Here is a 144,179-nt window from a genome sequence, read left to right as displayed (position 1 = left end):
TAGTCAAATAAATTTTGTAGAGTCTGGCTGCGGAGTCAGCACTAATTCGGACCCAGAATCAATGAGACAAATGGTAATGATGCACATGAGCGGACTGAGGAGATTTGTCCCTGGCAATCAGTGTGTGGTGGGTTTTTTTTTTCCTGTTCTTCCCTTTTCCCCCAGCCCTGAAGCCTTTTGAGGCCTGCAATGATGGCAGTTTGCCAGCTTTTGTATCAAGACTGCAGATTTCACTTTGGAACCCAGGATTGGCTTTAGCCACTTGTTAATCTTGGGTTAAGCTCTGCAAGTGACAGCTTAATGACACTTTTTGAAAGCTGCATTTACTCTTATATCAGGTCCGTTTTTGTACACCTTTACCTCACTTTGCGGATTGATTTCTGGGTAACAGCCTCCATCATGATGCCAAATGCCTGAAGGGAGCTTTGAGCCAACTAGCCTTTGAAAAATTAATGATGGACTTATTGGAATGCGAGGATGGTTTTATAAGAGCTTTTGAACCTAAATCTGTGAAAAATGAATGTGGGTATGCAGTAGTAAAAGCACCCGAGGTAAGCATTCTTTCTGAAATATGTTCTTGGCTTTTTCTCTGTTGTGTGTCTGTCTCTTATTCTGCTGATGGCAGTTCTGCCGTTGTTCTTTTAAAAACTGAGCTCCAAAGCTATTGCAAGGATCATTTCTTTGTACTTTAACCTTGTCTTAGCAGTCTTAAGAGGCTTTTAAAGAATAAAATGACTTTTTTGAATTACTGAAAATATGGGCAAGTTATAAAATACAGTGTGTTCCAAAAGTCTTATTGCAGTTTCAAGCTTTAACAGCTTAATAGCTTTTAATATATGTATATATATATATATATTTACTACTAATAAATTTAATGTAATATAGTGTTAATTATAAACAATAAGAAATTTAATATAAATGATATTTAATAATAGCTTTTAAAGATTAATAGCTATTAAAGCTTGAAACTGCACACAGACTTTTGGCACACTCTGTATATTAATCTTTTTTTGCGGGGGGGGGAAGATTTAATTTCTCTAATCAACACTGCAGTATGGTTTATAGTACTTCTAAAAGAGATTTTTGTTACGTAGTCTTATGAGGGTTGACTTAAGTGGAGATGCCTTTAATCATTTATTCATTAAAAACTTTAATATATATTTTCTCTAAAAGCAGAATATGGACTTTATTTGGTATATATTTGCAAATGAAGCAACTCAAATGAGTTTAAGAAATACTAATCCTGGAAGTGGAGTAGCTTGGGTTATGGCTACTTGTGACCACAAAATGATTTGACATCTTATAAACAAATGAATGGAAAACATCTAATTTGGGATCTACTTATACCTTTCCTTTTCAAGTTTTCCTACTTTATATAGGCTTGTGAGTAACACTAAAAATCAGTCTCCCAGCTATCTGAATTTCACTTAGTGATACCCCTCCCTTTCTCTTATAGGATATGTAATTTCAATTGGTCCCACTCAAGGCAATTAGGCTTTCAGTGGATTGGCATTAAGTGAGTCATAGATCTTTCATCAAAAGATGTAGCTATAATAGGAGATGATTATGATGAATTCAGCTTTTTTCTTCTTCAAAAAATTTGTCTTTAATATCTACCCAAACAGATGTTTCCCTATATTTGCTTTCTTTTATTTGAAGTCAGTGAGTTGTATGTTTTCTCTTCCGCATCTAACCTTCTTTCTCCTTCAGAAGAAAAATTCCATCTGTCATGTATAATTAAAATTTTCTCCTATACAAGGATCCTTGAGGATAATAAGGGATATATTTTATAATTACTAGAAAAAGTAGTTGAACAAATGTCTTGATTTTTCTAGTCTTTATGAAATTCACTCTTTCCCCTTTTACAAGTAATTCCATCTGAATTGAGTTCAGGATTCACAATGTTTATCTTTTTTAATTGAATGAAATCTTTTTTTTTCTTTGACTGCCAGTATTTCATTACTTTTTATGTTAACCTCAGGAATTAAGCATCTTTATATGTGTGGGCTAATTTTAATTATCTCTTGTTCCACAGCATTTAATTCCTCAGGTACCTCACTCTGCTTATTCTCTTGTGGTTGGAAGCCTCTGGTAAGGGGGTCAGTGTGCTGGAAAAGAATATGTATATTGGGGTGTTAAGCTGTTAACTGGTATGATTTCAGGTTAGAGGATCTGTTTACCAGAGAAAATTCTCTTTCTAGCTTGGCATGGCATCACCTTCTTTAGTGTCTTGAGGTTCTTAAAAGTCACTTCTTTGGGTTAAATTACAAAGGCAGAACATTGTCTCCAGGAGGCCACTATTAGAAAGTATTTGTATTAGCTGGGAAGGAGGACAGGCAGGAAGAGAGAACCTCACAAAATTTTAGAATCTTCGCATAGGAAGGAACCTTAGTCCAACTCTCTAGCAAATGCATAAATCCTTCTATCTATACCTTTCCTGGCAACAGTAAATCAGTTTCTATCCCTGTAAGTCTCTTTCACTATCATATTAACATGGATCTTTTAGTTGATTTCTTGAATTCATAACCATGATGAATAAAATATAGGAGTAATATATTTCAAAGTAAGATATGACTCTGGGTGATGAACAGTCTAGAGGAGACAAGGAGCATAAAAAGAGCCCTAAGTAATATTTGTAATAGCATCAGGAAATGGGAGGGAGGCCAGCCTCGGAGTATTAGGATCAGGTAAGGGAATAGGGAATAGGAAAGGCGAATTAGCCAAGGTCAGAATTCTCTTACTTCAATTCTAGCTGGGCCAAACCTGGAAGCTCCTAACACTACCACCACTCTACTCGGGAATGGAGGGTGGAAATTGCCTGAGAACTAAAATTCAAATTAGGCCACTGGAGAATGCCATATTTTTTTTTTGTGCAGCTAGAAGAGGATTCATTTGCTTTGCCTCTTTGACCCACTGGCTCTTCTATTTATATTGGCCATGGCAATGCTGTGGAAGATTAAAAGCAATTTAAAAGAAAAAAAGGAAAAATGTTCTTTAATTAAAGGCAAAGTAGATTCCTTGTGCTGCTGAATTAGCAGTTCGGTACTCTAGGTGCCTCCTGCTGGTTGGTGATCATAATTCTCTCCTCTTTTATATTACATATAATATATAATCACTATAATTAGCAATTATACCATAACATTTTTACCCATTAGTGACTTTTTGATAAAAAGATAAGAATATTTATTACTTTGACAATTCATTAAAATTACCACCACCCTGTGGCTAAGATACAAATACTTCAACGGTATTTCCATACCTCAAGAGTCTATGATCTCAGGATGGGAGTATTTCCCTCCGTTGGTGCTAATGGCAACCCAACTGTACCCTCTCATCCATGTTCCCTCTGATATCCTCCAGAGGATCCACCTAACATACTAGGTATCTTTCTCTAGGTATCTTCATGTTTCGTGGGTACTAGTGAAGTACTTTGAAGATCCATGTTATTCCATTCTCTTGACATGTAACCAATCCACCTCCTTCTCTAATCTCAAATTTACACAGTGATAGCTCCTGCACATTTTCCTGAGTGAAGGTCATTGTTGGAAAAAATGCTACATAAACTACATTGTTGTAAAAATAAACTTTCTTGAACTTGCTTATTGAGAAATTTTAGAAACCTTGAGAAAAAAATTCCAGTTAGAAAGGACAAAGTATCTTTTTACTGCTGAAATAAGGGCTGAGATTTAGACATCTTGGGTTCTGGTCCTAGCTCTGTGATTAATTTGCTGTATAACCATGAGCAAGTCAATTCACTTCTTTGTGCCTCAGTTGCCTCATATGTAAAATAATAATAATAAAGCTAACATTTCTATAGTACTTCAAAGTTTGCAAAGCACTTTATAAATTATCTCATTTTATCCTCAAAACAACCATGGGAAGGAGGTGCTATTATTATTCTCTATTTACACATGAGGAAACTGAAGCAGATAGACATCAAATGATTTGCCCAGGGTCGAATAGCTAGTAGTTTCCTTAGGCAGGTTTTAACTCAGTTCTTCCTGGCTCTAGGTCCTACAGTCCATCCACTGTGCTATCCATTGATCTATAAAGCCCCTCCCAATTCTGAAGACCTACAGTTCTAAACATTCATAAGGTAATGAGTATTGACATAACCTTTTAAGTTCACTCTTCCCTTTGCCTAGTTAAAAAAAATGGGAAGGGGGAAATGGTTGCTTCTAGATATTTAACAGAAAGGGTGCTAGAGGGGATGCTGTATCAGAAAGCTAGGTGGCACAGTGGATAGAGTGCTAAGCCTGGAGTCAGAAAGACTTGAGTTCAAATTTGGCCTCAGACATTTACTAGTTGTGTGACCCTGGGCAAGTCACTTAACTCTGTTTGCCTCAGTTTCCTCATCTGTAAAATGAGCTGGAGAAGGACATGGCAAATTACTCCAGTATCTTTGCCAAGAAAATCTCATATGAGGTCACAAAGAATCAGATAGGACTGAAACAACTGAACAACAAAAGCTATAGGGAAGACTTAAGTGGTCAGATGTTAAGAGGAAATATTATATGGAAAGGTAGTAAAAGTAACATTTTGGGTAGTTACAAATGATGTTCTGGGTTTCCATTTCATCTCCCCATTTGTCAGGCCACTGGTTCTTCATTGTCAGAAACTGGAAGGTGGCTTCATTACCATGACTCCCCAATAGAGCTGTGACAAGTGACTTCTATTAGACAGACAAATATTGGGGGAGCTATTTGAGTGGCAATCATACAATTGGTAATTGGGTAAGAAATTTTATTCTCTTCACCTTTTAACGATCAGTATATTGAACCAAAGACTATGCTTAACTCAGATCCTTAAATAGTCTGCCAAGCCATTGATAGGTGTACTTCTCCATTGCTGTAACTAAATTTTACTGTCAAATTCCAGTATGTAATCTCCCATCTTTTACCTGAAATCAGTAATATCAAAATGTATGTCAAGGAAAGCTTTAGCTAGGTATGCCATGAATTGCATGGAATGTACACTTGTGACTGCATAGGTGAACATCAATATATTTTTGCTGCTATGCCAGGAACAAAATAAAAAGTTTGAGAACCTCTGTCTTATCTAAAGCTGCCTATTTGGAAAGTATAGCTTTATTACAATTCATTTTTAAGGATCTGCCTTTACAAGTAGAAGTTATGAATCAACTGTATGTGATATCAAATTAATTCTTTGTCTACAAAGTATTAGTCTGTGAAGCTTCAACTATTACCACCCTTCATTTGTCTCTTTGAGAGTAGTGAGTCCTTGAAAATACTGCCTAGGAAAAGATGCACATGAAGATGCCAACTTTTAATTCTCCTGATTTTTGCAGTCAGCTGTAGGCATTCTGTTCGGGCATATTATGTCATTTTTCATCTACAAATGATATGCACTCATTCCAGCCAGATGCCTTGCAAATGTGTGCTCACAATGAGAACCATACATGACTGTGTTACAACTGCCAGAAAAGCAATTTCTAATGCACAGATACAGCTTTACCCTCATATAAAAAGATGGCATTACTATTACTTTAATTCTATTAATGGAAGACCTACACTCCATTAAAGGGTTGTCACCAGTGCCTCTGAGCCCTTGCTATTATTCCAGTAGAGCAATGGACCTGTGGTCCCATTGAGGTAAGTATTCCTCTTCAGCAAAGCACATCATGATTATCCCATAAATCCAGCACAGCTTTTGTCCATATCCTTTCATAATTTCTTCATGGAAGTTCACCTAACATGCTAGGGACCTTCCTTGCCTCCTCTTCATCACAGAGATACCAATGGTGAACACAATCTGTAGCTATGTGATAACTTTACCATTGGTATGTGACTAGATTGTCATCTCTTTTAATGATACATTTCTCTGATGACCTCTTTTACTCTTCTTTTTCATTCTTTGTAACATGTGGTAGCCTGCCCACTGCACAGTGAACCTCTTCTTTGCCTTTGAAGGATCCTCGAGTTTTCACCACCTTCCCAAATGCCCACGTAGGCATTTTAAAGTCACCAAGATTTGGTGCGTTCATTCAACTTGGAGAGTTCTTGAAAATTCATCATAGAATTTCTCTACCCTTTCATCCCCTGCAACAGATGTGGACATAGAAGCTTCATTTCTTTTGTGATCCTCTTGTTGTAGATACTTATTGTAGCCATTAGACTATATGCTTCCCCATTAGACTTATTAAGCTTATTAAGAGCTGGAACTCTTTTTTTCTCTTTCTTTGTATTCCTAGCACTTAATAGTGCCAGGCACATAGTAGATGCTTACTAAAGCTAGTTGACTGAACATTGCAAAATTACATGAACACATGTGCTACAAAAAGATGTTTCTTGCTGGTTTTGGATGTATTATAAAAACCAGCTTCACAAATTCCTTCATTTGCTTCCCCCAAAAGAATATGAAATTGGGGCAGCTAGGTGGCTCAGTGAGTAGAGCACCAACCCTGGAGTCAGAAGGACCTGAGTTCAAATCCGGCCTCAGATACTTGACACACTTACTAGTGACCTTGGGCAAGTCACTTGACCCCAATTGCCCTGCCTTCCCCCCTCCAAAAAAAAAAGAATCTGAAATCTACCCTCACATTTGGCTGTAACCTCCTTTTGTTTTCTGATTTCATTGATCATAAAACTACCACAAATTATTTCACTGGGTTCCTCCGGTAGTACGTCTATTCACTGGACAAGGAGTTAGGTATTGATAATGCATAAAACTAAGCAGTATTTTTTAAACTATCTAAAACTGTATAATTCTTAGGACCCTTGGCCTCCTTTTTCCCCCTTTCTGCTCAACCTTCCCTCACTCAAATCAAAGTCAACTGCAAGTCGTGTCATCATCTCCTTGATGTCATGGTCCTCTTCGAAAACGAAGGACAAACACAACAACAACACTTTTCTGCCACTGTTACTACAGAAGCAGAAGGATAGTAACCAGGGCCATGTTGTGGTTTTCTGTGTTTTACAGCCTGCTGTGCCCAAAAATTCTATAGATATAAAAAATGAGGTTCATAGAGATTATCCAGCGCCTGAGGTTGCCCTGTTACTGTGGGACTCTTAGGTCTTCTGACTTTTGAGAACAGAGTTCTTTCAACTCCACCATGTGTTTTCTTATATACCACAGTGTTCCTCTGGAAAGGACCTTAGAGATCATCCAATCTAACCCCTTTGCCTCATGGTGAGGAAACTGAAGCCTAGAAAGATTGTTTTCGCCAAAGTCTCACAGGTTGTAAGTAGGATTTCAATCCAGATAGTCTGACTCCTAATCCATTATTCTTTCCACTATAGTCTACCTTCCTGCAAATGTAATCAGTCATTATCCCCAGTCTTTGTGTACCAGGTACCATATATGTGTATGATTTAAGGACAGTATGGAAAGAAGGTGGATACAAAAGAAAGGGAGGAGCTATGAAATTGGATTAAGTCAAGCATCACTTTAGGATTATAGCATCAAAGATCTAGAGCTCAAAAAGCTTCCAGAAGTCATGTAGTCCAAGCCTTTATTTTACAGATAATGAAACTGAGAGCAGGGAGATTAAATAAAGACGAGGAAAGTATAAGAAGACAGGGAAGGTGGGAAAGAGCCCAGGTTGGGAAGAGCTTTAAATGACAAACAGAGGAATTTACATTTGATCTTGGAGGTAATAGGGAAACCACTGCAACTCCAAGAGAAGTATGCTAGTCTAGTAGACACAAGCCTTTCCATTCTTAGTTTGGTTAGATCTGCACTTAAGAAAAATCACCTTGGTAGCCGAGTGGAGGCCTGATTGGCGTGGGGGAGACTTGAGATAGGAAGACCGGTTAAAAGAGTATTGTAAAGAATGGCTGAACAATCATGGTATATGAATATCAGAATACTATTTTGCTCTAAGAAATAAAGGGATAGTTTCAAAGAAACCTGGGAAGATTTATATGAACTAATATAGAAAGAAGTTAGCAGAACCAATATCATTCTGGAACACTTAAGAACTCTAATCAGTATAATGATCAACCATGATTCCAAACACCAATGATGCTCACCTCATGACAGACAGCATCTGGAACTGGATGTCCTGCAGACATCTCAAATTCATCATGTCTGAAAAAGAATTTATTATCTTTTCCCAAAACTTTCCCCTTTTCTCAACTTTGCTAGGCTTTGCAAGGGTTTCCTATGTCCCTCTCATCCATGTTAACAATCTTAGTGTCATCTAATTGGTCTTCCTGCTTCCCCTCCCTAATCCAATACCTCAGCTCGATCGAATCCTTCAACCAGCTGCCAAAGTGATTTTGCTAAAGTTCAGATCTGACCATGTCACCCCCCTTCTCAATAAACTCTAGTGGCTCTCTTATTGTCTCCAGGATCAAATATAAAATCCTCTGGCTTTTAAAGCCCTTCATAATGGTTTCATTTTTGTTTTCCAGTCTTTTTACACTTTGTTCCCCATTATGGACTCTATAATCCAGAAACAGGACACTCCATCTCTCTTTTCACTGGCTGTCTCTCGTGCGTGGAATACTCTCCTTCTTTATCTTTGCCTTCTGATCTCCCTGGAGCCCTTCAAAGTCTCATTGTCAAGGTTTCCCACTGCATCTGGGGCCATCTCCAGTCGTCCTGATAAATATCTGGCCACTGGACCCAGATGGCACCAGCGGAGAAAGTGAGGCTGGTGACTTTGCACATCCCTCCCTCACTTAAATACAATTCATTTGCATGCCATGGTATCACCTCCCTGATGTCACAGTCCTCTGCAAGAATGAAGGACAAAACAACAACAAATCTTCATTGAAAGATAACCTGTAGGAAGTCTTTCCTGGTCCCCATTACTGATTAGTGCCTTCAGTATCTTTCACTTAAATAGTATACGTGTTGTATATCCAGCATTTTGTATGTTGTATCACTAATTATAAAGTAAGCATGGACCACAGTTTGGCGTGTGTGTATGTGTGTGTGTGTGTGTGTGTGTGTGTGTGTGTGTGTGTGTGTGTGTGTACCCAGGCTTAGCACATTATAAGTGCCTGGCACATAGTAAGCAATTAATAAATTATTTTTGACTGCTGTATATTGAACAGTAATAAATGTTAGTATTTTCATGGGTACTGCTTAAGTGCCTAAAGGAAGTTTATTCTGTTAAGTACTTAAATATTGCTGGAGAGTCTATCTAGTTTATATGGCTGTTTATCAAACATTATCTTTTACACAAGTAAACTTCAGACAAGAGAATGAATTAATTAATTTTTCTATATCCTTCATTTCCTTTTAAAACATCTCATCATTATACACCCCCACTTTCCTATTAAAACCTCTACCCTAGACTCCCATTTCCCTGGGCTCTATTCTTTACAAGTTAAAATGTTAATAGATGGTATTGGTTTAATGTGTTATTCCCTCTTACATAATATTTGCATTTTAACAGGGTCCTTTAATGTCTTAATTCAAGAAGAGTCAGTAATGGAAGTAATTTCCTGGACCATAAAAGGTCCCTGGGTATTTGATTATGGTACTTTTTAATCCTACTTATTCCACATATGCAGCTACATCAGCTACCAAAGCATAAAACTGTCCCTTTGCCTTTATTCAAATTATGTCTAATTTTAATTAATTTTATTTATTCAACTTCTATTTGTTAATGGTGTATAATCAAGCACACTCTCTTGGATAAAAATAATAATAATAATTTTGGCTTGAAATATAAACAGAAGGATAATACATGAATTTAATGGTCATTCTTATTGACTATGGATTTTGGTTACTAGATAGCTTTCCCCCTTTAACCATGACATTACCATGTTTTAACTATGTATTTACTGAGAAGGTGAATTACTGATAAATATATCATAATTACGTCATTCTTTTCACTTGGTAGGAAATGCGAACATATTTTCTCTAATTGATTCTATATTAGAAGCATAGGAGAGCCCAAGGAAATAGCAGCAGTGAGGTATATTTTATGACATTATATGTAAGATTTGCCTTATAATTACTCAGCTGAATGAGGCAGAGGAATAGAGGAGTTGAGGTTTTCAAATCTTTAAGCTGGGTGACACAGTGGATACAGTGTTATACCTAGAGTCAGGAAGATCTGAGTTCAAACCTAGCCTCAGACACTTACAGTATTTACTAGTAAGCCTTAGCAAATCACTTAACCCCTATTTGCCTCAGTTTCTTTATCTGTAAAATTATTATAATGATAATAGCCACAACATCTCAGAGTTGTGAGGCTAAAATTAGATTATTTGTGAAGTGCTTTGAAAATCTTAAAGTACTGTGCAAATGCTTTTATAATTATCATTGATTATTAATGTATTATTAATAACAATAAATTGTTTATACTAGTGGTTTACAAAGTGTTTGAGGGGTACTCCCTTCTCCACAGCCGCTTGCCAGTATTATATCACTATCTGTTGATTAAGAAAATATACTATGACAAAATGCTATTACTTTGAATTCATAAATGCTTTTACATAAATATATATTTTAATAATCACAGAAACATCTACATGCATTTGAAAAATTGTAATACATATTTGTATAGTAGAAAATTTTTATTTCCTTTGCATCAAATGTCACCGATATTTGTCTGATATTTGATATATATAGACAAATAAAGAAATATATAAGATCGAGAATCATTCTCCAGTGGAGCAGCAAACAATTCCCAAATTAAATATTATAAACTTTTAATAGTAAGAAAAATAAAAGTAAAAACATCTCTGAGGTTCACCTCACCCCCAACAAGTTGACGAAGGTAGCAATCTGCATTGAAGAGTTTATGGAAAGACAATCATATTATTGGTGGAAGAATGAATTAGACCAACCATTATGTAAAGCAATTTGAAATTATGGTAAGAAAATGACTAAACTTTCAACCAAAGTTTCCCTTATTGAGAGCATATCCCAAGGAGGTCAGTCGGAAAGTAGTTCCCATATATACACCAAGGTATTTATAACAGTAGTATTATAGTAGCAGAGAACTGGAAACAAAGTAGATTACCATTAACTAGAGAGTAGCTAAATAAATTATTGTGCATGAATTTAATGGACTATCACTATGATTAAAAAAGACTATAAAGAATACAGGGAAACATAAGAGTACTTATATAAATTCCTGCAAAGTGAAATAAAAGCCAGGAAAAACTAAATGCACAATAACAACAACAGTGTAAATGGAAGAAAGAAAATAAAAACTGAAAATGAATGCTGTTATTATAATGGCCCAATTTGTCCCCAAAGAAGAGGTATGGAAATGGACCTCCCTCCTTTCCTTGCAGAGGTGGAGGACTATGGCTAGGAAACATCACATTGCTTTGAGACTCAGTGGATGTGTTGGTCAATTTTTCTGGGCTGTTTTTTTTCCTTTTTCCCTTTTCCCTCTTATTCATTGGCATAAGAGATAGTCCACTGGGTAAGGAAGAGAAGTAGACCGTGTGTAGTTAGATACATGTAGTAATATAAACAAAGGAAAGTTAACAACAAAACATGTCAACGAAAACTGTTAAAGAAAATTTAGATTTGGATTAGAAGGCAGGGCAGCATTCGTGGAATAAGTACTGGAATGGAGCCATAGGCTTAAGTTCTAGACCCAGCTCTTTAACTAACCAGCTAAATGATCCTGGATAAGTCATTTTAATATTCTGACCTTTAATACACTTATTTGTAAAATAAAGAGTTTTGACTAGGAAGTCTTCAAGGTCCCTTTCTGCAGTAAAATTCCATGATTCCATGATCTGAATTTGTAAATATCTCATTTCTTTATCTAGATAATCAACTCTTTAAGTGTAGGGACACAAGTTTTAGACAGCTTTGTCTCCTACAGGGCACTTTGCATAGAGTAAGAACTCAATAAATATTTGTTGAATGAATAATCAAGTAATGTTGAAGAATTCTGTCCCAGCAGCTCACTATTTTTGTTGGCAATAATGAGAAGGTTAATTTTGCAAGGGAAAATCAAGAATTATTTTCATCAGGCATTCCTGAGAATTAGAAAGTAAAATGTAGCGATATGATGTAAACCATTGCTTTGCACAGACAGAGAAAATGGTACAAAATGAGCAAAGATCAACATTTCCCAAATTACTTTGGCAACTTTAAGACTTGGGATATATTCTCAAAGCCCATAAATGAAGGTCCATGGAACAATTCCAAGATAAAGAGGGGTAAGCAAGGAAAATCTTCTGCAAAATGGAAAAAAAATTATTTTCCTGCCCCCCAAATTGCCACATTCAATAAATATTGTTATGTATAGGCCATATTTTCATCAAGCCCCAGAACAATATAAGCCATCTTCAGGGAAATCTCTAGTGGCCTAAAAGAAATTTACGAAACCAGCCACACCGGAAACACAAAATATATGAAAAATTGTCCAGGCTGACATGTAGCTATGTGAGTAAGTCAAGTCAAGAAGCATATATAAAGACCTACTTCATGACAGGAATTGTTCTAAACACTGGTATAAGCAAATAGAATTACATCATCAGTATGTATGATTTGGATTGGTGCTTCAGATTGGCAATACCTAGAATACCAGAACTGAATAGAAGGGTAAGATCAGGCTGGATCACACTCAGGCAATTGAGTCGTTTGTCAGTGATGCCAAATTGCTCACTGCCACAAAAGTCCATCTCGTTAGCTTTAACATTTTCCCAGTAACATTATAATGGCTTCAAATCATAGAAGTCTACAATCTCTGAAGAATTAAAGTTCAGATAAGACAAAGGATTGTAGAGCAATGTGTTGTCAAAAGTAGGCCAAAGCATGTTACCAAAAAAAAGTTGCATAGAAGGGGATATAGATATGTGTGTGTGTGTGTGTGTGTGTGTACACACATATAAACTTTCACAGGAGAAGGGATATACATATACATGTATGTATTATGTATCTATCTATAGATATAGAGAAGCCTGACACACTCTTGTGTGTGTGTGTGTGTGTGTGTGTGTGTCTGTCTCTCTCTCAACCTGAAGGTTGTAAGGGAAGAAAAAGAAGGTTTCATGGAGAAGGTCCCAATGGAGCTGAATATTAAAGGAAGAAAAAAAAGTAGAGATGAGGACAAAATGTTCATGGCAGCAAGAGACATGTCTTGGTTCAGAAATAGCTTGTAGTCTGGTTTCAATGGAGTATAGGATGTGTAAAGAGTAAGATGAAATAAGGCTAGAGAGGTTAATTGAAAATGAAAGAATTTGTATTTCATCTTACAGGCAATAGGGAGCCATGGAAGGTTTGTTGAACAGGGGATTGACATGATTAGACTTGAACATTAGGAAGATTATTTTGGCAACTGGATGAATGATAGGTAGCTTGGAGAAGGCAGGGACTAGAGGCAGAGGTAACAGAAGGTTATTCTGATAGAGTGCAAGTGAGCAAGATGATGAGAAAGATGATCACTAGTATGGTCACAGTGCAAGAGGACAAAAGGGGACTTAAGAGACTTTGTAAAAATAGAATCAAAACAACTTGGTAACTGATTGGATATAAAAGATGAGGGATGGAGAAAAGAGCCACAGGGGACTCAAGTTTTGGCAGTGTCAGAGTAGAGACCAGATTACAAGGGGTATGAGGGAGTTTCTCAACAAAGAGGAGAAGACAGAATGGTAGACTGAGATGGCATGGTCAGAAGAAAGTTTTTTTTTTTCATTTTCTTTATTTTCATTTTTATTTTAAAGCTAATTGAGACAGAAAGGCAGAGTATAGTGGGAAAGAACTGATTGGAGCTAGGGGCCTGGGTTCAAATTCCTCTGTTGGCTTTGTTACCTAAGTCATGACTTAACCTCTCTCCCTGGGCCTCAGTTTCCTCATCTGTAATATGAAAGAGTTGGACTAGATGGCTTCTGGGGTCCCTTCCAACTCTAAACCCTGTGATCTTATGATCATGAATCTAGGTAGGATGGAAGGAGCCAGCAGAGAAAGAGAAAATGAAGGTGAGAGAAAAGTTGATTGACAGGATTCACCCCTTCCCCAGAAGAGAAGGGATCAAAGGCACAGGGTAAATTACTTACCTTTAAAAAGAATAAGAATGCCCTAATCCTCTGATGCTGGAGCAAAAAGAGAGAAGATGTAGGAAAGTGTAGATAGAGAGAACTGGCATGCATACGCTGTACTTAGATATCTTAATGGAGATGAGGCATTTCACAATAGATGGCTTAAGTCTAGGAAAAGTTAGGTGAGGGTCATGTGGTTATAGACCTGAGCAAAAAAAGGAGTCCATTAGAGATGCATAAAAGGACTAAGGGGCAGCTAGGTGGTGCAGTAGATAGAGTGCCGAGCCTGGAGTCAGGAAAACTCATCTTCCTGAGTTCAAATGTGACCTCAGACACTTACTAGCTGTGTGACTCTGAGCAAGTCACTTAACCCTATTTGCCTTAGTTTCCTCATCTGTAAAATGAACTGCCGAAGGATGTGGCAAACCACTCCAGTATCCTTGCCAAGAAAACCCCAAATGGGGTCACCAAGAGTAAGATACAACTGAAACAAATGAACAACAAAAGGACTAAACAATGAGATCCCAGATGTTTTAGATAAAATAATTCTTACTGGGGCTAGTCAGTGATTCATGATTTCTTCAAGTAGTATTCAACGTCCCCAGAGTAGGAAGAGAGACAACAGATGGTGAGAAGATGGTAGTTATCATGGACTTCAAAAATTGATCTCATCTCACACCTTTCAAATTGGCAAAAGTGATAAATGATGGAAATATCCAATAGTGGAGGGGCTGAGGAGACACACACTAATGCCCTAATTTTTTTTTTCATTCTAAAAAGCATCTTGTAGTTATAGGAGAAAGACTATCCATAACTTATGCTGGTAGATTGACCAGGAGAGTAATAATAGGGACATTTATATAACACTTTAAGTTGGAAAAGTACTTTACATACATTACCTTGTTTGAGCTTCACAGCAATCCTGTAAAGTCGACACTATAATTATCCCCATTGTACAGATGAGGACCCTGAAGCTGAGAGATGGTAAGGGACTCGCCCACTGTTAAATCGCTGGTAAGTTGGAGGCAGGATTTGAAGTCAAGTTTTGCTGACTTTGAGTCTGGTACTCTTATCTGTTTCACCACCTAGCTGCCCGAGAAGAGTTAGGAATTAAAAAATGAGTTCAGGAGGAGTGAGTCAATGGGAGAAGTGGAAGATTAGTAGGCTGTAATCCGAGAGAGAAATTTCAGATATCAAGATTTGAGAGGTGGAAGGTTTCAGGTGATTGTGAGTAGTAAGATGTAACCACCCCTGGGAGTGGCTCGGGTAAAGTAGAGATAAATTCCTGGGAGCTAAGGAAGTTAATGATCGGAAAGGCATGTTTTGCAGGACTCATCAACATGAATATTTTTAAATCACTAAAGAGAAAAGTAGAAGACAGGTTAGAGACAAAGACTTAGTGCCAGGCCCTGAAGTCAGTGAGGAAGGAAGGAGAGAGCACCATGAAGATCGAGAGATGACAAGAAGGGTCACACAAGGTCTCCAGTAGATGGGAAAAGTATGAAAAGGAATTGATGGGGATCAAAGGAGAATTTTTTAAGGATGATGGGAAGCAGTAGGGTCTGAAGGATATGGTAGCAGAAGAAATTGGAAGTTTGAACGGGACACCTCTCTTTAAAGGATTGGAGTTTCACTACTTAAACATCTCAATGATAATTTTAAAAGTTAAGACGAATCTTAGGCAAATAGGGAAAAATTGACTTGGAAGTTATAATGAACTCATTTAAATATTTTGTTGTCATAGACAGAATTTCTCCTCTTTGGCAGTGGTTTTCCAGTGTTTTGCTGCATAAAGCTCTTCCTCAAGGCAAAGGGCCTTGTAAACTATTTAATGCTCTCTTGTGCCATCACAAATAAAATCATGGAGATGGGTGTTGTTGTTTAGCAAATTTTCATTCCTACTATTTGAACTGTGTTATTTCAGACTGCAAAATAAGAGGTAAGGAACTGGGTTGGGACCATAACCAAGGGTTTTTGACATGAGTGGTGAATAATTAAGGAGGAATAATATAATCCTTGAAATAAAGAAAAGATAATCTTTCATCCCCTACCATGAGCATTCTCTCTTTTCTCAATCAAGGGTTGGGGCAGAGGAGGGTGAAGGGTAGAATCTCCTCTATTAGTCCATGAAGGACTCACTTTGAATATGATTGGTTTGTCTTATTATCTTTTAGATATAAGCTCTATTAAGGTCCAGTGCCTACAGAGACAGCTAGGTGGCATAGTGGAGAGAGTGCTGGTCCTAAAGTCAGGAAGACCTGAGTTCAAATTTTACTCAGACACTGACTGACTATGTGACCTTGGGCAAGTCACTTAACCTCTGTTTTCCTCAGTTTTCTAACATGTACAATTGAGATAATAATAGCACCTACCTCACAAAATTGTTGTGATGATCAAATAAGATAATACCTGTAGAAGCCTTAGCACTGTGCCTAAAATGCAGTAGGCACTTAATCAGTGCCTATTTCCTTCTTTTCTTCCTTCCTAATTTCCTCCCTTACTTTCTTTTTTTTTCAGCAGCTCTCTAATGCCTGCAGGATTCAATACAAACGTATCTTTTTGCCATTTGAAGCCCTTTACAACCTGACTCCAGCTTACCATTCTAAGCTTATTATGTGCCATTCCCCTTCGCTCACTTTAAAGTCCAGCCGAATTGATCTTCTCTCTGCTCTTCACTCTGTATAGGCTGTCCCTCATTCCTGGGAAGGACTTCTTCTTCACATGTTAGATTCCCTAGCTTCCCTCAAAATCCAGATCTAGGGCCACCTCTTATCAGAGACCTGTCTTAATCTCTTCAAATGCTAATGCTTTTCTCTCCCCCATTGTCTTATATATAATACTTTGTAAATATTTTGTGTATAGAAACATAATTATACATATATATGGATATATGGCTATGCACATACATACACACACAGGTGTGTTTAAGTGTGAATGTGTGGGTGTGTGTATGCACCCACACACACATACATACATATATATACATACATACCTGCTTATCTTGCCTACTGGAATATAAGTTCCTCAAGTTCAGTGGTGGGGGTCTTCCATATTTGCCTTTTTGTCCTCAGTACCTGACAATAGCATATACTCTTAAATGTTTGTTGTTGTTGTTTTATATATCATCAAAATTGAAGATGGCCGCGTGAAGGCAGCATCTTACCGGAGCTCTCTCACAAGGTCTGTCAGATTCCCGTAAAAAAGTGAATTTGAACAGATTTGAGAGAGTCAGAAACCGCGAGCAGTCTGCGTGGGGCCAATTTCCGAGCCAGGAGAGTCTGAAAGGCCGGAGGAATGAACCTGTAGGCTCGGAGAGTGTTCGGTGCGGAGCTGCTCCAGACCGAGGCGGAAACGGCCGGCAGGGAAATCCACATGGGAGACAGACGGGGAGAAAGCTGGGCGCCCAAAACCGGCGGAGATCCCCAGGACTCCCAACACAGGACGGCAGTCTGTGGGAGCAACGAGAGGCAGTGCAACGCCACCGGCTGTGAAAACACCCACTCCTGACTCTTGCAAAACCCAGGAACTCGGCTTCTTGAACTTCCGGAAGACTCAATGGCCAGGTAAAAGGCTCTAATCCCTCCCCCCCCCCCCCCCCCCCCCCCCCCCCGAGAATTCCTCGGGGGAAAAAAAAAAAGAGAACTGAAACAGAGGAGAAAGTAGTGGTGCCTCACAGGACAAATACTAGAAGCTCATTAGTCCCAGAGGGGCAGAGTCGGCAGGGGTCAACACCGGGAGCCCAGACGTAATCTTGCTCCCCCAGGGGAAGCGCCAGTCATCAGCTCAAACAACAAACAGCTGAGACCATTGCTGAAAAGCAAGTGCTGGAGAGCACCCATAGGGAGTGAGACGCCAGGGAGCCAGACCCCTCCCCCACACCTCAGGAAACTGAAGGTTATAATTCTAGACTCACAAGCCGCAGAATAAGAAAGCTGGGACAGAGAGCCCAAAGCTAGAAATTCGGGGTAAAGCCAGCAAAAGGCAAACCAACATGAAGAAGAACACAAAAAAACCAAGGACAATAGATTCTTTTTATGGAGACAGGCAGGATCAAAATACCAATACAGAAGAGGATGGTAATGACACTATAGACGTGTCTGATACCTCAAAAGGTAATGTGAACTGGTCTGCAGCCCAAAAAGCATTGCTGGAAGAGCTAAAGGAGGATTTTAAAAACCAAATTAGGGAGGTAAAAGAAAACATGGAAAAAATGGAAAAGTCCCTAAAGAATAAGATTGGTGAAATGGCTACGGAGATACAGAATCTAAAGAGAGAAAATGACACCCTGAGAGGTAAAATCAACCAAATGGAAAAGGAGACTCAAAGACAAAATGAAAACACTAACTTGTTAAAAATTAGAGTTGAGCAAGTGGAAGCTAATGAATCTATGAGGCACCAGGAAGTAGTAAAACAAAATGTAAAGAATGAAAAAATAGAAAATAATGTGAAATATCTGATTGGCAAAACAACTCACCTGGAAAACAGATCCAGGAGAGACAATTTAAGAGTTATTGGTCTACCAGAAATCCACGATGAAAAAAGGAGCCTTGACAGTATCTTCGAAGAAATTATCAAAGACAACTGCCCAGAGGTCCTAGAACCAGAGGGCAAAATAGTCATTGAAAGAATTCACCGATCACCCCCTGAAAGAGATCCCAAACTGAAAACACCAAGAAATATTATAGCCAAATTTCAGAGCTATAAACTGAAGGAGAAAATACTGCAAGCAGCCAAAAAGAAGCAATTCAAATATCATGGAACTACAGTCAGGATCACGCAGGATCTCTCAGCTTCCACATTAAAAGACAGGAGAAATTGGAATATGATATTCCGAAGGGCAAAGGAGCTGGGACTACAACCAAGGATCAACTACCCAGCAAAACTAAGCATAATTTTTCAGGCAAGGAGATGGACATTCAATGAAATAAGAGAATTCCAGAGCTTCCTGATGAAAAGGCCAGAACTCAATGGAAAATTTGATCTCCAAATACAAAACTCAAGAGAGACATAAAAAGGTAACCTGGGGGAAAAACCCCACAAACCTTATTAACCAATAAGGCAGGTTGTTTACATCTTTATGTGGGATTCTATCATCTTATGTGTGTGTATATATATATATATATGCGCATGTATGCATGTGTATATATGTATATACATATATAAGTCAGTCTTGAGAATGGTACAGCTATTTTGACAATTGAAAGGGATATACATAGATTGTGAATGCCTGTATAAATTAACTGATGTAAAGATATAAAATATAAGTAAGAGATATAAAGGGAGGGCTATGAGAGGAGCAGTAAGGAGGTAGTAGAAAAGGGTAAATTACACCAAAAGAAGTGGCACAAAAACATATTATAGTAGAGGGAAAGAAGGGAGGGAGAAGAGCAGTATTTGTGTTTTACGGTTATCTGATCTAGTTCAAGAAGGGAATAACATACCCTGATAAGTTTAGAAATCTAACTTGTCCTACGGGAAGTGGGAGGGGAAGGGGGGAAAAAGGGAGGGGGGTGGTCAGAAGGGAGAGGAGAAGTAGCAAGTGGGAAACAGTAAGATAAGGGAGGGGAATAAAGAGGGAGGGTAAACTGAGGAAGGCAGCGGTCAAAGGCAAAACTTTGTTGAGGAGGAGAAGGGGAAAGGGAGAAATAAAAGCATAAACAGGGGGAAATAGGATGGAGAAAAAGACACAGATAGAAATCATAACTCCGAACGTGCAGGGGATGAACATTCTTATATATCATCAAAATTTGAAAGATACTAACATTATTCCATCTCAAAGCATTGTTTTCTGTAGCAACAGCAAGATAAGAAAATTGGTTTTCCTGTTTTAGACTTCTCTTTTCTCCTCATATTGTCTCCTGCCTCTCCCATGATTCAGATACTCACCTCTATGGCGATGATTCCCAAGTCCATATCACAGCACCTGTCCCCCGAAGCTCAACACCCTCATTTCCAGCCTTCTTGCTAAGCATCTCCACCTTTATGTCCCATCCATACTTCACACTCAAAATTGAACCCATTATTTTACCTACCTCTGCACATTCCTTATTTCTGTTGATATTATAGCCACAGTTCCAGGGACTCGGACCCAAAACCTAAGTGTTTCTATTTTCCTTTATCTACCCAGACTAACCAGTCCTCTGGATGCATCTTGTATTCTGAAGTCTTTCTTTCCTCTGTCGGTGAAATTCCTCATAACTCTTACCTAAGCTATTGTGATAGTTTCTAATTTAGGGATTCTTAATTTTTATCTACATATCATAGACCCCTTTAATAGTCTAGTGAAGCCTATAGACCCCTTCTCAGAATAATATTTTTAAATGCATAGAATAAAATACACAGGCTGACAAAGGGATCAATTATGTTGAACTACAGTTAGCAAACTATTTTGTTGAAAACAAGTTCGTGGGCCCCAGATGAAGAATTCTTGCTCTAATTAGTGCCCCTAGGACTAGTTTCTCTTCCCTCTCCGGTCTGTTATTTTCGTTCCTAACCTGAGTCAGTTTCTAAATGCACAGCTAATGTACCTGTCACTCCTTTTATTCCAAAACCATAGATTGTTTCCTTTTTGCCTACTAAAATAAGGTACAGATTTCTTATCCTGGCATTCAAGACACTCCACACTTTGTCTCTATTCTATCTTTCCAAGCATTTTTCTTACTTCTCCTCTTATTATATACTCTGTGTTCAGTCAAGCTGTATCCCTCTCTCTACCCTGCCCACCCTAGACCCATCTTGACCTTTCTTGTGTCCATGACTTTGTTTAGCTCTGGAATGACCTCTTCTTCCTCCCTCTCCATTCCCCCCCCCCAAAAAAAAACCCCATAAAATCTTTGCATTGAAATTCCTCCTTTGCTTCAAAGTCCAATTCAGGTGCCATTTCATCTGAAAGTCTTTTCTGCTAAGGGAGGTGGTAAGTTCCCTTTATTGTAGGTAACTTTAAGTAGGGGCTATGAGAAAATTTGTTGAGAATATTGGAGAAAGGATTCTTTGCGGGGTGTGGGTTGGTTTAGATCAAGAATCCTTAACTCAGGATCTGCAAATTTGTTTTTAAAAATACCTTAACTTTATTTCATTATAATTGGTTTCCTTTGTAACCCCGTGTACTTAAAGTTTTATTCTGAGAAGGAATCCGTAGATTTCACCAGATCACCAAAGGTTGTCCATGACACAAAAAGTAAAGAACCTCTAGACTAGCTGGCTGCCAAGGCTGCTTCCACTTCTGAAATTCTATGATTTTGAGAAGAAAAAGGAAAGTCCATGTTGTTCTGAAAACTCATATAAAGCTAGAAGGGAGACAACTCTGGGCTCTTTTACCTCTGAATCTTTCTGTGCATGCTCAATTAATTGAATCACATTATGATTTGACATTCTGGTTTTTAAAAAGACTTAGAGTGTTTCATAGTGTTTATGTTGTGTTTCAGTCTACTGGGCTATAACTGGTATCTTCAACTTTTCTTGTGCCCTGACAAGGACAATTTAAATAGGTTCCATTTTTTTTCAGGTTTGGATAATTTGTATGCATTTCATTTGTAAAGGCTGTGCAGCCATTTGCAGGGTAAATTACAAAAAAAAAAAAATACAGACACTGTAAAGTAGTAATCATGCCCCGTGATAGAATAGCTTGGTGGAAGTCATTAAATGTAGATATGTATGGCATCCCCAAACTTGAGTGCTCATTTGTGTATTTTAATCTTTGGGCCATGCTTTGTTTAAACCACAGTTACCTATAAATGAGACAAAACGCCCATGTTCCAGTTGTGTTTAAAAACTGCTTAAAAGACAAAGGAGTTCATGTGAGGAATTACTGTATTTGACTTAGTGGAATTCATTATGAAGAACGTTTCTGAAGGAAACTTGCATAAAGGGGTTTTGGCTGTGTTGAAGAGAAAAATGGAGACAAGAGAACCATCAACTTCTTTCCAACATAAGGATCGTGGTAATGAGCCTGATTCTCATCAGGGTTTCCAGAGAGATTGGGATTTGAAAAGTGAGTATTCCAGCTAAAAGCTGAAGTTAAACAGGCTCTGTACTCAGTTAGGTAGAATACTAATTTAGAGGCTTCTCAGAGACTCCCTATGCTCTGAAGCTCATACTGAGTGTGTGAGGTTGTCAACAGTGAGAAGACCAAGAGATCTATTTCTGTTTGGAGTTGAATACTACACATGAAAATTTTGCATCATCCTTTATACAGTTCAGATTTGAGAAAAGCCAGCTGGGTGGAGGGCTTATTCTATTGTTCTGGCCCTATAACCTAAAATAAATTGGGTTTGTTTTCCCTAGCTCATAGTTAGCCCTAAAGGAAGCTTTTCACTCTCTGTTTTACCTACTAGATTAGGCCAGGTAGATTATAATGGATAGAGTGCTAGGCCTGAAGTCAGGAAGACCTCAGTTCATATCCAGTCTTGGACACTTACTACGTGTGTAACCTTCAGCAAATCACTTAACTGCTGTCTGCCTCAGTTTCCTCAACCTGTAAAATAAGAGCAAAAATATCACCTACCTCCTCGGGTTTTTGTGAAGATCACATTAGATATTTGTAAAGCACTTAACATGGTGCTTGGCACATGGTTGGGCTAAATAAGTCGCAGACTTTATTTTTCTATCTTCCTCACCTACTCCCACCTTATTCTCCTCAGGGGAAAGAGATCAAATATCAGAGAAGTTTCCTCTTCAGAGAAGAAATGGATAAGCCTGCAAATCCCAGGAAGCTTCTGTTGTAATAAGGCTCCTACCTCCCAGGATTTAGAAAGAAACATTTGTTTATTGGGTGAATTTGGGTTTTTCCCCCTTCCTTTCTAGGACAAAAAGCTGATGGTTAACAACCTCAAACAATCAGTGCAATTAGATGCTATTTGAAATTAGGAGACAATAATTTTACCACTCACTTCTCAAAACTTTACTCACACCATTGTAATCCTTCAGCTTCTGTTTGTTTCTTTATGGATCTTTTTTTTTAATTTAAGGGACCTAAGTTTTGTTATTTTAAATAAAAAGCAATCAGTGTATACAGAGGTACAATTTTGAGATTTGGCACTTGAAACCAGAAGTTGATCTATGTTTTCAAAATAGAGCCTAGGAAATTAACTCTCGCTCTGTTACCTTCACGATAGAATTTAAATGAAATTATCCCTAAGTTTTCTTAGCACTATGAATGTTTAGTTCCTCAATTTTTAAATGCCTTGCTTCAATTTTGTCTTACCACAAAAACTGCCAACTTTGCTGCTAAATAAATAGATAGATAAATAAATAGGCATGATTATTCAGGGTACAAATGGACTTGAATAATAATCACCATTATTTATACTTATACCAAAGACCAGGAGTATTTATGCAATTTATTAAAAGCCATGTTAATAGGTTGATAAACTATGATCAACAGAGCAGATGGGAGAAAATGAAAATGAGACTATGAAAGGTGTTTAAATTGTAAAATACAAAATTACTATTTTCTTTCTCCCCTCCCCCCAGCACTCCAGTGTATGTGTTACTTTGTTGTCTTCCCAGATTAGAATGTAAACTCCTTGTGGGCAGGAACTATCTTGCTTGCTCTCCTAATTGTAGCCACAGTTCCTGGCACATAGTAAGCATTTAATAAATACTTTTTCATTTATATAAATAATGGTACAATATAAATTGTAATAGATACAAAGCACTTTATGAGGCTCAAAAAATAAAAGATCTGTTCAGCAGATCAAGGAAAGCTTCATGGAGGAGGTGGTATTTGAACTGGCTGTTGAAGGATAGATAGGATTTTAACAGGGAGAGAACCAGCTGGGAGAAGGCATTTTGTATAATGTAAAAAATAACATGAATGAAGACAAGGAAGCAAGAGGGCTTGGTGTAACAGAATGAGTTCTGGATTCTGAGTTAGGACAGACATGGGTCTTATTCTCTTCTCAGATATTAAATTGCCCATGCTTGACTACAGGCAAGGCACTTCATTTCAGTGAGCCTCAGTTTACTCGTCTGTAAAATGAGGACAATGCTATTGAATGTTCATTCTGCAAATTTAGATTGTAGAGGGCAACATTTACCAGATTTTCCATCTGTAAATATAAAAAAAATCCAATTATTCTATAATTAAACATGAAATCCATAGGCACTAGATCCCCACCACTACTTTTTTTAGGGAGATGGGGGGATTTTTGTTTGTTTTTGAGCCTGAGTCTCTCCATCTCACCCAGGCTAGGAAGTTTAGCCATCACTCACTGACCAGATCCCACTATGGATCTGTGGTGGAGCTTTCACTTCTTCTGCTTCAGTTCTGGGCTGTTTGCCCCTCCTTGGGCAGCCTTGTGATCTCTGCTCCCAGGGCCTCACCTTAGCAGGGCCAGATTTGGTACAGACACCCACAATCTGCTTAACCTTCTGCAGCTCAGAACCCCCAAACTCAAGAGATCTCCCCACCTCAGACTCTCCAGTAGCAGGAATTCCATTCCTGGCTTAGACTTTTGATTTCATTGACACAGGAAAGTAGCAGATAAAGAAAATCTCTCCCAAAGCAGGCCTACACCTACTCTGTAATTAATAGCCTTAGAGAGTCACCCAGAACATTGAGAGATTAACTGATGCCAATGCCATGATGCCAATATGAATCAGAAGCAGGATTTGAATCCAGGTCTTCTTGGCTTTCAAGGCTGTCTTTCTATCCACTAAAACACACTGCCGCTCATCCTTTACCAAAAATTATTTTTATTTCCTAGTTTCTCACAGCAGAGTTTTTGTTATGCTGACTTTTTGACCTAATTATATGGTTGGTTCAAAGGAAAGCTGGGGGGTTTTTTCTTTGTTCTTTTCCATGTAAACATGGCTTTCCATTGCAACTCTCTGGGTGCTGGGAAGCAAGCAAGTGTTTAGAGCCAGAAAATCTTTCAACAGATTCTACTTCCAGCTTAAGGAACAATTAGTTAAATTGGAGAAGCAGGAGGCATCCAGCTGAGCTTACTCTCCACAGTTTTTCTCTGTGGCCACAAGTGGAATATCACTAGAAAAAAAAATTTAATTTAGTTTTTGAGAGGCAACATTTATGTGTTAAAGAATGGCATTGATAATTTCCACTAGGTTTTGATAGAAATTTAATTCACACAGGAAGAGGTGATCTCAATTCAGACCAGTATGTTATTTCCCTCTCAAAATAATTTTCTACTCATCTAATTATAAAATTTTGAAAATGAGAAACATAGAACTATGTGATCAATATTATAAATATGCATCTTCTAAATTGTGGTCATTGAACGTAGAGCAAAATGACGTACTGAATAGCTTCCATAGTTCTTCAGTATTTACAGATGACTTTCCTCACAACCGCATGAGGTTACTGTCACTGGCTAGCTGCATGATCTTAGGCAAGTTAACTCTCTGGGACTCAGTTTTCTCATCTGTAATATGGAAGAGAAAGGACTTAGAGGGCTTCTCAGGTCCCTTTTAGCTCTCAATCTATGACCCTGTGATGGTTGTGCGTAGATAATCTTAAGGGAAAGGGAATGGAGAGAGAGAGAAAAGCCAGAAGTGAAATCAGATTTATTTATTAGTAAAAATATTTTAAATAATTCCCCAAACCTTTAGGAAACTGGGGGGATGGTAAATATTGTTGAGACTGGTAATGAAAAATGCTTTAATTCCTACCTCAAGTTTGGAAGCAAATTTGCATTACGGGGTGTTCCTGTGATCCTTCTGTTTCCTCATTTCCAACAGCAACAAAAAAAGCAAACTTCCTGTTCTCAATGTACAAAGGAAAAAGGTCTAGCTTCATGGGGTGATGCATTTTTATCATCTCAGATGAAGTCATGATCGACAAGCTCTAAGAAAGACAGGGAAAATACTATGGGAGAAGTTAGGATCCTTGCTTATGTACCTACATAGTTTTCTTTCTTTGATATTGTTGCTGTAGTCCCTAACACCCACTACATTTATGTATTACTGTTCCACATCCACAACTATTAAACTTTCATCAGAGATGACTGGGGAGAAGTATGGGGATCATAAGAACCATTGCAAAAAGGAACTGGTGTTGGCCCCTCCCTTTCTTGCATCCTCGTTGGATTAAAGTGGTAAATAGTGGCAGATATGGCTTATAGAAATGTCTTGTTCCTGCTCCAGACTTCCAAAATGCATAGAAGACCCAAAGGTCATGAGCCTTGCCAACCAATGCTCAGAAATAGTATATTCAATTTAAATGATGATTTTTTTTTTAAATCCCTACTTTAGGCTTACATGATAAATACATTTTTAGATTCTTTTAAAACAATAATATTATGATGAGTGTTTTAGTCGTGAATTAATAGGATGTATGTACTAGAATCAGTCAGAAAAAAAGTATTTTTAGAAACAGTCAGCACTCTTATGAAGATAATTAACTTATTGTACTTTGTATTGGCGCACTGACCTCAGTGTCTTTAAAGACGGTACTGATACAAGTTATTGAAAGCACGAAAGACTATTTATAACCTATCGTGGGCACAGCTTCTGAAATGGTCTGCTTCAGAAATAACTAAGGCTTGATTTCACCATCTCATGAAATAAAGACCAAAGTATTCCTATAAAAAGGACAAACAGAAAAATAGAGCTAATGATTGTCAGTGGGACAGAGGAAAGATCCCTTGGAGGGATTCCAGTGACATAATCCCATGGTAGAATCTGAGAGTATTTCAACTTCAATGCCATTATAATTGGTTCTAGCAGCATTAGATTTCACTGCCAAACAAAAAATATCATGCACGATGAAGGTGAGTCTTCAGTTAGGCATAAAGAGGTAGGGAAAACAGAACAGGTGTACCTCAACCCTAGTGCAGTAAAGTTGCATGGAACGTATTTTAATATTTTGACAGGACTTTACTCAATGAGGGGTGAGCCATAAATGAAAGATCATTACTGTCCTTTCAGGTGGTCAGCTTCTTCAATATTGGTCAAGTATTTAGTATATAAGTGCTAGTATTAATAAATAGCTGATATGGCACTTAGGGCTTAAGCTCCCCTCACCACTCCTCTAAGAATAGTGTTTCTTTGAAAATTAATTTCTATTGGCTATGAATGTGATTTATTCTCTTCTTGACTATAAGTAGAATCATAGAATTTTTAAGCAAGAGGGCACCTTGGAGATTATTTGGCTCATCTCTTTGATTTTACAGATGAGGAAACTGATTCCCAGAAAAGTGAAATAACTCTCAAGGTCACACAGTGGTTATTACACAACGGAGCCAGGGTCTTCTGGTTTCCAAACCAGTGTTCTTCCTTTCCATCGTTCCATCCAATGCCTTTATTTCATGCTTACAAAATTTAAACCATCCCAGAAAATACATTTCACTGCTAACAATAATAATAATAACCTTCAGAAAAGATAAAAGGATTCACATTTTTTTCACACACATACCTGATGATTTGTCGTTGGCTTAGAATACCCACAATTCTGTGTATAGATTAAAAAATAAATAAAGTCCTGCAATGCAGAGAGTTATTAATAGCTTATAGAGCACTTTCAGTAGAAATGCCAGTATATCCTTCAGATGGCCTTGAACATGAATGTATTTTTCTTCTGCATGTCATTGGCTTTAAGAGCAAATTAATTTCTTTGTCAGATCTTAGAATTCATGATACTTTGATGTTATCTTATTTTCTTAAATTTTTTTAAATTAAAATTTTTTAATTAAATTAAAACTCATCCTAGGAAAATTTAAGCTTTATCCTTAAATAAAATATTTAAGTGATACTTGGCCCATAACCACTATTTTACAAGAAAATTGCTTTCCATCCTAAATTCTGAAAAAGTGTCATAATCCTAAAGAATTGGGAAGGTGAAGATTTTTAGGTGCTTATTATATTGTGAAATAGAAATAAAAAAGATAAATAATCATTTAGTATATTAAATGCTAAATGAAGCTTTTGAGTCTGAAAATCGAAGGAGCTTTTCTCAACATTTGCTATCCATTAATGTGGGGGGAACCCCTTGTGTCTGGTGTATGGGAGGACTTGGACAAAGCTTATATGGGATGGGCAGGCATGGATGGGTTGGGATCTGCGTTGCCAGAGGAAATACCCACATCAATGAGACCACAGATCTAGTTAAGAATCTTGATTATTTTGAAGTCAGAAATGATGCTCTAAGTTCAAAATAGGACACAAACAGGGAGATGTTGGTACTGTTTTGTTTAATTTTATGGATACTTAAAAGTTATACATAATAGGGATTCATGGTTTCGTGCATAATTCTTTTTCCCATTCTCTGTATGTTGAAATGTTTATATTTATTAAAGTTTAAGTTCATAATGAAAAGAAGGAAAAAATTAAAATATTTGTAAAAATGATGCTTTAACCCATTACATAGGATCATAGACAAAACAGGGCCTCAGTTTCCTCATTTGTAAAATGAATAACGTAAAGCATCTCTAAGCTCCTTGGTACCTACTCTTATACTTCTCCTTGCCAAGCTGGAGAAGAAACCAAACCTCTTTCCCTAACTAAACTATAGAGAGAAGAAAAAAAGAAGGAATTTAGGGAGTCTAGAGGAAAAGGGGAAGAAGATTAAATCAATACCAGTAGATGGGTGGTAGGTGGCAACATGGTACCTGCAATAGACCTGCCTGAAGCTGAACTGAGTTCTAGTCCTGCCTTAGATACTAACTGTGATGCTGAGTGAGTCATTTAATATCTTTGAACTTCAATTTTCTCATCTATAAAACAGGAACAACAATGCTCCTTTGATCCCCAGGAGTCCTATGCCACCACTGGCCTGGACCCCTATTCCTTAACGTCTGTCCTTCATCCACTCCCTACACGCAGTGGCAGAACCTACTATGTGCCACTGTGGTAGTCTTTCTTCTGTCAGGCCTAGGGGCAGGGCAGTCTTGAGGTCATTTTCTCATTCTATAGTTCTGCATTGCTTCTTAGAGTATCTGGGGGATGTTTGCCACTAACCCTATAGAAACTTCTCTTGCTCTCCAACTGCTGCTTTCCTTCTTGGGAGGTTGTATGAATTCATCCTGACCTCTGCTAAATTCTATTTAGATTAATAATATCAGAATTAACAACAGGACTCACCTGTGAATCCCAGAATAATTACTAAGGAACTCAAAAAGGAATATCTATAGATAGGTACAGCCACAGGTGTAATTATAGTTAGTACTCACTTGTTTTTGGAAATCTACCAAAATGAGGATGGGTTTATGTAAAATAAGAATGTTGCCCACTTGGAAAGGATACTGCTGATATCATGTTGTGAGATGGGTGCTCTTATGTCCAAGGAGAGAATCTCTTGCCTCTGACACATACTGGCTGGATGACCCTGGCCAACTTAACCTTCTAGTGCCTTGGGTAACTCTCAGGTTCTTAAACTAAGGTCCATGAACTTAAAAAAAAATTTAAATAACTGTTTCACTGTAATTTGTTTCTTTTGTAATATATGACTTTACATTATATATTATAATTTATAATAAAATTTTATTTTATGTATTAAAAAAAGATTATTCTGGGGCAGCTAGGTGGCGCAGTGAGTAGAGCACCAGCCATGGAGTTGGGAGGACCTAAGTTCAAATCCAGCCTCAGACACTTGACACATTTACTAGCTGTGTGACCTTGGGCAAGTCACTTAACCCCAATTGCCCTGCCATCCCCCCTGCAAAACATTTAAAAAAATTTTAAAAGATTATTCTAACACGGGGTCTGTGGGTTTCATCAGATTGCCAGAGGGATCCATGGCACAATAAAAGTTAACCCCTGCTTTAAGACTAAGTTGCAGAGAAGACGCCAACCTGCATGGGTGAGGGATTTTCCTCACCTGGGGGTTAATGAAGCCATGGGTCCAGTCCCTATCCCTAAAGTAGTCTGACTGATATACAGATACAACTAGATTATAAAATACATAAGAGCAAGGACTTCTTTATCTAAATGTTCTTTCTCCTCTAGCTAATACCGTGGTACTTTGTACCAACTATTGTTTTTCAGCCGTTTCAGTTGTGTCCAACTCTGTGCCCCATTTGGGCTTTTCTTGGCAAAGACACTGGTGTGTTTTGCCATTTCCTTTTCCAGCTCATTTTACAGGTGAGGAAACTGAGGCAATCAGGATTAGGTGACTTGCCCAGGGTCACATACCTAGTAATTGTCTCAGGCCAGATTTGAGCTTCCTGACTGTCTATTCACTGTGCCACCTAGCTTCCCATCTTTGTACTAATAGATGTTAATAAATGTCGAATTGAATTAAGTTGCTGTTGTTTAGAATTCCCACCCAGCGATTCCAGACTTGGGTTTGCCTGTACAATCAGTTTCAAATCAGCAAGCTCTCCCAATGTAAGTGCCTCACAGGGCTGCTAAGTCCCCTTTGGGCTATGTGAGTGTCCCAAGTCTGGTAGTATCAGAATGCATGGGACAAGCGCAGAGTACATCACCAAACCTCTTTGTTGAGCTCAGAATGCTTCATCATCCTGCTGCTCTCTTTCTTTGATTTCCATTCACTTTCAGAGTTTTCCTTAGATTGCTAAAGAAAATGGGTAGTAGGAGGATTAGGCCAGGGCAGCATAGACAGACCTCCCAACTCCTTCTCCTTTTGGCTACTTGGCTTCATCGTGGGAACAGGAGCTCTGGAAGCTAGTCTTAGGGGATCCAAATCAGTTTCATAGTTCTCATATTCTGGTGAGTCCATGACAGTATGCCCTCAAGCTCTAGAGAAACACATGGCTAAGACATCATCTAGAATTGTTAGAGAAGCCTTTGTAAGACTATGCTACAAAGCCAACATTTTGCGTCTAGTCTGTGCCAAGCATTGTGCTAGACAGTGTGGTCTCTGCCGTCAAAGAGTCTACAATAAAAATAATGATAATAATAATATTTATATCATGCTTTAAATGAACATTTATGTAGTGCTTTAAATTATAAATTTAATTATAAATTAACATTATGTAGTGCTTTGAAGGTTTACACTGTGCTTTCCTAGCAACAATGCGGTAAGGTAGTTGGTATAACTATTATAAATCCATTTTTTGATGAGAAAACTCTGAGGTTCCTAGAAGTTAAATGTCTGGCCAATGGTCATATTTAGAGATTGGAATTTCAACCCAGGTCTCCCAGCCTGAAGTCCAAAGTGTTCTTTCTGCCCTCCCCAAAGGTTTCTGGAGTTTGGGAAAGAAAGTGTATCCATGTGAAGCAATTAGAGAGTAATTACACGTTAAACTATGTGGCATAGACTATAAATATAATTAGGAGTTCAGAGACGGGAGGGAACAGTGTAGGTTGGAGTAGTTGGAGAAAGTTTCATGAGAGGACGTAGGACTTTTAAGTAGGATTTCAACAAGAGAGGGAGAGGAGAAAATTGGATAGGGTTCTTGTCAGACTAGTCTGAGCAAAGTCAGGGAGGGTCATGAGATAACAAGGGCAATCAAAGAAGTGTAAGACCTAAGCCTTTCGGTTCCACTGGCCTCTTCAGTTCAAGCAAGCATTATCTTCTTTATTATAGGGCCATATGAATCTGGACTTGGAGTCAGCAAAAAGTGGGTTTGCGTCCCACCTCAGACACAGTGATGCTGAGCAAATTACTGAAACTCATTGAGCCACAGTTTCCTCATCTGTAAAATAGGGATAATAATAGGTTCTACCTCTCAGGATTGTTCTGAAAGTTAAATGAGATAATGTAGGGAAGGTGCTTTGCAAACCTTAAATCCTATGTAAATGATATCTGCTATTATGTCACTCACATAAAGACAGTCTTTGTTGCTGTTTAGTCATTTTTCAGATGTGTACGATTCTTCATGACCATTGAGGCTTTTCTTGGCAAAGATACTGGAATGATTTGCCATTTCCTTCTCTACATCTTCATCTACAGATGAGGAAACTGAGGCAAACAGGGTTAAGTGACTTGGCCAGGCTCACACAGCTAGTGTCTGAGGCTAGAGTTGAACTCATTTCCTCCTAATTCCAGGGTTGGCACTCTAACCACTTCCCCAAAGACAGTCTACATGATGCCAATATGATTAGTGATTTCACTCTAGCTGTTACAGTCAGAGAAGGGTAAGCCAGAAATAATTCATACTTCGTGTTTGCCTTAATTGTCAGGTCAATTTTCATCAAAACTGCCTATCTGATAACGTAGAAATACATAACATTCATTATTTGTCGGTTGATACATGCAGTAGTTTGTTGAATTGTATTGCTAGCTTATAAACATTTTAATCATTGTACTTTAATAAACATGGTTTACTTAATTACCTACTATGACATATTTACTTATTGTTTCAGGAGAAGCATTTAAGTATTCATTTTAAAGAGATTTTCAGTCTTAGATGTTTATATATAATATGTACCAGCTATTTTTCACATTGATTTCTGTGGGATAGTGGCATCAAAATAATACACTTTTGGACTTCTGAAACCCATTTAATTTAAATAGCTCAGAATAAAGTGTGTGTGTGTGGAGTCAGCTATAAATATAGATATGGCTGCTAAAGAGAAGTAGTCACATTAGTTGTGGAAGTAGGAAATCAGAGACAGAAAATAACCCATCCAGTAAGTCATCAAAGACACTGGACAAACATTTGGCCACTACCACTACACAGTCATCAGAAGTGAATATATGCTGGTCTTGCTGCAGGGTATCTTGGAAATACTGATTATTTTTTTCTTTGTAAATGACTGCAAATGTAAGGATTCATTGAAATCCCTTGTAGACAAGAGGTGAAAATATTTTCCTGAGAATTCAACTAGTTTAACTTTACACCTTGAAAAAAAACCCAAAAGAAATGTCTTACTGATAGAAATTGATGAATATATAATATATATTCTGCATGGAATATAAATGCATATATGTGTAGAAATCTCCAGAGACCCTTTTAAACAGAAACATGTAGTTTAAATAAATTAGCTGTAGAGCTCAAGAAGATTCTTCTACTGCGTAAAAAAAATTTCGGAACTCCGCATGAATTTTGTTTTATTTGCTCAGTGCTTTAATGAGAATTGTGTTTTTGAGCCAGGAAGGTGAAGCATTAAGAATGCTAGGCAAGTGTGGGTTGTATTTGATGTTCTTACTGCACAAAAGAATAGAATTTGCAGGGTGTTGTTCAGTGAAGCATTTTCAAGTTACCCACAGTGGTGTCTATTGTCCTGTTTCTGAATTGAATGATGTCATGTTTCATTTAAGGCTCTTAGTGATGCTGGAGGCTGTGGTCTGCACACTAGGGGTGGAGGGGGTGCTGGGGCGGGGAGTGGGGGGGAAGGCAGCGAGAAAGTTGCAAATCAGGTTTCTGCGAAGCCTTTGTGTTTTAGGTTTTGATAGATAAAAGCTGACTCATGCAATATTTCCAGTGAAGGAGCTGCACGGACTAGTAAAGGCTTCTCATTTTACCTGAGCTGAGCGAGCCCTCAGTGAGGTAATCTGTATCAGCTGAAGGCAAGGGATGTGTTTGGCTTCAATGGGATACAGGTAAGTGGGGAATTGGTGCAGAGCACACTGGAGATATTGAAAGGGACCGGTGCTTTCCCTCGGCACGGAACGAGCTGGGACTGGGAGACATTCCACAGTGGTGAGAGACTGTCGCGGAGCGGGTTTCTTCTTCTGCATATTGCAGGGGGTGGGTGGGGGCAGAATGGGGTGGGATATAGATGAATGTCCTCCCTCCCCCCTAGGGAGCAGAGAAAGATTCTGCTTTAAACGCTGGCATTGTAGAAAGAGCTATTCAACGAATGAAATTAGTCTCTAGGAGGTAGATTCTCTTTGCTTCTGGGCTGAAGTCTCTGGTTTGACTTTGTTACCCAGAGTTCAACCGAAGTATCTAGACTTAGCTGTGGTTGCTTCAGGGGTGAATCAGCGCTGTTAAGGAAGTCTTATTAAACTAAGGCTAAATGTCTCCTTTGGCTTTCTTTGTGAACTGCTTGCTGGACGGCAGTTTCTTAAATGGGGTTTGGGATTTTAGCCTCGGTTGGGGATTAGCAGCAAGGTTCGGGCTAGAGATTCAGCCTTTGCCAAATGCGTCCGCTGTGAGACTTTACTTTAAAATCAGGTGGACCTTCTAATAGGCAATGCGCAAAAGAGAACTTTAGCTGATTAGGGACACTTGTTAGGATGCGCTCAGGTGGGAAATAGGAGGCAGGCTTGTCTGGTAAGACTACAGTTAGGACTTGGTCCGCAGGTTTGATTTAGTATCATTTACTTCATTAGTTGTGTTCTTACGGTCTGAATATCACTAAATTCAAATATTCAGATTTTTTATGCCCAAATATTTTTAAAATACGTTCCGATATTTTCAAAAAGAAATTATTTAAACGCAGGTTGCTTTTTAAAAATATTTTCAGAAAAATAAAGGTGTGGTTTTAACTTTGTTGTTTTGGAAATTGCTTGGCAACTTGGTTAGTTCAGATGAAGTTCTACCCAGTTTATATCACTATTGTGTAGATTTCAGCCTACAGATCAATTTGATTTTTCTCATCCTTAGGAAGGTACTGTGCTGATTGCTCAGAGTCAAACTATAGATAGAGGAGAGAAATTACAGAGCTAGATAGATAGATAGAATAGGACAGTATCTATTAAGCACTTACTATGTGCCAGGCACTGAGCCAAGTGCTTGGATACATTTTGATTTCTTATTATTCAGTCCGAATTTATAATTCATCTTTATGTCTTTGGCAAAGATGATGGCATTTTTTATCTTCAAGACCAAGAATTTGCAAGAATTGAAAGTTAATTCAATTCAGGAATCATTTATAAAGCGCTCACTATATACAGTGCACTCTGTTAGGAGTTGAGAGTGCAAAGACCAAATGAAAAACATCCGGTGTCTTCTGGGAGCTTATATTACATTGGTTATGGAGGGAGATGCAAAATATGGGCATTAAAAGTAAACACCATGCAAGTAGACATTGTTTCATTCCTTTTATTTGTATCCTCTGAGCCTGACATAAGTGCCTGGAACATAATAGGCACTTAATAAATGCTTGTTGTTGATTGATAAATAAATTCAATATAATAAGACATAACTAGTGTTTTTATTTTATTTTAATTTTACCTAGGGCAAGTAGGACAGAGCGTACCTTGAAATAATCTTTTGAAAGTAATTGGGGGAAGAAGTGTAGACAGAAACTCCCTGAAGGCTGCAACAAGGGGAGGAGTGCTAGGTTGCAGGGAGTAAGGGAGAGCACCAGCTATCAGTTTCCCATTGTACTCACTTTTTCTTACAAACTCCATTGTTTATTCGCTGGTAAAGAAATGCAGTGATTTTCACCTCCCTCTAAATTGCATTCTTCTCACTTTGGCACTTTTCTCCCTACCCTAGTTAAAACTCTGGAAGGTGGGGAGTATTAACAAGTTGGCAGACCAGGAAAGCTTTCCCATAGGATGCAGCCTCATAGATGAGACTTAGAGATGGAGGGGGAGGTGATGATAGAGGACGTTCCAAGCATAAATAATGTAGTTGCTGTTTATGCAGTAACTCCGGACATTGGTGGTAAATACAGATGTGCAATTAAGCATTTTCCTGTTTGTTGCTAAATTATTCACACAAAGAAGTTAAAAATTGGAGGAGATGGTTGTCTCGTGCAACCCCCTCATTGTGTAGGTGACCCAGTTGAGTTCCAGATAATTTTATCTTCCATAAAATGAGAGTTTAGACTAGCTGACCTCTGACATCCCTTCAAGCTCTAGATCTATGATCCAGTGAATGAAATTATGACCAGTTCTTAATGAACTCTAAGTGCTTTTGGCTTCCCTTCTCATGGCATAGGTATGTTTTATAAAGCTTTCACCTAACCAATGTGACTTAATCAGTCTACTATCTATCCACAGATACAGTTTTTGGTTCCTCTTTTGACATAATTCCCTTTGGAGTGGAATAGTCAGCACTTCTGACCACTTTGTTAGGAAAAGGGATATATTCTTTGTTAGAATTCCTTTTAAATGTCTCTTGCCCTCCTTATATCTATTACTATCCACTACTTTCCATTTATCTATGGAAGTAGCTTAACTGAAGTCACTAGGGAAGCAAGAGTTCTGACTGCTGGACTCTAATAGCAGAGAGTGAAAAGCCAGAAGGGAATGATACTATGAAGTAATAATAATACTTCACATTTGTACGGTGCTTTCTAATCTTCACATCACTCACACATATAGTATCTAACTTGATCTTCAGAACAACCTTGTGAGGGAAGCAGGGATTATTACTACCATTTTACAAATGAGAAAATCAAGGCTTAGATAAGTTGTAACTTGCCCAAGAACTCTTAGTAAGAGTTCTTACTTACTTTGAACCTTCTTCCACTATATAAGGATGACTTGTAGAATAAACTCTTGCAAGTTGGAATAGTAGGAGCTTAGAAATATATGGAATTATTGGCCCAGCCCTCTCATAAGTATAGTAATTCTGTTATTATTTCAGTGAACCAAGGCCTGAAGTTTGTATTCTTTTGTGGCTTTCATTTAGTGTGGACTTACTATCCCAGATAGTATTTTTTCTTTAGTCTGTTTTGTCTAGGGTTGGAAGGTACCCTCAGAGTAGCAGCAGCATCTCTATACTATGCAAATGATTGGTGCATTCAGCACCTCACAGAAATCCTTTGTATATAGTAGGTGCTTAATGGTTGCTCCTTGAATGAATTCGTGACTGCATGAATCATTTTCATGGTTTTTAACATCTTTATGTGATTTGTCACTTTTCTGCACTTGTTTTAATATCAGATCTTTTCTAGGTCTTACAAGAAATTCTTATTTGCACTTCGTACTTTTTTCCCTTCTCTTTTCCTGGGATATATAAGTGTCATGAGCCATGTAGTGCTCAATTGTCAATGAATGAGCATTTTTTAAAATACCTACTCATGTGCTAGGCATTGTGTAATGTTCTAAGGATACAAAGAAAAATGAAGCAGCCCCTCTCTGCAAGGATCTTAAATTCTAGCAACACATATGCATAGGAACATCTACATGATACAGGCAAAGAGCGGCAGTAATGGAATGGAAGCCAAGAAGATGTGTACTCACATCTTACCTCTCTCACTTACTGGCTGTGTGACCTTAGGCAGGTTAATTAATATCTCAGTGCCCAAGCAACTCTCCAGGATTAGGCTTCAGAGAAGGCCATCACCTACAGTGATAGAGGGCGTTTCCCATACCTTGGAAATCACAGGTCCAATTACTATCTCATCCCAATACAAAGAAAACACAAAATAATTCTCAGGGTGGGCACTAGCATCAGGGGTGGGAATTAGGGGGGAATCAGGAGAGGCCTCCTGGAAGAGGTGGCATTTTAGCTGATCCTTGAACAAAACTAGAGTTTCTTAGGGGGAGAGGTGAGTAGAGAGTGAATGGGAGACAGCCTGTCAAAAGGCACAGAGGTGAAATTGGAGTGATGTGTGTGACAAACAGTAAGATGGGGCTCATTCCATTCTCTTTCTTTGTTGGTTCCTATTTCTGTGCTACCAAGAGCTACCACAGATGTCTTACAATGAGAACAATGAAAAGGGCTCAAAAAAGAATCCCCCTATCAGAGCAGGACCTTCAGGGAAGGTGGGCTCATCCCTTTGTACAGAGAAGAGTCAGTCTTGTGAAAGGAAATACAAAGAAACTGCAGTTTTAGGGATAAAAGAACTTTTAGAGATGATGTCTTAAAATACATGTAAGAATAAGCGCAACTTCATGGAGACAAAGATTTTTTTATTCCTACAAAAGATAGCACAGAAGACATTCATCTCATTAGAATAGCATTTTAACTTAAAATTCGGTCAAAGAAATATTCTAGGTATTCTTGCCTTTTCCGGTTTCTGTGGCAGTGTTCTCTCCTCATTCTCCTCTGTTCTTTCCTTGTTCTCTTCCTTGTTCTCCTCTGTTCTCTTCCTCATTCTCCTCTTTTCTCTCTTTCCTCTCTTCTGTTCTCTCCTCCTTCTCCTCTGTTCTCTCCTCGTTCTTCTCTGTTCTCCTCCATTCTCTCCTTGTTCTTCTCTGTTCTCTCCTCATTTTCCTCTGTTCTCTCCTTATTCTTCCCTGTTCTTTCTTCATTCTTCTCTCTTCTCTCCTTGTTCTTCTCTGTTCTCTCCTCATTCTCCTCTATTCTTCTCCTTGTTCTTCTCCATTCTCTCCTTGTTCTTCGCTGTTCTCTCCTCGTTCTTCTCTGCTCTTTCCTCATTCTCCTCATTCTCCTCTTTTTTCTCCTTCTCCTCTGTTCTCTCCTTGTTCTCTGTTCTCCACTCCTTCTCCTCTGTTCTCTCCTTGTTCTCCTCTGTTCTCTCCTCATTCTTCTCTGACTTCTGCAGTTTCTTTGGCTACTCCCCCTTGTGCCTCCTGCCCTCTAAATTGGGCATCTCCCAAGTTTCTAGTCCTCTTCCTCTTCCCTTGTCCTACTTTTGACACTCCCTTAGTGACCTCATCCCCTCTCATGGCTTCAGATAGCACTTCTGTGTGAATGGCTACCACATCTCTATCTCTGGTTCTTATCTTTCCCCAGATCTCCAATATATTATTTTAAATAGCAAGCAAGGAAAACATCAGAACTTGGATGGCCTGCTAAGCTTTAATGCATCTGAAACCAAACTCGTTGTCTTCACCCCCAAACCTTTTCCCCATCCCCTGCCTTCTCTATTTCAATTACCCAAATTCAAAACCTTAGATGCATCTTTTTTTTCCTTTCCCTCACCATCTGTATACATCCAGTGGCCACATTCTATCAAGTCAGGCTCTACTATCATAGCCCTTACACTTGTTCTCTCCTCCTTTCTTCTTTTCATTTTTTTAATCCCCAGTACCTAACATAGTGTTTAATTCATGTCTGTTGAATCGAGTTGAATCATGAGAAAGAGCTTAAAAAAATTATAAAATTTTAGAGCTAGACTTGACCCTAATTAGATCTCTAGCTCAGTTTTTTCACTTTTAGGGCCTTAATTACTTTAAATTTAAAGCAACTTGCCCAGACTCATATATCTAATTTGTACTAGCTCTAGGGGAGAATTGATCCCACGTTTTCCAATTCCTAGTCCAATGTGTTTTAAGTAAAATTTTATTATAATAATAAATTATTACTTTACATCACCTAAATTTCCACCATATACATCCCTTCATAGATAATGATCCCTTTTAACAAAGAATTTTTTATAGAAAAAGAGGAAAAAATCAATAAAACTGGTAAATTCACACCCAAAAAAATCTGCGTGTGCAATGTTCCATACTTGTGGATCTCCCACCTTTACAAAGGGGTGAGGTTGGGGGTGGGCAGGGGAGGATCTTCTCATACTCTTTGGGATCAAGTTTTTTTTTTTTTTAATTTTACACCATTCATTGAACATCTCATGGTGGTCATTCTTTCCACTTACGTTGTTGTTGTTACTGAATACTGTGTGCTTTCAGTTACACCTCCCTGGCTTCCTTTTTATCATGAGTCAACAAGAAGACACATAACCAATGGTCAATTTTGATGGACTTAGCTCTTCTTAGTAATAGAATCATAGACAATTCCAAAAGACTCATGATGGAAATGCCATCCACACCCAGAGAAAGAGCTACGGAGTCTGAATGTAGATTGAACCAGACTACTTTCTTTTTTTTTTTTTTTTTGGTTTTTTATTGTTTTTTTTCTCATGGTTTTTACCTTTTGTTCTTATTCTTCTTTCACAACATATCTAATGTGGAGATATGCTTAATATGATTGTTGCATGTGTAACCTATGTCAGATTGCTTACTGTCTTGTGGATGGAGGAGGGAGGGAGAAAAAAATTGGAACTCAAAATCTTATAAAAGTGAATGTTGAAAACTATCTTTATATATAATTGGAAAAATAAAATACCATTAAGTGGGGAGGGGGATTTTTTTAGAAGACACATAGTCCTCTCTATATTCTTTTCCTTTCCACAAATACAGCATCAGACCTAGGGGTCCCTTGTGAAGTTGTCCCAGTTTGTTTTGTGATGTTCCCAAAGGAAGTTTCCAAAGTATAGTGGGTGTGATAGGTTGTAGAAGAAATCTAGAAGCCACCTGTGCTCTAGCCTTATTGTTGGGGTAGAGTGAATCACCCATAGGATAATGCAGCCATCTACTTTCCCTCAAAACAAACTCCTTTTACCCAAGGCAGAGGAGAATTTTTCGTCCACTGTAATTATCTGTCTGAGAATATGACTTAAGAATAGCTGTGGAAAATCAGTGGTGCAGATAACCAGCTCCTAATAGCACAAACATACATCTATGCAAGTTCATCACGATATATAATAAACTAAATGGAAAAACAACTTTGAGATGCACCAGGCCCTCAGATCACTGCTGGTATTTGAGCTGAGCAAAGCATTTAGGCAACTTCTACCCTTGTTAATATACTCATTTTATAATGTAGCAGAAGGTACTTAGGTGAGAATTTTAGTAGGTAGTAAAAAACTTTAGATAAGATGGTGAAAATCTTAACTAGATTTGAGAAAGGTGAGAATGAGATTTAGACATTTTTCATTGAAGTATATTTCCTTATGTGTGAAAACATGTAATTATCATCTTTCATGTGTTGAACTAACATTAAAAAAAATACTGTCCTTCATTAGCATTTATGGGTCTAATTTTCTGCCTGTTCTTACCATTTTTAGGGCCAGATTTAAGCAATTTCCCTTAGGACAAAGTAACTTGGCTCAGCAGTATTTAGCTTGGTTCATAATACTTTGAAAAGTCATAAGGATCTTAAGTATCCCAGGTATCCAGAAGAATTCAGTTTTAGAATGTGACCTCATAGCTAAGATGAAATGATGCCGTAGTTTCAGTGGCCCTGATATATTGGGACTTGGGGAAGTATCTTCAAAAGAACCCACTTGATTATTTTTCAGTTGATGCTAAGATTCAGTGTTTCATTGTCCTAGATTTTTTTATCTCAATTTTTTCTATCCTTAAAAATACTGATTCTTAGAAAGGCATTGTTACTAGAGGTGGCTAGTTGGTACAGTGGATAGAGCATTGAACCTGGAGTCAGGAAGACCTAAGTTCAAATGTGACCTCTGTTCTGTAGTAGATATGTTACTTACCTTTGGCAAGTCGGGGAACCATCTCCAATCATCCTGATCTACATCTTGCCGCTGGACCCAGATGGCTCTGGAGGAGAAAGTGAGCCTGGTGACCTTTTACAGTCCTCCCTCACTTAAATCCAATCCACTTGAAAGCCATGACATCATCTTCCTGATGTCATGGTCCTCTTCCAGAATGCAAGACAGACAACAAACAACCGTTGTCAAGTCACTGAACCTCTTTTCGCCTTAGTTTCTTCGACTGTGATATGGGGATCATAGCAGCACTTACCTCCCAGGGTTATTGTGAGGATCAAATAAGATAATTTGTAAAGGACTTAGCACGGTGCCTGACACATAGTAGGTGCTTAATAAATGCTTGTTGCTTTCCCTTACTAGTTCTAATTATCTCCTCCTATTTTTCCCCTCCTCTTTCCCTCCACCTAGCCCTTACTAGCTATCTAGTTAGTAGTGTTGGAGAGCAAGTAAGATAAAAAATTTGGGGTCAAATTTCTTTATCTGCTATGTTTGTTGCTTTCTACTGGACTCGTGACAAATAATTGAGGCTAATTGAATTCCATGTACCATTTTTCATTCTAAAGGAGCTGATTATTTCATATTATTATCACCCTCTCTTTTTAAAGATGAGGAAAACATAGGCCCAGCGGGATTAAATGAGCTGCACAAGATTTCATTTTCATTCTTGACCTTTGAGGAATCCTTCAGTGTTAAATTGATGATAACCTGGTTTAGATGGATCTGTAGCAGTCCTTTTAGCCTGTATTAAGTTTATCCATCACTATCTTCTACAGACCTAGCTAGATGAAATCATAAATCCTAGCCTGCTCCAAAGTATACCTCAAACCAATCTTTAGTTCCATCTTACTGGAATCTGTCCTAGTAAGAGGACCTAGCTGCAGTCCAAGCTCCCTGAAGCCACTTTGAGCCTCGCTTTCCTTTCCTATGGTAGAACCTAATTCCCAGAGTAGGGTCACTCAGTAGGGTTAGCCAGTAGTAATGAAGAAGGCAGATGGTATGACAATCTTACTTGATTTTTTTCTCCATTTTGGACTACCCATGACTCCCATAAAAAAAATAGCCTGATGTGTTTCCCTACAAGTGCCTTCAAATGCACTGCTGTATTTTTGGATTTATGCCATAATCATGCCATAGCAGGCTTTTAAGGGCAAGTGCATTTAACTATGATAACTAATCCATGTTTTATAGACCATAAAATTGTTATAAAGCAAGCAGAAAGAAGATTGCAAAAGCTTAAAAAAGTGTTGCAGACATGCCATATGGCTGTAGTTATTCGTAAAATACTGTATCATCTTCCAACTATTTCTTTATTGTTCCTTCCTCTGGAATCAAATATCACTTGTTTTCTTCATTTTATGTTGATAAATTCAACAGTGCTTATGGTGTGAACATTACTGGCCATTACTGTTTTCACAACAAGAGATGTGACATTATGCTGGTCAAAAAAAAAAAATTCAGGCTATACAGGGACTTAATAAAGTCACAGTTGTTTGAGCTCTAAGTATGTAAGCACCACCTAAAAAGGAGTTCTTTGTGATATAGTTGAAGTCATCTTTCCATTGTTAAGTTAGTAGAAATATGTCCTTGTTTTAAGTTGAGTACCTTTCAGTTGCCTAAACTTTGAACTACTAACCAAACCCTTGAGTTTTAACGAGGATGTAAACAATTTTCTTGCCTCACCAAAACCATGGATGTAAACTGGAGTAAGAAATATACTACAACACATTTTTAAGTAAATTGTTATTTTTATTACAAGATTTTTCATCTTCTCTAAACTGTAATGTCTTTATTAAGACCTGTTAAATAGGAAAAAAACACAAGATACTAAAGACAATGTTTTGTGTGTGATGAGAAAGGAGTGATATTTTACCATAACAATCTTTGGTGGATAGCTTAAACTCCAGGGGATTATTAGACCTGGAAAAGACCATGGAAATAAAGGAGAGAGAGAGAGAGAGAGAGAGAGAGAGAGAGAGAGAGAGAACAAACTCAATTTGTTAATTTGTTAAATGACCATTTTGGCTCATATTGACATTTCTTTAGAAGAGTATCTAAATGTTGTCTTCTAAATATTATTAGTCTTTTTGCTTTAAAAAAGTTTTTTAATTATTCCAACTTCAGTTATAAATTCCAAACCAATTATTCATTTCAACTATTCACATTAACCATGTGAATTTAGTAATTAAGTCTTTTAACAACCATAAGTAGGGACTAGAGTGTTTTGGTCAAATATTCTAGTTACCCAATAAAGAACATATTTATCATACAAAGATTATTTATTTTCTAAGAATTTAGAATACAACAAAAAAAAATACAAGAAAAATTTTGTTCAGTGCCATTTTCTTCTTTGACAAGTGGTTACTTCAAAATATTGTAGGTTAATGACTATAAATATCACTTCACACATTCCTTCAAAAACAGTGCCTACTCTATGTAGCAGGTTATTTTAGGGGAAATATAAGATTTAGATGTCATAGTCCCTGTCCACATAAAGTTTACAGTTTAGTAAGAGAATAAGATACAAACAGTTAAGTGTAAGGTACATTATATGATAATTGCATTAGAAAGTTGCCAAAATAAATGTCTGGTGAAGTCTGAAAAAAAAAGGTTGTTGAATGGAAGGAATTGGAGAAAGTTTCATGAAAGTGGAGTGCAGAGACTTTGTCATATCTTTGTAACCCTTTTTTAGCATAATGCCCATTATATGATAGACACTACTTTGGTGTTGCATAAGTAAAAGAATGAATGAATCACTGTACTTTTGATAAATTGAGTGTTTGATTTAACTCCGAAAAGTACAGAACAGTTTAGAACTTTTAGAGATAGAAAGGGACCCAGTCTTTAAGAAAAAAAGAATAAAAAAAATCAGAGATTTCTTTCACTATTTACCTATAACTGAACCTAAGCATGGTTGGAAAGCCCTAGGTAGATTTCATGAGATTACAGAGATAGTGATATTATGATTTCCCTTGCCCAATAAAAGCAAGATAGTTGCCTACATAACTCTTAAGCATGCATCTCACCAACCACTTTTAAAGTACCTACTATGTGCTAGGTATGAGAGGTAAAATAATTATAAATCTAATATTGCCTGCCCTCAAGGAACTTGCATTAAATAGGAAGGTTGGGGAGGGTCATGGTACACAAATAAATAAATATAAAATATGTGCAGAGTAATCTCAGACAGGAAAGGCACTAATAATTGGGGTTATCAGGAAAAGCCCTGTGTAGGAGATGGGGGTTCCAAGAGGTCAGGAGAGAGAGCATTCCAAGGATGGGGATGTACAAGAAGACAGTACCAGCAGATGGAATACCATGTACCGGGAATGTCAAATCTAAATCCTAGATTATTAACAAGAAGCCAAAGTGGGTGCTGGGTCCAAGATTGGGAAGCTGGGTCCAAGATTGGGAAGCCATTTACAGTAGAAGCCTTAAGCCTTCCAGCTCAGATAAAATGTGCACTTCCTTCTGTTAATACAGTTTGCAGTTGTCTTCTCCTCCTGACGCAAGGAATTTGAGTATAATTAGTTTTCAGAGTCATCTCCTAAGTCCCTGGTTAGCACAAACTTTATTCTTAACAGTTTTATTATTTGTTTTTTGTTTGTTTACATTTAGATGAGTACCAGTTGCCTCTTCAGGCTTCTCCAGCTGTGAGAGAAGTTGCTGTTTCCAAGGCAGATTTTCACCAAGAAAAAAGGCATATCTCCTTCTGTGGACCAAAGACCATGGAACTGTCAGACAGTGACCGGCCTGTGAGTTTTAGCTCCACATCCTCCTCTGCCTCTTCCAGGGACAGTCACTGTTCCTTTGGCAGCAGGTTGACCTTAGCTTCCAATGGCCATTTGAGCTTGTGTAATAACCAGGACAAGGAAGCAGGAGCCATAAAGCTCGAGCTGATGCCAACGAGGAGATTCTCCAGCAGTGAAGTCCAGAGGAATCCCCCAGAGGAGAAACAGAACATGGAAGAAAACAGTGAAAAGTGGCAGGGAGTGCTGAGGACAACCGAAGCAAAAGGGGCAAGCAAAAATGGCACCCTCTCCCTGGTTGCAGAATCTACTACAAGTCCTAAACTTCTCTATGTGGATAGAGTAGTCCAAGAAATTCTGGAGACAGAGAGGACCTACGTACAAGATTTAAAAAGCATTGTGAAGGTAAGGGAATTTTTTTAAAGATGAAAAAATGTAAACAAAAACCAAGGCTAATCATATCCTAGAGAATGACTTGAACTGCTTCCCTCCTAAAAAGGTAAGAGTCCCTGTTGTCAACTCATTTGGTTTGTTGTAATCTTCGTATTAGCCCTGTCTTACTTACAAGGCATTCAAGGACCACACCAAAGTTATGTTTAGTATAACCCTAATATTGTTACCTTTTGATTACCTGTTATAATCATAGACAGTGACAGTAATGCTTCTAAATAACACAAGCCTGTGCTTAAAAAATATTTTGCATTCATAAAATTTTTCATCATAGGATCTCAACATGCCAAACAGCACAAGGAGACAAAAAGGTCAAGGTTGTACTTTTTCAACATTCAGAAAAGTAGACCTGAAGTCTCCTGACTGCTGGATTGTTATAATCTCTACTGCTTGGGTCATGCCCTCTTTAGTTCTTTGTTGACGCAGAAGTCACTGAGAGCAAGGAGAAACAGCTTGGTCCACTTCTTGGGTATGCTCTTGCTGTCCACTTTTTAGGCTAAAGGAGTAGATTTGTGTGAATAATTGAACAGTAGATAAACTAGGCAAGATTATGTACTTGCTAAATCCCTAATCCAGAAAATTCATCCCTTTTTGAGTTTGACAACAAATTAAATTTTTTAAAATTTGGTTTAGTATTTTATTTTTTCACAAGTACATGTAAAAACAATTTTTACCATTCATTTTTGTAGTTCTTTTTTATTTTATTTTTAATTTATGGTATAAAGCAAACATTTCTATAACATTACAATAAAAAAGATGATTGTAAATGAAACTGCTGTTCTATTATGCACAACTTGCTATTCCTTTCAAATATACAACAAAATTATCATGTGAATTTCATTTTTTTTTCTTCCCTCCTTTCCCACCCTAGAGATAGCTACCATTAGACACAAATGCAGGTGTATGTATGTATGCGTGTGTGTATATATATGTACATAGACTATATATGCAAAATTATTCTATATATATTTCTATTTATTAGTTCTTTCTCTGGTTGCAGATAGAGTCTTTCTTCATATGTCCTTTAAAATTAATTTGGGTAACAGATTGAATTTTAACTAACAATGACAGGCTGGTGCTGAGGCTGGGCTAATTGATCATCCAACCGCTGACTTCTTGGTTTCCTTTAAGTCCCAACTAAAATCCCACCTTCTACAGGAGGCCTTCCCCCACGCCTCTTAATTCCAGCATTTCCCTCTGTTAATTTTCTTCTACTTATCCTGTATATAGCTTGCTTTATATTTTTTTTTGCATGTTGTCTTTCCCCACTAGATTGGAAGCTCCTTGAGGACAAGGACCATCTTTTTCCTCTTTTTGTATCCCCAGAGCTTAGTACAATGCCTGGCACATAATAGATGCTTAATAAATGTTTATAGATTGATTGATATGAGAAACACATGACTAAGAAGTTTTAGTCTTAGCTTTCATCCTGTACAACCACATTACCTTTGCTGGCAGATAACATTTGCCTAAGTTCTATTGTGTTTTAGACTCTTAGTCAAGTATAATTCAGAATGGATTAACTACTTGCTAATGAGCACTCCATCTACTAGAAAATTGTATGCACTTAGTTTTAGACAAATTCTAAAGGGTGATTGTCTGCTAGTTGAATTCCAAAAGTGATAGAACCAGACTTTGCATGCTAAAAATAGTTATGACATAAATCTTCCAATAGAAATAGAAAAGTCAATTGATGCTCAACAGAAACAATATGTTGTACCAAAAGTAGAGTAAATGAGGCAAATCTTCTTGAAATTTCAGCGATGATGTCATTTGTGTTTGAAGAAAAATACCTGTGGAACTGCCAACAATTTTACAAGCTCTTATATAAAAAAAACAACTTATAGTTCTCAAGGCATTCTTTACTTCTAAGTGGTTTAAAAAAAACCACCAAAAAAAACACTTAGTAAAGTTCTTCATACTGGGAGACAAAATGTGTTAACTGGAAAATTATTATGTGTTATACTGGTTTTGTTAAAATAAGTTGATAAACTTTGGGTGGAAAGGAGCAGTTAATGAATTTGTGACCAATTTTACTAAAGGAGTTTCATCTCAAGTGGTTCCAGAGCCATTACTAGGGCAGAGCGACTGGAGCTTACTCCAAGGATGACAAATGTAGAGGACAGTAATAGCCCTTGCAATTTTTTGGCAGCATAGAAACAACAATACTTAGCACCTAGTAATCAAGGATAATGATGGTCTGGGGGCTGGAGGTGCCTGTTACAGGGGCACTTCTCCCCAGTGACTACCTTGTTCTGATGCCCCAGATTTTACTACTTTATTCATCTTTTGTCTATACTTGCCCAATTGCAGATCCCTGTTTATGACTCTGAGTGGTGCTAAACAGTCCAGATAGTCTTGTTTCTTGATGCAGAAGCTCATTACCATCTTCCACCCAGATGTGCTAGCTAGTAGTGTTTTCAGTTTAACAATAATCATAATTTGTTTTATCTGAATAGCTGCCAGGACACATATTCAACAGATCATTCTCTCTACTACAAATAAATTTGAGTTAGAAAAAACACTCAGAACTCATTCAAACTCTGTTCTGGCCAGAGAATAATGTGTTGCCTGACCCACTTTAAAACAGTTGGAGTATTTTTTTCCTTTTAAACATTCACTTCGATGAGGGAATGTAATATGGCAGTAGAGCAGGTTTATAAGAATGACACGAGGGGAAAGAGTTAAAAAGAGAAATGCAAAGGCAGAGCATTTGTGATGCATTGGTAACTAGAAGAGTACTAGCTTTTGCTTCATCTGTCTTCATCTTTACAAATGTCCTTTATCCCCTCTGAACTCCTCTAATCATTTCCCAGGGAAAAACATTGGGATCCACAGGAATCAAGAATTACCCTCAGAACTGTTTGCCTAAAAGGAAAGTAGCATTCTAGCTTGGGCACATTGGGACTCCTGGGATAGGAGATTTAGACCTGGAAGGTACCTTAGTGGCCATCTATTCCAACCCTCTTGTTTTGAAGATGAGGGAACTCAACCACAGAGATGTTAATCTATGAGCGGAGTCACATAGTTAGTGAATGAGGTGGCCGTTCTTCCTGATTCTAGATGCAACATTCCCTGATGATCAAGCTTCTTTCTGTGTAATGGTGGAGATGAGATGGATGGAAATGGAGATGGATTGAGACCCCTTTTCATTTTCTCCCCCTTAACATAAAGAGCAGCCTTTTTTCTATTTTCCTACTCTCTCCCCTTACATAGATGTGTGTGTGCATATATATATATATATATAGACACATATATATATGTATATATATGCATATACATACACATATATAAGATAGATAGATGTAGATATATCTATCTCTTTCTGTCTTTATCTATACACATAGTGTGAGTTCTTTCTTTTTAAGATCAATACTATTATAAATACCCAAATTAACTACAAAGGACATATTAAAGAAGACAGTATCTGCATCCAGAGAAAGAACTGATAAATAGAAGATGTGTATTTAATGATTACACACACACATACATACATACATACATACATACATACATACATACATTTATATCTAATAGTAACCATGGGGGGTGGGGGTAAGAAGGGAGTGAAAAAAGGGGAAAAAGGATTTTACATGATAACTTTATTATATATTTAAAAGGAATAGCAAGTTGTAAATAATAGATTTGCAGTTCTCATGCACAGTCATCTTTTTTATTATGCTATGTTATGAAAATGCTTATTTCATAAATTAAAAATGAAATTAAAAAATAATGCAAGTTAAACTTTTTTAAAAAAAAATATCAATACCTAGCTCCTTTTAAAATCTGCCCTAATTGATTTCATTTTCTAGCCCATTTTGTGCTGCTTATGTCCTCAAGGTCTCCTCTAATACTTCTGTTTTGCCAGCTACATCTCTGAGGGCAAACCTCAAGGTCAAGAAGATCTGAGTTCAAGTCTCACCTCTGACACTGGCTCTGGGACCCTGGGCAATTTCCTTTACCTTTCACTGTCCTGGTCAGTTTTGTAAGATTGGTAAATTACAGAACACTTGACCATCTTCACTGGTAAAAGGGGGTTTCCTCATTGGAAGGAATGATGAAATCAGAAGTCCAGATGCCAAATGCAATTTTTTAAAAGTCATATCCCAAGCTGGAAAAATTATTGATCTTATAGCTTCTACTGAGTCTACCTACCCTCTCTTCACCAGTGGGATGATCTTGTATGTTGTATTCAAAAGATAGACTTTTTTTTTACTGTTTTACATAGTAATGGTTCCTCAAAGAACCTTGTTTAATCTTCATAAGTCTTTTTTTTCCTTTTCTTGGTTTGCCCATCATTCCTCTTTACTGAACTCTACCCAGGCAATTGAAATGGCAAGCCAAACTCATTTAAATCAGCTTGGTTTTCATCCCTAATGAAAAATGCCTCCTTGTTTCCTATCATCATTTGCACACCTCATCCATTGTAGGCTTTGGTTTTTGAGAAAGTATTATACATTTTAAAGCAGCGACTTATTTTTATCCTCTACACCAGTTTTACAAGTACATCAGAAGACTGAATGATCATTTGGCATGGTGGACAAGTTCTGCTCTGCCCAACTTCTGCCTGAGAATGACTCTAGATGATGTTATCTCACTGAAGGCAGCCAGGCCTTGCAATTCATTCTTTGCTGTCTCTTGGATGGAGAGCCTTTCACATGTATGCCCACTTTATGCAGGGGTGGAGAAAATTCATTAAAATATTCCCAAGTAAAACCTTTCACTACATGTCAAATGACAAGCTTTCCTTTAATTATGTCTCCTTTACAGAATCCCAAGTCATAGGATCATAGGAATAAAAACATAGAGCTGGGGAATCCCCAGTCCAACCCCCTCATTGTAATCCTGAGGACTAGGGAGGTAAGGTGCCTTGCCTGAAGTTACACAGATAATAAGCATCAGACATGGCATTTGATTCCAGGTCTTTTGACCCCAGAGCCAGGGTTCTTTTCCCTGTTCCATCCTAGAAATTCACCTTTAATGCCCTTTTTTTTTTCTTTGAGACTGGGTCTCACCATCGGACTCAGCCCGAAAGTGTTGTGGGTCCTCACCAGCTGACCCACCTCCTGATCCTCAGGGAAGCTCTTACCTGATCTGTTTTCAGACCTGAGCTTGTTCTCCCCTCCTTCAGCAGTCTGGTGGCCCTCTGCTCCCAGGGCTCATCACAGTGATGTTAGATTGATGGAGTGGACATCCCATTGGCTTTAGCCTTTCTACAGCTCTAAACCCCTCAGCACCCCCAGGAGCAAGGACTACAAGAGCACACTACCATGCTTGGCCCTTTAATGACTTCTGAGAAAGAATGATCAAGGGTTTTCTCCCTTTTCACTCCTTCCTTGCACTTCTGCAGAAAGGGGTGGGGGGAAAGCATTTATTAAAGAAGTTACTGTGTGCCAAGTACTGTGCTAAGTGCTTTATAAAATATTACCTCATTTCAGTCAATCAATACATATTTATTAAGGGCCTACTAGGTGCCAGACACTGTACTGAATGATTTATAAAATATTATCTCATTTCGATCAATCAATAAACATTTAAATGTCTACTATGTGCCAGACCCCGTACTGAGTGCTTTACAAAACGTTATCTCATTTGCTCCTCACAATAACCCAGGAAGGTAGGTGGTATTATTATCCACATAGTAGTTGAAGAAACGGAGGAACCCAGGCTGTGCTAAGTGCTGGGGGTACAGTTGAGGTAAAGGAAGAGAGTCCCTGCTGTCAAGGAGCTTACAGTCTAATGTGAGGAGAAACACACAAATTGAAATGGGAAAGTGGCGCAGGGCAGGGCACAGAGCACCGAGGGGTAGCCCGGGCAGGGCATCTTGTTCAGTGAAGTTGAACCCAGGCAGGGGAATAGAGGCAAGTTGAATGGAATGAACTGAGAGTCTAGTTTCTGTCCTCTTTTATAGAAGGCTTTGGGAGGAGTTTGGTATTCTACTCTCCAGTGCTCCAGTCAGAGGGGAATGGAGGCTGAGGGAGGTGGTGTCAATCACGGCTCCAATTATCAGTGTGGTGATGACATTAGAAGTGACAGAGCTTATCCTGAGAGGGGCATCTTGTTCCCAGGAGATTAAGTGACTTGGGCAGGAGCACATAACTACTAAGTGTCCACGGCCAGATTTGAACTTGGGTCTTCCTGCACGCACACACACACACACACACACACACACACACACACACACACGTGTCTCTCTGTGTGTGTACTACTCCAGATTTTAAGTATTTTATTGATCAAAATCCTCTCCAAACCATAGTTCACCCTCCATTGACAGAATCTTCTCCCCATTTCCCACCAGCTACACTGCTTTTGGACTTTTCTGGACTTCTACATCATACCCCAGTACCAAGTGTCTTCCCTATTCTTTTCCTTTTTTTGTTGTTGTCTTTCCCCATTAGATTATAAGCTCCTTGAGGGCAGGGATTGCCTTTTTTTTTTTATTTATATCTGCAGCACTTAGTACAAAGCCTGGCATGTGTAGTACATGCTTAAGTAATATTTATGGACTATTGGCCATAAATAGTCTTAGTTTGTTGACTATTGGCCAACAATCTTCTCAGAATAAAGTTTTTAAATAAATAAAATTTATAATATTTAAAAGGAAACTAATAATGTTGAAATACAGTTATAAAAAAATTTTTTTAAGCTCATAAACCCCAGATGCAGAACTTTGGATTTTAGAAGAAGGCTCTCAGAATGCTGGATAGAATTCCAGCAGAGAAAATTAGGGAAAACATGAATAAGAATTGCATAGAGTAAGAAAGGGTGGATGGTTGTTTGTGATCTGCACTGTAGGAGGGAAAACCCACATCAGTGACATTCACAGGGCTGTCAAAACATCAGAAGGTTTCAGTCCTACATAGCACTAATCTCTCCAAATTGCCTATCATACTCACCAAAGTCATTCTCTCAGTAAAAAGTCTTTCAGCAGCTATTATTTGCGGAACCTGGTATTAAGTAGTAGGGGAAATACACCATTTAGTTATACACACACACACACATACACAACACATACACACATGCTCCTTGCCCTCATGGAATCTATTAGGAGAGATCTGACATACAAAATAGTCTGACTAGGTATATAAAAGGTGTGAACATGGGCTATGTGAGACTGATGGAGGTTAGTAAGCAGATCAGGAAGCACGTGGCCAATAAAGGAATGGCACAAGATGAGACTGCCCCCTTGGTTGAACAATAATATTGCCCCTACGCACACATTGGTTAACTCAACATTCCTAAAAAGTGAATATTAATGTAATTAAGATAGAACTGGTTCCTAGTTCCGTTGGTGACCAGTCTTTAAGCTTACATGACTATTTGTAAATTGGAAAATAAGCTAACCTTTATTAAAAAAAGTATCTCATTTTTCAGGGTCTTTCCTTCCTTTTCCTCTTGGCCTTTGGTCATTTTCAGTCCTGTCCATCTCTTCATGACCCCATTTGAGGTTTTCATGGTGAAAATACTGAAGTGCTTTGCCATTTCCTTCTCCAGCACATTTTACAAATGAGGAAACTGAGGCAAACAGGGTTAAGTGATTTGCTCAGGGTCACACAGCTAGTAAGTATCTGAGGCTAGATTTGAACTCAGTTAGATGATTCTGTTTGACTCCAAGCCCAGCACTTTATCCACTATGCCACCTAGCTGCCCTCTCCTGGCCTACCCTCCCTTGTCTCTAATTTGGGGCCTCATTGGACAGTATTTACAGTTAAACATTCTCTATTTTGACCAATCCTTTAATGTCAGAATGCCCTGTGCTAAGTTGCTTTATAGCCAAAGGTAGTTCTTGATATCTTGTGCTAAATCAACAATGGGATTGTACTGAATGAAAAACAAGTAGGAATGGATAGCCACAGCTCCCTACTGCGTTTTGTAACCTCCAAATCAGAATTATATTAATGACATAGTAAAATATATGAATGAATGAATAAATAGATAAATCTGACATGCTACAAGGGGTGGCTTTCTGGGGGGTCGAGGAAAGATGACTGTATTTGGAAGTTAGGGTAAAGTAAAAATAAAAGACATCAATAAATGTTAAAAATCGGACAGACAACCTGTTGAGAAATGTTTTTGACGGGTCAGAGTCACCTACCGTGATTCAAGTTAGATGTTATACTAAATGCAAGTGTGTCCTTTTCACCCTTGTAATTTTCAGTATCTGAGGGAACTGGGGGAAGAATGCCCCAACAATTTCCCATTTATTGCACGGATCAAATAGAAAGTTGATAGGGTGGGTGTGATGAGGGCACAGTCTCTAGGAACCCCTTGAACCCTTGAACTCTCCTTGAATCTTCCCACTCGACCTGGCCTTGGCCTGAGGCTACAACCATTAAGCCCAAATGCCTACCTTGCCCAGTCCTCTATTGTCCAGCTGTTTCCCACCCTTAATCCTGTTTCCCATCCTTAATCCTGATCAAAATATCTATACCCTAGCTCTGCTACCCCAGCCCTTGATGGGTTGTCATTTCCATATAGCCTTCAGCTATTTCCCCCACCCTGGAGTCTGACCTGGTCCTTAAGTCCCTCCCTAGACCCCTCTTCTGGTCACCCCAGACCACCCCTCAATCCCTCCCACAACCTTTGTGTATATAATCTCCATCTTGCCTCCATGAGGTTGGTCAGAACCAATCTAGCTCAGATGGGTCTGGCCCTTTTTCCTTACAGGCGTCGCAAGGGGTGGGATCTCTCCGGGCAGGCTTATTTGGCTAACTCTTAATAAACTTTATCCCTTCCCTTGGCTGAGAAGGCTTGAGTCGAATTCTTTCGGCAGGACCCGGCGTGTCGGTACTTTGGGGTGTCGAGCACCTCTCACCCCAAACCCTCATCAGGTGGAGAAGGAGAAAAGGGCTTTTCATAAACTCAGTCACTTGAATCACAATTGAAAGCCATTATGTCATTGTCTTAGCTTTGAAAAGCAGGTGGTCTTAACACTGGAGATATCAAATTAGATGCAAAGAAAATCTTAGTTGTGAGAGGCAGGTCTTCTCCTAAATTTGTAGGGAGTGTAACTTGAGTGGAGAGAAGTGAAAAGAATAACAGAATTTCATGAGTTTATCCAGTAATTGTACAGTGTATCTTTGCTTACTTAGTTCCAAAAGTTGGGTTTTTAAAAAAATTTTAAGTAAGATATCTAGAATCTTAGCAGCTTTGTAAGGTGGTCATTTGTGACTTAGACTTACAAATGGAGCTGCAATCTTTTCAGACCTTCTGGGTCTCCTCAGTGCAGTGCCATGAAAGTTGGGGTTTTGCTCTGAGGAAATGGGACTTCCCATTCCCTTTTGAGATCAGAACAGAAAGCATTAAGAGATGAGTTTTCTCATGAAGGGAAGACACTTTTTCTCAGTGTGTTTAGCTACTTTAAAAAATGAACTTTTTTTTGAGGAATGAAGTTTAGGGAAGGATAATTCTCAGAAGTAACGTACAAAGATACTACAAACAAAAACCTCTCCAACTTTTGATGATGTCTTCAGCCTTACATTATGTGAAAAGGACATTTTTTTAAAAAACAATTAATTTCCAATAATGAAAGAGGAACTTAACCGTCTAAAAGAAGTACAACTTTTATGACAAGTGATCGTGATTTCCCTTACTTAGCATGACACTTTGGAGTGGACAAAGAACCTAGCCTCAAGTTCATAGGACTGTAGATTTGGACCTGGAAGGTCCTATAGAGGTTATTGAGTACAGCCATCTCATTTTACAGATGAGAAAACTTCTCTGAATCTGATCTTTGTGGAAGACTCTACCATAGATTCCCAAAGTGAGTGATACTAGCCCCTGGGGGGATGGGTGTGAGAACAAATGCCCCCCCCACACACACACACACTCAATGAATAAAAATAAAGGAGTGGTGGAAGCATAAGGAAAGAAGAGAAGAAAATTTTGAAAAACTGTTGATATATGTTTCATCTGTTGTGTAACAGAGTTAAAGTCGTAGTGATTACATTATTTTCCAAATAAACATACAAAATGCAAGTTATAATTCATCACTGGTTGTCTGCCCACAGGTCTTAACAAGAAAGGGTTGGTAGGTGAGTGTGTTGCTCATTGCTGGGAAGTCCAGCATGCATCAGCAGGAATATGTGCACGTAATGACTTGTTTATAATACGATACTATATAGCGTTATCAGTATTTCAATGCTGAAAAAAACCCACAAAGTGACAATAAATTATTAAATTTAAGATGCATAATTTAAAAAAATATTTTATATTTTTTTGAATGTCACAGATTTTTTAAAAAACTGTTAAAGGGTTAAAGAAAGTAGATTTCCAGGAGGGTGCTGAGTAATTTTTTTTAAAGGGGGCAGTAGGCCAAATAAATGTGGGAACCTCTGCCCACATTGACTTATGGTTAGTTTATATGTAGAATGTAAGACCCTTGAGGATAGTGCTTTCTTTTTTCTCTCAGTCAATCACCAAACATTTATTAAACAGCTTCTGTGTGCCAGGTACAGTGCTAGGTGTTAAAGAACATAAATACAATGAATGAATGAAACAATCCTTTCCCTAAAGGGGATTATACACTAAGTACAGTCAGAATAAACATAAAAAGAATAAATACAAATAAATGCAAAGCATTTAAGTATAAGATAATTTGGGGGGAAGGCACTGGTACTTGGAAGATTTATAGGTAAAAGGAGTGCTTGAGCTGCATCTTGAAGAAAAAGAGTGATTTGAGGACACAGAGGTGAGGAAGGAGTGCATTCCAGGCATGGAGGTTGGCCAATAAAAAAAAGTGGAGAGGAGACATAGAGGATCACAGAGAGAAGGCAGCTTTGGCTGGATTTCAGAGTGCGGAAATGGGAGTTCAGTAATACTGGAAAGATAGGATAGGGCCAGTTGTGAAGAGCTTTACGTGTACTAGACCTAATTGAATTGGGTTTATTTTGCTTGTTTCCTGTGTTTTTATTTTCCATCTTTTCCCATTTCATGAGGGTGATGGCGAAAGACAATTCCTAGACCATTATATTTAAGGAAAAGGGTCGTGAGAAACCACAAGCAAATGAGCAAGACTTTGTGTACATGCCTAACGTCAGACATGCTGAGGCACATGTTATAAAAGGTTTTTGACTCAAGGGTGAGAAGTAGTGAAGAGGATAAGGAAATGAATGATTAATTCTATGTTGTTTTCAGGAGTGTTCCCTCCAAACTTCTCTTCCCACTTTGTAAAATTTCTTTATAAGGTTTGCCAGGGAACTTGATGTTTTGAATACCAAGGAGAAGAATGTGGTCCTGATCAATGCTGCAGTATAGGACCTGGCAGGAGACTGTTTTTAATAAGGCTCGTTATGTGGGTCATTCACATAAAGAACTTACATTATCGTACTGGCCATATTTTAATGGACTTTGTCTTCTAAGTGGCATTTGGACCCTTTTCATTGCAGTGTATCATTTTCATTTTTTTCCTCCAAAAGCTTTTTTCATTCAGTCATGTGAATGAGATCTTTATTTTGCTCAATTTAAGCATGTTTGCCATTTAAGAAGCAAACTCCCTAGAATAGGACTGCTAGTAACTAAAAAATTGTTTCTCAAATAGCCAATCTAATCATTTTGAAAATGTTAATTGAGCAAAACAGGCCAACTGTCCCTCAAGTCTCACCTGTTTTCATTACTTGTTTCTCCTAAATTTCCTCTTCTTTTCTTCTTCCCTGTCTACCTATTCCTGAAACCTGACATGGTAACTGGAGGTATTAGCTCTCATGGATAAATATTACAGAGTCCTGCCAAGTTTGAAGGCAGTGGGTGCCCTACCCTTGTTGTTGGTCCACAGGCATTGGAGAAAGCAAGCTTAAGTAGGGGAAAGGGAATGTGCCAAGTCATAGTTTCACAGAATCTCAGAGCTGGTAGAGACTTCCAAGGCCATCTAGTCTAATCTGTTCCTGTACAAAGACCCCCTCAACAGCATTCCCATTCAATAGCTACGTAGCCCTTGCTAGTCTTTTTGTGACAAGTAACCCACTGCACAAATGTAGCTAGTTACTGCTCAAACTGAAGCTCTGAAGCATTATTTTATGTAGGCTATCGCCATATTTGTGGCATTTATATAAATGAAAATAACAAACAACAAACAAATGGCCTTTTTTTTTCTCCTCCCTTTCTTCCCTTCAAAGACCTCTCTTTGGGACCATTTTTAGAGATTCACATGTGAGAATGATCACAATTTAAGGGAAAAGTTGGGGGTTTCCATTAGTTATATCCATTTCTTCCCTCCCCCACTCTATCCTCAGAAGAATTATCATTTTTTTATCATGTTGAAAGATTTTGCATAAAAAAAGTTACAGCCAACATGGTGAGTCTTTTCAGAGGCTAACTTTTGGAAGATGAATATGCCACTGGTAAAATAACAGATTAGGTCGCTAGTGTTACAAGCCTTTACCAAGAGAGAATTGTTTATGTACGCTAAACTTTGTGGCAAAAGGGGATTAACCAAATAACCATCATGAGTGATGAAGCATTCTTCAGGGTCTTCTTGTTGTTGCTGTTTGCCCTTCATTCTCGAAGAAGACCATGATGTCAGGAAGATGATGCCATGACTTGGAAGTGAATTGGATTTAAGTGTCTCCTTATTAAGATTTCTGAGTTATAGGAAGGCGCTATTGTATCCGTGACATTATGACTTACAATCTTTGCCTGTTGAATACATGGAATCACGATGAGTAAGCCAGTGGTGTAAACCACTTAGGATGCGTATGAAGCCACCAGCACAGTAGTAGAGTTTTTAGGGAAATTTTTACTGAGTCTTGAGAATAGAACTATAACAAGGGTGGGACAACTGGGGCTTTGTTTTGGGGTCACTGAAATTTAAAGGAGTATTTATATACTTTCAGCATTGTAGAAACATCTGAGCACAAAGCTGGCAAGAGTAATTGGTTAAAATAGGAAGTATCCAATAATTTCCTACTCCTCTCAGCTGCCCCTCCCAGTTGATCTCTTCCCTACCCCTCATCCTTACCCTACCATAGAAAAGTGGCCTTGCTGTACTCTGGGATTTTTGTATCCAACACCATCCCAACTGAATCTGAGGGCGTTTTGTGTAGCTTGTCCCTAACATATTTTCTGAAGTTTGGTGTCAGTGTGGAAAATGTTCTGTATATCTGTGTTCAAGAGAACATGAGTTGTGAAATATTGCTGAAAGGAATCATCCTTTTTTTTCTTGGTCTTAAAGACCCAACAACCAAGGATGGGAAGATGCACTTGATAGAAGAGAAGAGTGAATATGAACACAGGTGTGTGTATTTTTAGGAGCTTATATAATTTCCTCCAAGTTATATAATTTCCTCCAACATTTTACAAACAGATTTTTCGCCTCTCACTAATATCAAATTGAGAGTCAAACAGTTTGCTTCCTGTAGAGAGATATGATCTTTCCTTCAGAATAAAAGCAGAATAATCGCATTATTAGACATATTCTTATTCTTTAGGCCATTATTTCTTGATTTCTATCTCCTTTTTTAAAAAAACCTCTCTTAATAGAGCCAAATCTTATTTGTCTTTCCCACAGAAAGATTCAGTGTTTGTGCTATCAGTTTAGAATGAACAAATTTAATTACCTATAAATGCAAATTGCTGAAGGCAATTAAGCCCTATTCTTGTGGGGAAAGGATTTGCTAATTAGGGTCAAAACTGCTTTCAAGAGCTACCCTATTTACAATCTGTAAATTTCTTACTACACCAAGAAGACTTAAGAGCTCAATAAATATATAGGGTGTTCCTAAAGTCTGGACACATAGGCAATTGAAGGCAATGTGGAGTTGTTGCATTGAGTTCATGTGAAATCTTGCAAAGCGCATCAACCTTTGCATCACAAATGATGAAAATCATATTGAAGATGTTATTTGTTAATATTCCAGTTAAATAAAATGTTGTTGAAAATTTCATCCATTTCATTTCTTGAAAATATGCACTTTTGCCTATGTGTCCAGACTTTAGGAACACCCTGTAGTATGTTTCTAACGTTTAAAAATTAGAATGAAACTTCTCAGTGCCAAAGCTCTGAGGTGTAGAGATAGATTGGAATTGTATTGAAGAGGGAGGGGATTTATAAAATTACAAGGAAGACAAGAATTTAAATAAGAAATTAAGTAGGAGGCATTTTATCCTTTTGTAGCTGGCTAATGAGGAAGTACTCGTTTTTGAGGGAATATGCCTTCAGATGATTTTAGCCATCAGAAAATCCATTCTCATGCTAGTTGGTATTTTAAAAAAAAAAGTCATTGTGAATTTGTGTGATGATACTTCAAAACTTCAATAGCCTAATTGAAGTGCTGGAGGGTCTCTCATTTCCCACGTTCGCTACAGAACTTAAATGAGGCAGCACTGTTTTGGAGTAGAAAGACCTAAGTTCTGACAGTTACAAACTTATGTATGACTTGTCCAAGGTCACACATTTCACAGCCTCCGTTTTCCCAACTCTAAAAGCAAGGCAACTGTACTTGCAGTGTCAGGATCATGAGATTATTGTAAGAAAAAGTCTTTGTGAAAATGAAAAAGAACTCTATTAATAAAATTGAACTGCTGTTATGATAGGTATATTCTAAGTCTGCCTTTAGGCAAAAGGCTCATTTCAAGTTCCCCAAAATGGGTTTGCTAGAGTGTTTTCTATACTGAATATTTAAGTCTACAGAGTAAATCGCTGTCATTTGTTGTTGAGTTATTTCAGTCGTGTCTGAATCTTCAATTACCCCATTTAGGATTTTCTTGGCAAAAATACTGGAGTGATATATCATTTCTTTCTCCAGCTCATTTTACAGATAAGGAAACTATCCAGAGTCACACAGCTAGTCTGAACCTGGATTTGAACTTAGGCCCTCATGATTCCAAGATTGGCACTCTATCAACTGTGCCAACTAGCTGCCCATGAGTAAATTGCTATGGAACTACTAACTTCAATTGGGGGAATTATCCCTTTCTTACAAAAGTTCCCTATGCTCTATGACAAAATAATCATATTATAAGGGTTTGCCTATGCTTTCTTGTTGTTGAACAGTATCTGATTCTTCATGACTCCATTTGAAGTTTTCTTGGCAAAGGTACTAGAATGGTTTGCCATTTTCCTGGACAAGTCACTGAATAATGACCAAGATTGCCCCTGGGGAAGGAAATATACACTTTCTTCCCTTTGTTGCAGAGATGGTATGTAATATTGCATAGACATAGTCACTGTATTGGTTGGGTTAACTCAACTGTTTTTTATTTCTGTTGGGTTTTTTATTTAATAAAAGGTATGCTTGCTGAATTGGAGGAGTAGAGGAAGAGATATATTCAGAAATTCATGTGATTCTTTAATAGATAAATGGCCAAAGGATATGAACAGGCAGTTTTCAGAGGAAGAAATTGAAGCCATCAACAATCATATGGAAAAATACTCTAAATCACTACTAATTTTAAAAATATAAATTAAACCACTTTGAGGTTCCACCTTACATCAATCAGCCTGGCAGAGATGACAAAAGAGGAAAATTGGTCCATGAATTGGTCTAGCCATTCTGGAAAACAATTTGGAACTCTGCCCAGAAAGCTACTAAACTTTGACCTAGGCGTACTACTACTAGGTCTATCCTCCAAAGATAATTTTTTAAAGAAAGGATTAAAATATATATATACACACACACATACAAAAATATTTCTAGCAGTTCTGTTCATGGTAGCCAAAAATTGGAGACTAAGGGGCTGTTCTATGAGGGGAATGGCTTAACAAATCGAATATACCAATGTATTTGGAATATTTTGTGCCATAAGAAATGATGAAATGGACAATTTAAAGGAAACTTGCAAGACTTCTATGAACTGATGCAGAGCAAAGTAAGTAGAGCTAGGAAAATAATTTATACATTGATAAAATTACAGAGAAAAACAATTTCCAAAGATTTTAGAACTACAAACACTGATGAATGACCAATCTGAAAAAAGAATGATAATGAAACATGCCACTAACCTTCCAACAGAGAGGTGATGACCTTAAAATGAAGAAAGTTACATACATTTTCATATATGGCTAATGTGATCATTGTTTTGCTATACTATGTAGATGTGTATAAAATAATTTGTTTTTCAATGTGTTTTTTTTTAATTGCCCAGTGCTGGGGAGGGAGGGATTTGGAGGGACAGATTAGTTACAAACAAAAAAACTTGTTACTTGAAAAAAATAGAAATGAATGTGATATAAAAACAAAGGGCATTCTCACACCAATTGTGTGGCCCTGGGAAAGTTATTTAGCCTCCCAGTGCCCCAGGCAACTTTATAAGATTTTGAATTGCATAACAGGTGCTGATTTGCATTAATAGAGGGAGCTCCATAAACTGATGAAATAACTTGTCTGATTAAAAAAGTAAAGGGGAAGGGGACAGTAAAAAAATTTTTTAAATGAAGAATTGAGTTAGACATAATTTATGTTCAAGGGTGTGCTGTCTTCCCAACAACCCTATAAAGAATACAGTTCAAGTATTTATCCCCATGATGAAGCTAAATTCAGGTTCAGTGACTTGCCCAGGGTCATACAGCTTGCAAGCATTGGATTTAAGACTTGGAATCCAGCCTTCTGGGTATAGCGCTTTTTGACCAAATGTGATTCGATAAGGTTCAATTGACCAGTACTGAATGGAAATCCCTACTTAGAGAAATGTCTTAGTAATGAACATTTGAAAGGTCTTTATTTCATAGAGGACACTTGATATCTGGTTGAAAACTGAATTTCACAAAGGTTATTAAAGCACCACATGAACAACTTTAATAGCCCTGTTAATTAAGTAATTAAAAGTAATCACCTAAGATAAATCACTTTAATAGAACTAGAAACTTAGTTTTTCAAAAGGGTATCTTTGCCTAGGGTTAGAGAGAGCAATAGAGTGAGTAATGGTATTCTGGAAAGAACTTGCCTGGAAATTAAATTCGGGGTCTAGTCCAAGCTGTCACTAACTTGGTTTGTGACCTTGGTCAAGCAAGTCACTTGATCTCTTTGGACCTCTGTGACCTTATTTGCAAAATGTAGTTTTTCTGTATTTGGGAGGTGGAGGGAGAGACAAAGAGAAACATGATGATCTCTGAAGTCCTTTCCAACCTTTAATCTCTGATCCTATGATGGCTAAGCTAATTTCCACCTAAAATATAATTCAGTGGAATCTGTAGACTTTCTCCCTCTCCTGTGGATGTAATCATAAAGTTTCAATATCTTTAGGAGTCAATGGGTCCTAAAGTTTCAATAGCGTGATTTTGTAACTTTGTAAACATCTATTATCATTCTTTTAGAAAATTATCCTTTGTGCTTTTTGGGTTGAAAAGAAAATCTCTATTTGCAAAGTGAGATTGATAACACCTTGTAACCCAAAAAATTTTAGTTGGATTCATCTCCAATTTAAAACTTGAAATCAATGAAACAATTTTCAGTTTTACAGATGGCTGATTTCTGACCAACTTGCCAGCACAGACATAGGATCATGGGATTTACAACTGTAAGGGATCTTACCGGTCTGATGCTAGTCTAGTCCTCATATTATACAGATGATAAAACTGAGTCCTAGGAAGGTAAAGTAGTTTGCTCTAGGTCAGATGGGTAGGAGAGGTAAGATTCACATCCAAGACCCGTTTCTCCAAATCCCATTGTGTGGGGTGAGACCACCTGCCAGCAATTAATTTAAAAAGTCCGAGGTCTCTCAGATTTAGAAACAGAAAAACTTCTTTATTACGATCTCTCGAGAAAGGGAGATCTCCGAACCCACAGACAATCGTTAGGGAGAGGCGGGGCCCAGAGGGCAGAACTTAGCTTTATACTCTAATGTAAACAACTCGCCACCCCACCCCACCCCCCAGTCCCACCACTGGCCTTTTACTCTCGTTAGTGGAATTCAGGCTTAAAATCTAAACGCAGAAATCTACTACCCCAGGTACAATTTAGCCAATGCCAAACTCTTAAAAACACTTTTTACCTTATTTGGTGTGGACACAGTTCAGGTGATTTTAGTAACTCAAAATTTAGGCCTAGCTGTCAATCAGAAGCCCTGAGCCATGCCGAAAGGTCCCCACCCCCATTCATTCCACTCAACTCACAGAAAGGCCGAGATCCAGATTCTGTGAGAGGGCTTCACCATCCCACTCACCATCCTCTTAGCTATACCATATTGGAAATTTTGTCTAAGTGATGCTGGGTTCAAGGGGCTGGTGCCCTGCATCTGCTCCCTACTTCCATGAGAAGGCTATCTGCTTTGGATCTATGAATATGCCTCAGATTAGATTCAATCTCTGGAGGAACTGGATGCCACCCTGAAAGGAAGAGTCAGGTTCTTTTTCTCTCATTCATTGACTCTATTCCTTAACACAGACAGCTAGGTGAAAAATTAATTAATGGAAAGGTGTTCTACCCAAATGGGGAGTGGAGATACAGGGTAAAGATGTATTCAGTGTATAGGACAACTGGTATAAGACAACTTCTATTTCCTGCACACAGAAGAAATTCTAACCACGGAACATTCACTTGAACCCGTTTGGCAAAAACAAACGTAAGTGTTATAGTACAAACTATTATTGTAGTCTGCTAGCAAATTGATAACTTAATCCAAACACAAAGCAGTTTGCAGAACTGCTGACTGGACATTTTACATTCATTCCAGCTTTGCATTGTCTGTCTCAAAGTCGGTGTCTCCTGGCAAGTCAAGCCAAAGATTGAGGGAGCTCTTTCAGTCAAATATCATATCCTTTATGGTAGAAGAACTTCCCTTGCTGTCAATTACAACGATGAACCTAGGCCCTCCAGATCTCTCGAACTCACAAAGTGATCTTCAAGTCTAGACATATCCACCTTGAAATCAATCTTTAGTCACCTACTCAAGAAGGAAAACACAAAGGGGACAAGGCAGCCAGTGACCCAAGCCCAAACTTGTGTAGCTGAGTGCCTTCCTTTAGCTGTCAAGAGGGAATGGCCGTCGTGTGGATTGGGTAGGGAAAAGCACCACTCATCCTACCAAGAAGTTACAGAGTTGCATGGTGACGCATGGTGAGAGGCAGGTGGGAGTGTCAAAGGAAGACATCAATCTAGAAGCTGTCTGTCCTTGTGTTTCCTGCGTCATACGGAAGTATTAAGTCCTTTCAGTCATGCACGACCAGAAGCAACCATTCCTAAGACACTCAACCCCTTCAGTGTGGCTTCTTGCACGCATGTGGTTGACCAGAAGCACAGCTTCTCAACAGCTTTGAGCATGCCCAGAAGTGGTCTTAGTTATTTTTATAGAAAATATAGTAGGCTCACTCCCCAGATTTCTTTCTCCTCTCCTGATACCTTACTACCCTGGAGAAAATTCCTCCTTGAGGCTCACTCTCTAGCTTCTCTTCACTGGTCACATTGCCCCAGCAAGGGAACTCTTCCCCCTCCTTAAACTCCATCCCCACCTCACCCCCAACTCCTTTAGCTTTTCTATGTGTATTGTTTCCTAATTAGAATGTAAACCCCTGGAGGGTAAAGATTATCTTATTTGCTTGTTTTTGTATCCTCAGGGCTTAGAAAAGTGTGTGTCACCTAGTAAATGCTTAATAAGTACTCTGTCTTTCTGTCAGCCCATCTCCCCATCTATCTGTCTGTCATCTTTCAGCCTATCTCCCCATCTATCTGCCTATCTACCTGTCTTTCTCTCTGTTGGTCTATTTGCCTCTCTGTCTATTGTATAGAGTCATTACCTTCCATATACCTTCCTACCCATGATCAAAAAAAAATTATGAATAGTGGCCAAAATAGATGTCACAGAAGTAATCATAAGTAAAAAGTTTTGAGTTCTTGTCCTAACTCTGCCACAAATGAATTTTGTGACCCCAGTTAAGTCTTTTTCTGTTTCTGGGCCTCAGCTTTCCTCTTTTTTTTAAATAAGAAGATTGTACTAGAAGTTATACTGAGGGTTATCTCTGACCTGTCAGAATTTCTTGAATAAAACTTCCTATGTCCAGAGGCTCTTCATAACTCTCTAGAATAAGTGAGAGTATGATATAGTGCAGAGAGGCAGCTTTGGAAGTAGAAAGACCTCGGTTCAAGGTCTATCTCTGACTCATACCGGATGTGTACACCATGGCCAAGTCACTCCGTCTCTCAGTGCTCTAATTAGCTCTCAGACACTGGACTTTAGTTGTTGTTAATCTGCATTAGTGATTGTTTCCACACAAATTCCCTACACAAATGAAATCACAGGTGTAGACAAAACAACAACATCAAAAAAATTATATGACATACAACCAGGAACTAAGACGCAGTTTACTACCCTCCCTGTGCTACCAAAAAAAAATTCTAAGCAGAAATACTGTACATGTCACAAAGGCTCTACACTAAAGGCTTTATTTCTAGTAGAGTTTTTCAAGCCCTTGCTCAGATCTTGTTTACTCTTAGTTTAGACACAAATTTAGTTTCCTAGTCTGCACTAAATTATTGGGAGGAGGGGAGTCATGGTTGATTTCTGGAAATTGCCATGTTTGCTACAACAAGAAATCAAAATACACCCACTGGCATCGAACCAGGAGCTCTTGAAGACATCAGTGTAGTACAAAACAGTACCACTATTGATCACCATGACAACTATTTCTCAAGAAAAGGTGAAACATATGCAAATATGCTCTGTTTGAGAAACACAAGAAGTATGTAATATAGCTTAAATTTTTTTCACATAAAATGACTAATTTTTATTTTTAAAAAGAATATTTAGTATAGAAAGAAATAAGCATCAGTTATCCAGAAAATTCATTAATGTGGTATGGCTCTTTAACCACAGACTTTTAATAGGGTCTCTGAAGTCTCTTTCCACACATAAATTTTATGACACCAATCTCCTAATGTTTGTGTAATAGGTTATACATGGAGTAAAAGTCAGAAGAGCAGGGTTCTAGTTATAAGCAAATCAGAACTGCTTACCTGTCGAGGCTGTTGTGAAGATGAGATGTGATAATAGTTGTCAAAGCTCTTTGTAAACTCAAAATATTATAGGTATGCTAGTAGTATGTGAGTTTATTCTGCAAAGTAAGTCTCACAGATAATTCCTTCAGTGACCCCAAATGAGGAATGAGGGCCGAGATTTTCAATAGACTTTTTTTCTTATCCTGGATAATAAAGGGGTAATGTGTAAAAACAATTATCTTTCTTAATTATTAAACTGAATTCAGAAACCTTCACAGCTTATCTAGTAGAAATCAAACAATAAAGCTTTTTATTAACTGACTTCCGTGTCCCAGGTTCTGTGCATATTTTTTTGTTTAGTTGTGTCCACCTCTTTGTGACCCTATTTGGGGTTTTCTTGGCAAAGATTCTGGAGTGACTTGCCATTTCCTTTTCCAGCTCATTTTATAGATGAGGAAACTGAAGCAAACGGGGTTAAGTGACTTGCCTACTGTCACATAGCTAGTAAGTATCTGAGTGGAGATTTGAACTCAGGTCTTCCTTGACTCTATGCTCAACACTCTATCCATTGCGCGTACACACACACACACACACACACACACACACACACACACACACACATATATATATATATATATATATATATACACACAAAATAGAGCACAGTTTTGGGAAGCCCACTCATCTTAGACCCATGTACCCTGTTGGAATCCTGACTGACACCAAATAGACTGTGGGCAACTCACTTAAATTCATTGATCTTCAGTGTTCTCATATGTAAAATGAAATAATGCTGGTTCTACTTACAGGATCCTTATGAGAAAGCATTTTGTGAACCTTAAAGCCCTACCTCATTGTGAATCATTATGAAATAAACTGATATAAAAATAATTTACAATTCCCAAACTTGGGATTAAGTTGCCCAGACTATCTGGTAAATGAGACAAACTGGCCACCTAGCTTCATCATTTTGTAAGGCAAAATCCATTGGTGACTTTTCTACAGTTCTGACCAACAAAAATACTCGAAGGGGGACATAAACTGTATGAAACTCGATTTGGAAATATTTTCTTTTTAACATCACAACTTTTGCTCTTTGAGTCAGTGAGAGATGTTACAAATATGTCTAGTAATAATTGAGGCTTAGGTTTATATTGTTAATCTTTGGAAATTTTGAGGTAGAAGGTGGGGGTGGGGCGGCCGGGGAGGCCCTCTGGCTACAGTACACTAGAGCTTCTGAAAAGGGTTGCTTTTGTCTGCTGTTCTTGGTAGCTGTGGGTGAATCACTCAGCCCTGCAGAGTGTTTACAACCCAGCAAATGGGACTCTCAATGCAAATGGTCGAAGATAAAAGGGAGAGAGTTAATCTACTTTTGATCTGAAAAGCTTTTGATTCTTTTCTTTTGAGAAAGGCTTGGGTAAGGTGGGTAGGAGGGTAGTTAAAAGTGAAATGCTTCATTTAGGACCCCTTGTCCTCGGAGAGAGTAGGTTGTGTTTCTGACACTGAAGAGTAATGGGGGAGGGATTTGGAAGGGTTGTCAGATTGGGTTGCCATTGAGTAAAGTGCATTGAAAACCTTTGTTGCTTAAAGGGCTGGAGGATAAGAGCCAGAGAATCCGTTAACCCTTGCCCTCAGCCTCAAATTTATTCCGCTGTTAGCAGATGGACCAGGCTTGCAGGTGTTAACTGTATTTTTATAAGAAAGGGCATATAGTAGTCCTGGGAAAGTCAATTTGCAGTAGGTGAATACTGGATCTTTTCCAGAGAATTGGCATAGACAGCCTACTTGTGATAGGAAGAGTTGGAAAGACTAGAAGATTTAAAGTAGAATCTCTCTTTTGAAGATAACTAAAGTGATTAACATTGTGGCAAGTACCTTATAGGTTTGTTTTTCCAAAAATGACCAGATAAGCATCCCTACTGGAAATCAGTTTGAAATAGAGTATGTAAGTTGCTTCTGGAGGGCAGGTACTGCCCACTTGTAGCCTCAGCACCTAGGTCGACCCTTGGCACATAGAAAGTGCTTCATTGATGCTTGTTGAATTGTAAAGCTGGGCCTGAAAAGAGTAAGAAGGAAGTCCCTGATTTTTGCTACACTGGTCCCAGGCTCTTAACTTTAGCTTTGTGATTCTTCTGCTATTTTGATGAATTAGTATACATACTTGTATACAAGTATAAAAAGTAATTATAAGGTAAGAGAGGCACTAAAAACTGGGCCTGGGCTGGGGAAGTGGCTCAGGTAAAGCCTTATGTGGGAGATGGACACGACCTGAACTATGAAGAAAGCTACGGCTTCCTTCTTTTTAATGCATGTTAGTACCTCTTTTGATTTTTTTTCTTTTTGACTCAGTCAACTTAACTAGAATCTTAAAATTTTTCATTTATTCATCAAGTATTGATTAAGCACTCATGTGCCCGGTACTGTGCTAGACTCTAAGGATACAAAGAGAAGAAAAGAAAATTCCTGCCTACAAGGAGTTCACATTCTGTTGTGAGGAAATGTATACAGAGATAAGTAAATACAAAGAAAAAGGCAGGAGAGGAGGAAGACCTTAAGAACTTGGAAAGATGCTTGGATTTAGCCTTAAAGAAGTTAGGTATTATAAGACAGAGATGGAGTTAGCATTCATTAACGCCCATGGCATGTTAGGCAGTGTGCTAAAATGAAGGATACAAATTGAGGCAAAAAACAGTCTTTGACCTTGACAAGCTCATAATCCAATGGGGGAGACAAGAAGTAGACAATTATGTCCAAGCAAGCTATATACAGGATAAATAGGAAATGATTTACAGATAGAAGACATAGAGTTAAGAAGGTTTGGGAAAGCCTTCCCGTAGAAGGTCAGATTTTAGCTGGGACTTGAAGAAAGGCAGGGAGGCCAAGAGGCAGAGAGGAGGAGGAGGTGAAGGAGCATTCCAGGCATGGAGGACAGCCAATGAAACTGTCCAGAATTGACAAATGGAGTGTCTCATCTGAGGAAAAGAAGGACTGAATAGTACGCTGGGGGATAGGGATGTGTCTAAGGGAGAGGGAATGAAGTATAAGTAAACTGGAAAGGTGTGGAGCTAGGTTATAAATGGCTTTGAATGCCAAACAGAGGATTTTATATTTGGTCCTAGAGGTGATGAGGAGCCACTGGAGTTTATAGAGTAGGGGAGTAATATAGTCAACCTGTGCTTTAGGAAAATCACTTTAGCAGCCAAATGGAGGATGAACTGGAGTGGAGAGAGACTTGTGGGGGGAAGACTAGCCAGCAGACTAATGCAATAGTCCAAGCGTGCAGAGATGATGGTCTTCACCGGAGGTGAAAGTATCAGAGGATAGAAGAGAGAATATTTGAGAGATATTGCAAAGACAAAATTGGCAGTTCTGGGCAATAGATTAGATGTGGGAGTAGGGGCTAGTGAGAGACAGAAGGAAAAGATGACATCTAGGTTACAAGCCTGGAGGATTGGAGGTATAGCAATGCCTTTAACAGCAATACGGAAGTTTGGAAGTGGGGAATGTTTGAGGGAAAAGAAAATGAGTTCAGTGTTAGGTTGAGTTTAAGATAACAAGATTAACAAGACACCCAGTTTGAGATGTCCAGTAGGGAGTTAGAGATGTGAGACTGGAGGTCTGTCTGGAGAGACGTTAGGGCTACTTGATGGGTAGATTTGAGAATCATCAGCATACAGATGATATTTGAAACTATGGAAGCTGATGATATCACCCAATGAAGTAGCCCAGAAGAAGAAGAAAAGAGAACCCATGGTTAGTAGGTATGACCTGGAGGAAGAGCCCGACAAAGGAGACTGGGAAAGAGCAGTCAGATGGGTAGGAGGAGAGCCAGGAGAGAGTATTGTCTTGCAAAGTTAGAGAGAAAAGAATATCATGGAGAAGGGAGTAACTGACAATGTCAAAGGCTTCAGAGAGGCCAAAAAGATTAAGAAAGTGAGGGGAGATGAAGTGGAGGCACCTGTGATAGATGGCCTTTTCAAGGAGTTTAGCCATGAAAGCCAGGAGAAATACAGAAAAGTAGCTGGCAGGGATGGAAGGATCAAGTGAAGGTTCTTGAGGATTGGGGAGACGTGAACATGTTTGTAGGCAGTAGAAAGGCAGCTATCAGATGGGAAGAGATTGAAGATAAGTGAGAGAGTGGGGATAATAGCATGGGAAATCTACTGGAGGAGATGAGAGAGAATGGCATCGCTTATGTAGGTGGAGGGGTTTGCCTCCTTAAGGAGAAGGGTATTTCTTCATATGAAATAGGTAAAGGGGGAGATAGGAGCAGAAGGAACCTAAGTAATATGAGATGAGGAGGGGAAAAGGGGGAGCTCTTAGCAAATAACTTCAGTATTTTCAGGCAACTATGAGGTAAGGTTCTCAGCTGAGAGGGTGGGGAGAGGAAGAGCCATGAAAGGTTTGATAAGAATGGAGATTTGGAAGAACCACTGTAGTGAGTGGTTAATTATTCTGGGTGATTAATTCAGAGAATTATTTAGGATCGCCTAGCAGTAGTGAGGGCCCAATTGAGGTTATGTAACAACTTTGTAGGGGACCCAGTAAAAATGGTTGTGTGGTTTATCTAGACAAAAATAGAAATTGACTATTTTAAAAAGTGTTTCATATTCCTCAACAATTTTAGAAGTTAATTTAATTAAGCTTTTGTATTCTGAAGTTACCAGTTTTTACCGAGAGAAAAATGCATGACTCTAATGGCTACTACTAACTACATGGCTACTACTAATGGAAAATCTGTGATTCATTGTGTGAAGTTCCTCTTTAAAAGATGAGGGTATAAATTCAGAGCTGCCCATTTCAAGCCCTTTTTAAAAGCTGGTCCCTTTCTACCTTTCAAGTCTTCTTACACTGTACTCTTCCTCTATCCCTCTAATGTGATCCAATGACACTAGCCTCCTTATTGTTCCTTGAATAAGGCATTCCATCTCCAGACTCTCTCTCTCTCTCTCTCTCTCTCTCTCTCTCTCTCTCGCTCGTTCTCTTGCCTTCAGGTCCCAGCTAAAATCCCACCTTCTCAAAAAAGTCTTTCCTGATCCCTCTTGGTGCTAGTATCTTTCTTCTATAATTATCTCCAGCTTATCCTGTACAGATCTTGTCTGTATATAGTTGTTTGCATGTTGTCTCCTCCATTAGACTATAAACTCCCTGAAAGTAGGAATTATTTTTTGCCTTTCTTTCTATCCTCAATCCTTAGCACAGTCCCTGGCATCCAGTAGGTGCTTAATAAATGCCTATTGAAAGCACAATAGTCTAGTGTTTGATAAACCCGAAGATTCCAGTTGTTGAGGTAAGAACACATTATTCAACAAAAACCATTTGGAAAACTGGAAATTAGTCTGGCAGAAACTAGGTAAAGATCAACAACTCATACCACATACTAAGATAAATTCCAAATGGGTGCGTGATTTACGTCATGAACAAATCAGAGGAGCATGAAAGAAATTACCTGTCAGATCTATGAATAGGGGAAGAGCTCATAACCAAATAAGAGAGAACAATTCACTAAAAGTAAAATAGACAATTTTGATTACATAAAATTGAAAAGTTTTTCCACAAAAAAACCAATTCAGCTAACATTCAAAAAGAAGTAAATGGTAAAAGTCTTTGCACCAGATTTCTCTGATAATGCGTTCGTATCTAAGATATATTGGGAACTGAGTCAAATTCACAAGAATGAAAACTTTTCCCCATTGATAAATGATCAAAGGATATAAACAGGCAGTTTTCAAGGAAGTCAAGTTATCAGGTGCAGTATGAAAAAAAATGCTGTAAATCACTAATAATTAGAGACATGCGAAATAAAATTCTGAGATACCACTTTATACCCATCACATTGACAAATGTGACAAAAAAAAAGAAAAATGACAAATGCTGGGGGGCTGTGGGAAAACAGGTTGTTTCTTTTGTTAGAACTGTGAATTGGTCTAGTAATTCTGAAAAGCAAATTTAACTGTGCCCCAAAAGGTATTAAACTGTACATACCTTTTGAACTAATGATACCACTACTAGGTCTGTATTCCAAAAAGATCAAAGAAAGAGGAAAAGATCCCGTGTGTACAGAAATATAGCAGCTAATTTTGTGGTGGCAAAAAAAATTGGAAAGTGAGAGGATTCCCATCAACTGGGTAATGGCTGACCAAGTTATGGTATATGTAAGTGATGTTATATTATTATGCTATTAAGGATTAACTAAAGGGATAATTTCAAAGAAATCTGGGAAGACTTTAAGAACTGCTAAAGAGTGAAATGATCAGAACCAGGCAAACAACATATAAGTAATATAATAGTTAAAATGTTGTAAAGACAAACAACTTTGAATTACTTAGGAACTGTGACCAACCACAGTGAGAGAACTCATGATGAAATGTGCTATCCAGCTCCTGAGAGGAAACAGACTCAAAGTATAGATTGAGGCATATTTTTTTTTGGACATGACCAATGTGGGAATTTTTGTTTGACTATGCATGTTTAAAATGAGTTTTGTCGTTCTTGCTTTTAACGGCACGGAATAAAGAGGGAGAATATTGGAGGGAAAGAATATGGATTTGAAAATAAAATACATTTGAATTAAAAAGGAAATGGAAAAAAATGAAAATAAATAATGACAAGAAAAATGCTTGTTGACTTGATTTGACTTAACTTTTAAAATCTGATTGAGTTTAATGTCTGGACAATTACAGTAGCCTGATAGTTGGTCTTGATGCTTCAAATCTCTCTATATTCCAAGCCATCTTCCACTCAGCAGTCAAAATGATCTTCATTAAAACACAGGTCTAACTATTTCATCCCTCTATTTAATAATGCCAATGACTCCTATTACATCTGGGATTAAATATAGAATCCTCTATTTGGCTTTTAAAGTCCTTCATAACATTGCTCCTTTCCTATTCTTCTAGTGTTCTGACCCCTCACTGCCCTCCACATACTCTGCTGTGATCCAGTGACACTGGCTTCATCTCCCACCAGTGCTTTCACTGACTGTGTCCCACTTCCCCCATGCCCTCCTCATCTTTGCCTCCTAGCTTCTCGGGCTTTCTTCAGGTCTCAGCTAAAGTCCCACATCTACAAGAAGCTTTTATTAGTGTCTCAGTGCCTTCCCACTGTGATTATCTCCAATTTATCCTGTCTGTAGCTTTTTTGTACAGAGTTATTTGCATATTGTCTCCCCCATTATGCCATGAGCGCCTTGAGAGCAAGGACTGTTTTTGCCCTTCCTTCCATCCTCAGCTCTTAGCACAGTACCCAACACAGAGTGAGCAATTAATAAATGATAACTGATTGACTATTAATTCCTTAATTTTCAAGGTGTCTTCCTTTATCAAGTTAACTTGGATATTGATACTTAATCATTTTGGATAGGTAAGCTCTTTATAGGAGCTGACATAATGGGAATCATCATTCCCTAATCTGTTTTGTTAATCCATATTTTTGCATGAGGTACATAATTATGCATAATGAGTTACAGTAGTTTAAAGAGTTTATAAAAGTTTGGGGAGCCACATAGTCATAACTAGGAATTTTTAAACCTGGGCAAAATAATTAAGTGAGGGTCAGCATGGGTTGGCATGGGTGCAGTCATATGGGAGAAGAAGCAGTCTGGCCCTCTTCCCTGCCAAGATTGGGAAGGAAGTTGGATTTAGGATAAAGATGTAATAGTGATGGAAAGCAAGAGGTGGGGCTTCAGCCGTGGTTGTGCTACATGTCAGCACTGCAAAATGAGTGGGAAGGAGACTGAAATCAGAACAGTGAGAAACATTCCCCTCTATGTCACCACTCTAAGGCAAAAACCCACTTGCCAGCCCCTAGTTATGGCTCTGAGGTCACACAGTAAATATAATGACCAGGATATTATACTAATGTATGCCAAGATTTTTGAAAGAGAAGATTTCTTTTAGTGGAAAAGAAGGCAAAGAACAAATGCAAACATTTAGAAGAATAAGAAAGCAATCTCTGTGGGGGTAGCAATGAACAGATTTGCTTAGTTGGAAAGAGGACTAAAAGACTAGGTTGTACTTTTTACTGGGTTGTATTTTTTACTGAAAGAGGTCAGGGAGATTGGAGCAATTGATTCTTACATTGGAATGATTAGACAAAAAAAAAAATTCACTACCTTTACTCTGGGGCAGCTAGGTAACATAGTAAGTAGATAGAGTACTGGACCTGAGTCAGGAAGACCTGAATTCAAATCTAGCCACAGACACTAGCTGTGTGACCATGGACAACTCATTTAACCCTACGTGGCTCAGTTTCCTCATCTGTAAAATGAGCTGGAGAAGGAAATGGCAAACCACACTAGTATCTTTGCCAAGAAAAACCCAAATGGGGTCACGAAGAGTCAGACAACTAAAATGACTGAATCACAACAACAAAAATCTTTACTCTTCCACATTTGTTAGTTTTCTAGATCATGCCCAACTGAGCAGGAGTGAACTAGTGTCCTCCAAGAGAGTTATCAGTAAAGTTTCTTATAATTTTTTAAACCTCTCACTGAAGAATAATACCTTGCATAGAGAAAGTGCATCAAATTTAGGAGCATTCAGTGGTACAAACTGTTTTATAGGGCTTCTATTTAAAAAAAAAAGTTTCTTTAATGCATGCCCATCAGAGGTTTTATTTAATTTCTCTTTAATTATCATGTTTCAAGTTATCCTACCAGCCTCATAGTTATAATTGAGATGATTCAGTTCCTGATTTTCAGTTGCTTAGAATTTTGCCAAGACATTACCTTCCTACCTCTGTAAAGAGGCACCTCCCTTCTCCCCTTTGAGGATTATGGGTGTCTGTCAGCTTCTGTGAATTTTGAACTTCACATTAGGTAAGAAAACAGTTCATAAGAGGTTTTAAACAAAACAGAAATTAGAACTGTAGGAGGATGAGGTTACTGTGCTTCCTGACCATTATAGCAATTATTTTTGATTCTTGACCCTAACAGAAAAATGGGTTGTCTGATGGCAAAGGAGTAGAACGTTTATCTATTTTGATTTCCCTGCAAAATTAGAAAACCTCAGCATTCCTCTTTGAATACAGTTTAAAGTTGCTGATTACGAATCAGTAAAGGGAGGGAAGGTTAGGTCACTAAAAGCAACCAACATGCCCAGTAGACAAGACATTGAAACTCACTTTAAGAAAAACATCAAAAGATGGCTAGAGAAAAAGAGACAGACCAGAGCAATTGTTTTCAGAGCAATTAGGGCAATTAGTGAGTGGATGATGTCTGATAAATGATTTTTTTTTCCTTCCTTAGAGCAGTCATGAAATGCCTACTACGCGCCAAACACCGCTATGAAGGATTTTGCTTCATTTTCTTATCACCCATTTTAGTAACAAACTTTTCATAGAATCATAGGAATTCAAAGGAACTTTAACAATGATCTGCTTGAATCCCTCCATTATAGACACGAAGAGACTAATGTTCCTATATGTGATCTGTACCAGATTATAGAGGAAATGTCAAACCCCCAGATTTCGGGCATCTTAGTCTAGTGAAAAGAACCCTGGATTTGGAGTTAGAGGCTTCCAGTCCAGCCAGCTATAAATCAGTAAATCTGTGATTCCAAACCTACTACCATTCCAAATCTGTGCTTCCTTCCAGTTATGTTCAATTGGCACTTAATCTGAGTTTTCCCCAGATATACTGTTGCTTTTATAATACAAGATAAATAAAGCTGAAAGATTAGGATACATTTGTTAAAGCTATTCATCCAAATATCACAGAGTGTTTGTAATCATTTTCGTATCTTTTTAAAAAAAAAAATAAGGCCAATAGTTACAGGGCATAGGTGACTTTCAACACAGAAATGCAAATTTGCTTAAGGTCAGATAGAATGTCAGGAAAGTAGTTGTTCCTGGCCTCTAGCCTGAGACTTTGCTGTTAAAACACACAGACAGGAAGACTTTATCCTGTTTGCTACAGATGGTGTTCTCAATATAATTCCCTGTGAAATTTATATTTTGTGTGTGTATGTGTATATATACAGCAGTTATACTCACATATGCAGATAAAGCAGTGTTTATACATGGAAAACCTTTGTATTCTGGCAGAGAGATCAGGTACCCTGAACTCCAATCTTCTTGATTGTGTGACTTATTCTTTCTCCCATTTACATTGCTGTATGAAGACCAGCGGGGAGAATGCCTGGAGGTTAGATATTTTTCCAAAGACCAGAGAAAGGAAATTCACATATGTGATTTATTAGAGGGGACTAACTAAAAAATATGTTAGCTTTTCTTTCATCCTTTACCTTTCCTATCTCTTTTTTCTCCATGAAACATATTAGTAGGTCTATCTCCAAGGCTACTTTTGACGTTTTTAAGGTAGAAAGAAGTTCCTTAAGCCAATGAGTATTTACTGAGCATGTTCTATGTGTTATCACACAGAATCATGTATAGTCTTTGTTCTTTAAGAGCTCTCAGTAGATTGAGGAGATGAGCTCTTCTTCAACAGCAGCAACAACAGTGGCTGATCTTTATAAAATGCTTTCAGGTTTACAAAATACTTCACAAATATTCTCTTATTTGCTCCTACATGAAACAGTTAGTTGAGCAGTAGATTGGTGCATGCTGAGTGCTTTGGGAACTCAGAACACAAGGTGACAAAATAAGTTTGAACTAAGATTGGGGGAAGATAACAGGATATTAGGACCCCCAAACACACCAGCAAACTTGTAAACGTGCATAAAAAGGCACAATAATAAAACCAAAGGGAATCAGCTATAAATTCTTCCATATTGTCTAGGTATGTATTAAAAAAAAAAGACTATCTGAATCCTGCGGAATCCTAAATTAGAAAAAAGTAGGGTAGGTGGAAGGGGAAACTGAAACAGCTTATTTCTGCTTCAGAAGAAAGGGCTCTGTCCATATTCAGGCAGGAGATAGGACTAGACCAACTGGGCGTTGACAAGTAGGAGGTCCCAGTCCATTCCAGACCAGCACCCACTGTAGGGTGATCCAAGGATCTGGCAGGAAACAGGACTAGACCAGGGCCTCATTCCAGTGCAGGGCTACCAAAGGGTCCCCCATCTGCAGCAGGCGACAAAACCAAAGTAGCATCTAGGCATCCCAGGTCTCCCATCTAGGTAGGAGTCAAGACCATTCTTGAAAAAAGAGCCTGTCTTTTACCACTGAATTCAGGATCAGTCAGGGCCTATGGGCACACCATCCAGGCATATAGGAGTGGAACTTGACATAAGCATGAGCCCCAAATCCAGAAACTGAAGCTAAAGATATGAGTAAACAGAAAGGTAAAAACAAACACTGGACACAATGAAGAAATATCTTGGATGGAGAGAAGTAAATGGAAAAGAAAGTAACTTCACAAGTCTAAGTAGTACCACAGAGAAAACAAATCGTAGCCATAAGGACTACAACAGTACCTGGAAGAAATGAAAAAAGAGATACAAAATAGAATAGTTAGGTAAGAAAAAATGTCAAGGAGAATTAACATTGTAGACGATATGATGGGAAATATTATTAAAGAATTAATTCTCTGAAAATTAGAATAGGCCAAACAGAAAATGTCTCCTTGAGATAACAATAAATGCTAAAACAAAATAAAAAATGTTAAAAACCAAAAAATATGCAAGATACATATTTTCAAAAAACAACTGAACTGGAAAGTAAATTAATAATCTAAGAATCATTAGACAACCTGAAAATTATGACCTACTTCCACAAAAGGAAAAAAATAAAAGCTTGGATGCCATATTTTAAGAAATCATAAATAAAAACTACTCAGATCTCCTAGAACCAGAGGGCAAGTTGAAAAATAGAAAGTCGAAAAACATCACAAGCAGCCAAAAATAAAGTGTTTAAGTACTAAGGAGCTTTACGATCAGGATCACACAAGACTTGACTGCTACATCTTAAAGAAGAGGAAAGTTGGGGATACAGTCTTCCAAAAGGAAAAAGGTAATAACTTAAAACTAAGAATAGTCCACTCAGTAAAAATGAATATAATCCTAGGGGATATATGGATTTTTTAATGAAATGGAGGACTTCCATGCATTTCTGATGAAAAGTCCAGAACTGGATAGATTCTTGGGAAAAGAAACACTGGAAAGAAACATAGAAAGGTTCAATTGAAAGGGACTGTGTGAAAACAAACTCTTTACATGCTAATAGCAGAAGAAGCAAGTGTCCTCTCAGAGCCCTAATATTTTCAAGGGTCCTAAGTTCAATAAGATAGGCAGAGGGCCTGGGAGCGTATTTTTCCCCTCGTTTTTATCATCTTAGGAGAAGGAAATGGGAAGAAAAGGGAAGGAAAACAGGAGAAAGGGAAGGGAACTTAAAATCTCGTACAATAGTGGTGTATAAGATGACAACTATACAAACACGGGGAAAGGGATGGGTAAATGAGTGTCCCTTGAACCTCACTTTAATCTGAACTGGGCAAAGGAAGGTTGAAAACATTAACACAAAAGGTATATATAGAATATTGTATAGAACAGATAAAAAGATAAATATTTTAAAAACACAAAATAAGTTTAAGCTAGGTTGGTATAAGAATTATAAAGAAACTTAAGCATATAAAACTTACTGTAGGTGTATTTAGTATGAAATATACATGGCTCTGCTACATGGATTATGTCCTGATTAAAAGGGATTTTCTCTTAAATCTATTATCTAAAAAATCCAACAATTGTTTAAGGCTTTAATGATAATATATTGTTTTAGTGAAGCTGTGTATAATAATCATCATCATAATGAAAATAAATAATAAAATTTCAATAATCAATATTACAGGTGCCTAAAAAGATCTGGGTTAAACTCACAAATGACTGAAAAGAATTTATTAGTGTAACACTCCTGGAGATGAGCTACAGGGGTAAGGATATTTTGTATAAAACAAATGGCTTGGCAGTGTGGAAAATCCTTAAGGTCAGAGCAGAGATTGTCTCATTTTTGTATTTATATTTCCAGCACCTAGCATAGTACCTAGCTAAAATAAGTTCTTTAAAAAGTCTTACTGATTGCTTCCTTGAACAAATATTGTGGCTGTAGACATATAGACTAAGTGATCTTTGAGATAATCTTATTTACAGGTGAGGAAACTGAGGACTTCAGTAAGAAATTTCATAATTTGCCAAAGGTCACAGCTAGTAAGTAGCCGTGGCAGGACTCATACTACCCTTGAGTAAAGAGGGATAAGAATGAGTGAATCCTAAAGAATGTCTCAGACATCAGAGTCAAAAGATCAATAGCACTGAGAATTGGCCTCACAGAATTAATGAATAAAATGAGGAACCTTTTAAAAACTAGTCTCAGTGAAAGCTTGTCTGAAGGCCAAAGAGGGAAGTTATTGGAGAAAATGGAATGAAGTCTCCATAAATATGGAAGTAAATGAGAAAAGAGAGGAGTTAGTAATTTACCTTTTTTTAAGGATATGAGAAATTTACAAAGAGTCAGAAAAGTTATCAAGTGGGAGAAAAGATAGTAGACCAGGTTTATAATCCCAAATTACAAGCATATTAAATAGGCTAGGTTTTGTATGCATATATCTTTCAGTTTCTCTGTGTAGTAGTTATATTGGTTTAACTTCCGGATGAATTTATAATCAGTATCAATGTACTTCTATTGTCCCAAAATCCCCAAAGCATCTAGCACACTCTCCTACTTCTGTTTTTGTTTTTAATTTTTCAGTAATTTATTTAAATAATTCAGAGTTAAATCATCTTAATGTATGCCATATATTTTCTCATTGCTATTCTTTTTTCTTGTTTGTTATAAATTCTGATTTTACCCCTTATGAGTCAGTAGTCTGACTTTGAACAGATAGCTCACTCAAGGATAACTCCCACATGAATAGTAAGTCTTCCTGTCTGTTAAATGTTCCTAAATTTCATTCTTTATGAATTATTTGGTGTTATCTGTGGTTAACATCTACTAATCCTTTTTTTGAAAAAAGTATTTGTAATACAGAAGAGAGAGACTTCCGTGTAATCTGCAAGTCTTTGACCTCTCTCTTTACTTTCTCTTGAAATATTTACACTTTTCTGCATTTATCTCCCCATCTTTGCCTTTTTCCTTTTTTTACACTGATGATGTCACTAATTATCAGTGTATGCTAATTTGATTTGGAGGGTCTTATCAAGTTTTTCATAGAATTACTCTACCATTTTGCAACCAGCAAACAATGTTACTAATTTCATGGTGGTGTTTTTGCAAATATTTTTTAATAATATTTCAGTACATAATGATAAAATGTTGATCTTAATGAGGGTCAACTATATACATATGAAGGACATCTTTGATGAAAGTATTTCTAGGGAACAAACAGCCTTTCACAATAATATTCAATTGTGGACTACTTTTAATATGAAAGATATAGAGAACATAAATCCCATTATCAGGCAACTAAGATTTAATTATGTCCAGGCACTCTACTAAGACTGAGGATCAAAGAAAGGTTAAGACAAGTTCTTTGACCTCAAGGATCTCACATTCCAATGTGCTGATTGTTTGTTGATTATGAAGATGTGTTCAACTCACAGAATAAATAAGACATAGACTCTTTATATCACAAAGTTTCTTCTTTCCATATAGTAAGGTCTTCACAATTCTTTGGAAGAAATCACAGAAAGAACTCTATTCAGTAATTTTCTGATAGTAAATATCAGACAAAGTGTAAAATAGAAGATATAGGCTTACCAAAAGAAGTTTCCACTTTCATGAAGGAGATTCAGTACATAGTCCAGATTGAGGAGCAATTAATTCCTATGGGTGGTGAAGGTCCTCTGGATATTCCTGTGTGTAGGTGGCAATACATTGATTTCATCAAGCCCCAAGAGCAGAGGCTCCTGGTAAAGATTTGTAATTACTCGAAGAGGCTGACCTGTCAGATCACTCAGAAAAGACCAAATGGATGAAGGATGTCTATTGCCCATATTCAGCAGCATCTGATAAGACTACATAACAAATTGTTCAGCAGCATATTCCTTTCTGGGGCAAAAATACAGATGGGACAATGATCTGGGCCCAGAGTTGGACAGGAATGGAAGAATAAAACGGATTGCTTTCAGAAAATTGCAAGCCTTTTACTGACCCCAAACTTCCAATGACAACAAAGGCTCATCTTTTCAAGACAAACATTTCACCGGTGTTGCTGCATAGCATCAAGACCTGGATATCGCTGCCCTTGTAGACTTTAAAATGCATCGTGCAGAAAACAGTAGAAAGGCCCATAGTGAATGAGAGCAGGCTCTACATACAGTAAACCGCAACCCTCAAGAATAACAACTATGAAGGGTGTCATCAAGAAATGATAGGGAGGATGAGCTAATCAATGGCAGGGGTAAGGGCTGACAGCTGGAAGTACAGGGTTACTGGTACACACTGGTACCCTTGTGATTTTGGGAGAAGGTGAACAAGACCTCCAGCAGATTAAGTCAGTCCCCCCATGGCAGTCTTGGGAAGACATGGATGAGAATTATACAAAAAGAGTCATTACAGATGGGTTGTGATTGGCATCATTGGAAGAAACTCCAGAATTTATGAAATCATAGATACATTTGACTATTTCAGTCTATACATATGCGTATTTAAATATAATTTCAGAATAGAATCATGAAGGAAATTATTTCAGAATGAAATGTCTTTAGAACTTTAGAATTGGAAGTAATTTTAAAACATGATCTACTTCGGCCTTCTTAACCATTTAATCTCTTCTATATTTTGCTGGGGTGCTTGGTGGGAGTGGGTTTCGGGGTGGATGATGCCAGTTAAGCAAAACCAACCAACACAACTGCCTCTGATAGAGACATTCCGGTGCCTCTCTACTGAGAGGAGAAAATGTATTTGTTATTTGTTGTTGCTATTAAGTTATTTCAGTAGTGTCTGACTCTTAGTGGCCCAATTTGGTGTTTTCTTGACAGAGATTCTAAAGTGGCTTACCATTTCCTTTCCCAGCTCATTTTACAGGTGAGGAAACTGAGGCAAACCAGATAAGTGACTTGGCCAGGTCACATAGCTAGTAAGTGTCTGAGGCTGCATTTGAACTCTGGTCTTCCTGACTCCAGGCCCAGGACCTGTATCCACTGCTACCACTTAGCAACCCTATTTCATTATTGGTCCTCCATGGCTATTATATGATTTTTATTGTGTTTTATTGTTGTTCTCACATACCCTATTGTGACCATTATTTATATTGTTTCTCCTGGTTCTGCTTTTTTTTTAATCTGCATCCATTCAGTCAAGTTTTTCTCGTATTCTCTGAATATTCTCATATTCAAAAGTGTGTACTCACTTTGTTTCCAGTTTTTGTTATTTGGTTTTTGCTACTACAGAGTAATCGAAGGAATATTTTGGTATTATAAGATGTTTCTGTCTTGTCATTGTAGCCTCTGGGTCAAAGGGTATGATGACACATTTTAGCAACTTTTTCTCATAAATTTTTCTCTGCAAGGAACATCTTCTCTAGTGCCCCTGACAGGTGGGCATCCAACCTCTGCTTAAATACTTCCAGTAACTAGAAGTTCAGTATTCAATGAAAAAAGTGATTGCTGAGAAAAAACAGGGAATTCATTGTAATTTTTCATAGAGTTTGTTCCTGAAAGTGGAGTAACCACAAGACTGACAAGAAACAAATGAAATCAATAAGCAGTGTGACTTTGAGCCAATAAATTTCCCTAGTTTCTGTACTGTCATTATGCATATGGCCTGGACTGTTATCTGGGAGCTAAAACCTTTCATTATGGTTTCAGATGATTACAACTGTTAATATAGTGTGTTCTGTAGTAGTTTTCAGTAACTGATTTAGGGCTAAAGTATCATATTTAAAGACTTAATTAGGATTGGTGAGGGGCAAGTTGTGACCATACAACTTTGATCTGCTTTCAGCAGTTGGCTTACATAAAGTTGGATTCCCAACACTCTACGTTCTGAACAATTTCAGAAAATAAGCATCCTTTTAATACAGTTTCTCTCTACTATAGGCTTTGGTGTTTTGAAGTCTTTTCAGTTGGAGGTGGGCCATGATTTGTTGGAGAGAAGCCATGATTCTTTGTCCCTAGCCCATTTGAAATTCTTAGTACTACGTACTCTTTAACTCAATCCTTTCCTCACATGAGGAATTTAGTGTCTGGTTCCTGCAAATCCAGCAAACCTTGAAGTTCAAGTGAGGAGGGAGGATTAGTTTTCTATTCTATAGTTTTCTGCAGCTATTCTGGGACCCAGGCAGTGGAATTCAATATAACTAGATGAGGGTTTCTTAACCTGGAGTCTGTGGGCCTTTTAAAAATTATTTTTAGTAACTACCTTTCAGTATAATGTGTTTTCTTTGTAATCTTGTGTATTATCATTTTATGCATCCAAAAACATTATTCAAAGAAAGGGGGCCATAATCATCCTCAGACTGACTAAGCAGTTCACACCCCCAAAAAAGAAACTCTAAACTAGACCCTTGTTCCTTGTCTTCTGTCTTGTCATGTTTGTACTGGCCCTGCTTTGCTAAATGCACTTTATATTTAATTTTGAGGAGTCATAAAAAAGTCAGACTTGAAAGAAACTAGAGAGACTGGTAAATCTGAACTTTCATCTTATATTAATCAGCAGACCAATGAAATCTTTAGCAGACCTGAACTTGCTGACCTAATCCTGCTAACAGCTAGTCCAAATGCCACCCCCCCCCCAAACTCTTGGAAAACACCCTGGGTTTGGATGGCCATGAAATAATCTGAAAAACCAAGCCATTTGGTAAAGTTAGCTAAGTTGATGTAGTTAAAAAATAAAATTTGAAGATTCCAAAAGATAACATAGAGGAAATAGATGATGCAGTTGTTTTTCCTTCTGAGATTATTTCCCATTTATACAGTCTATGTCTTGTATGCATGTTGTCTCCCCTTTTAGAAAGGGAGCTCCTTGAGGGTTAGACTCTGTCTTCATCTTTCTTTACCTCCCCAACACTTAGTACAGTGCCTGGCACAGAGTAAGTGCTCAATAAATTCTTACTGATGATGATAACGACGTTGATACTAATATGTATTTGTCATCCTAAAAGCTGTTAGTAAACTCATTAAAATAAGATGCCATTAAGTTAAAATATAATCATTTTCTTAAGCTCAAATTTTCTACCTCATAGCAATTTACTATTCACTAAAAGAAGATATTTGGAAGTGTGTTAAAATTTCATATATCGTGTGTTTTTCAACAGGCCAATGTCAGTCAGTATTTGTGGTTATTAAGACTTAGATTCAAAGCCTTCAGATGATGGCACCTTTCACAGGATAACTACAGGAAACTCTAATTCATGAATTTATTTATGATTCTCCCCAGAAATATGAGAGCAAACACAATAATTCTACTATCTATGGTATAGATTTTTCATTTTCACTTTGAGGTTCCACTCTTTCCACACGCACACCATCTACTTAGTCTTTGCTTTTGAGTTCAGTTTTATTCTGCTTTGGTAATTGATGTCTACTACTCAAATCAATACAAACTCAAGGGAAAGTGAGATGAGGTCCTGTTCTTGCTGGGCTCCTTGACCCTGGAGTTTGCAGCAATTTACACTCTTGTCTCCACAAACTCCTGAGGCTATTGACTGCCTTTGGGTGGTTTCTGAGATACAAACAAAATGTCAGAAGGTTGAGAAGCCCCAGGACTTTGTTCTCATTATTCATTATGCAAACATTGCCCAATAACTGTGTGTGCTCCTCCAGGTTTCTTTGGGATGGTAAGAAAGAAGAGCTAGCTTTCCTTTTTGGAGAGAGAGCTTTGGTTATCATTGAAGTCTGGGTAAGATGCTCTCCAATACCATGATTTCCAAGCAGGTGTTCTTTTTGGCAGAGAAGCTAAGAAGAGCTACTCTTATTTGGGGAGTTCATCAGAAATTGAGATAATGAGTGTTGATTATAGAAGGGTATAAGAAACAATTGTGTGATGTACTTAAGTTTCCATTTTCCCTTAACTGGTGCATCAGAATACTTTTGTGTTTGCTATCAGACTTTGGAATGCAGTTTTGGTGTAAAGATTTTCATGCTCTAGTTGACATTTCATGGGGTTACTTCCTCAAAGTGAGGGGCCATGGAATGTTATGTTGCCCTTGGTTGAATGCCATACTACATTGTTCAGCTCAGGGTAGGGGGTTTTATTTATTTTTCATTTTACGTTATTTCAGCTGTTTTCACTTTTTCCTTTATTTTTTTCCTGCCTCCTGCAGAGTTCTTTTGCAAACATTACTGGGGGACATTTCATTATGAGCTCTTTTGACTAGGACTCTCAGACATAGGTCTTGGGGGAACGGTTTTCCCTCCATCTCAACAGCTCAGTTAGAGTCTCTAAGTTCAGACAGATAAAATTCAACCCACTGTGAATCAAGATCCCTATGGAAATCCAGGTTTTGTACAGAAACTTTTATTATATCAGAGAGAAGAAATCTTTTAAGTTGACTGACCTATGTTCCATAAAATGTTATATGCTTGTAACCAAAATTAACAACTAAAGTATATCATGCTGAGGTATATCACTTAACAAAACGTGTTGCCGATTTATAAATTAATGTTTAACTGAAGGACTTTTGAGAATTTTTATTTATTGAAGATTAATTTTAAAGCAAATTGATTTTTAACTGTGGCAAAATTACACTGGGGAACACCATTAAGTTTTTCTTTCAAAGTAATAATATTTTGTTATGGAAAAACTTACTGTATCAGTTAATTAATTGTAGCTATTATACAATCACAATGTGAATGAAGTCTGCGTACAGTTTTCTGCAGGTGGATATATAAAGATACATTATGTTGTCCCCATGTGACTTACTATTCAATTTATCTGATATTTTCATGAGGTCAGGGAACAGGTAAATGTTGTTATCTTTAATAAAAGAATGACTGTTTTCTCACAATAGAATTACTACATGCATTACTGAAATGACAATTTGAAATTGATAGGAAAGATTCATCTTACATAATTAAAGATAACTCCATTACTGATATTGGAAAGGACCGGAGTTTTTAAGGTATCCCTCTTGTTGATTTCACAGGATTATCTTGATTGTATCAAAGACCAATGCAAACTTTCTCTGGGGGCTGAAGAAAGATCCGCCCTTTTTGGAAACATACAAGATATCTACCATTTCAACAGGTAAGTTAATACTGAAATATGGACAATATGAAAACAACCAGATTATTAGTTTCTAAGATCTATGTGGCCGAACTTCTTAAGGGACATAACACATGAAAACTGACCATCTGTAATCCTCCACTTTTCAGGGGATTATCATTCTTTGAAAACTTAAATCTGGGTTAAGTTCTTATATAGTTTCCTAAGTACAATATTTATTCTCCATCAAACCTCTTTTATCCTGCAATGCCTGGAGAGAAGATCTGCTTATAGGTCCACAGAATGATCAGAGTTGTTTTCCTTCCATAGCAAAAAATGTACAGGCCCAAAGTTATTAGTTTCATGGGCTTTCTCAAATACTTTTTGGTATCCTTTACAGTACCTATTGCAATTCTGAGCCCAAGGATACCTGAAACATATTTCGTTAGTTGATTAAAATAATTAAATCTGATTATAAAGCATTTTTGTACCATAATCCCCTTCAGTATTGAGAGAAAAATTATATCCCTTGGATACAAATAGTCCAACAACATATTCCTGACTGAAGTAAGGATTTATTAGTTGCCAACTGTATGCTAAGAGCTATGTTAGGTACTGGTGATCCAAAGGCTAAACCAAAACTGTCTTTATAAATTTTACATTCTGGTGGGGAGAAATAATGCATTTAGAAATAAGTAAAGAGAATATATGTGTATGTGTGTATGTATGTGTGTACACACATATGTGTGTGTATAAATATTGGGGAGGCCAGAGAGACCTAACAACTCAAAGGATTTTTTAAAAGGCTTTGTATAGAGAGGGGTTGGCATTTGAGTGAAAACCTGAAGCTACAGATTCTAAAAGGTAGAGATGAGGATGTATCTTCCAGGCCAGAGCAACAAGGGTGCAAAAGTCATCAAGGTGGGAAATTGAATCTGATTTAAAGGGAACAGCAAGTAGAGAATTTTGGCTGGAAAGCTGGCTGGTGCCAAATTACTAAGGGCTTTAAATGCCAAAAGGAGAATTTCTATTTTACAATCAACAGGGAGTCAGAGGAGCTTCTTCAACAAGAGAATGATTTGGTCAGATGTGAGCTTTAGGAATACTATTTTAATACCTTTGTGGAGAATGGTTTCTAGGGAGGGAAAGTGGAGAAAGGAAGACCAATCAGGATCCTGGTGAGAGATAATGATGACTGGGACTACAGTGATCAGGACATATGATGGTATGAGTGGGGATAAATGGAAAGGCACAAGAAACGACATGGGGTTAAAAATCAGTGAGACCTGGCATCTTGGTGATTTGTTATATGGGGGAAAGAAAGAAAAAAGAATTGCAGATGACACTAAGGTTGAGAACTTGGACATCCATAAGGACAGTAGTTGCCTGTATAGAAATAGGAAAAATAGGATGAGAGATGGGTTTTATGAGGAGAATAAGTTCTGTTTTGGCCAGATTGAGTTTGAAATATCTACAACAAAAATATCTAAAGGGTAGTTGGTGATGCAGAAGCAGAGCTCAGGAGAGAGGACATAGAGATGTGAGAGTTATCTACCACAAGGTGATTTGGGGGGCAACAGGAGCCGATGAGATCACTAAGAGAATGGTGATATGGGGAGAGGAACTGAACCTGTGGTTCCATCGGCGGAGCTCCTGGAAACTGTCTTGATCAATGCAGATGGGCACCTTCTCTACAACTCAGAGTTTTATAGAGCTTGAGAAGTTAAATGACTTTTCCAGAGTCACAGAACCTGTAAATATCAGAGAAAGGCCTTGAAGCCAGGTCTTCTTAGCTTTAAGACCATCTATCATTTCATTATGCCACACTGCCCTTACCCACTTAGAGAATAGGAAGGAGAAAAAAAGAGGACTGAGAACCCTTGGCATTATATTATAATTTAGTTGGGTTCATTTGTAGTTTAATATTCTGTAGTCTTTAAAAAAACAGGTATTATTATGGTGTGATGTATGAAGTGAAACAAGATTACAATATGTTAGGAACAAAAAGGGAAAAGCAAACAGTAAATAGAAAAGGTAAGTGGAGGGTTTATACATGTATAGCCTTTTAGTAATATGTCAATGTTAAATTCAAGTTCCTAGATAGGAATAGAGCCTCCAGCTTTTGATCCTTTGGGAAACCAGAGTTGTGTCCACTTCACTTTCAGAGTTTGCTAATACTCTCTGAAATGGTTGTATTTTTCTGTATCTTTGAAGATTGTATAATTTATTCCAGGGTTGTTTTTCACCGTTGCTGAAAAGTGAATATCAGTATGGCTCCACGAATTAGAGAAGGTAGAGCAAAATCATTCCAACTCAGTAAACATTTATTAATCCCTCCCTGTGTGCAGAACATTTTTTGAGGAACCGATGACAAAGAGGCAGGAGTTCTAGACTGCATGGTACTTATAGTAATATAAGGATTTAAGACACATGCAGTGAACTATAATCATAAGATTATAAATAATAAAAATAGATAACCTTCATAAAGAGCTTTGCACACACTGTCTCATTTACTCTGTACAACAAACCTTTTGGTTATGTGGTATTGTTACTCCCATAGATAGAATGTGTCAGAGAAGTACAGAAAGTGCTCTGTGGGACATGTTATTCTTCATGCAAATAAGAATAAAATTTAGTTTTGTTGCCAAGAAAAATTTTGCATTCCTGAATTGCTGTTATAAAGACCTTTGTTTTTTGGACAATCAGGACTAAAATGAACCTGCATCAGGGTTTAATGAATAAAATTGAGGACACATTATGGTGAGGTATCCATGTGGTTACATAATTTTGTATGCTTATATATGCACATACATAATGCTGTCTCATTTTGAAGAATTTATTTCTTTTAATCTCAAGTTCTGGTCATCATTTTCAAGGGAATTGTTCTATTATTTCAGCATAAGTGGAAGTATCTATTTTATTTTGCATTGCTAGTCTCATTTCTGTGATTTAAATCTTATTTCTATAATTCAAAAAAAAACTTTTTAAGTGCTCAAATATCTTCTTTTAGGTGATAACATTGCCCAGAAAATGTGGGACTTTTTGGGTTACACACAGAATAGGGTTGTGAATACTATTCCATGACAATTGTGAGGTCTTGATTTATATTTCTTATTTCAATCATTTTAATAAACATAATTACAAAGTGTCCCAAAAGTTTTAGTGCAGTTTTAAGCTCTGGGTGCAACTGCATTAAGACTTTTGGGACACCTGGTATGAGACAAAACTATAGGCCTGGATATATTACCCCTTCTAGTTTATTTGCAAGATTTTCCACACATATCAGTCAAAGCAGTGGCAAGACTTGAAATCTTATAATTAAGCCAGCCAAAAGGAGATGTTGATTTTTTTCCTCTCTGGATGCTTTAGCTGACTTATTTGGAATAATGTTTTGTGAATTCTTCTGTCCAAAATGATAGAATATGCTTAATATGTGAGTATGTATAGCTATATATTTACATACACATAGTTACATGTATGTAGCAGCCTTAATTGAAAGAGATAAACTTTGGTGTGTATATGTACATTTTACTTATTTATCTATGTATCTATATGTAGATACATGTGTATGTATGTATACAGTTGATTCTCATACGATAATCAACAAAACAGCCTAGAAGTCTAAGTCTGTGATAAATTCCTTAACGTTCAGAAAATTGGCATCATCAAAGGAATCCACTTATTCCCCTCTATTCTGGGAAGCAAAGGGGAAGAAATGCCAAATGTCTTATACAACATCATTTCCTTAGAATAGGAATTTTCTAAATGTTGATTTGAATGTATCTGTAATAAGGTCTCAGTGCACCAACCTCGTCATCTATGTGGACATCCCTGGAAAATATACTGTCAGGGTAATTGAGCTTATCCACAGCATTCAAAATTTTCTCCATTTTCTGTAACGGATAGTTCCATGTATGGATGATGTGATGCTGGCTGGTGGAGAACCTCTGTTTTCTTATTGTTAATTGTTAGGCCAAAATTAGCACAAATGGCAGAAAATCGATCAATACTTTGTTACATCTTAGCCTCAGAGGCTGCACAAAGTGCACAATCATTTATGAACAAAAAGGCTTGCATCACCTCTTCTTCCACTTTAGTCTTGGCTTGTAGCCTTTTCAAATTAAATCATTTTCCATCAGTATGGTAGTTGACCTTGTTTTCATACTCATTGAAGGCATCTGACAAGCTCACTGAAAACATCATGCTAAAAAGCATGGGAGCAAGCACACAGACTTGTTTCACATAGGTGATGAGGTTGATACACAATTGCCAGACCTAGCTTAGCATTTGGGAGGCTCAGAACAAACGTGTGGGAAAGAAGAGGTATTCGGCTGCCTACTAGAAGGAAGGTCTACAGAGCCATTGTGCTGACTTCATTGTTGTATGCCTGTAAAAACCTGGAGAGTCCACCACTACTATCCTGGAAAATGGAACTGATTCCATTTGAATTGTCTCAGGAAGACTCTGAAGATCACCTGGCAAGATAAGGTACTGGACACTGCGGTCCTTTCTTGACTTGAACTGCCAAGCATTCAAAATCTGCCCCAGAGAGCATAACTCTGATAGGCTAGCCGTGTTGTTCAAATGCCAAATATACACTTGCCTAAAAGACTTTTATGGAGAACTTACACAAGGCAAGCGCTCACATGATGGTCCGAAGAAGCAAAACAAGGACACTCTCAAGGTCTCTGAAGAATTTTGGTGCCAATTGTGAGACGTAAGAGATACTGACACAGGATTGTCCAGCGTGGCATGCCCGCGTTAAAGAAGGTGCTGTGCTCTATGAGCAAAGCAGAATTGCAGTAGCTCAAAAGAAATGAAAGATGTGCAAATTTAGAGACATCTCCCTCCCAAATGGTCACATAAACTATTTTGAAGGCTATGTTACAACCTTGCAAGCTCATACTGGTGTGATCAATCAATCAAACACACCATACATTGACCCCAACATCATGATGTCATTTTGGTCCTCTTGGAGCCCAAAGGACAGACAACAACAATAAGGTCTCTGATAATAATGACCACTCATATGTATTTCATCTGTCTTTATGCCTTTTAGTACTTAATTTCCCTCACATGTCACAGAAAGTTAGAGCTGGAAGAGAATACAAAGGCAATCTGATCGAATGTGTAGCTGATTGAAGTTGACTCCCATCTGTCACGTGCCTGACAAGTGGCCATCTTGGCTCACAGACCTCCAAGGAGGGGGAATTCTGAAGGCAGTCCATTACTCTTTTGGATAATTCTCGTTGTTAAGAAACTTTCCTTCTACTTAGAGTAAAAAACTTCCTCTTATCAAAAGCATTCATTTTCTCCCAAGGTTCTTTCTCTTTGTCTTTTTCAAAAAGGATCAACAGCAAAATTTCTTCATTCCTTGGGTTCTTTTAAAACCAGAAATACTTTTTTTTTTCCAAATTGAGAATTCTTCAGATGATTACTTCTCATCCAAATAGGCTACAGTTTATTGCTTCTAAAAACAAAATTAATTTAGGACCATCGTCTTTCCTGCCTGTACCATGTTATGAGAGGTGAGGCAGAGGACAGATAAAATTATATAGTCTGTTCTCCATCAGTAAGAATCAGCTTGTAATATTTTCTTGCATCTTTTTGTACACTTTGGCATCATCAAGAGTCTGTAATTCCCAGACAATAGTAGACATAGTCCTGCCTCATCCTTGTCCCTCCCTTTTCCCAGAAAGCAGCTTTCGTGGTCTGAGCTAATGTAGCTAGGAAATTCAAGGGGAATTTGTTGCTGTTTATAGCTCATTACATTTTATATTCCCACGGGCACATGGATCCCTTGCAGATGCTCCAAGTTCAGGTGCCAAATAACCCAGTTAGGAGGGTGGAGAAGGGAAGTGTTATATAGAGCCAATTTCAGATTTGAATGGGAGTGGCTCCCTTTCGGGATCTCATTCATGGCAAGTACTGAAATCCTCAAGGCCGTGGCATAATTCTTGTTCTAACATTTACATCAATGGTCCAGGGACAATTTGGTGGATCTGTTACTGTATAAGAGGAAGCATTTTTTTTATTTCATGTGCACACATGCGCACACACTCACATACCACACACACTGGAGAATGCATTGATTGAACTTCTCACCCCACCCCCTTAGCTCTAGTAAAAAAAAGAAAAAAGTATGATTGATTGGCAGGGTAAAGGAGAAATTATTCTAGCCCTGAAGCCAGGAAAACTGCAATATTGTTACTCTCTTGAGAAGGAAATATAATCTGTGACCTGTTTTCTCTTTATCATGCTTTTAGAATTAGCTCTTTGAAGGTAGAAACGGTTTCTAGTCCTGATTTAGTTCATCTGTATAGCAAAGACAATTCTGAACTCTTGGGTAGTCAAAGCAGGATCAGTAGGGCAGATGCTTGAGAGGGCAAGCACTTAGAGCTTGGTCAGATGCCAGAGAAGTCAAGGTCATCCACTGCATCCCAGGTTATAGCCAGTCGTCTTGACTTTTGTCCTGCCACTGGGTTTAGATGACTCTGGAAGAGAGAGTGAGGCTGATATCTTTGGGTTACTCTGCCTCACTTAAATCCAGTTCACACACAAGTCAAGACATTACCCATCATCCATTATTTTACTCCAACGTCATGATGCCATCGGTCTTTTTTCGAAAACGAAGGATGAATAATAACTAAAATAGAATACACACTCTTTCTGACTGCTTAGCTGCAAATTAATTGGCAAGAGGCAGAGATGAGGTGATCCTAAAGTTTGAGATTCTCCAGGATTAGGGGTAAGAATGCAGTGAGGAGGAGATTCTCCCCAGGGTATTCTATTTCATAGCAGCAGAGAAAACACTCTGGTTGGGTGAGATGGGCTTATCAGAGTCCACAAACTCCACACCTCCCCAGGTTATTCATCTGATGGGCAGCAAACAAGTCCTCCCTCCCTTCTTTGAAGCTTAAGACATGACTGCCACCTCTTCTTCTCTTCTCTTGCTTGGGGTGTTTCATTCTTTCTTGTCCCTATTCTCTCTCCTTTTTCTCTTCCTTTTAACCATGTGTCTTTCTATGCGCCTAGTCTGAGAACTCCCAGTCCCTTCCAAGAGTCTTCTTTATCCTTCCATATAGACTGATCAATTAAAGGGCAACCCCTCCCCATCTCTACCCTTCTTGCTTTATACGGATGACCTTCCTTCCCTGGATTCCTTGTTGGTATTTCGTGTTTAGCAATAAAATGTCTTCTATCTTAGGGGAAAGGAAAACAAGAGGGTATGGGGGAAGAAGTGGTAGGAATGGAAAACTGGCCCTCAGCTTCAAACCTGGGTTCAAATTCTAACTCAGGAACATGTGAGCTCTGTGACCATGAGCAGCTCATTTAACCTCTCAAAGTCTCAGTTTCCTCAGCTCCAGAATGGGAATGTTTGCCCCATTTACCTGAGAGGATTGTTGTGAGGAAAATTCTTTGCCAACTATAAGTGCTATATGAATACGAGTTGTAATTGACTGTGATGATGGTGATGATGATTAATAATAATAATAATAGCTAACATTTGTATAGCATTTACTACATGCATGGCACTATGCTGAGGACTTTGCAATCATTATGTCATTTGATGAACCATAGGTAGGTGCTATTACTACCCCACTTGGCAGATGAGGGAACTGAGGCAAACAGAGGTTAATTACTTGCCCAAGGTCACACAGCTGGTAAGTGTCTGAGGTAGGATCTCAAATCAGGTCTTCCTGACTTCAAGCCTGGCATTCTATCCACTGTGCCACCAAACTAGAACACCCATTTATTTTTTCATCATCTTTATCTCTTCCGTCTGACCTTCTATTAAATCCATTGGACCAGTGGTCCAATTGCTCCCACCCACTCCTTTCCCCTCTTTTAGTTTTGCTTGCCTGTAGTGGCATGGATTGGGCAAGACTGTAGAGGATGGGGAATGATATAGAAAAGTCCATTTTTTGCCCTTCATCTAGGCTGGTTGACAAAATAGCTAAAAAAAAAAAGAGTTGGTGGTATTAAGTCAGAGAAATGTAAAATGGAGAGTGAAATGGTAACAAGTATGAGAAAGTACTAGTGAATGCAAAAATATAGATGCTGGCTTGAATGCAAAAGCATATTCATTTATACCCAGGGTGAATGAGTAAGAAATAGTGACTCAGTCAACAGTTATTTTTTGAGCACCTACTATGTGTAAGATACTCTGACAAGTGAATACAAAGAAGTATAAGAAATGGGCTTTATGGTTAAGGAGCAGGTAGTCTCATCGCAGAAATAAAAGATATACATATTAAAAGAAAACTCGTAATGCAAGACACTAATTAAATACTAAATGAATTGTGTGACCAGTGGTCTCTCAGCATTTTAGAAATATCATGCAGCAAGATTGAGTCAACCTTGGCACTCACGCCTCATCAGTTCCCTCTACCCCTCTGATTGGACGGTAGCACCATGAACTCCAAAACCTCCATTTCAGGAAGGGGGCCTCAAGCCAGCCATTTCTTCATTTCCCATGTGGTTCCACTCATATGAACTTCTGCAATGGTTATCTTCTTTCCCTTCCTCCCTCTAGGCTTCCTTTTGTGCATTATCTTCACCCATTAGACTCTAAACTCCTTAAGAGCAGGGATAGCTTTCTTTTTTCATATTTGTATCCCCAGGACTTAGCACAGTGCCCATCACATAATAGGAATTTAATAAATGTTTATTGACTGACTGATCATGCGATGTTTTAGTAAAAAAAATTTGCACAGCACTTCAAAATATATGTGTGTGTATATATGTATGTACCTATATATATGTACACACACATATATACATATATAAATGTTTGTTTATAAATTACATGCACATGCTACTATAGCAATATATCCTGTACATTATAAAACAATTGCAAAAATTAAAAGATGAAAATAAAGACAAAATAATATTTTCAAATCATTTTTATTTTGTCATGCAAAAAACACTTTTTGCTGTCATTATTTTTAAAATCTTGGTTCTATATTTTCTGACACTACAATTCTAAAATCTGGTTCTAAGTTTTGTTTGTTGTGATGCTTTGTTTTCATAGTTGTCATAGCTGAAAAGATACCCTCACAAAGATACATCAATTCCAAAGGAAGATGTGCATTAATTGCTGTGCTGACTTTGATGGTACTCATTTTTCAGTCCCATCTACCAATTACGCTCAGGCTTTTGTTGAAATTGAGCTAGTACATTTCCATCTTTCCCGATGTCAATTCATTTCTTCAAGCAAATTCATTGGAAGATATTACATTCTTATATTTTTAGTGAATGGGCTCAAAACCTATTAATGCTTTTCATTTTGAAGCTTTTTTTTAACCTACTAGAAAATTCCATTTCCAAATTTAAGTATATATGGGAGTTTTTACAAGTAATTAGATCATATATCTAGGGAGCACCTTAGAAATCATCCAGTCTAATCCCTTAGTTTTATAAAGGTTGAAGAAACTGAGGACCAGAGAAGTTAATTGACTTGCCCATGGTAACATGACATAGTGCTTTTGGCAACAAGAGCTTATTTCCTAAGGGTCTTACTAACCATGATAGCTTCCCACTAGCATTAATTATTATCTCAAGATACAATACGTGCCTAAGATGAAGCTCATCATTAATGATGGGGGATGTAAATTCATATTTCATGTGATCTTGATAATTTCAAATTTGGGGGTAGAGGGTTGACTTATCAGTTATGATGAGATCGTAAGTATTTTCACCTAGTTACATGGCTGATAAAAAACCTGCCCTAGAAGTCTTTTCTCTGCCGTTTTCTCGTTGGCTTTTGTTCCCATCATTAATACCATATTCAATCTAGAGTTTCTTTGTGGGTATCATTTTAAGCCAATTTAACCAAATTAACATGGTAGGTGCTGGCCTGCGCATTGAGAACACAAAGGCAAAAACACTATCTGTTCCCTTAAAGAGCTCAAATTCTAATGGGGAAGACAACTGGTAAATAACTTCTGTTCATACAAGACACATACAAAGCAATTGGAATGTATTCCCAGAGGAGGGGCATGGGAGGAAAAGGGAGAGGATGACCTGGACAAACTACTTGCAGAAAGTGGAAGTTGAGCTGAGTCTTGACAGAAGTTAGGGAAGGAAGGAGCCTGTGAGGAAGAAGGAGAGCGGATTCCAGGCGTGAAGCTGACCAATGCAAAGACAGGGAGTCTAGAGGTGGAGTGAGTGTCCTTTGTGCATAACAGCAAGTAATGTAGCTGGATTGTAGGGTCTGTATAAAAACTACTGGAAATATAGGAAGAGCACAGGTTGGGAAATGCCAAACAGAGAATCTTATATTTGTTTCTGAAGGTAATAAAGAGCCACTGGAGCTTACTGAAGGTGTCATGACCATAAGAAAAATCAGTTTGGAAGCTGACTTAAGGATGGGATGGAATAGGGAAAAACTTGAGGCAGGAAGAGTGATTAAAAACTTCTTAAAAAATAATCCATGTAAGAAGTAATGAGGGCCTGTATTAGAGTGGGGGCTATGTTAGTGGAAAGGAAGGAATGTACAGGAGAATGTTGTGAAATTAGAAATGACAAGCTTTGGCAATAGATTGGACAAATGGGGTGAAACTGAGTGGGGAAAAGTGGGGAGTTAAAGATGCCAATGAGGTTGTATGCCTTGGTACCAGTAATAGGAAAGTTAAGAAGAAAGGGGAATAGAGGGAGGGGGAAGATAAAAAGTATTGAGTGTTTACAATGTGCCAGGCCCTGTGCTAAGTGCTGCAAATACAAAGGAAAGTAAAAACATTCCCTTCCTTCAAGGATCTAACATTTTAATGGGGGAAAACAATGTATAAGCAACTACGGGCAGGACAAATTGGAAGTAATTTCTGAGGGATGGCAAAGCAGGAAGGGGAGTTAGGGATGAGGTCTTGCAGAAGGTTGATCTGAGCTGAGACAGCAGGAAGAAAGGGGTGCCTGACATGAGGACAGCCAATAGAAAGGTACGAGCTGTGAGATGGAATGTAAAGGAAGAGCAAGAAGGCCGGTGTTGTGGGATCATAGTGTACACTAAGAGGTAGGATACATTGAGTTTGAGATGCCTATAACACATCCAGGATGTCCAAATGACGGTTGGTGACGTGGAACTAGATGGAATCAGGAAAGAAGAACTTATGAAAGCAGTATTTGACCTCAAATCTTCTGACTTTAAGACCAATACCCTTATTGTTACGCTGAATAAGGAAGAATTATTTTCATTTTTTAGAGTACGCTTCACGAAAAACTGGTCAGAATTATTTATCATTTGCCAAGTGATAGAGTGAAAAAACCTGCCATTGCCCGCTGTTTGTGATTTTTGAGTATAAATCTGATTTTTGTTATTTGGTATTTAAGGCGACTATCATATTTTACAAAAAAAAGCAATTGCAGTATTTTGACTCGTAAAGTTAATAATAATAATAGCATTTATAGTGATTTACGGTTTACAGAGCAACTCAAAAATTTTATTTCATTTTGTCCTGACAACAACCCTGGAAAGCAGGCATTATTATTATTGCCCCCATTTTACAGGTTAGGAAACTGAGGCAGACAAAGGTTAAGTGGCTTGCCCGGAATCACACAACTAGTGTCCAAGTGTCAGAGTCTGAATTTGAACTAGGTCTTCCTTACTCCAGGTTCAGCGCTCTATCCATCGCACCACCTAGCACCACAAGTTGCCTTGTATCTACTTGGGTAAAATATCCTTCATTACGAAAGATTGCCAATTAACATTTTTTAAACTTGCTTTTGTTTTTTGTTGTTATTAGTGGACTTTTGCAAGATTTGGAAAACTGCGAAAATGATCCCGTGGCCATAGCAGAATGTTTTGTAGCTAAGGTAAGAAAGATTTGCTCGTTTGTGCCAATGGTGACCAGCAATAATGTGATTGCTTTTGTCCTATATTTTAGGAGAATAATCTGTTTTCTAATGACTAAATTTCGTAATTTCATTTTTCTACAAGGAAAAAAAAGATCAATGACAGAAAAAAGAATCTTATTTTAGATACAATTTTATAATTGGAATAAATTACTCGTTTTATCTTATGAAGAAACTGTAAGCTTTTGAAGGGTAAGGGAGAGGCAAGAATAGAGGAATGTTAGAAAATAAGACCGTGTTTCAACAACTGATTTGAAGAAGCATATATGAAAAATCCTAAGATGGAAAAATTAATATATTCATGTATTTAGGATCCACGGAGCTAAATAGGATAGAAAGATGGATAGATAGATAGGTAGATAGATGGATGGATGGATGGGTGGATAGAGCATTTATTAATTATATACTATATGACAGGCACTGTGCTAAGCACTGGGCATACTAATCCAAAAAGCAAAATAGTTCCTGCCCTCAATGAGCTTCCAGTCCGATGGCAGATGACACATAAAGGGGTGCTAGAAAATGTTTATGTGATAGATAGAAAATGGTGTGGGAATGGGGAATGGTTTAGTGTTAAAATGGCCAAGAAGTTCTTGAATCTGGAGATGAGACTATAATAGTTGGTGTATCTGAGCCCAGAGGAGTCTGAGGGGCCAAAAGAAAAAGAATAGTGTTTCCCTTAAATTTCCAGTAATAGGCTTCAAATAATGGATTATTACACTATAGTATCTTTGAGTTTACCTTTAAAAAAAATAGCCACTATCTGCATCCAGAGAAAGAACTGATAAATAGAAATATGTGTAGAGTAGTTTTACATATATGTGTGTGTATATTTATATACATGTGTATATATATATATATATACATCTATTTTGTCTAATGATAGTCATCTCTAGGTTGGGGGGTGAGGAATGAAAAAAAGAAATTTACATGATAATTTTCTTGTATATTTGAAAGGAATAAGTTGTGCATAGTAGCTTTGTAGTTTCATGTATAATCATCTTTTATTGTACTGTGTTATGGAAATGCTTGTTTTGTTCCATAAATTAAAAATAGGGTATTACATAATTTGTGCAATTGTGGCTTCAAATATACTCAGGTTCTTAGCAAAGATCACCAAGAGTAGCTTTGAACCCTACAAAAGGCTGGCACTTTATTTATAGCCTCAAATCCAGTGATATCATAGCATCTAACCCTGCTCCTTCTCAAGTTGGCTACCATCATACAAATAGACTAAATGTAATCCTAAGTGGGAAAACCCTCTCCATAGCCACTATCCAAGGATTGTAAAATGTGAGAGTGGTTTTTAATCCAAACATACCACCCTGTATTTTATTACAGTTTTTTAAAAGTGATTGTTGCTCTACGGATAAAGCAAAAGGTAACTACAATGTATATTCATTATTCTTTCACAATTTACCTACTTGTTATAATTAGTCATATAAACACTGAAGGGTAAGGGCATAAAAAGAGGACAGAAAGAAACAGGTCAGAAGAGATGCCCTTATCCATCAAAGAAGGTGTATGCTCAAGGAGCCACAGACCATCAGCTACACAGAAGAGTTCCGGAAACATTAGCTTTTAATGGTAACTATAATCAAGGACAATGATTAAAGGGGTGGGAACATAAGCTTAGCCCTGGCTTAATTATTCACTAAAAGTTTGTTTATATACCCCATTGGCATTTCCCAAGCCTCTTTCTTCATTGTAATGTTTCCAGGTTTAATTAGAAGGCTTACTTAAGCACTCCACACATTTACATGTAAGGAAGGCACTGAGGGAGTTTGGTTCTGGCATGGAACACTTTTCACTCAGCACCCTGAAATTTAGGAGTTGTTAGGTTTTCTGAAGCCAAACCAGCTGTTTAACCAGGGGAGGCATAGAAGATTACTTTAAATTGAGCAGGCCATTAATGAAAGATGTTAAGCAGGTTCCCACTTTCATGTGAATCACTGATGTCTACACAGGGAATCATTTTTGACCTTTTTTATTTGGGGGGTGGAGTAGGGATCTTTAAGATCTTTCTACTAAAGAATAATATAATTGTTCCTTACCTGTTCCTTGAAAAAGGAGAAGAAAACTCCCATAGAATTGTTGACTAATGATGGAAATGGAAATTCTTTACTGAAGAACCTAGTTATCTCACCACCTTTAGGACGTCATTTTCCACTTCGAGAGCTATCACACCCTCCCATCTCTTCCCTAGCCCATATCCCATCCTGCTACATTAAAAACTTGCCCTCCAAAAAGTCATGTGTTAACTCTCAAGGGCCTTTATAGTTTAGGTCAGTTAGAAAATTAATCTGTTGAAAAGTTTAATAATAACCTATAAGTTGTCACATTTACATATGAGCTTCGCTATGTCAGGTTTAATTAAAGTATGCTCTAAATTCTGCATTTGAATAGCCTGGATTAATGTTAATCTATTACTACCGCAGCTAGGTGGCGCAATGAATACAGTGCCTAGCCTAGAGTCAGGAAGACCTGAGTTTCAAATCCAGCATCAGATACTTACTAGCTGTGTGACCTTGGGCAAGTCACTTAACCCCCGCTTGCCTCAGTTTCCTCATCTGTAAATAAACTGGAGAAGGAAGTGGTAAACCACTCCAGCATCTTGCCAAGAAAAACCCCAAAATGGGGTCATGAAGAGTCAGACACGACTGAAACGACTGAACACAGCACTGTTTTTGTGTTTGTATGGGTATTTGTAGCTAGGTGGCGTAGTGGATAGAGTGCTAGACTTTAAGTCAAGAAGAGCTGAGTTTGAATGTTACTATAAATACCTAACTCTGTGATCTGGGAAAGTCACTAAGGTGCACAAGTGCCTCAATTTCATCTATAAAATGAAGGATTTGGACTCAATGACTTCCAAGTTCCTTTCCTATTCTGCTGCTAGTTCCCCTACGTATGTTTTATAATTTTTAGTTTATATATAATGTATCATCATAGATGATGAACTGTATCATTTATGTAAATCTTAATCCACTTCATTGTAGTTTTGACTTCAGGAGGCTGATTACTGTATTAATGATTTTATGAAAATTAACCAAATTAAAGTTTGTCACAATTTAAGTTTGGTGTGCATTTCAGGACTGTAACTATTCTTCCAGGAATGTCCCATAATAGGTTATACTCAAAACTCTTTATCCGAATGGTGTTTGAGCACCTGTAAACATCCATGAAAAATCTGGCCGGTAGCAAGAATATTCCAAGCAAGTGAGATTAGTTAATAATGATAAACCAGAGGGCTTTATGAGGCTGAGTGTATTTGAGAAACCCTTTGACAGAACATGGTGTTACCTCCCTTTTTAGAAAATGACATAGCTATGATAAATCAATCATAAATTGATTGTACAGAAAAAGACTTCTTTAAAACATAAAAGATTAAGATGTAGCTCTAAAGGTTGACATGGTGTAACCAGAATGGCCTTGTTTTCTTTGAATGACTCAGCTTACTCATTGAGCCTCTGGACACTGTGGCTTGCTCTTCCGGGCAGGAGGCCCGGGGAGCATGCCGGGAAGCAGACAGCTTCCTGTGTGAGGAGTCATGGGGCTGGCTGAGGGGAGGTGTTAATGTCTATGCTAGGGGGAGGGGCCAACTCAGGAACCAATCGGCACTGGTCATTCGGGCTGAGCTTGATGATGTCAAAAACCCTATAAGAGGGGAGAGGACAGCTTGAAGAGGCTTTCTCTTCCTTTTCCGGTTGGAGCCAGCGACATGTACAACGACCGTTACAGAGGCAGTTACGACAGTTTACATCGTCAGTTACAGTTGCAGCTTCAGTTACAGACACAGACACAGCTGAGGCAGGAGCTGCCAGTAGCAGAGCTGATCTACGGGAGGAAGCTGAACAAAGACTTCAGCCAGTGGGTAATCTTATTACCATCGAGGGGGAAGCATGATTTTGCTTTACGCAATCATGCTTCTCTGTAGCCTCCTGGTTACTCTTGCAAGGCGTACTTATTGGGCCTGGAAGATTTTGATCAACATATCAAAATGGGGCTTCTGGTTCATGGGTTGGTTACTGTGGAGCCTAAATAAATGTTTTGATTCTTCTGCCTTCTACTTTGAGAGTTTCTTATATCCGGCGGTTCCGAACCTTTCAGACATGTTTATGATCCTCTTTGAGATTATAAACTCGGCCCTCCTGATACACATGGAATAGTCCATCCCAGGTATAAATTGGCTCTGAGCATTCAGCCAGTCAATAAGTATTCATGAAGCACTTACTATGTGTCAGCTGCTCTTCTAAGTTCTGGGGTGCAAAGAAAGGCAAACTCAGCCCCTGTTCTTAAGGAGCACCTTATTTAAATTTTGGTTTATGTGTGAAATGGAATGAAGAAACTGTACAGTCAGAAAGTGAAAGAGTCTTGCATAGTCTAAAATGAATGTTTTTATATAACACAAAAATTGTAATTCTTTTTCTTTTTGGAATTCCATTTAAATTTTTTTTCATAACTTATCCACTAGATTGCCAAGATCTGTTTTCTCATGGTGTTTCTGTCAAAAGAGAACTTGTCCTGTCCTTCCAGTGTAGGACTGTACTTTGCCTTTATGCTGTTTCGTTGCTATAGAATCACTGTTTAAGGCTGAATGAGGTTGACTTGTTTAAGGAATTGTCAAGAAAAGACCACTGGTAAACTAAGAGCACTGTCGAAAAAGAGTTGTCATCCTTTAACTAATTATTGAAGGGAATGATTGTGAGATTGTGGTTGTCATTCCATTGTTTTAGTTGGTATCCGACTCTTTGTGACCCCTTTGGAGTTTTCTTGGCAAAGATACTGAAATGGTTTGCCATTCGTTCTCCAGTTCATTTTACAGATGAGGAAACTGAGGCAAACAAGGTTAAGTGACTTACCTAGTGTCACACAGCTAGTAAGTGTCTGAGGCCACATTTGAACTCAAGTCTTCCTAACTCCTGGGCCAGTGGGCACCCTATCCACTCCTCCCCTAGCTGCCCATTGAAATTTTTAACTATATGTGTATAAACCTGGAATGTATTCTTTGTGTGTATTCATTACTTTGGTCTTTGTTTACTTAAGTCCTAACTCTTTTTTCTCTTGTAGAGTGAAGATTTTCACATTAATACACAGGTATTGCACCAATTATCCAAGGTAGATATCTGAGATGCAAGGAGAATCTGTATTTACAAATAAGATTGTCCCCTCCACCTGAAGGAAAAGGGGTATGAGGAAGACTTCCTGGAGAGAGTAGCATTTGATATGGGCTTTAAAAGAATGGGTATAAAATTCAAAAGGAGAAAACAGGTTAAAAAATGCATGAAAAATCATCTGTTAGTGGGCTGATATTTTTAAACAAGCAAAACAGTATTTCCCAAAACTAAATCAGTAAGTTCTCTTCTGTATCAACTACTTCTAATTCCTAAATCAGTCTTAAAGATAGCAAATCTTATGGAATGATAACATTCTACAAACCCAAATTAATTTGTAACTTGCTTAAAAAATCATAAAAATTGGTTTTATAATTGTTCAGTATACAGTTCTCTAGAGTCTAAGGATACTTTCATGGGTCTGTTATCAACATCAATGAAGGTAACATAACTAACAGCCATTTACTAAGCAACTTCTTTTTTCATGGAACTCTGAATTCATAAACAGAATAAAAAAAAACCCAGGCCCTGGCCTCAAAGAGTTTATCTTCTATTCTAGTGATATATCATGTAAATAGATAAAAATATCGATGATAATTTGAGGAGGAGAGAGCACTAAGGGAAGAAAATGTATGACCTGAGCTTTGAAGAAAGCTACGGAGGCTACGTATTCCCTCCCAGAGTATATTTTAAAAGCAGAGTGTGCCCCCAAGTGGTGTATTTTGCAACCACTCTGACTTATGTAATTTTTGACCAGATCTTCCCACAATTCATCTATGAAGAATCTACTTACCTATTATAGGCTTTCATTTCAGATTCTTTTCCGTTGCAGGAATTTAGGGTGTTTCATTTGTCTCTTGCCCTCACCTATTTCCTTTATTGTTACACATTTCCTTGATATCTTTTATGCCTCTTCTTACATGCCGCTTCTTGACATACATGGGAGCCTTATGCATTTCTCCATCTCCCTTTGGATGACTTGGAATTTAGATTATTTTGGAAGACACGATATTCTACAACTTGTAGCTGTGATGCATTCCGGCAAGAATGTATTGAACTGAATGAGAAGAGTGTGTGTGCCTGTGATTTCATTAAGTGTAGGAAATTCGGAGCATAGAAAACGTCTTTCACCAATATAGATCAATAACACCTTTGTAACTTTTAGTCTTGTGTAATTTGCTGACTGCAAGACTGAAAGGTTAAGTACTTACTTATAGCCACACAGCCAGTATGTGTTAGCAGGACCTGAACCCAGATCTTCCCAACTCCAAAGCCAACCATCTTTCTACTATATTTCACTCTCTTAGCACCATAGTAATATTGGTGTTCACAAAAAAAAAAGAGAGAGCAGCTTGATATTATGGAAAGCTTTGCGTAAGTTCCCCAAAGAAATCCAGCCTTCTTGTCCTCTCCTATTCAGTTATGGCCTAACTTATTGTCCATTTGCCGTGATTGTCTATGTAACTGTGCTGATAGAATAACTGGCAGATTGTTTGCCCAACTAATTCTAAGCCTGGGCAATAGGCATTCTTCATCTACTTGGTTTTTCCTATGTTTTCCTTAGGCCCATCTTTTGGGGTGATGTTCCTAGAGTAGGCCAGTCCTCTGGTAGTTTATCTTCCATTTTGGGTGAAAAATGAGATACTCAGAGTTCATTCAATAGTTAACAGAAGGAGACTTATTAACCATCGGGAGAGGAAAGATATTAAACAAGGATATGCATTGAGGATACCCTGAGTTAATTCAGCTGAGTGAAGCTGTCCTGCCTCTGCACTGATCATTATGGTCTACCAGCCAAGCATCAGAGCAGACCTGGAACTCCTTGAAACTGGTTTTATACTCATGTGGCCAACTAGCAATGTCAACAGCCTTAGCCTTTGGGCCCCCTGGTCAAAATAAATCTCAAAGTATATTTTCAGTACTTTAAAAGGGAAAAAATAACTTAGTTTGCAGGGGATGAGATGTTAAGATATTGCTCCCACCACAGGTTTGTGATGGATCCATGGAGGAGGTTTGGTAGTATTCTGAGTATTAAATCTATACAGTGGCATCCATAAATAGAAACATTACAGAGGACCAATGGAATTCCTCTTCTATTAGGACAGCCCACAGGCCATTCTTCAGGACCACGATGAACACCTTTGGCAAACATATTTCTTCTCATTTATGTCTCTCGGTCCTGATAATGAAAGCATCATTAAACAAATTCACCTCTATGGTTTCTTCTATAAAGGAATCTCATATTATCACAACACATGCTTGGGAGGCACCTTGTTAGAAAAGAGTCTTTGGGCTCTCAGCTCTTCTCCTAAGTTGGTGCCAATAGATGCTTCTGTAACTGCATCCCTCAGACAAGATAGTGAAGGTTGGAGTCAGTGGATTTAGCTGTTGGGGGTACCTGGCGATGTTTCTCTTGGGTTTCCTTAAAGCAGGATGTACCTATATGTGTTTTCTTGTTATAATTCATAATATAGCTGCTGCTATTCCTTAGAACATAGTAATTATCTGTGGTGAAGTTATATTTCCAACTGACCTTATTAGTAATGAAAATTTTCTTTTTTAAAATAGAGTGGCTATGTTAGAGATTTCTCTGCCCACAAAGACTTTCTTTTATTTTGTTGTATGCCTAATGCTTCAAGGTTGGAAAAAACCCAAACCAATAGCCGGTTAATAGCATTTGAGATCCTATTCTGTGAAGAGCACTTAGCTAAAGCTTGAAAAAAAATGCAAAGGAAATGAAATGGACACAGACCCTGCCTACAAGGAGCATCTTCTCTCATAGTATCATAGATTTAGAGCTGGGAGGTGATCTAGTTTAATCCCTTTGTTTTACAGATGAGGAACTTGAATGCTGGGACTTCTAAGGTGACTTCCAGCTCTAAATATATGATTCTATGAAACAAGGTACTCCCCAGAGCAATATGACAAGTACAAATTAACATAGCACAAATAGTATATAAATGCTAAAAAAATATATATATATATGAAAAAAGAACAACCTGTCAGGTACAGTTATTAAGAGTGAGTGCTGAGCAAGATTTTGAAGGTGTAATGAAAATAGATTGACAGAACTGAAAAAGGCATTGAAGGTCAATGCAACACATAGAGAGATAGGAAAAAGCCCCTTATGCCACTATCTAATTGCATAGTTTGACATTGATGGCAATATTTCCTTTTGTTGTAGCAAAGCCTGTGATTCCTGTCTTAGTTAATTTGTGAGATGCCCCATATTTTAGCTGATTTCATCATCTAATTAGCTAATCAATTAGTTTGATTTTCTTTCAAGTCAGGTACCATGATACAGAATGTCCCATCACAGCCTCGCAAATGATCATCTTCTTCATATGACATGTTTAAAATGGTTTAATAAATAAATCAGTTATTGACGAGTCTGCATTGTGCATCACGGCTTTTATTTGCAGATCAGTAGCCGTGCTAACAGAATGCATGAGGAACAAAATGATAGCCAAGTTCTTCCGAGAACGTCAAGAAACTCTCCATCACTCACTGCCTTTAGGATCATACCTCTTGAAGCCTGTTCAACGGATCCTCAAGTATCATCTGCTTTTACATGTAAGCATCTTCAAATTGTACAGTTCTTTATGCCTAATGTACTTGAGTGCATTTTAATATGCAGGGGTGGAGTTTAAGAGTTTTTTGCATTTTGAATTGATAATAAAAATCATAAAAAATCTGAGAACATGTGGAAGCGTTTTCCTTGTCCATACTTACAGTTGACTAATACATTTTAATTAAGAAATTTTTAGAAATACTGATATTGAGCATTGCAGTGTTATTGATATATCCAAAGAATGAGATGGTTTTTTGGCTCTGTAATTCATCTCTTGCTTAGGAGAATCACCTGGCAGGCTACCAATACCTCTCTGGGACCCTTGACATTTTTTAAATGTCGTTGATTACCAGACACGTCCTACGGTATGATCTTGCTGGGTGGCTTTCGCATCATATAGGAAGTTACAATCTAAAAGAAAGCAATTGCTTCCTACATGCCAGATTTAGTGGGTGGTTTTGGGAAAAGAGCTCTTTATTTGTCCTGGTTTTGATTAGATGTGATATGTAACCAACAAGAAGAAAAATGGGAGCAGGATGAGTAGTGAACAACTCATTAAGTTTGGTTCTCAGGAATGCTTAAATAAATTTCCCTGTTTTATTTCTCAGTTCTTTTTACGCTGTTTTAAATAGCTTTATAGATACAAGATAATTTAAATTGAAATACCTCTTCATAATCCTTTTTCTCCGTATATTCTAATAGTCAAAGCAATCAGGCCTAAGGCAAGGTAGGTTTTTTTGTGTAATGTTTTTGGAGATGGAAAAATCAATTAATCAACAAGTACTTGTCTGCCAAGAATTCTGCTGGTCATTGGAGGATACAGAGATAGAAATGAAACAAGAGTTCCTTGCCCTTAAGGAACATGTAGGGGAAACAGAATGTATGTATGTGTGTGTGTGTGTGTATACACAGATACACAACATATATGAAGTAGATACAAGTTAAACTTAGAAGGGGAAAGAGAAGGCACTAGTAGCTGGAGTGGAGGGCACAGAAAAGACCTCATACAGAACACAGCACTTGGACTGAGTCTTGAAAGAAACCAGGGACCCCAAGAGGCAAAGGTGGGTGGAGGGAGAACATTCTAACCAGTTCAAAGGCACCGGTATAGAAGATGGCATTATCACATGCGGAAAAACAGCCAGAAAGCTAATATGGCTGAATTGTAGAGTACATGGACAAGAAGGAAGTAATGTATAATAAGGCTGAAATAGGTATGATGGAACTAGGTTGTGATGAACTGTAAATGTCTCTAAGATAAAATATCCTACAAGTAATAGAGAATCATCTTAGAGTTACTTAATCCAACCCCCTCACTTTATAGATGAGGAAATTTAGACTGTTCTAGTCAGAGTGGATTTGAACTTAATTGGCAAGTACTGACTGAGCACCTGCTATGTGCCGACTACTGACATTTTTGTTGGCTGTCTGCCACGTCTAAAATTCTGTCTCTCCTCATCTCCATTTCCTGGCTTTCCTGACTTCCTTTGAGTCTCGGCTAAAATCCTATCTTCTATAGGAAGCCTTTCCCAATTCCATTTATGATTTTGCCTCCCCTCTCAGATTATCCCCACTTTATCTTGTTTGTACCTGTTAGTCTACCCTCTCTCTCTCTCTCTCTCTCTCTCTCTCTCTCTCCTCTTTCTCTTTCTCTCGGTGTGGGTGTGTGTCTCTCTCTCTGCCTCCTTGCCCCTCCAGATATATATATATATATATATATATATATATATATATATATATATACACATAATACACACACATATATGTATATACACATATATACATATATATCTCAAAATCTATATTCTAATATCTCTAGATAATATATAAATATTATTTAGTAATATGTTGATAATGTATTTAATTTTAGCTAATTAGTAATATTTCTTAATAATAATCTATTATTTTTCGGATAGATTAAATATATATATAATATGTACCTTGCTTGTACAGAATTGTTTGCATGTTGTCTCCCTATTACACTGTGACCTCCTTGAGAATGGGATTTGTAAAGGTGTTTCTTTATATCTCCAGCACTTAGCACAATGCTTGGCACAGAATAGGTACTTAGCTTATGCTTTGTTGACTGACTGACTGTCATTCACTGTGCTCAGTGCTAGGGATACAAAAACTAAAATTAAATGGTCCTTCCTCTCAAGAAGCTTACAATCTATTGGGGGGTAGGAAGTGGGGAATGTTGAATGTACATAGGTAACATAGTAAAGTAGAAAGGGAAGGGAAGGAAGGAAGGAAAAAAGGAAGAAGGAAAGAGAGACAGAGAAACAGAGAGAGTCTGCAGAGGGATAGCCCTAGTAGTTGGGAGCATGAGGAAAGGCTTTATGTAGAAGGATCATAATAATACTTTATAAAATATCAGTTGCATGTTGTAATTTCTTTGTTCTTTTGATAGGAAGGTCAAAGCTATGCTACATAAAAAATCTACATTTAAAAATTTTTATCTAATTATCCTCCTAAGCCAATTTTTTATTAACAAAGTAACTCTAATTACAAATTTATCTTTGAAAATTATTTGGGGCCTTGAAACGGATTGATTTTATTTAAGTTCAGATTATATTGGCTTAACCTGATTGTGGTTTTAAAGCTGTATAATTATAGTTTGGGGACAGTTATATGACAGGACAGTTCACCTGGAATTACTCAGCTAGGTGTGCTTGCCCTGAAAGTTCATCTTTTGAGACTTCTTTGCCCTTCAAAGCACATCACCAAGTATTTTTAATTTCAGAATTAATAGCCCTGCAGGACTACTGGCAACTATGGACTTAATTGGCTATTCCATCATCAAAATGAGCCTTGAAAATATTAAATCATACCAACAGTCCCACCATGGCATCACCCAAGACTAGCACTGCTGTGTTAAATAGCTCCCTCTCTCGCTATGACTTTCCAGTCAGTAGTGTTACCTGCCAGATTAACATAGCATCTAAATCAGATTTTTCCCAAGGGAATATATTTTTAAAAAAATCTTACAAATGTTAATATATTGTAAAGGTCCTTTTGACCAGCTATAAGGAGACTTGAGAAGGGAAAGGAAAGAGCAGTAGCAGGGGTGATCTTAAAGTAGTAGCTAAATCTAAAAGTAAATTATGTTTCTCTATGTCGTATATGTTGGCATATTACGATTGGATTTGTGTATGTCCTCTCATAAATCCATAATACAAAATAATGAACCCACATTGGGAAGACTCAGCTTAGAAGAAATCCCCTTGCTACATTGTCTATTCTGAAATACAGTGATCATTTCTTAGTAATAATAATAAAACAATGAAGCAAAATTACCCTTTCTCACTGTATACTTGCTGTCCAGCTTACACTTATCTGAGAGTAGGAGAGAATGAAGTGCTCTGTTTCTCTACCATGCCCCAGACACTTTTCATCCTGGAAGATCACTCTAGCCCTAGAATTCAAACATTGGAAATACCCTATATTCCCTTGTTTGGTTTTTCTTGTTTTTTTCTTTTCACTGAAATTGCAGTATTTTAGTGCTGAGATACAGTAGTAGTATGAAATAGTAAGTTACAAAAGGCTTAAACTGGAAACGGTGTTAGAGATCATGTAGTCTGAATTCCTTATTTTACACTTGAGAAAGCTAAGGCCCTCCTAAATAACATAGATATCTTCTCAGTGTAACAGGGTATGTGAAAGAAATGTTTCAAAAATAGATGGCTCTTTGCTGACTTCATTAGGAAATAGAAAACCACCTCGACAAGGACACTGATGGCTATGATGTGGTGCTTGAGGCCATAGACACAATGCAGAGAGTAGCCTGGCATATTAATGACATGAAGAGGAAACATGAGCATGCAATCAGGCTACAGGTGAGTTCACAAAATCTTGTTTTATTGAATTTTCCTGAGAATTGGTTTTTGTTGTCATTGTTATAATATACACTCTCCTAGCTAAATGTTAAGGGAGTATTAAATCTTACCTCCCAGCATTCCTCACAGGAATGGCTGATGACAAGTTACATTATTGGTTTACCTTTAACTTCATTATTTGGGGGGGAAGGTTTAAGAAAAAATCCACACATCATTTCTTTGCCTCCTCTAATTTTTAGATCAATGTATAATATAAAGAATTGAATTTTCAGTAGAAGTTTTTCAAATCAATAGCTCTAGGACATTTATCTGGAAAGCGGAAAAGTTCAAGAAGGGGGGAGAGTAATTTTTTTCACTGGTAGTTCACATATTAGCCCCTTTGTAGAGTCTTTGAAAAATATAATAGGTAAATATTAGCTCTAGTTGTTTTTTGGGGGGGGGGGGGCTGGCCAATTATGTACTAGCAGTTAGATAACCATCCACGTGCTTCATTTTTGTTAAGCCTTAAGTGAAAACTAATCCTCTGTGTGGTGCCCTGAAATGGCAGATGTATTATTAAGTTTTATCTATCATGCCACCAAATACTTGAAGTATTAACTTAATTAATTGTTAATTGGTTGGTGTTAATTGTTTAACTTTCTTCCTCCTATTTAATATGATATGAATATATGTATATGTGTATATATATCTGTGTGTGTACATATATGTATTTTTTTCCATTCATCTAGGAGATACAGAGTTTGCTGACTAACTGGAAGGGACCAGACTTGAACAGCTATGGGGAGCTGGTGTTGGAAGGAACGTTCCGCCTCCAGCGGGCTAAAAATGAGCGAACATTGTTCCTCTTTGACAAGCTGCTTCTGATCACAAAGAAAAGAGAAGAAACCTTTACCTACAAAGCTCACATACTGGTATGTCTGGGAATGCTATAGAGATTAAAGCAATTTATGGATCTTCATTCCCTTCCAAAAGTGTCTTACTGGCTTTTCACATTCTCTGTGTTGTAGTGTGGCAACCTCATGCTTGTGGAAATGATTCCCAAGGAACCACTTAGTTTTAGTGTCTTCCATTTTAAGAATCCCAAGCTTCAACACACAGTGCAGGTAAAAAAAATCCTCTAGTTTTTCTTCTTAGAGTGATTCTGGTGGCTTGAGAAGCTTTCTATTCCATAGCCTCTGTGAAACATCTGATCTGTTCCCCATGTTTCCTAGCAGAGCCATAACCATTGGTCTTACTATCCTCTGGATTTGCAGATGTAAGTTATCTTACTGTTCCAATCTGGTCCTGACAGGCTAAATCTCAACAAGATAAACGACTCTGGATTCTGCACCTGAAGAGACTTATCCTAGAAAACCATGCTACTAAAATTCCAGCGAAGGTAAAAACGTAACTTTAAACTTTTCAAACCGTAGACATGCAGCCTGAACAGAAGAAATGCTCTACTCAAAATTAAAGAAATATTGAAAGAGAGAGGATGTATGGGGAAGCAGAAAACTGAATTCAGGAGCATGAGGCCTGAATTTTTTGTGGCAGCAGTGCATGATGGATTGAAACAAGGCACAGAACCTTTCAGTGACTTAAGTGACCATGTTACAGATGTGAATACTGTCCACTTCACAGGAAGGTTGCCTGTTGAGTGCTCAAGCGCATTTTTGAAGATTTTCACAAAGTCCTTAGAATGCCATGTCCAAAGTTACTTTGAATAGTGGAAGATCAGAAAAGTTGTCATTTAAATGTTTGGGCAATAATAAAATATTTAATAAAACAAAATATTCAAATGAAAAACCTAAAAAGAAATAGAAAAAATGTTTTATTTATCTAAACATCAGGAAAAGTCTTGTTTAAAGTACAAGACTGACTTGTGTGTCAAAACTGAAGAGAGAAAAACTCCTCAAGGGAGAAACTAGTTGAATGGGTTTTCTATGACTGATAGGTTGTGATGGAACTTACAGTCAGATTTAGTTCACACCCAGAGAACAGATGGGAATTCACAAAGAGGTGAAATGATTGGAGAAAAACAATATATCCAGAGTCCCAGATGTTGCTTTTTTTGCCCCACCCCAGGAGTGTGAGGTGCTCTAGGTGAGTCTGACCCACCCTGGAGCCTTCCTGAAGTCAAGACTGATTCCAGTGTAGATAACTTTTAACAAGCCTAGGATCATCCTGAGCGTTGGGCCTGTTTTTATTTGTTTTAACCACTACAACTCAGGATGATTGTCTTCTTTTGTTTTACATTTATTTCATTTCTAATATATGGATAAAATGAGCATTGCTGTAACATAGTATAATAAAAAAAGATTGCACATGAAACTGCAAATCTATTATGTGCAACTTCCTATTATTCCTTTTAAATGTGTAATAGTTATCTTGTAAATTTCTTTTTTTCTTCTCTTCTCTCCCCAACCCCAGAGATAACTACCATGAGATACAAATAGGTATATACATACATACATACATACATACATACACACACATATATGTATGTAAAATTATTCTATACATACTTCTATTTATCACTTCTTTCTCTGGATGCAGATAGTGTCTTTGTTGGGACTATTTTTATTGAGGTTCCTTTTGTGAATCTTGGGTTTGACTAGACTTGTCCATTTAGAGATCTCAAGGTTTGAAAAAAATTATAGAGAACAGTAGTTTGATACATGAAAAACAAACAGCATTCAATATTGATATTGAAAAAAAAGATTTACTTATTTTAACTTTTTTCCCTTGGGTACATAGTACATATAGTTTTTCTTTTCTTCGGATGGAGGGTTAGTTGAGATCAGAAAGAAGGCTGCTAGAAAGTGTTTAGAGAACTAAGGATACAGAGCCAGCCTTTGAATCAGGATGATCTAAAGTTCAGGCAGGTTCTGCTTCTGATTCAGGCTATGTAATATATTAGTCACTTAATTTCTCAATGGCCAAGGCAGACTTGCAGTGCTGCATAAGCTGTGATTCAATTGTTGACATGCACCAATGGAAGAAGTCTTCGCAATGGAAGTTTGCTGTACCAATGAAATTGGAGGTCCCCCCCACCCAACCGCCACAAAAAAGAAAAATCAATATAGGCTAGAGTGCTGATAACAAAGAGAGAATTAAATAGCAACCTAAAGGGAACTTGGAGGTCTTGAGGGAAATTTTAAACAATATTGTGAGGCTTGGACTATATTTGGGGAAGCCACTGGCCCTTTTGTCCCCAGGGTGTTTCCCCAGGTGTCAGGGATTCGTTGATGGTTCATACAGTTTTGCTCCTGAATGTTAAAGAGCGAATTTTCTAATCTGTTTGGGAGAGTACTTCTGTTTGTCCTCAGTGGGATACTAGCTTTGTCCGTGTGTGTGTGTGTGTGTGTGTGTGTGTGTGTGTGTGTGTTAAAATCATCAGCCTTCATTTTGTTATCAGAAATGAATGTGCACAAGTGTATACTTTTTGAGTATGAGTTCCATTTCCTCAGAATATGATTAGACTCAAGGTGTTTCATGTGAGAGTGATGAGTGTATTTTCTCGTGATTAATCATTTCAATTTCATACTTTGTAATATCCCTCTGAACAATGGCATAGTATTACTGACATGCCTCGCCTATGGGTTATGTATTTCCTGAGAAGGACAAAGTTATTTATACAACTCTTAAGGGTAATTGCAGACTTCTGTTGCAAATATCAACAGTAACTTGTGCACCCTTTTAAAAATTTCTCCTACTATATATATATTCCAGGCATTCTTCTTCAAGTATGACTGAATATCTTTGGTCCTCAGTTTCTTCATATGTAAAATAATGTAGAACAGTTGGACTAGAAAACCTCACTTCCTTCTCCAAATCTGTGATCCTATGAGCCTAAGTGTATTTAATCAGTGAGCATAACTAAGTCCTTACTATGTCCTAAGCACCATGTCACATTCAAAGGAGAGAGAGGATATGAAGAAAGGCATAAAAAGGCCCTGGACTCAAGAAACTTACATTCTAATGAGGGAAATGACATGTCACTAAATAGATACATGCAAAATATATAGAGAGTCAATGGAAGGTAATCTTAGACAAGAAGATCCTAGCAAGTAAAGGGAATAGGAAAGACCTCCTACAGGAGGTGGCATTTAAGTGGTTGGTTATCCTTACAAGCTGAAATAAATTTTAGGAAGTCCATATTTCTAATCATTTTAGATATTATTCTTTTGTCACCAACAACTACTAAAACATCTTTACGTAATAAACATAAGATGGTAACTTCTAAATGATGCTCACTTCCTATTTGACTTTATAAGCTAAAGTTAGTACAGTCTGATACTTATCTTTCTTTAAGTTATTTATAACTTTGGCAAATTTTGGAAACAGAAAATTTCTCTTCCTACCAAATGAAATGTGAACATATTGGGGACATTTTGAAATATCATATTGGAAAGATAGTCTCAAAGCTAGTAAGGTCTGGATTCAAGTCCTGCCTGTGTGACACTGGGCAAGTCACTTGAAGTGTTCTAAGCAACTTTCTGTGACTGTAAGTTATAGAGAAGGTGATGACCTGAATTTCCTCATGGAGGAGTTCCCTTTGCCAGTACAACAATTTCTCCAGTCCCTATCCCTGTACATACAACTACCACTTAGTTAAAAAGGGCATGCAATTGTTGGAAATCCTTTGGTTAGCTTTTGCTGCTCTTCTAGCACAGGGATAGTTCACATGTGACATCTAGTGGACGATGTGGGAATAGCATTTTTGAACTTTTCAAATTCCAGAAATCATCAGTCAACAAACATTTATTTCATGCCTATTTTATGTCAGGCTCTGTCTAGGAACTGGGGATACAAAGACAAAATTGAAAGTCTACTCTCAAGAGGCTTACTTTCTAATAAGAGAAGACATGTACATGTATGTAGGTATAGTACTAGCAGGAAAGGCTTCATGTAGGGGATGGTATTTGAAATAAAACAGAAGAGAAAACATAGTCCAAACCCAGCACACTATGACACCGAGCCACCCACCCCCTCTTTTACTGTGCAATTAATGAGCAATGGGGGAAGGATTTAGCATTGGTTTGGACGGAATGAGGACCCCTGTGTGGTAGTGGCGACAGTGGAAGGAGAAAACAGTATTCTAGAACCCCCCCCCCATATTGCTGTTTGTGGGGTCACTACTACCAGTGTTGATTAGGAGCAAAGGGAATCAGATGTTAAAACTGGATGGGACCCTACTGATCTAAGCCAACTTTATGATAAAGGAGGAAAAAGAGACCCAGAGGTTAAGTGACTTGATGAAACTCACACAGGTAGTTGAGTAGCAGACTAGGCCTTTGAGTCCAAACTCAATGCCCTTTCTACTGTACCACCCATATTGCCTTTTAGCTAGAACACAGATTGCTGTTTCTGTCTGCAACCTTGTGGTTTGTCCTTCACTCTCAGAGGACCAGTGACATTAGGAGGGTGAAGTCTTAATTTCCAAGTGGCTTTAAGTGAGACAGGGCTGTGCAGACTCACCTGCCTCACTCTCTCCTCCAGAGTCTTTGGAGTTCAGCGGCAAGACATAGACCAGAATGACTGGCAATGGCCCTGGATGCAATGGGGGACCTTGGGTTTTTTAAGCTAAGGTCTTTCCCAGGTCTCAGGCTGTCTGAGGCGACACCCATTCAGCCTATGCTTCTACCAGAGAGAAAAAAATACTAACAACTCAAGAGTATAATACTGGGGAATGTGTTTGGCTTTGGGAAGAGAGGAAGAAGGAGCAGAGAAAGTTAAAAGTGATCTATCATTTGTGTAGAGTATATATTACATTATATTGATATATATATATACTATATATTTTTCCATACCTCGACTGTCATGAGTATTTGAATCCATCTGCATTATGTGTAAAGATATAAATATTCCCAACATTTAAAAACCAAAGCTATGTGATTTTGTTGAGCTTTTTAATATGCAACGGTCGCATTAAAATTCTTATCATGAATAGCTTTTTTAAAAAGATATAAACATATGATCTTTATAAAACAATCAATATGACTGAAATCTATATTGGGGTTAGCACCTGAGGCAAAAAATTAGCAAATAGAGTAATGATCATTTTTTGTTGTTGTTTTTCAGGCCAAGCAAGCAATTCTGGAAATGGATGCCATTCGTAAGTTTTGTTTTCTTAAGAATAAAATATCCAGCATATTAAGTTAAAACTCAATAAGTACAACAGATTCAAAATCAATGGTCTACGAGAATGGTAGCTCTATAATCACTCAGATGGCAAATAGGGCTATAAAGTCCTGTGTCTGTGCCTAAAAACCTGAAAACAAATGTTTTCATTTCCAGTTAACCTGTGAATCAGCTGAAGGCTAGCCAACTGTGTCTTGTTGTTAACAACATAGGCAACACTTAAAGGACCCTAAAGAAAAATATAAGCTATTTTTTTGTACGGTAGGGGGTGCTGCTGAATTATTTAGATTGACTAACTACAAGAATCCTACTAATCAGACTGCTGTCCCACTACTATTTCATTCTATGTAGGCACACCATAAAAAGTCAATGGCTACCAAGCATAGCACCCTTCTGTTTCCAACCCTCTTCCTCATATAGCCCAGTTAGCTGTGATTAACTGTGTGAAAAAATAGAAAACTTAAAGCTTTCTAGTCATGGCTGTATCCTTCCATTACCTTCATCCCAAGCCCTGGTATCACACTGTTTTATTTTACAGGAATTATTTTTATGGCCCTGCCGCCATCATAATAGCTGACATGTATTTACATGTTGCTTTCTGATTTACATGTATTATAATATTTGATCTCACAACAACCCTGTGAGGTTAAGTAGTACTTGTAGTATTTCACCCACTTTACAGATAAGGATACTGAGGCCCAAAGAATTTAAGCCACTTGCTCAAAGTAACTCAACTCTAAAAGTGTACAATTTGGTTTCAAACCCAGGTCTTCTGATTCTAAATGCCAATGTTCTTTTCATTATATTGGCTTATTCCTCTTCATGCCACATATTATCCCTCTACAAAAAAAAAAAATCAGTAGTTTGTTTTATGGGCACCATCGTTATCCAATGTATTTTTGAGATCTCTACTAGTCTAACCTCCTTAGTATGGAAAAGATCTGAGAACAAGACCCTCCGTAGATTGTTCTTCAGTGGTTGAGCGTGGGACGAGAGTAAATTGCACTCTATGCCGCTCATTTCTAACCAGGTGAAATCTGATGAAAATAAATATAAAGACTGACTTTGAGGAGAGGAGATATGGAGCATGGTGACAGCAAAACCATCCAGTCTAGGTTGATTGAATTACGTTTATATAATCACTTCAAGTCCTTTTTTAAGCTCCATCTGGTGATGCCTCTGTCTTTCCCCAATGGACCCCACAATGCATCCCCAAGTTACTACCTCTGCCTAACCAGTCTTGAATTTCGTAGCCTAAGGACAGTTGCCCTGATTTACCCTGCTGTGGGGATGATAGGATAGGCCACCTCATTCACGCAGTTCATTATTTGCACTTGTGTCTGCTGGCTCATATTTTGGAACTTTGCAGACTTATCTTCAAACCTGTCTCTAAATTTATGATACCTTTGGAGAACCATGCAGCTGCTAAGAGGCACAGGAGTCTAAAGTGGTGATTTCTAGAGTAATGTTTTCTCATTACTGTCTCATGCATTGTTACTAGTCCAAGGTTAATGTACTGGTATGCCAAAGTTTTCTTACCAAAGGCCCTTTTGAGGGGGTGAGAGTGGGAATAAGCCTTCATTAAGTCCCTAATACCTACCTGGCGTTGTGCTAAGCACTTTACAAATGTTACCACATTTGATCCTCACAATAACCCTGCAAGATAGATGCTATTTGAGGTAGATCCTCATTTTACAGTTAAGTGACATGTTCTCCGAGGTCATGCAGCTCAGAAGTGTCTGAGGCCGAATTTGTACATTGTACATTTGAACATTGTGTCTAGTGTAACATTTTCACTGAGGTGGTGTTACCTAGGTGGGACATTCACCAGCATTTGAGAAACATGTATCAAGTGCCTTCTGTGTACAGTGTACAGTGTTGTGTTGACATTCAGCAGCATTTGAGAAACATGTATCAAATGCCTTCTGTGTACAGTGTACAGTGTTGTGTTGACATTCAGCAGCATTTGAGAAACATGTATCAAGTACCTCTGTGTACAGTGTTGTGTTAAGAAGATACAAAAATTAGAAAAGACTCAATTTCTAGCCCTCATGGAACTTACTATCTCATCGGGGCATAGGACACAGAGAAAACTAGAGCACACATTCTACGGCAAGTGCATCAGAAGGGTGCAGAATTAAAGTTATGTGTAAAATTAGAGAGAGGAAGATCAGTTGTAGACAACTGAGCCATTAATGAAGGATACATTTGAGTTGAACTAAAGTCAGAGGAAGGGAGGGTCCACTTTGGCTGGAGGGGAATAGTCTGAAATTAGGCTTGGAAAATGGAATGATACCAGACTGGAGGGAAGAGGGCTAAAATGCCAGACAATAGAGTTTCAACTTTACTCAGGCAGCAGGGAGTTACTGAAGATTCGGGCAGAGGAGTGATATGACCAGATCTCAAGAAAGATTATTCTAGCATTCTTATGAAGGGTGTTAATGGGGGGTGGCAGGGGCCCAGTGGAGGCAGGAGAGGATGACAAGATGGGTTTTTGCAATAGTCCAGGGATGTGGCAGTGGGAATAGAGAAGAAAGGGCAAATGGGAGAGATGGGGAGGTGGTATCAATTTTGCCCTTTTTTTGCAATATGGCTATATGGAAATATGCTTTGCATGATTTCACATGTATAATTGATATCATTTTGTTTGCTTTCTCAGAGGGGGAGTACAAAGAAGGAAGAGAATTTAGAATTCAAAATTTTAAAAGAAAAGAATATTAATAATATAAATAATATTTGTTAATACTAATAATATATTAATATCATTGAATAAATAATATTTATCAATATTATTAATAATATATTGATATTATTGAATAAATCTATTTATCAATATTATTAATAATATATTGATATTATTGAATAAATAATATTTTTAAAAGAAAATGCATTAAATTAAGTAATAGGACATCATATATGAGAGGGAAGGAGGTAGAGTTCAAAGATATTTGAACAGTTTTGAACATGGGAGATGGGATAATAGATTTGTATAGGCAGAAATAGTAAAGTCAGAAGGACGACTTTTGAACCATTACTGTTGTCAGTCCTCGGACTCTTTTTTTCCATACTTCATTCCAACCAACATTTTAGTAAAAGTTATTTTTAAGTATCAACCACAAGTTTTCTTATTTGTTTAAGTGGAGTTTGTGAGTGCTCTGAGGCCTGCTGCGGCTTCCAGCTGCTACAGTAGAATGGGCATTTGTGCCTCGCACATTTTAATGAACTCTCCAGGAAGTTCTGGAATAGAGCCAAATATGTGATCACTTTTCCTGCAGGGCTTGCATTCTCTGTAAAGTTCTTAAAAGGCCCACTGTGAACAAATAGAAAAGCCCTGTGAAAGACAATAACCACTCACTGATTTTCAGTTTTCTCTTTTTCTTTGTCTGCGGAATAGGAATGAACTCATGGAATCCTGCAGCAGATTAATGATGACAGTGATTTGGTGTATCACAGAATCATGTATTCTAATTGAAACGTATGGGTATCTTACAGATCATCCAGGATTCTTTTACAGCCCTGAGAAAGAAATGAAGTCATTTTCCAATTTGAAAGAAGGCACTGCTCCCCATCGCCTGAGAAGAAAATCTGGTAAATTGGATATTTTACTCTTTAATATCACAATCTGTCACAGTGACAGACAGAAGGGAAGTATCAACTGAAGCTCTCTCATGTAGGGTAAGGCCTTCACAATGGACAAGGCGTGGTTTTGGTGGAAGAGGATTCTATACCCTACAGACTTTGGAACTGTGGTCATTCTAACCAGACAATAGTGCCTAAGATTACATCTTAAAATATAAATTGGAAAGATTCATAAATGAACCCCCAGAGCTTCTAGCTTTTGGTCTCCTTGCTGAGAGCCTGGCCTTCTAGGAGCCTATAAACAGCATCTATCTTGTGGTTTTTTTGGGCAATAATTTCAAAATGGATGGGTTTATTCCACTTTAATTGTGTGAATGAAGAACAGTTCACTTACATGTGGCCCTCACTACCAAATGTGCTTATTCTTGAAACATGTAGGAACTCAGGCATTCCTGAAAGTCAAAAACAAAAAAATTGAGAGCTTGATGCTAAGAACCATGTTATATTCATTGGTGGCAGTTTTGCTTTTAACATACTTTATATTCAAGATCTTAGAATCTTACTAAACAAATAGTCTCAAGTTTAGAAATAACTGTTAGTTGATAGCTTTCTTTCTTCTTGCCCAGTACTCATCTATCATTAACTCAGAATGGCGGCCAACATTTCAGAGGATAGATATCAAAGAGATAATATTAGGATAGATGGAAGATATGCAAATACAGAATCTTTTTAAATACACTTATTTGCTAGCCAGCATTTTAATGAAATTCTTGGAGCCAGACTATTACCTATTCTCATGAGATGGTGAGTACTTAAAACTCTCTAAAGTAGAAGGCCCTTACCAGGAAGTAAGTATCTTTTGGACTTAAAAGGAATGAATTCATCTTCCTACAATTTTAAGAAGTATATTCAATATTTTTATTTTAAATTTTTATTGATATCTTTTATTTTTATACCAACTTCTTAAATAACTTCTTTATATTAACTTTTTAAATTCATTTCAAAATATCTTCCCTCTCCCCTCTCCAGCTCAGAAAGCCAACCCTAATAATAAAGAATAAAAAAGTCTGAGGGGGACACAATTTCAGTTAACATAAACATTCTAGTAGTCTGACATCATTCTACGCAATTCTCTTCATCTATTGTCCTCCATCTCACCCACAAAAGAGAGGAGGCACCAAATACTTTGTTTTTTGGTTTTTTTTACTAACCTGAAAATTAAAAACCTACCTTCCTGGTGGTATTGAAAGTGTGATTAGCTGAGTGTTTTATATAATGTACCTAAAAAATTGAGTTGTATTCCTCCCCTTTTTCTCAACAGTGTTGAGCTTCATAGGGATAACTCAGAAGTGCAATCAAATTAAGAAATATAATTTGTACACACATTTGTACAACCTTTTGAAAAATAAACAACTAGTTTTCTTAAATTATCTTAAACATCTATCCCAATCTGCTTACTTACAGAAGGACTTCTTAGCTTAACTTTTTTTCTCCTGCTTTTTAAGTCCAGTATTCTTTCCACCACACCAGCAGTTAAGGATACCATCTTCATCTGCCAAGTCAGCTGATCACTTAGGATGTAGTTGCTATGGGGATCCCAGGTGGTGATAGTCCCTTTCAGTTTTAAAAAGTCATGAATTTCCTTGTAGTTTCCAAGTGCAGTCTCTCTACTAGTCAGTCTAGACATTTTTTCCCTAACTCCTCCTAATTCTTGGTCACTTTGAAATACCAGGTGGGTAAATATGAGAAGCAGGATATACAAAGGCCCCTTTGATATTTGTCAGTCACTTTACCAGGTGTTGGGGATACAAAGACAAAACAAAACATCCCCAAATATACACCCAGGTAAGTAAATGCAACATGCTTACAAAATTGTCATTGTTCACCCTTCGTTCTGGAAGAGAACCAATGATATCATCAGGGTGATGTCTTGACTCACTCATGAATTGAAGCGAATTGGATTTAAGTGAGACAGAGGTGCACAAAGCCTCGGTCTGTCCTCCAGAGTCATCAGAGTCCAGTGGCAAGACAGAGTCAGGCCAATTGGCAATGCCCCAGGATGCAGTGGGTGACCTTTGCCTTTCTAAAAGAAGGTCTTTCTCAGGTCTCATTTTGTCTGAGGCAACACCTATTCAATGACCAGTGGCTAGGTAAGAAATAAGACAAAAGATGGCCTAAACACTAACAACTGGGAGAATCAAGAAAAGCCTTGTGGAGAAAATGATAGAATCTCAGTCTTGAAAGGACTTGGGGGTTCCTAGAAGCAGAGGTGCCAGGTTGCGGGGCAAGAGCATTCCAGGCAAGTGGGAGCAACCTGTGCGAAGGTATGGGGGGTAGTATTTAGTATTTTGTATGGGAACAGGGAATGGGCTGATTCAGCTGTAAACACAGAGATATGAGAGAGTAAAATGAAATCATTTACATCAGAACAAGATTGTGAAGGCCTATTAATATTAGACAGAAAATTATACAACAGAAGATTGTTATATAACATGGAATAATAAGCATGTGAGTACTTAACAAACAATATATTGAGGGTGACCACATTTACTTAATCAGTGATTAAGCATAGTAAAGAAAATCAACTGAATTGGATCCTGAAATGAGTACTCATCATTGGCTGACCTAGAGGGGACATTTCCTCATGTCCTCTGGAGCTCTAGGATTTTGTGGTCTCTTTATTCTGAGTTTTTGGTGTGCTGGGTGAAATGACTTAGTGTTTTATATGTCTGATGTGGACAAAGTTGACCTGCTTCAGGGTTTGACATTTATTTCACATTTCTGCCGAAGTTAGACGTGGGTTATTATATGTTAAATGTTTCCAAGCAGCCCCTTTTAATTCTAGTGCCTTCCTCCTCCTACTTCTTTTCTCTTTAGACTATATATAGCTTGTTGTGTATGTGTGTGTGTGTATGTGTGTTGTTAAAATAAATGCTCTTGTGAACTACTAACAGGTCCAAAAAGGGGGACTTGGAATGAGCCAGAGTCCAATCCCAGTTTACAAAGATTATGACTGCATTTATTGCCTGAGAAGAAGAAGCTTGCAGGCTGGAGCAGAGACAAGTTCTCAACTGCTCAAAGGGGGTGGGAAAAGGGTGAAGTATTTATACAAATTTGAGGTAATTAGGACTCTTTGAGGTATTCCTGGCTAAGTGAGGGGGTTAAAGGAGAAATACAATACATAGGGAAGTCAGGGGAGTGGGGGTCCAGGGAGAAGACATCTGCAGACACAACAAATCGGGAAGCAGGATGTTTGCTGCTCTTTAGATAAGTCAGAAACCAAGATGTCTGTGCTGCTCTTTAGATAAGTTAGGAACCAAAATGTCTGCTGCTCTCTCTGAGCTGGTCAAGACTGGTTTCAGGAGTTGCAGGCATCTTTAAGTTTACCTAATGTTGACTCAAAAAGAATCACTGGTATGTCAATCAGCCCTGGGCTTCAGAAGTCCCAGTTGGTTAGTTGTGCTACTCCATTGTCTGGTTCCCCTGTGAAAAAGACATCATAGAGCTCATGTCCACTGTGTGTGTGTGTGTGTACGTGTATTTTTATATATATATATATATATATATATATATATATATATATATACACACACACACGTACTGTCCCGGCCCATCACCCACCCCCTTCTATTGTAAGCTCCTTAAGGGCAGGGACTGTCTTTTCCTTCTTTTTGTATTCTTGCCTCTTGGCATAGTATCTGGCACGTAGTAAACACTTAATAAATGTTTATCGATTGGATATGCAAGTAAATAAGAATAGACCAATGTTATGGCTGAATGATTACTTTTTCTGAAACATAATTTGAGTTTTTCATGAAAGTGATAATGGCTTTTTTTTTCCCAGAACCTTCCTCTAGAGTGCATAAGGTTTTGAAATCCAGTGGTGAGTCAGAAAGTATAACTATTATATTTATTCTTAATTTTTTTGTTTTGGGTTTTTGGTTTTGGTTTGTTTTTTTTTTTTGGTCCAGACCTATAATTTCATCTGTTTAGGGAATGCTGGGTATATAGCCTCCCCCCAACAATCCATATTAGTTCCTTATTTGTAATTTATTGCAATAGTGAGGTGTCTGGGACACTGAGAGAATAACTAATGTGCTGAGATCATGTAATTGGTATTTATAAGGCAAGACTTAAACCTGGGTATTCCTGACTCCCAAGCTGGCTCTCAATTGGCCAAGCCATACTGCCTCCCATCTTAGATATAGAGACCAGACCTGTGAATTTCACTGGTGTATAGAGACCTTCCAGAAGAGGAAACTCTCTGTACCAAGGTGCTCAGCAGTTTCCTTGCACCTTAGAACCTGTGGTCTGACCAGGGCAAAGAAAAGTACTACCATAATGATTTTATTCATGAAAGCTACATTTCTATTAATGTTTACAGAGATCTTTCTTTAAAATGACCTTGTAAAGGCAGGTTGGCAATATGCAACAGTGCTAGACTTGGAGTCAGGAAGACCTTCCTCAGACACTTAGTTGTGTGACTCTGGGCAAGTTGCTTAACCTTAGACAGTTGTTCAGAGATCTGAGAAGCTGAGTGACTTGCCCAGGGTCTCAAAGCCAGTTTGTCAAAAGCAGGACTTAAACTTTGGGTCCTCCTGGTTTCTAGGTCAGCTTTCTCTCTGCTATGCCATGATTACTTTAAAAAGTAAAGCTGATACACACTTAACCAGGCAGAAAAAAAATTCAGGATTCCCAAGGATGCTTAACTCAATGTTTATGGTATAGGCTTTATTACCAGGGTCACTGAGGTATTTCCAGAAATTTTTTGTTTAAAAGACCTAGCTGGGTGCCAGTGGGTGATATAAGGGGTCATAATTAAAGACATCTATAGCCTAATTAATATTTGCTAAGACATAGTAATTGTTGAGTTATTAATTTCTAAATTTTTTTCCCCAGAAACAACACAAGATATGCAAAAGGTAAGACTTGTTACATTTCATGTTTGTTTTGTGTAATGTTTACTTCATATACCCGAGCCCCTAGCTTGGGTACAATACTACCTTCACAGTAAACAAGATGTTTGCCTTTAAAGTTATACCAAGCAAAGAATTAGGTGGTACAAAGAATGGAGAGGCCTAGGCCTGAAGTCAAGAAAACCTGAGTTCAAAGTCAACCTTAGATACCTACTATCTGTGTGACCCTGAGCAAATCACTTAGCCACTGGCTAGAGTCTCAGTTTCTTCAACCGTAAAATGAGAATAATAGCACCTACCTCCCAGGTTTGTGAGGATCAAATGAGATAATATTCAAGTGCTTATCACAGTACCTGGCATGTAATGGGCACATAATAAATACTTATTTCTTTTTTTTTCCTTCCTTCCCCCCTTCCTCTCCTCTTTCTTCCCTTCCTTTCTTCCTTTCTCCCTTCCTTCCTCTCTCCCTCCCTTTCTTCCCTTCATTCCTCCCTCCCTTCCTTTTTCCCTAACTCTTTTCCTCTTCCTTTCTTTTCTCCCTTTCTCCTTCCCTTCTTTCCCTCCTTCCCTATCTTCTGCCTTGTATCTCCCCCATCTCTTTGTATATCCTTCTTGCTAGTCCCAAATTCTAGAAGCCACCATGACGGCATTCCTGTAATATATCCCACAGGGCATTTCAGTTAGCGGCTACCTTATTTCAATATAAAATGCTTACATGATTCACCACATTTAAAAAGTGCCTCCACTCAAAGAAACCTGAAGTCTTTGCTTATTCCAAGTCCTGATCACTACTCAAAGCACAGAACTGTGGAGCCACCTTCTGGGGACAAGTTCCTGTTGCTGCCATTTGGGCTATGAAGAAGTATGAGATAGAGACATGACATCTCATTATTTTAAGTTTCTCCTCTTAGAAAAGGCAGTAAGGAGTAGAGGAGATCACGATCTCTTCTTTGTAAAGATGTGTATATGCTATTGGAAGTTGTCAATTCAAAGTTCTTGTTGCTATTCCATCTCTTGCATATCCCATTCATGTATAATCTAGAATTGTTAATCCCCATTAGGGCTGCAGAGAAATTTAGTTGATTAAAGAACCCTTGGAAACTTTCCGTTTGTGACTTCTTTGTTGTTCAAATTAGAATGTAAGTTGTACATTCTCTTTTGCCCTTTAAAAAAAATTATCTATATTCCTGATATAAGGATATTATTTCTAGTTTTCTCTTATTCCTTCCACTTGACACAATCTATTTTTTTATTATTTTATTTTATTATTTTAAAGACTAGGTCTTTCTAGCTTAGGCTCCAAGTGCCACAACTACTCATGGACCCAGTTGGCCTTTTCTTCCTTCCTTAGACAAACTGGTGGCCTCTCACTCCTGGAGGTTCACCATATTAATGCCAGACTTAGTGTGAATCCTCTTTTGGTTTAGCCTACTACAGCTTAACACTCTCAAGATCAAGAGAGTACTATATGTTTTAATTTTTTTATATTGATTTTTATATATTGATCACATTGAAAATGTAATTGCTGTAGACCTTTAAAAAAATAAAGACCCAATGTGGCCCATTTTGTGATGATATGATTACTTATCCACTTTATTTTTTAATTTATTTATTTTTAGTTCACAATATTCAGTTCCACAGGCTTTTGAGTTTTAAATTTTCTCCCCCCCCAAGACAGCATGCAATCTGACATAAGCTCTACATATACATTCATATTAAAAATTATTTTCACAATAGTCAGAAGAATTATAACCAATCGAATGAACCACAAGAAAGAAAAAACAAAAAAAGAGAGAGCAAATAGTATGCTTTGATATACATTTAGACTCTGTAATTCTTTCTCTGGATGTGGATAGCATTTTCCATCATGAGTCTTTTGGAGTTGTCTTAGAACCTTGCATTGCTGAGAAGAGCCAAGTCTATTAAAGTTAGTCATCGCACAATGTGGCTGTAACTATCCACCTTATTTTCTTAAAGCAGATCTGTATGGAAGGAAATCTGTTCTTCCCAGGCAGCCAATCATGATCATCACATCATATAACTATTCATTAGTAATAGTCTAATCTTCCTCCCTGCTATAGGATCAAATACAAAAATCCTCTATTGGTGTTCAAAGCTATTCATAACCTAGCTTCCCCACCTGCCTTTCCACTCTTCTTACCCCTTCTCCCATACACTCCTTCAATTCAGTGGCATTGGCTTCCTTGCTCTTCCTGGAACAAGACATTCCAAGTCTTGGCTCCCAACATTTTCGCTGGTTGTCCCCCATGCCTAGAAAGCCCTCCCTCCTCATCTCTACCTCCTGACTTCCCTGGCTTCCTTCAAATCCCAGCTAAAATCCCACCTTCTACAGGAAGTCTCTCCCAGTCCCCCTTCTCTCTGTAAATTTTTTCCCCGTTTGTCCTGTATGTAGCTTGTTTGTACTTAGTTGTTTGCATGTTGTCTCCCCCATTAAATAATGAGCTCCTTAAGGGCACGAATTGTCTTTTGCCTTTCTTTGTATCTCTAGCACGGCATACAGCGAAGGATACAAAGAAATACAAGCCAGTCCCTGAGCTCAATGAGTTTACAATCCATTGAGAAGATGGGATATAAATAACATTTTAAAAATTGCATTTTGTTTTTCCTCTGTTACTTTCATTCAATTGTTGTATTTCAAACCTTTTTCAGATTTCCAAGGATAATGAAGAAGCATCTTCATCACTAATCACAGACCTTCCACGTTCTACATCAGCCGGAAATCCCCCAACACAGAGGACCTCTCAGCAAAATAGCCCAGCCATTTTGAATGTCCTGGGAGGCGGTGGTGCTGGTGTGAGAAACATCTGGACTGACCACCAGATCAGGCAAGCCCTATTTCCCAGTAGACGCTCACCTCAAGAGAATGAGGAGGATGAAGATGATTACCATATGTTTCTGCCATCATTATCTTCATCCGATCTGCATTCCACCAGGCTTTCTGAGGAGAGTAATGGTTCCAGTCGACCATGTAGTTGGCACTTGGGACAGATGCAATCCAGGGATCCAGGGGTCACCAATGCTGGTCACAGGATTGTCAGGAGAGCCAGCAGTGCTGGTGAAAGTAACACTTGTCTACCAGAAGCACAAAATAGAGACAGTGAGAATGTTCAGCATGCTTCACGGAGGGAGGCAGAGAGAGGTTCTAGAACAGAAAGTGATGGGAAGGCTTACTTTGATACAGAGTTGCCCCTTCCTGACATAGACCATGTCTATGATAACATAAGTTATGAAGACTTGAAACGGATGGGTTTTGCCAAAAGGGATGGGCCTGAATATATTCCCCAGAGATCAAATATGGATTCTGTGCAAGGGGTGCACCATCAAAGCAGCCCAGACTTATTAGCCTCCCCCCACAAGCAAGAAGGTCAAGATAATGTCACTCTGTCTGAAAAAAGAGATGGAACCCTATCCGGTAGAGATGCCTCCAACTTAAGCTCGAATGAACTCAACATTACTGAGGAAAATATATATGACACTATACAGCTCCCAGACCCACCCCTACTGGATTTTAAATGCAACTACCTAAAATGTGCAAAGCGGAGCAGCTTTTTAGGGCTGGAGACAGACTTTGCCTGTTGTGACAGTTTGCGCCCATTTGTTTCTGAAGAGAGCCTCCAGTTCAGTGAAGATGAAACACCTTACCGTCATGGTCCCTTGGAGAACGATTATTTAAGTTTGCTATACAGTTCTTCGAACTCTGATTCCCTGTCTCACAAGTCAGTAGCTGATAAACTATCAGAAGAGGTAGATGAAATTTGGAATGACTTGGAAAACTACATCAAGAAAAATGAAGAGAAAACGAGAGACCGCCTCCTTGCCGCATTTCCTGTTAGTAAAGATGATGTCCAAGAAAGGTTTCACGCTGGAAGCACACCTGAACTCAGTAAAGATGTAGACTATGCAATATCTACTCTCTCCCTGCCAGAAAATCCTGTTTTCCTTAAGCCTGCAAAAAATAAAGCTATGAGGTTAAGTAGGACCAACCTCCCTTTTGAAGAAGACATGCTTTACAAAGAAAACTCATTAATGAATCTTAATAGACTTTCTCTGGCCAGTGAAATGCCTTCTATAGAAAGCCCTTGTGAATCAATTAATAGCAGTTTATCCCATACAGACCCTGAGAGTTCTGACCTAAGAGTGAACAGTGCAGATAAAACCAAAAGCAGAGTTTTTCTGATGGCAAGACAATACAGTCAGAAGATTAAGAGGGCTAATCAGCTTTTAAAAGTGAAAGGTCCAGAGGGAGAACAAACAGCCACTCAGCCACATAAGTCAAGACACAAAGATCTTGCGGCCATATTGGAAGAGAAGAAGCAAGGAGGTCCTGCCATTGGTATGTTGAAAATGTTTTCTTTTTTTTTTTTCTTGAGAGCAAGATATATGTTTAAATGAATCTTAATTTCAAAAAGGAATCTATATAACCTTTAAAAAAAACAGCACACCTCTAGCCATGTCCTCCTTGTTGAGCTCTTTGATTTCATAGGTAGTGGTACCCAACTGCTGGAGAAACTATGGTATCTACCTGTCTCCATAAACCGCTGAGGCAGTGGAGTGGATTCCAAATTATAGCAAGATTTAGGCTGATTGGATCATTGTCTTTCTGTATATCCAGTGATTGAAGAATTTGTCGTTGATAGTATAACTTAGTAATATAGTTGTCATATCAAGAAAGATGAAAAGAAAACTAGAGGCTACTCCTTGTGAGATTTCCTGTCAGTAGAATTCCCTCTCTGAGTGAATATGAAGTATGAGAAATACAAACAAATTTAGGATTTGACTCCTTAGTCTTTTCTTTAAGTGTCAATATGTTTAGAGGATTCTTATAGCTGAGATAAACTTTGGAGTAGTTTTAGGAGAGGAGTATAGTGGTGGGAATGGATCTCAAGCCAAATATTTAGTTACCCTAATAAGGACTCAAAATAAGAAAAAGTGTCTTTCCTCAGATCTTCCTAGTTGTTCTGCTCACACATGTTCCACTAGTCTTGTCATTCCTCATGTGTTTTAGTTAATGCTTAATTTTAAAATAATAATAATAATAATAATGATCCAATTAAACTGGTTCTCTGCTCTTCTACTCCCTATCACATGCTTTTTTTGGGCAAAGCTGATACCAAGGATTGAGTGAAGCTCTCATTCGAGAACTACCTTTCTCTCCCTTATATATACTATTAGAAAAGTGAAATTCTTCCTACCTTCTCCCTCATAATAGTGCAGATGGGTTACTACAGGACAGCATGTTGGCAGATGACTTCTGTATTAGGTGTTTTTGCTTAGTTGTTTTTCTTTGTCACATGGAAGGGGGTTCAATCTTGAAGGGGGTGGAAATATCTGTGATATAAAGGATAAAAAGCTGAAGACATCAATAAAGCATTTTAAAATGTCTTTAATAAAACTTTTCTGTAAGACTTCTCATGGGGTGGGGTGAGCCTGAACGAGGACACTGTGTACATTTTTTTTTTTTTGGCAAAGCTAGTGCCAGAGACTTGAATGGTTCTCTTATTAGAGAACTACCTATTTTTTCCATTAGGGTTTTTTAAGGTCAAAACCTCACAGTAATTCCTCAGACCATCTTTCAGTGGTAGATCATCTGTTTGCATAAAGCATAGGGTATTTTTCAGTACCCTAGGATTTCTGAGAAGGAATTGTCATGATCCCAAAACAAAAACATCAGTTTTCAGAAATAGTGGCTAATTTAGAATATTCAAGATAGGCTTCCCAAAAAGCTGCTTCTTAGTGACCTAGAAGATTTGATCATCAATATTTTGGTCCCATCAATATTCCTCCTTGGAGGTTTGTTTCTGTCTGTCTTTTTTGAGAGAGGAGCCTGGGAGTGAGAGTGGAATTTTCTGAATCAATACATCAGCTTTTGAAAGTATTTAGGCCTTGTCAGATGCCTGCTGGTTTTTTCACTGCTAGACATAAGGAAGAATTTTCTTAGTAGTTAAGATTGTAAGAACCCTAAAGGGACTATAATGGAGGAATGTTGTTGAATGACCTCGTTAGAGATTCCTAAAGGAAGCATGACAGAATGGAAGAGAGAATTAGAGTAATAGAATACTTGGGTTCAAGTGACACTTATTAATTATGTGACCTTTGGTAAGTTACTCGACCACTCTGAGCCTCAGTCTAGTCTCTGTAAATCAGAAACATTAAGAATATTAATAACTCATCTACCTACCTATAACAGCAATTCAGCTAGCAGCTGTTGTAGGGGTAAAAGACCAATACAAGACCAGCAACAAGAGCTGCCAGCACAGGTTCTTTGATCTGCTTTTCTAAGGAAAACAACTTTTAGGGGTTAACAATCTCAGTTTAATTAAACATGCATATCTCATTCACTTAGTTCAGGAGGAAAAGCCAGCATCCTGAACTTCAGAGAAAATACAAATAAATTACAGAGACAATATAAACAGACCAAATCACAATTCAGTTACCAGAGAAGAACCAGTGAATCTGGGTTAGCAAAGCCAGGAGGCAGTTACAACGGCTTGCCCAGAATCTCAACACTCCTTCCATGAGTGAGCCCCAAAATTCAAACACCTACCTTGGATCTCATATACCCAGGGCCCTGAAGTACTTGATTACCTCAGTGCTGAGAAGCACTCAAAAAACAGTGAAAAATCCCTTTTTGCTGGCCATTACATTTGAAAGGCAAGACTCAAGTACTTAATTACCTCAGCATTACAAAGGAGAAGACAACAAAAAGTCCTATCCTGATTACCATTACATTGTCTTAGTGCTAAGAAATACTCCCAAGACAAAAAGATCCCATTTTACCTGCCCCATTCAAACAAAGGCCAAAATCATTAAAGGCCATGTAAGAGAAGAACAGCAAAAAGCACCACCTTGATCACCTCTACAATACCTTAGAAGATGTTGTGAGGCTCAAATAAGACAGGATTTATGGAAGGACTTTGTGACCTGTGAAGTGCAAAATACATAGAAGGTGGTATCATTTTTAAAAGAAATTACTTGTCATAGATGGTTTAAGCGCAATCTCAGAACCTTTGATGTCAGAGATTGGGTGACCACTCAGAGGCTTCTCTTACTGGATGAGTCTGTACCTACCTACTTAGTTACATCTAATTTCTCTTTTCTGAATCTAGTGGTAATAGAAAACCATTCATTTACATACAGAGAGAAAATAACTGAGTTCTACACACAGATCAAGGTAATAAATGGTAACTAAAAGAGCTGTGCCATGGTAATATAGCCATTAACTTTGGGCTGGTGGCAGAGAGTTGTGTTACCTGAGCATCCCAGAATAATAGAGATGGTTATGTTCCCCTCTGAGATAGTATTAATGGTATCTAACAACAGAAGTTGAATGACTAAAAAATAGTAATGTCCTGTGCCTAACTCTCTGAGTAAGGAACACTTATTAAAATGTGAGGTGTCTATCCTCCTGAAGCATTAAGAAACTAAACCATGAGCACCACAGTGGCCACTTGTGAATTTCTCCTGTACCCCCTTTAATATTAATTTTTCCTCTTGGTGTCTTCTTTGAAGATCCTGTAGGATCTTTTTGCCAGATTTGTGTCTGGGTCCATTTTGACATGGTGGGCTACTACCGACGTTCTCCCCAACAAAGAGAAGACATCTTCAAAATCTTCCTGAGAGCTCTGTGTTTTCCATTGCTGCCTGATATGGGTACGTCCCTAGGGCCTGCCATCTCTTGGACCTGACGACCTAAATCCTCGCCTCCTCCGTCTGGGTGAATCAAGAGAGCTTCCTGTGCCCACTAGGGTTTCAACTAGTTGACATGATGAATCCTTTTCTCTTTCTTGTTTATCTGGGCACAGGAACTCGTAATCGACTGGACCGATTCTCCAGACTACTTCGTATGGGCCTTGCCACTTTGCCCGGAGCTTGCTCTCGCTGTTGTGCGGAAGGAGGAGCACGCTATCCCCCGGCTGAAACTCTCGAACATCTTTATTGAATGCCTAGCCTGGGTCTATAGGGCCTGGGGCAGGTTTTCGCCTAAAAGTCACCCAAGCAGGTCCATTCATTCCCATATTTTTAGAACATATTTGTAGCATGCTGGCAGCCTTGTAGCACTCAGGCCTCCTGGGATCCTTTGAGGCAAAGGATCCCTTTTAATTATTATTCCTATGATAGCTCATGTGGGGGAAAAACCCTATGTAAATCGAAGGCTTCATCTCGTTGTGAAAAGCCAAGCCTTATCCTAGATATCTTTCTAAATTTAGACACAAAAAAAAGTTGACTCTAATGGCATTGCTTCAGTCGTCTCATCCCCTGTCTTTGTACCTGTTTTAACAAGGGTGACATGAAATTTTCTCCAGAACTCCAAGAATTCTTATCAGCAAAGAGGAAAAAAAAAATACTAATTGATAATCCAGGCATAATTCCTATTATTTTAATAATAATGTATATCTGATATGTGTATATATGTGTGTGTATACATGTTAATTCCTCATTATGTCTAAGTCAATAAGATATAAATAGTATACACACACACACGAAGTAGGAGGAGCCCTAGTCCATATATTGGCATCCTAGCTTTTTGTAAAGGAGATAATTTGGTCATCTTTCTGAGATATCTCTATCTTTCTGTAATCTGTCTCTCATGTAGAATGACAGTGGGTCTATTTATAGCTTCTCATCAGATCTGGTTAGGAAACCATATTCTTAGACCATGTTTGCTACTTGGTGGGGCCACCTTATTCCCAAATTCAAAGTTTTATATAAAGACAACTCTTAGTTCTCATAGAATTTTTAGAGCTGAAGGGAACTTTGTGCAACTATATCATCAATCTCCTTGATAACTTTATCTATAGGATGTGTTTTTTTTACCAGAAGCTGACTTGCTTCTGTTCTTCCATGCAACATGTTTCTGGGATTTTTGTTGCCATTAAATGGTATATACTGAGGAAATTAAAATTAATTTTAATATTCACCTCAGAAAAAGAAGAGGCATGTTTGGTGTCCTTCCTAAAAACAACTGAGTAATCAGTAGGTGTCTTCAGCACAAGCTATATAGGGTATCTTATATATATAGGGTATCTTAAAAGTCTCAGCCAATAAACCTTTAAACTGCACTAAGATTTTGGGATACCTATATAAGGCTGGGGGGAGATCAAGAAGCATATAATCTAGTTGGGGAGAAAAGACTAATAAAAACATTAAAAATTCACAGGTTGTTCGAGCCAGAAGCTTCAAATCATTTAATCCAGTGCCCTCATTTTTAGAACAAAATCACTGAGACGGAAAGGATAAGTAATTTGGTCAAAGTCACATGGCTAGTTAATGACAGAATCTGATTCCTATAAAAATCCCAGAGCCAGCGTTTCATGAAACTAGAACTGGAGGGTTTCCATCCAAGCTGGAAAGAGGTGATTTGTTTTTTGGACAATTAAATGTATTCAAAAATTGATTCAAAAGATTCAAGAAAAACTACATAAATTCATGGATGCATCCACAACAGGGTGCATATAGTAAAATAGGAATTTGTTCTATATGATCCACATTTTTGAGGACAACATCAGGGAATTCATACAAATCTAGAAAAAGGTGCCATCTCTGGAATCCGAGGACCTGGGTTCAAATGTAAACTCTCAACATAGCCACCTGTTCAAGCTTAGGCAAATTGCTTTAGTCTCCCTGTTTCCATGTTTGTAGAATGCGGGTGTTAGACTGTTGGCCTCAGAGGTGCCCTTTGGATCTAGATCTAGGATTCTTACATTGTCTGAGGCAGGATTATTGCTGAACCCTGTATGTGACCCAAGATGACATCTTTTTGTTTTCATAAACAAACATTTCTAATAAATAATTAGGGAGTAACTCAGATATGAAAAATATGAGAAGTTTGATGGTTCTGGGAAAAGTGGCATAAATTATAAGAAAGGTTGACATTGTGATCCAGTAAACAAAGGATTCAGTTCTATTTACTTAAAGATCAATACCTGAGGACTTGGTGGAATGAAAAATAAAATAAGTATAACATCAAATTGTTATAAAATGCTATGAGAATTAAAGTAGCTAATAATCTCCTAGTTTGGAAGTAATGTTCTAAAAGAGTCAAATAGACTAATTTATTGCATCATCAAAAATGAGAGATGGGATGTCATCTCAGAGGTTACTGATTCCACCCCCTTCATTTTTACATACATGGAAACTAAGCCCCAGAGACCAGAAATGGAATGCCCATAGCTGACTTCCTTGTATGTTACCAGAATCACTAATCAATGAGTTAGAACCCTTTGGTCACTTTTGCAAAAATAACATGGAAACCATAGAATGAGCTTGAAGGGATCTTTGATGTTGAATCCCAATCTCTCAATTTATATGGGAGGAAACTGAAGCCCAGACAAAGGAAATTACTTAGGTCAGTTCACATAATGAGGTGATGGCAGAGCTGGGAACTTTTGAATCCAGGGCTCTTGACTCTCGGTCCTATGTTCTTTCTACTCTGTTAGGCTGTACATTTCTGTGCTTTTAAAATCTTAACAAAAGTTATTGTTATCATTAACAGTGTAATACTTCTTCCCTTAAGCTTTGTGATTTTAAGCAATTTTCTTTTTACTTACTTTACTTGAATGTTTAAGTGAACTTTTGCTAACAGTATAATACTTCTAAGTTAACATTGTGATTCCTTCAGTCTGGACATTTCCCCCATTGACACCAATTAGAATCCATCCGTGATGAGTTGTTAGTAATATGAATGTGTCATCAAATACCAAGCATTTACAAATATCTATGTTCAGAAGAGAGTAGCTGGAGTCTCAGAGAAGCTTCATGAAGAATGGATTGGTAGGATATGGGTATGCAGAGAAGAGTGGGTAGGATATTTCTGACTCAGAGAAGCCATATATCTAATAATGCACTCCAGATCCAAATTTAATGCATTCTGCTACTATCCACAATTCAGGCTTGTTTTATACTCCAGAGTTGACTGTTATTACAAGTATTTATAGTTACATTTTCACAGTGGAACTGTTCCATAGTAACTTTTCAATATGTCCTCACTGCCTATTTTTCCTTTAAAAGTATAGTATTATACTTCAGATGCTTTCTGAAAATTATTACTCACTGTTCCATGCTTTGGGAAGGCCCAGGTTGTCTCTTCTAAAGGCCAAGTTATACCACCTTTGTCCAGATCAGAATGAGTAAGGTCTGACCAAATGTCAGTTGATATTTTCGTGAATGACTGGGTTTAGCTTCCGTGGGTTAGGTTTCCCAAGGTTGGTGAAACATTGCCACTTTCAGGCTGAATACTGTAGACTCTGGGAAAGCTCTGTGGCCTTTGTCTCTTAAGGGCACTGCCAAATTTCCACTTTTTATTTTGTCTTTCAGGAAATAAAAATGATAGGGTTGCTGTGGTGGTGGTTGTTGTTTACTTAGACTCAACACCTCATTTTTACCATGAAATTTGGGCTAGAGAAAGAAAGGGTTGGGAAATTGGGCCACTAAAGTCAAAGTTAAACCAGAGTTATTTATGCTGAAGAAAAGTGTCTAAGAGGAAAAGAAAAATGTCTGTGAAGGGCATACAAGAATAGTGACCAACTGTATCCTGTCTTCCTGGAAGCAGAATAAAAAGACAGAGAGGCATATGATTCTTATGTCCTTCTTGGATCTCTGGGAGAATGATACTTTCACCAATTCACCAATTCTAGGCTTTGGTTGCTTCATCTGTAAAAGGAAAGAACTACATTAACTTAATCTCTAAGGTCTTTTCCAGCTTAAAATCTCAAATTTACTTTGAATGCATCCTATATGTTTTATTTAATCTACTTGGAAATGATTACATGTAGAAGTGGAGTAAGAAAAAGGATTAGAGAATAAGAGGCTCATAATTTAATTTCAAGCACTGAAAGCTTCATTGAAAGGAACTATATAGCACCTCTCAAAAACTAGTACTAAGTAGCCACGCTGCTAATAACATTAAAAACAACAATTGATTTAGTATAAGAACAGTTCATTTTTAAAGGGTTTAGGGAGGGTCTTGAGGAGGAGTCTAAGAAGGAGCTTGATGGGACTGGGGTGAGGTCAGACTCCAGGAACCAAGAGAATGGGGTTAAGGGTGGGAAGTAGCTGAAGGCTACTTAGAGATAACAGACCAGGTAGGCTAGGATAGTTTAAGGGTAACAGATTTGGGCATAGACACTTTGATAGAATCAAGGTTGGAAAGTAGCCAGACAATGGAGGGCTAGACTAGGTTAAGAGTAACCTTGCATAGAGATTTGAGCCTAGCCATAATGGAAGGCTTATGGCCTCAGGCAAAAGCCTCCTCTAGTGGGAAGATTCAAGGGGAATTCAAGGGGGCTCCCACAGTCTAAACCCCATCAGATAGTGTCAGGCCAGACCTGAGTTCAAACATAGCCTCATAGACACTTGCTAGCTGTACAACCCTGGGCAAGTTACTTAGCCCTATTTGCCTCAGTTTCGTCATTTGTAAAATGATCTAGAGAAAGCAATGGCAAACCACTCCAGTATCTTTTCCGAGAAAACCCAGAAGAGGTTACGAAGCGTCAGACATGACTGAAAATGAATAAACCACAATTTATATAGCATTTTAATGTGTGCAAACCACTTTAAAAATACTGTCTCATTCAGTCTTTACAACAATCCTGGAATGCAGGATGCCAATATTGTCCCCATGTTACAGATGAAGAAACTGAGACAGAGAGTGGTTAAGTGACTTGCCCAGCTAAGTATATGAGGCAGAATTTGACCACCAGTCTTCCTAAATTTAATACTCAATCTTCTGTGCTACTAGCTGCTTGAGTGCAGGAATAGTTGGAATGAATAGGCGTCTCTGGGTAACGGTGTTCAGCAGCTACCAAAAATCATCAGTACCTAAAGGCAGCTCTTGAGCTACAAGTTGTAGTTACATGTTTTAATAAATACCTCAACTTTTTTATTGGTTAATGTTTACATGCTCACATCCTTATTTTGTGGTGTCTCATTTCAGCATATTATCACTATTTCAAACTTGTGAGAATAATTAGAAATTTATATTGACTATGGTGGATGCATGCAGATATGCCCTTGGTATCAGATACTCAAGAATTATAAAATATAAAATGATTCTTAAATGCAATGATTTCCTAGAATTGGAAGAAGAAATAGTTTATTTTATATCGTCACCTGCTTAATGTTTCCTCATCCTCAGTTTTCACCTGAATACTGAGTTTAGTGCTCATATGAAATACTATTAATTTTTATCTTAAGTAGGTATCGAAATTATCCTATGGATATTTAACTGTTTAAATACTTGTTTCCTCTAGGTGCCAGGATTGCTGAATATTCCCAGCTCTATGATCAGATTGTATTCAGAGGGACACCCCTTAACACAAAGAAGGACGGCTGGGCTAGTCCTGGAGAATCACCAGTCGTCCGTTCTTCATCACCACCACCTACATCTCTCTCCCATTCTCAGTTTGAAGATGAATCTTCTCAAGCAGAAGACTGGCTTTTTCACTCTACGTACAGTAATGGAGAATTACCAGATTTCCGTGCCTGGCCTCACGAAGATACCAAGTCAAGATACTCTTCTTCAGAGATGAATGCAAAAAGTACTCCTCGGCAGTTGTCAACAGCTTGTTCTGTGCCTTCACTTCGAACATCTACCCCTCTACAGGGTCCTGTACAAAGACGGAGTGCTGTAATAAACCAGCCTAATAAAGAAAATTTACGTCATCTCCATGTTTATAATTCTCTGGGCAGGAAAGGAACAAGTAATAAATCCCAGTCATATAGCTGGTCCCAGTCCACTTCTTCAATTGTGCTAAACAAACTGGTGGACTCTATCAACTATCCAAATGAAATGGGAAAGAAGCAGCAGCCCTCTTCACACAGAAGCTCAAGGAGTGATAGTCAACAGGACTTGTTACTAGGTACCACCGTCTCAGGTCAACAGGGTACTGAAAAATGCTCCGATGTGACTCTCCAGGATTCACAGAAGGTTCTGGTAGTGAATAAAAATTTACCATTAAATGCCCAGATAGCCACACAGAACTATTTTTCCAATTTCAAAGAGGTAGGAGATGAAGATGACTACGTAGAGATAAAATCAGAAGAGGATGAATCAGACCTAGAGATAGCCCAGAATCGTCCTCGGAAATCTGATCCAAAGATCAGGGATGATGAGCTGTCTGATGATCACCGGAGCAACATCGCCTCTTATTCTTTAAGCAGCCCATGTGCTTCTTCCACAAAACCAGTCAACAGCAAACTTAACCTTTCACCTTACCTAACATACGGCGACTCTGACAAACTGAATGACTACCTGTGGAATAACTCCTCACCCAATCAGCAGAACATTGTCCAGGCTCTAAGGGAAAAATTTCAGTGTCTTAGCTCAAGCAGCTTTGCCTAAAGTACTTCGTACCTTCTGACTGTACTGTCTTTTTACAATACCCATGTACTACAGATACTAATGACATATTTCAATGTAGTGTGTTCACACAGCAATATGAAACTGTAGATGTATGACACATGGCACATTATGTTGAAAAAGGTTGAAATGGACAGGACTGTACCAGTGGCAAACAGTAATTAACATCTAGTGGTATATTTTGTGAGGATGGTTGATTTCTAAGTTAATTTTACTTGAACATCCTTAGCTTAATCTTACTATCTTCCACTTACACCTCAAAGTTTGGTCTTTTTTATGGTCTGGCCACTTTCTTCCATATCTTGACAATTCTGTCCAGACTTTAAGAAATTTTATTGGGTGGCAGCTGTTATCACAGGTAGCAGAGCAAGCACCATTAAAAGATTTTAAAGCATCTTAGGCTAAAAGTCAAGACCAAGGATAACATTATCTAAAGGCTATCTGGGTCAATTTGATATCTGCTATAAGTTGTCATCACTACCGCATTTCTCAATGCTTGACAAAAACTTATGTTGGAATAGCCCTTTCTAGGGGGTAGTATATAATGTGTTATCCACTTTTTGGTTTCTGCTGGGAGCTCAGATAAGTTGATAATTTAGTGTATGCAAAAGTTATACGACAAGGAATCAGATTGCCCACATTAGAAGGAAAAGGAAAATCTTCTCTAGGTTCTTTATGTAGGTAGATTCTTTGACAATTGCCACTCTTTGCTATTTGAAAACAAGGCCTTGAGAATATACTCACATTGCCAATTTTATGACTCCTGGAATATAGTAATTCCTTCAGTGGCCTGAAGGAAAATCCAATAGTTTGTTTTCCATTAGCATAAGTTGAATAAAAAAAATTTCTTAAACATGTTGAAGTACATTTCACACAAAGAAAATAGATTATTCTTAAATAAAACTAAGGCATTTTTTTTAAACTGCCCCCTCTCCTTCCCCCAGATTTATATTTTCAAAGGGCATTCTCCTATATGCACCCTCATGAGTCTGGGACTTGACTGAAAACATTTCTGAAGAGTTAGTGACTTGTAAATGCCATTTGATTTTGTTTTATTTGCATGTAGTATGTTTATGTCTATGCCCATACAAATCTATGTTAAAGATCTTTTACAAAGAAACACTCGTTACAAAATTCTCTTTGCTACTTTTGCCAGCTGACACCTTAACCTTTCATTGCTATTATTGTATCTAAAAAGCAGTGTACCGTAGTATTATATAGGGACACCAGATACATAGGACCTCATAAGCCCTCTTTTTACACAGTTTTTTGTTTGGGAAATTTTTTAAGTTGGGAAATGCGGTAGCAGATTTATTTGTTATTTGAAGAGATCCTACTTAATCACAAGTCCTATGAATGAAACATAAAATCAAAAGATCTTATGCAGAAACAAGATAGATTTTCAAAATGTGGACTTCAAAGTCTTGTCTGAAGCAATTATAGATACTTACTTCCTCCCCACCCCCAACACAGTTTCCTATTTGGATAGGCAAATATAATCATATATGATATTTCATCTGTGTTGTCTTCATTAAAATGAGTGAAACTAAAACAAAGTACACAATCAAGGTGGCATCTTACTTGTGATTCCTTTTTTGTGTTAAATCCAATGCCTCATTTCCTTAAATGCAAAACATAAAATGTGATTCTCCTTATTAGTGATGGTTAGGACACTTAAAAAAAAAAAAACCAAGTCACTCTTTGCTTACTCTCTGCCCTTTTTCTTCCACCAAAGTGTTCATTTGGGGTGGGGGTGGTTAATAGGATACCAAACCCTTCATTCTTTGATAACCTTAAAAAATGCAGTTTCCTGGGGTTTCAGGATCCAGCTGTTTCTGAAAAAAAGTCATAAAAATCTCATACTTCTTGACTTCATAAAAGTCTTAAAAACAAGCTCCTGCAGTGCCCTTGGAAAACAAAAAGCTACTTGAATATTAATATGCCTGGAATGAAGTTGACTCCATTTTTTTGTGATTGGCATGAACTGAATTCTTGAAAATGAGCTGATCATTTTTCATTTTATATAAATTGATTCTTCCAATTGATGCTGCTTTGCTAATTGCATGGTTTTGATGTCTACTATTGAAAGTTTAAGACCCCCCACACACACCTGGCAAATGATAGCTTTACAATAGCTCCTTTTGTTGTATAAAGTGTATATGTACATATCACTGTATTTACATGTTTAGGCAAAGCTGTATTTTATGTCTTCAAATGAATTCTTTTTATTAGGGTGTGGATTTTGAGGACAGTGTACATATGCTGCAATGATCAGTTCTATGCTTTAACTTAGTTTTCAAATGGCCAGGGATATGTTGTATTGCTGTATAAGCTCCCAACAAACCAAAAGTTCTGTGCATTTTAGAAATGTATCTTTCTGTCTTATTAAATCCCTGTACTGGATACTCAAAAAAATTTTTTTAAATAAGTTCAATTTTCACTTAATAGAATACTACCTATGGGAACTGCCTCTAGTAAAACAGTTTAAAATAGTGTATATAAGATAACGAACCTTAGCAATGCCCATTATTTAACAAAGTTTGTAAAGTACAAAGTAAATTATAGTGTGAATCAATGTGTATTAACTAAAAAATTTAGATTTCTCTTTTTAATTGCCCTTAACTATAGGAATAAGTAATCTCACATCTTACGAATATGACTGATAGAACATTTGATGAGGGTCAGAACAGTGTACAGGTTTTCCAGTGGGCCAGTTCATGCCATTTTCTATATAATTGGAGTACATGAAACATGTTAGAATTATTTGGGGAGTGGGGTCCTATAGGTAGCTAAATTGGCCTAAAGCCAACACTAGATACTCATACCTCCTACTCCCACACCCATGACAATTAACTTTGAACTATTTGCTTATAGAAATTTTTTTCAATTGTGCAATAAAGATGTCCAGGGCCAGTTAGTATCATACTGCTTGGAATCCTAATTTTATCTGATGCTCATTGAAAAGAGAAACAGGATTGTTAAAATACTAATATTAGTGGAATATGTAGCCTGAAGTCAATTCCATTCCTGAATATAAACTCATCCAGACTGTACTTAAAGTACATATTCCTTGACTTTTTTTTTTTTTGAGGGGGAGTTAGGGTGGAGCAAAGAACCATTCTGAAGTCTTTTTAAAAGTGAATTTTCAACTACGCTGTCAGTCCACCAGAGAGATATCCCTTTGTGTTATTCGACCTTAAGGCAAAAACTGTTTTGAATTAGCTCTAGTAATATGTTTAATTTAAAGAAATTGGTGACAGGAAAATTGGTGTCACTGATGAAGAATGTGAATTAACTAAAGCCTCACAGAGGAAAGAAAATGTGAATAATTTTTAAAAGTTAGTTTGCAATGAGCCATGAGTACAGGTGATATAATCAGGCATTAAGTAACATGTTTTAAGTAACATTTTTAGTATAATAGAGGCAAAACACTTATCTGACACAAAGAATCTGGTCCACAGAGATTCTTACATTGTAAAGAGCAAAAGTTTATAAGACGTTGTCTAGAGAGCTCTCCGATTCACTGCATTTTGTTTATGGTTCTATATCAGAATAAGAGCAGCTACGCTCATCTCCACCAGCGAGAAAGGTTCATGACAGAAGTAACTTCCTCAACATTTCTGTTAAGTTTGTGTGTGTGTGTGCGCGAGTGTGTGTGTGCATGTTACATTTTAGCCTTGAATCTTGTCCTATGGATAAGACCTAGAGCTTCTTGTTGCACTTTTTCATGACGTATTTTGTTTAAAAATAAAGTATGTACTCTTAAACCTAGCTCCTCATATTTTTTTTGCTTTTCTTCCAAGCTAAATTTAAATAAATATGCCATATCCCAAGGGAAATATGTTCATGAAAAATGTCTAAAAACTTGTAATGCAATAAAGAAATCTTAGAGCTTTTATGAGTTTATAATGTAAAAATTAGGGGCTAAAATAGACTGGACCTGTGACTTCATTTGCAGAGGGAAATTTCAGAAATGTAAATACGTACCTTCTCCGCAACTTGGAGAGATACCTTGCCCAGGGTCTCATAGCAAGTATTTGTCAAAGGCAGTCCTGGAACCCAGGTCTTCTTGGACAAGAGGCTGGCCCTCTAGCCCCTTTGCCAAGTTGCTTCCATGTAAGAATACCAGTAAATGACATTGCAAAGAAATTGGAAGGAAATGCTAGAAATGTCAGGGTCACTCTTAGTACATTCTTCACCTTCAAAAAACTTTCTCAAGTCAGTCAACAAACAATTCAAATGCTGGGAAAGATCAGAATATATCTATTGGAATAAAATAAAGTAAATATGCAATGTTTTTGAATTTCAATATCCAAATATTTAACACAGCCCATGATGTTCTTAAAAAGATTAAATTTTCATAAGCAAGGCCAGCCAAATTAAAAATTAATTGCTAAATATTGATATAGTTGGAACTATTGGTTGACTATTGATGGAAGATTAGCCTTTAGTAACCTGGTTTCATTAATGTCAATTTAACCATAATGTCAACTTTTTAAAATAATTTTACTCTTCAATATTAGAATCTGAGAGTCCAGTTTATGGGTTGTCCAGGACCTCTTACTGCCTCCAGTCCTGAAGCACTTCCAAAAATTGTAGGAATGGAGTTTGAGTCTCTCTATCTCTCTGTGTATCTCTCTCTGTCTCTCTTCACTAGGTTAATGGGTAAAACGTAGCTTTGGAATCCAAAAGTTTGAGGGAACACAATCTTAAAATTGTCGTGTTTGCCCTTCGTTTTGAAGAGGACCATGACATCAGGGAAATGATGACATGACTTGCAGTTGATGTTGATTTGAGGGAGGGAGGGCTGTGCAAGGTCACCAGCCT

General features: G+C 37.8%; 1 protein-coding gene across 1 annotated transcript; it reads left to right on the top strand.

Annotated features, from left to right (window-relative positions):
• The first annotated feature begins 44,516 nt into the window (after positions 1-44,516).
• Positions 44,517-141,610, top strand: PLEKHG1 (pleckstrin homology and RhoGEF domain containing G1). Its single transcript, XM_036767206.1, is given in 16 exon segments — positions 44,517-45,043; positions 85,931-86,031; positions 97,731-97,800; positions 102,907-102,933; positions 102,935-102,954; positions 106,373-106,523; positions 110,226-110,357; positions 111,086-111,268; positions 111,365-111,460; positions 111,649-111,735; positions 116,421-116,454; positions 119,973-120,068; positions 123,904-123,942; positions 124,959-124,981; positions 127,646-129,329; positions 138,244-141,610. Coding segments are annotated over 16 exon segments (4,260 nt in total). The 5' UTR covers positions 44,517-44,617; the 3' UTR covers positions 139,335-141,610.
• The last annotated feature ends 2,569 nt before the right edge of the window (positions 141,611-144,179 follow it).

This window comes from Trichosurus vulpecula, chromosome 7, assembly GCF_011100635.1.
Source record: "Trichosurus vulpecula isolate mTriVul1 chromosome 7, mTriVul1.pri, whole genome shotgun sequence".
Lineage (NCBI taxonomy): Eukaryota > Metazoa > Chordata > Mammalia > Diprotodontia > Phalangeridae > Trichosurus > Trichosurus vulpecula.
The sequence above is the reverse complement of the archived record's forward strand: the minus strand, read 5'-3'. Positions and strand labels throughout refer to the sequence as shown.